We start from the raw sequence: 144179 nt of genomic DNA, 5'->3' as shown, positions 1-144179 counted from the left end.
TTTATTCTACAGATTTAGTTTTCTGTTTGTTTTTTGTTAAGTCTTGTGGTGTTCGTGTCTTCCCTCGCTCCCTTTTGTCCCACATCCTCCCCCTCCGCGTCTGTCCCTTGCTCATACTCTTCCCACCCCACAGAGAGCCGCCTGGAGGAGGCCCCCCTCCCTGGAGTGGACACCTCCTGCGCTTCTGCTACTATCTTCATAGCTGGTAAGACTCTTTGCTACTGACTCCTCCTCAATGGTTAGGTGTGTCACCTTGAACGTTAAGGGTCTGGGCTCCAATGCCAAGAGGCGTCTGGTGCTCCGCAACCTACGGGCAGATGTGGCCTTCTTTCAGGAGACCCACTTCGACCAGACAAGATCCTTTGGTTTCGCCAAGCACTACTACCCACACGCCTTCTCAGCCCATCAGTCATTGAAAGGCAGGTGTTGCCATATTGTTGTCAGCCTCCTGTCCCATTTCAGTATCCTCCTCCCATATTGACCCCGCGGGTCGCTATGTCATTCTGGAAGGGATTTACCAGGGTCGCCCCATCGTACTCTGTAATGTGTATGCCTCCAACACCTCCCAACTTCTGTTTGTGCGTCGGGTCCTACGCAAACTGCAAGGTCTGCCTCCAGATGCGTGGATCCTGGGTGGGGATTAGAATATGCTTTTCTCCGAGAATGCGGACTGGTTGTCCCTTCTCTCCACCCCCCCACCCTCGTCCCAGTGCCGCCTGTCAAGGAACTTTCGTAGCGTGATCAGGCGTTTTGCCTATGGAGGGTGGATAACCCCTTGGTTAGAATGTTTACTTTCTATTCCCCCCCCATAGATTGCACACCCGGATAGATTACTTTCTTTGGCAATGCTCTGACGATGATGCGCGATGTTACCATTGGACTTATCTCATGGTCAGACCATGCCCCCGTTACCCTCACCCTCTCATCTCAACCTGTACCACAACGCACTTGTCATTGGCGCCTAAATGATTCCCTACTGAAATCACCGCTCACCCGCACAGATGAAAACACTGACTCGGTTTAGTCTCTGGCTGTGCTCTGGGAAGCCCATAAGGCGGTAGTTCGGGGCCAATGTATTGCACTGGCGTTGTGACTTAAAAAAAATACAGAACACTCTGGGTTTGAGAACTTGGCACAAATTACTTCGCTACAACCCTAACTAAGCCATAGGCCGAGTCTTTCCCTTCTCCTGGAGCTTATGGAGGCCCGCGCTAAACTAAAAGATGCCTCCATGCATACTGTGGAACTCATGCTGCTTTACTCCAAGCAGCGATATTACAAAAAAGGAAATGAAGCCCACACTATCTTGGCCCGTCAATTACGGGATGCCGTCTCCAAACGTACTCCCCAGGCAGTGAAAGACATAGCTGGCTGTCCCCAATACCACCCTGATGCGATTGCTCAATGCTTTTGTGATTATTACTCTAAATTGTATAATCTTGCCGACAAACACTCGCACCCTACCCCGCATACGGAATTACTTAGCCTGTAGTAAATTGCCTAAGCTCTCTCCGAAGGCAGTCACCTCTCTGAACAGCCCCATATCAGCCGAGGAACTCAGGGATGTGATTAAAACGTTCCCCCTAGGCAAATCTCCGGGACCTGACAGGTTCACAGAGCTGTACTACAAAACGTTTGAATCAGAACTCTCCCCCCCCATCTCCTGGCCTTACTCAACTCATTTCTACTGGGTTCTCCAATCCCGCAGTCTATGCTGTCATCCCATATTGTAGTCATCCACAAGACGGGTAAAGACCCTCAGGACTGCGCTAACTATAGACCGATCGCCCTTCTTAACGCAGACCTGAAAATTTTCACCGTATTCTCACCTGGATGTGTGGCTCCCCAGCCTGGTCCACAAGGACCAGGTGGGGTTTATCCCATATCGACAAGGCGGAGATAACACTCGCCGGGTTGTTGACCTGATTGATGTAGCGACGCTTACCTCGACCACCACAGTTACTTTGAGCCTTGACGCAGAAGATTTCAATTACTTACCGGTAATTGGTTTCTCCTCTAGCCCCCACAGCGGCACGACAGGAGGATACCCCGCCTCCCCAGGGACAGGAAACAACATGGAGATCTTTAAATACTCCCCTCCCCTTACCTGCTCCAGTAAATAACCGAGAAACTCTGGAATGGATGCAACAATATTAATCTTTATGTGTTATTGAAATTAGACAAGGATACTTTCCAAGAAATGACAAACAAAAAACCTTCTCTTTTTTTTTTATTTTATTTTTTTAACAAAAGTTTGAATAACTCCTGGGTGGGAAATTCCCCGTGCCGCTGTGGGGGCTAGAGGAAAAACCAATTACCGGTAAGTAATTGAAATCTTTCCAAACGCCCCCCTAGCGGCACGACAGGAGGAATAACAGAGGAATCCTATATCAGGGGGGGGGACAATCGCAGATAATACCCTGCAAGCAAATGATAACTCCCTTTCTTTAACACGTCTAACTGGTAATGTCTAAAGAAAGTGGAAGGTGACGACCAGATGGCTGCCCGGCAAATCTGTTCTAACGGAACCTTTACTGATTCAGCCCAAGATGCTGCTACAGATCGGGTTGAGTGGGCCTTCAGGCCCGCCGGAGGAGGAACCTCTTTTAAGTCATAAGTCAAGATTGCAGATCTGATCCATCGACTAACAGATGTTTTGCTTGCCGCGTTCCCCTTATTTGGACCTGCAAATTGAATGAACAGTCTGTCCGTTTTTCTGAGATCTTCCGTAGCATTTAGGTAGGCAAGTACCGCTCTTCTCACATCCAGGTTATGGAACCGTCTTTGCTCTTGACTGCCTGATGAGGACCCAAAGGAAGGGAGGGACACTTCCTGTAGACAGTGGAACTTAGAGACCACCTTAGGTAAAAAAAAGAGGGAGAATGTTTCAGTACTATCCTATCATCCTTGATGGATAGGTAGGGAGGTCTGCACGAAAAGGCCTGGATTTCCCCCACCCTTCTAGCCGTGGTGATAGCCATTAAAAAAAAACATCTTAAAGGTAAGTAACTTTAGTGATATTTCAGACAAGGGCTCAAAGGGACTGTCTGATAAGGCAGCCAATACTAGATTCAATTCCCAAGGGGGGACAGTGGACCTCACTATTGGTTGCTTTCTTCGAGCCCCTTTCACAAATCTCTTAACAAGGTCTACCTCTGCCAATTTTAGATCAAGTAAGGCACTCAAAGCCGATATGTGGACCTTTATAGTGCTGACTCTTAGCCCCTTCTGTAGTCCTGACGGAAGAAATTCTAGGACCTTAGTGATTACAAGGGGACCTCTGGTATCACCACCTGTAAATTTTCTGAAAGACTGCCAGATTCTGTCATAAATCTTAGATTTCTGGCTACTGGTCCGACTTGGTCGGTCACCTTTTTGCGGCTATAAAGAATTGTGGAAATTACCACGTCCGAGAGGCCCTTTTCCTTTAATATCTCCCGCTCAGTCTCCATGCTGCTAATTGAAGTTGCGTTGTCCTGGGATGCCATACTGGGCCTTGATAAAGGAGATCCGGGATGTCTGGTAGTAGCCACACGTCTCCTGCTGACATCCTCACTAGGAGAGGGAACCACGATCTCTTGGGCCAGTAAGGTGCAATTAGGATCAGCCTGTGGTTCTCCTGTAGCACCTTTTGCAGCACTCTGGGGATTAACGCAAAAGGAGGGAAGGCATACAAGTTTTCTTTTGGCCACAGGTGGGAGAGAGAGTCCACTATGAGTGGGTGATCTGTATAGGCTAGAGAGCCAAACTTTTCTGTTGGTCTGTTTTGACGTGTGGCGAACAGATCAACTTCTGGAAGGAACCATCTTTGTGTTATCTGATGGAATATTCTTGGGTTTAAGGACCATTCCCCTTCCTTTAAGACATCCCTGCTGAGAAAGTCTGCGACTGTGTTGTCTTCTCCCCTTATGTAAACCGCTGATATTGACAGTATGCTTCTTTCTGCCCACTGGAAAATTTCTCTTGTGACCTTCGCTTAACTCCTTCAGGTTGGAAGAGGCTAGGTTTAGATGTCCTTGCCAGCCACCCTGTACTACGGATCTGTCTGTAAAGGCTCCCTAGCCGTTTTTGCTGGCATCTGTAGTAATAGTGACTACATTTGTTTGTTGCCACGGGACGCCTGCGTTTAGATTCTTGTTGATCAACCACCAATTTAAGGAATCTCTTACATACTGAGGGACTTTTACCTTCAGCTCTAGTGAAGCTATGCTCTTGTTCCACCTTCTGAGAATGAAAGACTGAAGAGTTCGCGAGTGAGCCTGGGCCCACTTCACTGCTGGGATAGTTGAGGACATCAGACCCAAGATCTTCATTATTGACCTGATTGTCATTCTCGATCTGCTGCAGAATAGAGTAAATTCCTGCTTGATAGTTTGAATTTTCTCTTGTGGGAGGAAGGTCCTCATGAGTCCTGAGTCCAGCAGCATTCCTAAAAAGATATTTCTTTTTTCGGGCCGGAGGTCTGATTTTTCCATATTTATTAGCCATCCCATCCCAGGCTGTGTTTCATTAACTCTGTGTTCTAACAGAAGACTCTCTGATCCTGCTGCTATTAGGAAGTCGTCTAAGTAAGGCACAACTAATGCCTTTTAGATGAAGCTCTGCTATCACCTCTGCCATCACTTTGGAGAAGACCCTTGGTGCTGACGTAATGCCGAAAGGAAGGACTTGGAATTGGAAAATGGTGTACCACTGAGTTTTGTTGTACTGCAAATCTGAGGAATCGCTGATGTTCTTTGCAGATTGGAATATGGTAGTACGTGTCGGTGAGATCTAGGGTTACCATAAAGATGTTTTTTTGTAATAGACTTATCGTGGATTTTATGCTCTCCATCTTGAAGAGTTTGTATAGTAGATGTTGGTTCAGTCCTTTTACGTTTATAATGGCTCTGTACGAGCCGTTTGGTTTTCTGACTAGAAATATAGGAGAATAATAACCTGTTCCTTGCTCTTCTGGGGAAACTAACACTATAGCTTCCTTTTGTAAAATGATCTTTATCTGATCTAGGATTAACGATTGAACTGGATTGGCTTTTTTGGTAATGTGGAACACATCCTGGGGAAGAGAGGAGAATTCCAGTTTTAGGCCTGATGAGACAAGTCCAACACCGAGGGGGAGTTGGAAATATTCTCCCAGGCTGGGAGGAAATATTTTAGCCTTCCTCCTACCTTGCTTCTGGTGTCATTGTTTATATGACTTTTGGGAGGAGTCTGAGGGGTTGAACAAAAAACCTCGCCCTCTTCCTCTTCCCCAACGCCACCGGGAAGAAAAATCTTTTCTTTTCTGGTCTGGTCTGCCCCTAGATGTAAGAAAAAATAGTCTTTGACGAAAATTCCTTTGTTCAGAGGGAAATCCCTTCTTTTTGTCTGTGGCCTTTTCTAGGATGTCGTCCAGGACTGACCTGAACACCCCATCACCTTCGCAGGGGATGCCGCAAAGCTTGTTTTTAGATGCCGCATCACCTGACCAGGACCTAAGCCACACCACCCTTCTGGTTGAATTTGAGAGGGCCGCTGATCTGGCTGCTAGTTTTATAGAGTCGACCGAAGCATCCGCACAAGAATTTGCCGCCTGCTTAAGAACCGGCAGAGATGCTAAAATATCCTCTCTAGGGGTTCCTGTTACTAGGTGTTCTTCTAACTGATTTAACCAGATGGACATGGACCTGGCTGTATAGGTTGAGGCTACGCTAGGTCTAAGGTTGGACATGGAAGCCTCCCAGGACTTTTTTTAGTAGGGCCTCGCGTCTCTTATCCATAGGGTCCTTTAGGAGACCCAAATCCTCAAAGGGCAACGCCGATTTCTTTGTAATCTTTGCTACCGGGGCATCCACTCTAGGACATTTGTCCCAAAAGGACGTATCTTCTTCCGAAAAGGAATATTTCCTTTTCAGGACCCTAGAGACGCTCGGTCTTTTTTTCCAGATCGGTCCATTCCTTACTAATTAATTTTGTAATATTAGAGTGGAGGGGAAACACCTTTTTCCTCTTTTCTCCTAAGCCTTTACACATCAAATCCTGTAGTTTTGGATTGTTTAGACTCCTCCAAGTTTAGGGTTGCTCTAATAGTTTTCAACAATGCTTCGGTGTCCTCTATGGAGCAGAGTGGCCTCCCAGATTCGTCCTCAGAGGAAAGTGGCTCAGACCCCGAGAGGAGCTCCCCTTCATCTAAATCTTCTTCCTGACATTCAGACTCTAAAGTAGCGGACATCTCGGTCATGGAAGAAGAAGGTTTTTGGGACGTGGTGGCTAGTTTTTGATCCACAGCGCTGCTTACTTCCTCCTTTATTATATTTCTAATGTTGTCCAATAAGGAAGGGGACTCTTCCGAAACAATTTTCTCCATACACCTTGAACACAGGGGTTTCTTATAACCTGACAGTAAGGCTTTTTTTACAAATGGAGCATTTTTTGACTCTGAGATTCCGTGGACTTCTGAGCTTCCCTGACCTATAGATATAAGTCAGAATGCTTGTTTAATAAAAGGGGCTGCCTAGTTTATTAAAAAGGGAGAGGTACAATCCCTTATCCAGTGCAGTAAAGAAAAGGTAAGAATCTAACCCCTCAGTGACACAGGCTACCTCAAGCATTTTTCATCTCCCCCCAGAGGAGGTAGCTTACCAGGCTGCCGGTCTTGGATGGATCCGTGGGTCTGTGCATTGCGTCCTCTCCTGATGCCGACATGTTGTAGGCTGTATCTCAGGTCGCTGACGATTCCCGCAATTTTTTTTAAATGCTCGTTGTCTAGGGGAAAGACGTCACTATTCTGCGCCTGTGAGCTTGCGCTCATGTGACCCGCGCCTCCTCTTGCGAGAGTTGTAATCAGGAAGCGCTGCCCGGGGCTGCCTCCACCGGAGGACTTGCTCCTGAGAGACAGGGATGGCCGCATGCAACCCCGCGATCCTGCTCCCCCGATACTATCCGAACTGCCTGGCGGTCTTCTGTAGAAAAAAGGATTCTCACAGGTGGATCTCCACGCTAGTCCCAGAGGGACAGGAAACAACTGGAGCAGGTAAGGGAAGGGGAGTATTTAAAGATCTCCACGTTGTTTCCTGTCCCTGGGGAGGTGGGGTATCCTCCTGACGTTCCGCTGGGGGAGGGGGGAGCGTTTAGAAAAAAGGCCTTCGTCTGACTCGATTGGTCCTTATTCAAAACCCTTCAAACCTTCGGTATCGCAGGACCCTTTCTGCAAGCCATCCTCAGCCTCTACTCTGCCCCTTCGGCGCTGTTCAAGTTGCCCTTCAGCTCCTCTATTCCGTTCAATATTTATAATGGTACACGTCAGGGCTGCCCGCTCTCGCCTTTTTTTGCATTGTGTATAGAACCCCTTGCAGCACACATACGACTGAACCCCGACATTCAGGGACTTAAAGTACGGGACAGGGAATTTCATCTCCCTTTATGTGGACGATGTCCTCCTCACCCTGACATTACACTACCAAATCTACAAAAAGCCTTACCTCACTACGGCGACCTTTCAGGATACCTTTCTAAGTCAGAAGCCCTACCTATCCTTATACCAGCCCGTGATCTAACATTGCTCCATAGCAATTTCTCTTATCGATGGTCGGACACCATGCTGAAGTACCTAGGGGTTCATATTACTCCTACGTATGCCTCATTGTACTCCAGTAACTTCCCTCCCCTCTTCCGAGAACTTAAGTCCCTCCTCACAAAAATGGAAACCCCTATACATATCATTGCTAGGCCGCATAGCAGCTGTGAAGATGTCCCTCCTCTTAAAATTGCTTTATTACTTTGAGATGCTCCCAGTACGAATACCTATGTCACAACTACGCCTCCTCCAACAGGCCATTCTCGACTTTATATGGCAAGATGAACGTCACCACATCCCCCTGTAAGGTTATGTTCGCGGCCACAGATAGAGGCGGCCTATCAGTCCCTAATATCATACACTATTACTTGGCATCTCATTTGCGTGTCATTCCTTTTCGGGATGTGTAGAAGTCGAAAAACTCTGGATTGCCCCGGTTCATCCGAAGACCCTGCTATGGCAGCGGGCCCCCATAGCTCCCCACACTCCCCTCCTGGGGCCTATGGCTTTTACCAAACACATATGGGACACCTGCCACCGACTGTTTGCCTTAGCTTCTCAGCACTCTATGATCTCCTTTCTCTACAACCCAGCTATTCCCTCTAGCTTGACCGTTTGGTCTCTTCCATCTGGCGGACATTGTAGACGCCTCTAATCTAAGATTGAGGTCCTTTGCCCAACTTCAGGACCAATGAAATTACCGGCGACGGAGGGACTCCACTACCTCCAGGTTTGTCACTATGTGAGCACCACTTTTGGTTCGCTTAAGGTGACACTTCCTACCCCATTTGAGCGCTTGTGCAGACTGGGCACAGGGACGAGAGGTCTGATCTCTCTTATCTACCACCTTCTGGCCACAATTGCAGAGGGCGAGACCCCACATCATGCTTACATGGAAAAATGGGCTACCACCCTCAGATCGCCTCTTTCTTGCAGTGCCTGGCAGACTGTATGGAATAGGGCAGCCCAGTCATCTATTTGCACCATGTATAAGGAGACGCAGTACAGGCTGCTAATGCACTGGTACCATACCCCTGCACTCCTACATTCCATAAACCCCACTGTTCCATCTGTCTGCTGGCGGTGCTTGAACAACGTGGGTTCTTTGTATCATATTTTTTGGACATGCTCCAGTATCATCCCATTTTGGCGGGAGGAAAGTGATGTGGGCTCATTCCCTTTTTGAATCCCCTGTACTGCTAGACCCAAAGGTCTATTACTTAACCTGCCACCTCCAGGGTTGAACAAGCACTCCTCCAGGCTGTTTCTCTCACTATGTACTGCAGCCAAATCCTTAATCGCCAAATCCTGGAAGCAGACTACCCCTCCTACTAAGTCCATGCTTATAGCCAGGGTCCATGACTTCAAGTCCATGGAATGTCCCTTAACAACACAGTGAAAACAATTCCAAACAATATGGCTACCCTGGGATACCTGCCATCCTCCTAATGGTCTCCCCTCCTACTCCCCCCTTACCTGTTCCTTTTGTGTCTTGTCAGTTGTCTTATCCCCAGTCCTGAGTTTTACATGCTACATCTTTGGATATAATTATAGGACCTGTACTACTACACGTGATGTTCAATGTGCATGTTCCCATTTTGATAGTCTGCCAAATGACTGTATGAGCTATACCGTACCATTTCATGTTTTTCCCTTTTCTTCCTTTCTGTATTGAAAATTTGCACGCTATGTGCTAATAAAAATCGACAGTATAAAAAAATTAATAAAAAAACCTTATGCAGAGGCCTTAATAAGATCCCCACATATTATCTATATTTTGTTTTCCTTATTAAAAGGGGTAGATCACCTTTATGTCCAAGATATAGTGGAGGAATTGCAGCTTTCACCACAGGATCAGTAAAGAAATGTAATTTACAGTTTCTTAAACAATACATAAATCAGAAGACTGCTTCATTTTCTACACTGTTTATTAGGTTTATGATTTGACCATCACAAAGAAAAAAAAACAGAGCAAAATCACAGCACAAGGAGTACAGGGACATGGGAGAGAGTCACAGGGCCACACAAATCACATCAGTGGGAGCTCTAGGATCCCATCCTTGCGGTTTTAAGATTAGTGACTGATCACCGGCAGCGATATGTCTTGTTTGCACTCCACGACAATGAATTCTCTGACATTATATCAAGGTCGTTTCCTCCTGTTCCTCACTGAGAAGCAGCAAAAGGGCCAGAGAACATCACTGAACCCTTTCTACCTCTACATTTGGTCATAAACATGGCAGACTAAACCCCTCGAAACGCAGAGGTAATCACCCCTCCACGCAGAGCCATCTCTCTGGGATTCCCTAGCCCATATACTGAAGTCAGAACTCACTAATTTCCTCTTGCTGTTGAGCTGGCCTGCGACAGCATTATTAATTAATGACAAACAGAAATACTTGGACACAGTTAAGATGACGCGGCTACCTACTGGTAAGAGATGTGACGGGAAGCGTGCAGGAAGCACTACACTACTACTATCTGCCAGCAATATTCACAGACTGGTGTTACACAAGGTCGGGGGCAGCTGCATGTGAGATGGGTCTTAGAAAAACCACATAGCAGCAAGGTGGACAAAGATCCCATAGAAATTTAGATCTCTAACTGTGGTTAACCTTTCCAATGCTGAATCTGTGTGCAGGGCCTCCAGACTGAATGGGGTTAATGAGCCAACTGGCTGTAATGGTTGGGCGGAAGAAGCAAGAAACAAGAAAGGAAAGGAGCATTTTCCACTCTTCAGAGCCTGAGAGAGTCGCCTCCCTTTTGTGACTTGTGTTCACTCCATCGGAATGTAGTGTGATGGGGGCATCATTAAGAATGGAAGCAGCTCCTTCTTTTCTAAGTATTGATGCATTAACAACGTGTCTCATAGATTCCACTGCGGCCAATGTATCGCACCCATTTTATCACATCATGGTCGCTGTAGTTCAGCTTAGGTTCAAACACTTTCAGGTAACGAACTTTGAGTCCGGACGGAGCAAAGGGGACCTAGGCAAGAAGAGAAACACATGTTATCTTTTACAGCAATCTCTCTCGTGTAGCAGATCCTTGCTAGTATATCAATGGACGCTCTGCCATCACTCATTCAGTTCCAAGAATAAATAAAAGCAGGAGCACAAATGGTTTCCAAAGGGCAGCTTCTCCACTTTGCTCTCTCAAAAGTTTTGAGACTTCCCCTTAAAAGGGTTGCCTGGGTTCAGAGCTGAACCCGGACATGCCTCCATTTTCCCCCCGGCAGCCCCCCTGACTTGAGTATCGGAGCAGTTCATGCTCCGATGTTCTCCTTTGCCCTGCGCTAAATCGCAGGGCAAAGGCATTTTTTGGAGATCCGGTGATGTACCGGGGATCTCCATGGGGCTGCCAGGAAGCCGGGTGAAGTAACCGGCACTGATGGGCGGGATTTAGCGCTGCCGTAGCCAGTAAAAAGGCTAGGGCGGCGCTAAAGCCCGCCCATCAGAGCCGGTGACGTCACCGAACACACTGCTGGGCGGGAGTTTCCGTCCGGCCGTGTGCTATTGAAAACAAGAGAGACCTTGCCCTGAGTGATTTAGCGCAGGGCAAGGGAGCATGAGAAGCTCCGATGCTAGCCTCCGGGGGGCTGCATGGGGGAAAATAAGGATATGTCTGACAACCCCTTTAAGTGTCCTAAACTTCTAACTTACCTCAAAGTTCATAGAAATAGGAGGTCGCGCCCACTTCTTCTTGTCATTGGTTGGTAAGAGCTCAATCTCAGCACTAATTTGCGATTCCTTCATTCCAGCCATCCGTTTTATCCTGAGAGATAAAAGAATGATATGACAGGCTACAAAATGCCATTATGCTGATTAACGTCAAAATGCTGACAGCGGTATAATCTTTTTCCAGAATTCTAATTATGTTCTCCCATAAGAAAAAGGAATTCCAGAAGGGAATCTCCATAAGGTGATATAGTATTCCCCGAATCAAGAAAAAGGTTAACACTTTGTTGATATATACATTGTAGCTCTGCGAGTTAGGGTCCATTCACACGTCCGTATGAATGGGTCCGCATCCGATCTGCAATTTTGCAGAACGGGTGCGGACCCATACAGTTCAATGGGCCCGCAAAAAAAGATAGAGCATGTCCTATTCTAGTCTGCTGCCACAGACAAGAATAGGCATTTCTATCAAAGTGCCGGCCACGTGTGGTCCGCAAAATGCGGAATGCACATGGCCAGTGTCTGTGTTTTGCAGATCCGCAATTTGTGTGCGAATAGACCCTTAGACTGCTTGATGTTCAGGCTGGACAAGCACTGATGCACAATAAACACGTCCATCGGAGCTTGTTTGCTTTGGTCTATTAAACAGGCCAATGCAAAGTGAATGTAGGAGGAACAATGGCTACTGCAGTCATTCCTCTCTCGTTCAGTTCTATTATCAGCAGTACATCCCCAATTACACAGGGAGATATGCTGCAGATCATCAAGCATCTTTCATCCTGATAAAAAATGCAAATCAGTCGACAAGTGTGTGTTTGCTCATTGATCAGTGGCACGATAATACACGGCAATCAGGAACAAGAGTTCCTATGAACACCTGATATAGATCTAATTGGCCCAAAAATAGTCATGTCTAATGCTAGTTACAGACGATGCAAGTTCCCCCCGGCAGGATTGCACAACATTATAATGATTTATAAGGCTGCCCGTCCCTGCCAGACCTGGAATCTATTGAATTGTTCTGACATAATGCTGTCAGTGTAATTCAGTACAGTAACTACAGGTATAGCGCTGTGTGATCCTGTCAGGAGAGCAGAGTTCAGAAGGGAAATCACACTGCCACAAGCAACATGTTTCTCACTAGTTTGAAACTAACCTAACAGGGCCCTAAGAATGTATACAGAGTGTTGTCAGTGATAGTTGTGCTCGTTCAGAAAGAGCAGGAGGTTTAAATGTATAAGATTACAAGTTATACTGAATATTTCCCATATCAATCTGTTCAGCCCCTACTGCTGTAGAACATGTTGCCTGCAGACTGATTACTTTGGCCATTTATGCCAACTGTGACATTTTATGCATGCAGTTGTTTGAGATGGCTGGCATTCCTGCTGAAAATATTGCCTATCTGGTTGGTTCCTTTCCACATTTGGCTTAAACTACGTGTGTATGTCCATGATCAGCCGTCCGTTTTGGTAAATTCTTTCCCCATAAAACAGCATTACTGCAGAATTCTTTCCTACAAGTTTGTTGTTCCATTCCTCTTGTATTATTTTTTTCAACACAGGCCTCACAGCATGGCTGGAGCTGCGGTGGTGATCATACTTTCTGGATCCCGGCCCGACAGCTCATGGGTCTCCTCACATCAACATCCAGATTGATCGTGGGCAGGTGACAACTGCAGTCAGTCCCTGGCCGCAGCGGTAATGTGTCGCTCATGCAGCAAGTCACTGGGACATGTCATACAGGTGACACATCACTGCCAGCGATTGGCAGCAGTCACGTTACCCGTGTCAAACCGGATGTTGACATGGGGAGACCCAGGACCTGCAGAGCATGCAGGGGATCAATGGAGTTGGAACACAGTGTAAGGTAAGGTTATGGTTACCAATGTAATCTGGCCACGCTGTGGGGTCTATAAACCACATTATAAAATTGATAAGAATGAACTGCCAGGTCCAATCACAATGTCTGTCTGTAGGGGCTCATTTTTCTTCTAGATTAGTTTTTTTTTATGGTGAATTAAAGTATTTACTAAAGCAGACATATCAGAGAAGTACTCAAAGTGTTTGATTGGCCAGTTTTCTGCCATGTCCCTGGTGGGATAGTTTGGCATTCTGGTCAATCCAACTCTTGTGTATGGGTGGCTATAGATATGGCATTAGAAATGTTAACTTGCGTACAATAAAGTTGCTAAATGATTTTTTTCTGCTGTGCTTAGTGTCAATTGAAATGTCAAATCAGGACAAGAGTGGCAAATGCCCTATTAAAAGGGTTTTCCCCATTAGAACTTGTTAAAATAATGTGTACCATGTAAGGTATTCAAAGTTCTGCTAATGGGTTGATTTTGGGGGAATACACGTAATTTTTATTTTTTGGGGAATACACGTAATTTTTTGTTACTTGCATAAATGGGTTGATTTTGGGGGAACACATGTAATGTTTTGTTACTTGCATCTCTCGATGAGATCCTTTCACTTCTGCATATTGTATTGAATTGTGGGTGGAGGGCTCGTGGTTCAGGGTAAAGCCTTGCTCCTACAACTCCCTAGCCTCACACGACAGATAATTTACCAAATCCTGTCCCCATGGGCAGAAGAGTTAGTAAAAAAATAATAATAATAATAATATTCGGTTCTCCCTGGAATTATCATAACAAACTGGCTGTACAAGCACCGGACGCTGTCCGCAGCGATTACCATGGCACTCACAGCTCATCTGCTCTCTAGTTACAAAGCGCAGGAGCAGTGAGAGCTACTGTTAACGACTGCAGACCGCGCCTGCTACATGTAAAGCCAGTATAGTAGGAAGAGACAATCACTGTACTCGGTACTCTCCGGCACGGACTGCAGCTCCTCTGCTCTCCAGTTACAAAGCGCAGGAGCTGTGAGAGCTACTGGTAACGACTGCAGACCGCGCCTGCTACATGTAAAGCCAGTATAGTAGGAAGAGACCATCACTGTACTCGGTACTCTCCGGCACGGACTGCAGCTCCTCTGCTCTCCAGTTACAAAGCGCAGGAGCAGTGAGAGCTACTGTTAACGACTGCAGACCGCGCCTGCTACATGTAAAGCCAGTATAGTAGGAAGAGACAATCACTGTACTCGGTACTCTCCGGCACGGACTGCAGCTCCTCTGCTCTCCAGTTACAAAGCGCAGGAGCTGTGAGAGCTACTGGTAACGACTGCAGACCGCGCCTGCTACATGTAAAGCCAGTATAGTAGGAAGAGACCATCACTGTACTCGGTACTCTCCGGCACGGACTGCAGCTCCTCTGCTCTCCAGTTACAAAGCGCAGGAGCTGTGAGAGCTTCTGCTATTTGCTGCAGACAGCTCATGTAGTATTAGTATAGCAGGACAGTTCTAGGGGAGAAAACATTTCTTCAGCTCCCCCTGAAATCATGCTACTATACTAATACTACATGCACCAGGAGCTGTCTACAGCAATTAGCAGCAGCTCTCACCCCCATGCTTTGTAAAAAGGAGCCATTAGTGCTGTTGGTAATCAATGCATGTAAAATCACCACAGACTCCTGAAAGAGGAAATGATCACTAAATCTTTCTGCTGTAGAATGTAGTAGCAGTGCTTGCGCATGCACAGAGGCACCAATAAAGCCCTTACAGCTGTAGGATAGAGAGGAGTCTAAACGCTGCACATGCACAACCACTTTTACTGGAATGCTGAGGGTGGACGCTGCTGGAGACCGATACCGGATTTATAAAGAAAGGAGGCACATGGGGAGAAAAGTAAGTGGCTACCTTTATAACACTGCAATATTAAAAACAGCAGTACATTACAAACATGCTTATTTATACATCCTGCATTATTTGGGAACCCCTTTAACCATTTAAATATTTCAAGCTGACCTGCTTACTGTCTGCAATGGTGTTTCCTTCTCTCCCTGGAGTCAGTTAATGGATTTGGCCTGTATCACCATATTATTTATATTCTAGTGAACAATTCACTCGGAAGCTTTGTGGAATAGAATCTACATAATGTGAGACCACTTAGAGTCAACCACGAAAAAGTGAACTAAAGTTGTCTTCTGAGAGATCCTCTGTGTGCCTAATACAGGAAAGGCCGACCTGCGGCTCTCCAGCCTATGCAAAACTACAACTCTCAGCACAACCAGACTGGCTACAGCAGGGAATAGTGGGAATTGTAGTTTTACAACAGCTGGAGGCCCACAGGTTGGCCATCTCTGGCATAATGCATGGCGTTGATAAAAACAAAATCTGCCACAGTAAATTGGTCTCGAAAGGTTTTCTCAAAGATGTGGCCTATTTCACGGTATAAAATCTCGCCTATAGACCATAGGAATAAAACTAAAACATTTAATCTAAAACTGCATTTCTAATCACTCACTTCCAGACGATGGCGTTTTCACTGGCCTTGTACTTAGCTTTTCCTTTCATACAAATGACTTGCACTCCGCTTGTGTTGAGCGGTGTGGGGATTCGAACCTACACGGGGAAAAGAAAAATATTTTACACATACATGATGAACACCATCAAAGGACACTTATTTTGTCATTTCTACCGTGTCCGTACTGCAATCAATCCAAATATATACTTGCTTAACGTTTTCCCTTGCGTTTATCACACACTAGAATATCGCACCTCAATTTTCTGAGCCAGTAGTGAAGGCTTGAAGTTGGATTTAATGACCACCTTAACCTCCAGTTTAGTACGCCCCACCTCACGAACCAGTGGGATGACACGGAACGGAAGGATTATGTCCTTTGTGGTTCGATATCTAAAATCAAATGGGAAATTGCATTTAAAACATTGTCTTGACACTGATTGCAAGACCAAAACAAAGCATGCAGGGAACAGTGGATTAACATGATCTGCTGAAAAGAGGTCACCTCTGTGCCTTACAGACTTTCTTATAACAATGCAAGGAGGTCCAAGATACAAATACATTTTACCTCATCAGTTCAAACTCTCCGTCGGGTGGAATAAAGCTGATGCTGCGCTCGGAATCAAACTTGCTCAGCCGAACACACTGATGGAATGTACAGTCATCAATAGCAATGGATTGTTTCCCGCTGCAAAAAGACGTTTTTAATATATAAAGGATTCTTCAGCTATTTAAAAACTGTATGTAACTGTAAGGGTACCTGCACATGAGTGCTGGTTTCAAAAAAAGAAGAAGTGCACCAAAAACAGCATTTGCTACTTGCGGCTTTCGGTGCGGATTTTTTTGTATTGAAAAAGAGTGAAATATACACACACAAAACAAAAAAACACCTGCACAAACCATTTACATGCTGCGAATGTCTAAATCTGCATGACAGGTCAATATCCACCGGGGAGGGGAAAAAAAAAAAAAAAAAAAAAAGGGAAAGCGTATATGAGATTTGTCTAATCTCATACACTGGTACTTTATTACGCTGCTGTTTTCTGCATGTAAATCCTTGTGGAAAAATTCTGAGTCATCTGCAACATGTGCAGGTACCCTTAGGGCAAGGATGCTCAAACTGCGGCCCTCCAGCTGTTGCAAAACTACAACTCCCAGCATGCCCAGACAGCCTACAGCAGGGCACGGTGGGAGTTGTAGTTTTACAACAGCTGGAGGGCCCAGGTTGAGAATCCCCTGCCTTAGGGTATAGTCACGCCCGGCAAATTCATTGCACATATTTCTGAAAATGATCTGTTGCATGTAAACTTACTTTCAGGAGTTTGAGTCCTCACTATTGGATACTTCCAAAAGGGGCATTTACACAAACTACATGTATAATTTCGCAAAAACACAAATGCAATGGCACTCTGCAACCAGCACTATGCCCTGCCTCTATGCTGGATGTTGAATGAGGCATCAGTGTACATTTTGGCCAAAGCATAATAAGCCACTCACCACGTCAAGGTCGCCTCTATGAGTGGTCCCCAACACTAGTTCCTACCTGTTATAGGCCATGACAGCCACACAAAGTCCAGGGAGCGCAGGTACAGCATGCACACTCTGCTTTTAACCCCGGGTTCCATCGGATCCAGGGATGCAAGTACCAACATGCATGCTGAGCCCACTATATGCTTCTGGAGCTAAATGGCTACTGGTAGGCGCTATAAAAGCAGACTCCGTTTTATACTGATTTTAAAACCAGCCTCCAGGGCAGACTAACTGGTCAGGTGTGCATGACTGCATGGACATACAGGGTTGTGCTGACTGAACCCCCCCACATTTTTTTCTTTGCAGTATATATTGGAGGCGTGGCGATCTCCATGCAGTCATGCACACCTGACCAGTTAGTCTGCCCTGGAGGCTGGTTTTAAAGTCAGTATAAAACTGAGTCTGCTTTTATAGTGCCTACCAGTAGCCATTTGGCTCCAGAAGTATATAGTGGGCTCAGCATGCATGTTGGTACTTGCATCCCTGGATCCGATGGAAGCTGTTATGGCACCGGACGGGGTTAAAAGCAGAGTGTGCCTGGCAGTGCATGCTGTACCTGCGCTCCCTGGACTTTGTTTGGCTGTCATGGCCCATCATAACAGGTAGGAACTAGTGTTAGGGACCACTCAGAGGCGACCTTGACGTGGCGAGTGGCTTATTACGCTTTGGCCAAAACGTACACTAATGCCTCATTCAACATCCAGCATAAAGGCAGGGCAGGGTGCTGGTTGCAGAGTGCTATTGCATTTGTGTTTTTGCGTTTGTATATGTATTTCGCCATAGCAATGTGCACCTGCATACAGGGTTGTGCTGACTGAACCCCCCACATTTTTTTACATGTATAATTTGTAAATGCATGTTACAGATGATAAAATGCATCTAGGGCAGTGGTGGCGAACCTATGGCACGGGTGCCAGAGGCGTCACTCAGAGCCCTCTATGTGGGCACCCGCACCCTTAAACTTCTCCTGCCATTCATCATTGCAGAGCATGCTATGAACAACAGAGGCATTGCATTAAATGTAGGCAGGCTATTATAGCTAAATGATAAAGTACATGGAAGATATACTATATTGGTATTCGGGTTAAATTTCAGAATAAATAAGTGGGTTTTGGGTTGCGGTTTGGGCACTCAGTCTCTAAAAGGTTCGCCATCACTGATCTAGAGCATAGAGAGACTCTAACAGGTCAAGAACACTAATACTTTGCCACACTCACGTTTTGCCTGTCTCATCAGCTGTGCCTTTGCCTTGTTTCTCAATTACGATCTTATCATTCATCCCAAATTTGCATTCTGGCATACCGCTCAAGTAGCTCTTCATAACCACCCGTCCAGGAAACATGAGCGCTAAGTACCTGCCCTGGAAATGCAGAAAAAAAAAAAAAAGGGTGGTATTATTCAAGCATTTGCAAAATTAATCTCCCAATTTACAACTCGAGAATATAACGTAATTACCTTGAGGGGACATTAGTAGGTTCACACTCTCTAAAACATCCAAGAACAGCTCATTGCGGCGATATTTGATCCCTTCACGCCGCCAGCCAATCTGACCAGTCACCTGGCTGGTGATCTGGGACTGCTCCTCCTTGGTCTGACAGCACATACAAGAAAATAAATGTTACATGACAGTAGCTGGGAGTTTCTATCAGCAATTTATCCCTGATTGCCTTGAAATACAATGAAATATCAAATATATGTATAAAGAAGGTAAATTGGAGATGTGGTAAAATGAAGTGTAAAACTGTAATATGGTGTTTTCTCAGCACAGAGTTGTGGGCCATCGAGCAAGGTGGCATTAATGGCTTAGTCACATCTGACTATTATGGACATTCACAGTTGTAGCCACAGACAGAATGGAGAGACGACCCAAGGGTGCATCTCAGGGGGCAGCTGCCTCACCCAGTGGAGCAAGAAAGGGGGCTCCGAGATGGGATCATGAAAAATCAGACATTATAACTAGTAAACCCCTTCAGTTATAAGCCTGGATTAACATTATGTTTACATTATTAGAGCAGGGGTGGCAAAAAGAATTAGAGGCCCCCCACCAGATAATCACCAGCATGACTCCATTCACCCCTACCTGGTGCTACATGTCCAGCCACACGAAGCAAACGTAGGAAGAGCGGACAAGCAGGTCAGGAAACACAAGGATAAAAACAAGAAAAGTCAAGTTATAGTCTAGGGTGGCAGATAAAGGCAAGCGAGTGCAGTTAGTACATCAAACTACAAAACCCACAAAGGAAAAAGCAGACACCACACAAGAGAAACACCAGAAGCCTGAAGACCCTGATTATGGTTACCCTCCTACCTCCAAAAAAAAAAAGAAATAAAAAAATTCTTTAGCCATGTATGGTACGAGAAAACTACAATTAAGTGTTTCTCAGTAACATCAATGTTGTTTCTGACCAACTAAGGCTACTTTCACACCTGCGTTCAGGTGTCCGCTCGTGAGCTCCGTTTGAAGGGGCTCACAAGCAGCCCTGAACGCAGCCGTCTGGCCCTAATGCATTCTCAGTGGAGGCGGATCCACTGAGAATGCATCCGTCTGCCAGCGCTCAGCCTCCGCTCCGCTCAGTGAGCGGACACCTGAACGCTGCAAGCCTAGCCTATCCGTTCCGACTTATAATGGAAGTCAATGGGGACGGATCCGCTTGAAGATGACACCGTATGGCTCAATCTTCAAGCGGATCCGTCCCCCATTGACCTTCAATGTAAAGTCTGAACGGATCCGCTCAGGCTACTTTCACACTTAGAAATTTTTCTAAGTTATAATGCAGACGGATGCGTTCTGAACGGAGCTACCGTCTGCATTAATATGAGCGGATCCGTTCAGAACGGATCCGCTCGAACACTAGTGTGAAAGTAGCCTAATATCAGGAGTTCACTCCCGATTCCTTTCTGGGTGCAAATTTGGTATACTTATTCTACCTTAAGTCAACGGAATCTGTGGGTATTCATTAAATGCAGCACTGCTGGCATGACTCCTATGAGTGGAAGCCATATTAGAATTCTAGTAGCTATGTGCACAAAGAAAAGCTGTAACAAAACCTAACTGTTCCTCTTTACATGCCTGCTCCTAAAAAAGACACAGTGCACCCAGAGGCAGCTTTACTACCTGGCTTTTAATCCCTTGCTGGGTAATGAAGGTTTTCAGTGCTCCAGTTTCAGAGTTCTGCGGGTAGCCAAAATCCAGGATTTCTGTTATATAAAATAAAAAACACAATCTCAAGAGTGAACAGAAAATAATATGGCCAATTTCACATGAGTGCATTCAAACCATAAAACATGCTCTATATTAGGGTTGTTCCAGTTAACATTTTGATACGGTTTCGATACCATAAAAAAAGTATTGCGCTACTCGATACCAAGCGTAGAAAATAAAAACACCAAAAAAGCCGTGTGCTTCCGCATTTTTTGGAAAGTCCGGCCCATAACTGAACAGTCTGATCCTTTTTTTGGGGGGGGGGGGGGGGGGGAAGGTGACAAAAAAATAATTGCGAATCGTGCGGTTTCTATTTTTTCTGTTATGGCATAGGTGTTTCTTTTTTTTTTTTATAGTTTGGACTTTTTACATGTGGCGATATGTTATGAGATTATTTATTGCTTATATATTTTATATGTAAAAATCGGGAAAAGGGTCGATTTATACTTAATTTTTTTTGGTCAGGGATGTTCTATATGGCCATCAGACCTCTTTCACACCTCAGTGAATCACAGACCGCACCGATTTTATTGTGTGCATATATAAACATCAGTGGGTCAGTGTAAAAACCAAGGAGACATGCACTACTTTGGTCTGTGATGTGGACCAAACACGCTGAGGCCTATGAGTCTGTGAAAACCACTGACACCATCTGTCTTCTGTCCTCGATCTTCATGGACCATTAGTAGGAGATGCTCTGGAAATTAATTTCAGCCTAGAAGTGTACTTAGAGTACGGCTAAATACATGAAGGCAAAAGACACATGGATACTTCACAGTCATCTTTATAGATGAACCACTGGCCATCTTGTCATAGATATCATCATGGACATGTGAAAGAGCCCTAAGGCTTAAAAAGTATATACAGGAATAATTTGGCACTGAAGAACTATGAGATTTCTTACCATCAAGCAGCTCATAGATCAGGACAAAGTTGTTCTTGATATTTTCCTCACTGATCTTTCCAAAGTAAGCAGTCATGACGTCGCACATCTTATAAAGGAACTCAAATACCATAGCAGCGTTGACATTTTGCTTGGTGACTGCTGCCAGCCAGATGTTTGAGCGTTTCACGTGAAAGAAACTGGTACGAGCAATGTTGGTGACAGGAGACCGCACCTGCTGCCGGGCATGGATAACATTGACACGAAAAGCATCCACTGCGTTCCTCCTACATGAGGGAAAACATACAAGCACAAGAGTTAACATGAAAGGTGATGACGTTTAACAGACACGATTTTAGGTGGCAGTGCCATAAATGTTAAATACAATGCACTCATCTCAAACTGAAAAAAATTAAAATAAATGTGACAATTACATCTATTGTATGTATGTTACAGGAGACCGATCAAAAGAAAATCAATTCCGGTTGGTAAAAGTTATCCACAGGATAGGGGATAACTATTAGATGGATATGGGTCTTACTGTTGGGACTCCCACCGATCATGAAAACGGGGGTCCTGAACCTCCTGCAATGAACTGAGTGGTTGGTCTCACAAGAGTGCCGTCGCTCCATTCATTTCTATGGGCGATCCGAAGATAGCCAAGTACAGAGCTCTGCTACCACCGCATGTGCGACCATGCAGCTCCTTTCACAGGAGCTGCAGGGGGTACGGGCCCCTCTGTTCTCATGAACAGGCAGTAGGACTCACACTGAGCTAATAGTTATCTCCTATTCTGTGGATCGGAGATAACTTCTACCAACCGAAATAACGCTTTAAGTATACAGTGTGGAAACTATTGTAATAATTTCTTCTATGCCCAGGTTACAAGCCAAAGATTCTGATGAGCCCTTATTCTATGCTATTCCGTTTGTCCACACAAACCTATAGACAGGACCTAGAGTGTGGTCATCAGAACCCTCTAGTGGTGCAACCTCAGGCTTTGGGCTTGTAACGTCTGCCCTCAGAAGATATCGAAACTAGTTTTTAGGGTGTATTCACACGACCGTTTGTATTTTAGCGGTCTGCAAAAAAAAAAATACAGATGATGTCCATGTTGAATGCTTTTTTTTGGGTGGATCCATTGTAACAATGCCTTTTCTTGTCAGTTTGGAATAGGTCATGTTCTATCTTTTTTTGTGGAGCTGTGGATGCAGACGAAACACGGCATGCTGCCTGAACTGGAATTAATGGGTCCACATCCACATCCTAAAAATTTGGATTGAATGCAGACCAAAAATCCGGTCATGTGAATGTAAATGTAAATGATAGGGCATTTTTCCTCACTTTTTGTCTAGTAGGTCTCTGGTAACTGCACAGGCATGATTTAGGAGGCCTCTACTTATGAACAGCAAGCTTATAGTTAATGTTAGTGGAAATAAGAATCAAACCATTAAACCCCTAAAAGTAAGTAGATTAGGATATGACAACATCTTTAAAGTGAACATGTCAAGTGATTTCTGCTGCCCTATCTGAAAGCATAATGTGTTAGAGGACGCTCTATCATACATAGGTTTTTAGGATTTGAAGCTGGATTTCTGAGTAAAAAGTAGAAGTAAATCCTGACAGAATTCCTAAGAGACAGTTAATTTATGACAAATCTACCCCAGAAACTAGTGTAAAAAAGTCACACTCCTGCATTTTGTGAATTTTTAAACATCCGTTTAGCCAAATTGAAGCACATGTGGCGTTTCTACACCACCCTCACCACTGGGGAGTAGGGTGGCCAGGGCCCTCAGCCATGGCGCACTCACTATTATGTACGCCAGTTGGCGTAAATGATGATTGAAATCTACTTCAGCTAAGGGCCGAAGCAGATTTGGGACTCGGCATATAGACTGCTGGAGGACGAGCCTAAATTATGCACATCCGCCAGTGACACAAGGGGTATCAAACACTGTTGTAAAACACCGGTCTTTGACAAATGATCCCCAGTAAGAGTCCCAATTACCCTACCCCCACAGGATGAGTGCCAGCTCTGTCGTCAGCAGGACTCTCAAGATCTGTCCTAGGAGTCATGTGAGGATCTACTCAGCCCTCACTTTCTCAGCTGCTCGCCATCATATCCTGCTCAATACAGGGCAGCAAAGAGAAAAAATATAAAAATCACCGGACAGGCTCATTTTAAGATGCATAGGCAGTGTTAATTGCAAATTTGTAGATCATCAAAAGACAAGAACTTACCAATCATTAATTGTTACTACCACAGCAAGCGGAATAAGTTCCCTACCAGAGACCAACATCATAGCTCCGTGCAACATCCAAGCTGTTAGCTTACTTACAACCATTAAAGGGGTTGTGCCATCTCACTGTTACTAAGGCGAGATGGCACTAGGTGGCTGAGAGACAGGGTAGTGGGCAGGTGCATGAGAGCTATTTAAACCATGTAGCACAGTGATCTATGCTGTTTCTGTGTTAGGAAAATAGTACAGCTTGCTGCGCTAGGCCATTTCCATAGTGCCCATGCACTCCAATGGGAGCTACTGAAACAGCAGGGTGAAAGCCGGCTCTGTGGTGAAATGAGACAACCCCTTTAACGCAACCAATCTCTATACACATCCATGCAATGGCATCAGAGGGCAGCCAATTCATAGGTCTCTATCAGAGGTACAATACGTCAACACTTGCACCTCACCATACATTTGAGCAGACTGGAAAACACTTTTGTTAAGACTTCTAGAGGTAAAGGGGTTGTCCCGGTTCAGAGCTGAACCCAGACATACCTCCATTTTCACCCAGGCAGCCCCCCTAGCAGTTCATGCTCCGATGGTCTCCTTTGCCCTGCGCTAAATCGTGCAGGGCAAAGGCATCTTCCGGAGTTCCGGTGAAGAACTGAGCTCTCCATTGGGCTGCCATGAAGCCCAGTGACGTGCTTTAGCGCTGCCCTAGCCAGTGACGTCACCGAACCCACTGCTGGGCGGAAGCCTCCACCCAGCATTGTGTTATTGTAAACAAAAGAGCCCTTGCCCTGCGTGATCTAGCGCAGGGCAAGTGAGTGCATCAGAGCATGAGATGCTCCGATGCTAGGCTCAGGGGGGCTGCCTGGGTGAAAATATGGGTATGTCCGGGTTCAGCTCTGAACCCGGACAACCCCTTTAAGACTGCAGCGAATCTGGTACAAGCACAGGGACGTACAGCCGGCACAAAGGGGCAAGTCGCAGCAGCGGTAACAGATCTTACCTATTGCTACAGCAGCCAATGAAGTGATGAGATGGAAATAGATGGCATCAGCAAGGAAAAGGACAGTGACAGCAATGAAAGAAAGGGTTAGAAATAAAATACTAAAAGAACATAGCACACTATAGCAAAGACCCAGGAGCAGCGCACACCGAAGACTGACTGCACAGTACAGTACCCCAAAGCAATGCTCATCTCAGATGCATGCTGCATAGTCACTAGGCCTTAAAGGGCTTCTCCATCCGCATGCAACAAAAATGTGATTAACAGCACTGGAGGGACCCATCCTTACTCTCAGTGCCAATTATTAAGCCCCGAGCTAAAGAACTGAGTAATGAAACTGGTTGCTTGGCAAGCAATGCCTGGGCACCGTATTAAGTCGGCTTTGTTCTTCTGCCTCATATGACTGATGTTCTGCTCAAGGCTGGCCACTCGTCTGCAGTCAAGCTGTACAAATGTCTTAGTCTTATCTGACTAGTAGTTAAAAAAGGGACATTTAATGTAAATTTGTAACATTTGAAGAAAACAAAGACGTGCGCTGTGAAGAAGAAGCAATCTTCCACGACCCTGGCTGCTTGCCCTGCATAACAAGATCTGGTGAGGCTTTGAAGGGAACCTGTCCCTGGCATTTGGGGTATAGAGCTGAGGACATGGGCTGCTAGATGGCCGCTAGCACATCTGCAATACCCAGTCCCTATAGATCTGTTTGCTTTTATTGTGTAAAAAACAGATTTGATACATATGCAAATCTCAGGTTAATTTGCATATGTATCAAATCCTTTTTATTTTTTTTACACAATAAAAGCACACAGAGCTATGGGGACTGGGTATTGCGGATGTGCTAGCAGCCATATAGCAACCCATGTCCTCAGCTCTACACACAATCCCGGTGACAGGTTCCCTTTAAAGCTGGTAAAGGCAATGCCACCAAATGACAAAATACTTAGAAAACACAGCGCAATATGGAAGAAATGGAAACTGCGGGAGCAGAAACAGGCAACGCGGCAGACACCAAACATGCAATGTATAAAGAGACAGTGCCCATGGGAGAAGAGATGCAGAACAATGCAAATGAAGCTATATGTCCGCAAGGAGGCCCGGGTGGCCGGCTCAATACACTGAAATGTTCTTCCGCATGGAAGAAAAAGGTGATCTTGCAGGATACATCACAAAAGGGATCAGCAGCCAGCGAAACAAATCTAACCCTATGGGAGAGATGCAGTCTGGTGTTTTAGTACCACCTATAGAGTTGTATCCTATGCATAAAAAAGGTCACAAAATCTGCAGTCTATTTGAAATAACTCAGAACAGAAGACGGTCGAAGAGGGCAAAAGCACTCGGGAATCCAGCAACTCGTTTATGTCTTCTCTTGATCAATTATCCTTTTCCGGCGGTAAGGAAGCGTGTTATTAAGCCTCTTTCACACAAGCAGGTTTTCTGCTCGGATGCAATGCATGTAGTAAAGGGCTAGCCTCCTGAACCATTCATTTCAATGGGTCTGTGCACAGGAGAATAGTTTTTTTTATGTATCATCTCTGCGTTCAGGACAAATCGAAGCTTGTTCTATACTGTTGCATTTTACACACAGCTCTGGTTCCATAGAAGTGAATGGAGTTTGCATGAAAAACGGGAGGCATCAGGATGCAATGTGTTTTTCACCGATGGCTGCCAGGAGATGTAGATGGTTATTCCTCACGTGCATGAAAAACCCATGCAATTGGGATGCAATCCGCACAGGAAAAACGCACACAGTGAACCCAATCACAGAAAATAAACTGAACTTGAGTACAAAACCATCCGATTTTCCCTGAACAGATCCCTCATGTGAAAGAGGACTCAGAACGTATTACCTCAATACACAGCAAGATGCATAATGTCCCACATGCGCTCCTACTGTGTAAGGCTATGCAGAAAGGATTTCACTTCACATGTGACCCCTCACTTTTTCCTGAAAACTCAGGTTTACATGAATTGCTCCAGCTGTGTGCCTATGAAACCCATACCTCATTTTCTGAGCCATTTCAATTAGGGTCCATTTACACGTCCGTAAGTGTTCTGCGGATCTGCAAAACACAGATACTGGCAATGTGCACTCCGCAATTTGCGGACCGCACATAGCCGACACTATAATAGAAAATGCCTAATCTCGTCCGCAATTGCGGACAAGAATAGGACATGTTCTATTTTTTTGCGGAAATGGAAGCACAGATGCGGAAGTGCGGATCCGCAAATGTGGACAGCACATTCCGGCCCCATCGAAAATGAATGTGTCTGCACCCGTTCCGCAAAATTGCGAAACTGATGCGGACCTATTTTGCGGGACGTGTGAATGGACCCTTAGCCATATGAAAAACTGTTATGTGGCTGATCTCGTGTGCAAAAGTAAAAAAATATAAACCACATGACAGTTTTTTTCTCATTAACACTAAACTGCCCCGGGTCAGGCTAAAGCTTGCACGACAGCAGTCTAAAGCACGTGAGGAGGAGGTGCAGTTTGTGCCAAACGGGAAACCTGCACAGGATGCACAATCTCTTCACTGGCTAAACATAAGTCACATATGATCGTATACATACAGTATACCCTGCAGCCCCCATCGCCTCTCAAAGGGCATCAGGATTTCCCCATTTGCTACCACTATGTGTGATCCTTAAGAATGAAACAATCCCTTTAAGGTTGCAGGTAATGACGTCTTTCCACTCCGAGATCACATCTATGACCATATGCCCCATTTCGGACCCCGTTCTGGCAGTCGCCACTCATTCACGAAGGCTGTGTAATGCCGCAATTGAAACAAGTGGCCAGAAAAGGTAACGTCAGCAGATCACGGGGGCTAGGTGGGCAGGATCCAGGTCGATCAAAACCAGCTTCATTTTGGAAAGGGGTTGTCTTGGTGAAACAAACCCTTTAAGATGGGTGAAACTGTATCAACAGGCAAAGGCATACACAAAATAAATGGCGCTTACCCAATGTCATCTCTGTACACCCGGGAGATGAGGACCTCTCCCTTGTGATTGTAGATGAACAGCCCTCCGATCATGGTGGATCTGCTTCAGTCTCCTCTTCCCATGATGTTTACAACAGACCTGTGGAAAATGATGGGCGTAAAATATAAGGAAGGTCTCAATCAACATGACTGAGCATAAATGTAACTCTAAACGCAGCTTGTACAAGTGGAGAAACACACATTAGTCCTATAGATTACTGCATGTGAGGACAGACGCCCAACCACCCCTGCACCTAGCCTAGACCTCCTACCTTCAGTAACCATTTCCCCTGCACATCTATACAGACTAGAGGACAGAGCAGGCAGCCTCATCACAGAAGGCCAGCTCTCGTGTATGGCACTTAATCAGAATTACAGAAAGCGGGGGCAGGAGAGATGAGCTGGCACAGGAGGACGCGTCGTACAGTCTTATGGTGATGACCAGTAACAGTCAGCAATCTCTGATCTCCTGCAAGTATCAAGAGGAAGGAAGAGGCAGGGATCCTCACCCATGGAATTCAGAGGAAACTGCTCAGGAATTGGAAGTGCTGAGCTGACAAAATAATGCATGCCAAAAAAGAACATGACTGATAGATCATATTACATGGATTACACGAGCAGGGGGCTTACAGCTGCACGGCGAGTAATAGAGAGTGCAGGGGAAAACTAAAGCCTTCCAGATGAGAATGACTGTGGAATTCTAGACATGGGTGGTGGCGTAGGGGGGGATGGGCACCATATGTGGAGTGTATCCTATATTAGCCAAATGATGGTGTTTACAATAGCAACATCACTACAAGCTTCAGGTTCTGTTCACACTGGTGCATAACATTCACCGTATATATTATATCATTATTTTTTTAACAACAGGACGCTAGAGTGACCTATACCATAGCATATGTCAGAGGTATTGTGAAGAGAGCAGAATATTGCTTCATAAACCAGCAGAATTTGCTGAATATTAGGGCGGGTGTCCAGGATGGAGACTACCCACATAACAGTTGGTCTGCTCACTGAGATACTAGTCTACAAGAATGCTGTGGGCCATGATAAGTGAAGATAAAGTCCAACAACCAGAATGAAGGCTTCGTATTTAAATCCACAGAAACTTAAAAAAAAAAAAAAAAGTCAGATATTGGCATGGATTCAGCATTAATTATTGGAAATGTCACTGTTCTGCATAAGGATGAGGCCTCATGCACACAAATCGAGGTAAAATAAATACGCCGTATTATATCTTCTGCTGTGTGAACAGGGCCCCGCCATCCGGACAGAACATCGCTCGTGAGATATAAGCCTTTAGGCCTCTTTCAGACAAAAATAACTGGCATCACCACCTTGTTGGTGGGTGCAAAGTCCAAGTACGTAAATATATATAAAATTACAGCATATTGGGATCAGCAACCTCCGGCATGCCAGCTGTTCTGGAACCACAACTCCCAGAATCCCCCTTTCACTTCTGTGGGAATTACAAGAACAGCTGAGTAAGTCTGTATGCTGGGAGTTGTAGTTTCGCAGCAGCTGGAGTGATGAAGGTTGCTGATCCCTGTTCTATATTGTGTGTTTTTTCCACAGCTCTGGCCCCATTGAAGTGAATGGGGCTCATGTAAAAAAAACGGAAGGCGTCCAGACGCAATGTGTGTTTCACTGATGACTTTTAGAAGATTACAAACAAAATGGATCCAATGTAACCAATTCAATGTTTCTCAGGAACACTCAAAATAGAATATCTCAACCAATAAATACGGGTATAAAACATTTCGCTATGATTAATAAATATTTTATTAATATATGATTAAAACATGTAAATAAATACTCAATAGTAGGGAATGCAACGAATGATGTCACTTTAAAATGCCTGATAATGATAAGTATATCAGTAATAGATTAAAGCCTGAAATCTATAGTTGCAGAGCAATGGAGCTGGGGGCAGAAAGCCTAAAGGTGTCCAGACATCATAATGGAAGTAACTGAATACTGGATATATGTAGCACCTATAGCGACTGTCTAATACCAGAAGAGTGCTTGGCTACAGTAAAAAGTAAAAGGTATAGAGAGGTTATAAATGTGCAACATACCTAAAGTGCTATTGTGCTAGTAACACCGATCCTCAACGCGCGTTTCACGTTACCAGCTTCGTCAGGTTGTTATTCTTCCGTTTTTCTTCACGTGAAAAACGCATCAAAAAACAAAAACGCACACACTGAAGACAATCGCAGAAAAAAAAAACTGACTGAACTTGTGTGCAAAACCATCAGTTTTTCCCTCAACAGATCCTGACACAATCCGTATCGCTTGTGTGAAAGAGGCCCTTTACATGGCCCGATAGAGCAGACGATCCTAGGGAAGGAAGAGTTCCTTCCTGACAATCACCTGCTCAACAGTAGAGGAGACCACTGTTTACATGCAGCGATCTCCTCCACAGTATAGGGAGGAGCGATCACCAATGCCATCGCTCGTCCTCATTGTTTGTGGGCATAGTGCTGTTTAGACAGCATGGTCTGCCACCAGCAAACAATGATTTAGGTGCCCACCTTTACACCGGCAGATTATCGCTAACGAGTGTTCATATGAGCGCTAATTGATGACGATCTGCCAGTCTAAAAGGGGCCACAATTAGAGTCCACAAGTCAGTATCACGTTTCTGCATGAAGGTCTGCTTGTGTAAGGCTGAGTTCACACGGGCGAGATTTCCGCGCGGGTGCAATGCAGTAGGTGAACGCATTGCACCTGCACTGAATCCTGACCCATTCATTTCAATAGGGCTGTGCACATGAGCATTTTTTTTCATGCATCACTTCTGCAATGCTTTAAAATCGCAGCATGTTCTATATTCTGCGTTTTTCACGCAGCCCTGGCCCTGGCCCCATAGAAGTGAATGGGGCTGCGTTAATAACGCATTGCATCTGCAAGCAAGTGCGGGTGCGATGCGTTTTTCACTGATGGTTGCTAGGAGATGTTGTTTGTAAACCTTCAGTTTTTTATCACGCGCGTGAAAAAAGCATCAAAACGCATTGCACCCGCGCGGAAAAAAAACTGAACAACTAAACGCAATTGCAGCCAAAACTGACTGAACTTGCTTGCAAAATGGTGCGAGTTTAACTGAACGCACCCGGACCTAATCTGTCACGCTCGTGTGAACTCAGCCTTACATGCTGGTTTCACTGTGGAGTCTGGACTGGGCCGTGGATTCCCCCCACTGCATGGCAATGAGCTGCGCAGGGAAACCTTGCGGCATTTCTGTTACAAACTGGGCACGCTGCGACTGGGATTTGTTAAAGCCCTATGGACTGACATGGCATTGTATTTGGTGGTGGATCCACTCTACCAGTTTTAAAGGCAGCATTTCCTTCCTAAGCCACCAAGCCCATAATAGTGGTCACTGGGGGCAGCGACAAGACCCATTACATACCAGGCGCCTTACTTGTATGATAGATGAAGCAGAACCGTTCCGATATAGTGCCTGGAGGAGGTCTTCAGCAACCCGACTTCTATCATCTTTGCTCACTGACGATTATTTCATATTCCACGTTTTCCATTTTCTAAAGAGCTATTCTCCACCATGAACAATCCCTACGTTACGGAGGTACTTTGACGATAAGTACATTAAAGTATCCCCTGCAGGACCCCCAGCCATCACCTGTAATCTCCAAGGCTGAGAAAAATGCGCTATCTGCACGAGGGGGCTCTGTGTCTACATCTCAGACTTGAAAAAGGAGTGTTTGTCAACTCCAAAACGCGTTGTCACCTATATGTAAATAAAGTAGAATCGTCTCTAATCACTCGAGGTCGTGGTTTTTGTGCCAAGAAGTATCAAAAATGGTGGACCCCTATCACTCCACACCCTTTTTACTGTAAATTACTGGGAAGTTTGGCAGTAAAGGCCCCACACACTTAAGAGAAAAGTCAGCAGAACATGACCTGCTGACTACCTAATGTGTATGGAGGCCTCCAGACAGAGCCAGCATGCACATGTATGGAGAAGATGGGAGGAAAAGCGTTCAACCTGCAGCCGGTTCTAGAAGGTGTAACGATTGGAAATGAACATTTCTCGTCCCCGATCTTCGGCCCATGTATAAGGGCCCCTAGTACCTACAGGAGTCACTGACCTTGCTCTTTGACTGGTTTTTAGTGCAGCTCCATTAGAGCGGAGCTGAGAGCTGACTACAGTTTAGTTGCAATGTGTCGTAGACACACCCCCTTCTGCAGCCTGGCCCAATGAATGAAGAGTACTAAAGCAAGATCTGAGAAAAATAATCATCACCTTTAAATAGGATTACGGGACTGAAGTCATTGTAAATAGTACAAAGTCAGCAGCGGAGTACCACAAGGTACTTGGCCCAATTCTCTTTAATCTCTTCATCAACGATCTTGTAGATGGGATTAAAGGGGGTTATCCAACCACTAAAATGCCTCCCTATATGCCCAGGCCCCTCACACACAATGTACTTACCTGGCTGCCCGGCAGCCATGTTGCAGGCGATGCTAGCGAGGCTCGTTCCCGTCGAGGCCTGCTATTAGCTATAGGCTCCGTTCGGCTCAGTTATGTGCTAAATCCATCCTTTCCGTTCTCCTGCACCTAAACGGAGAAGGAGAACGGAAAGGCCGAACACTAATGTGAACGAAGCCTTAGGCCTAGTTTACACTTCAGTTATTTGATCAGTTATTTCCACCAGTTAGGGATCCACAAAACACAGACACCGGCAATGTGTGTTCCGCGTTTTGCGGACTGCACTATAATAGAATATGCCTAATCTTGTCCGCATTTCCGGATCCGGGCAGCACATCGTGTAGCCCCATAGAAATGAATGGGTCCGCAATGCCGTTCCGCAAAACGCGGAACAGAATCGCGGACGTGTGAATGGACTGTGAGCCAAAACCAGTAGTGAAGCCTACACAGAGATCGGGTATAATGGGAACATTTCCTTCTGTTCTGTGGTTTTGACCCGCACCTGGTTTTGGCTCACAATAACCGATGGAAATCACTGACTGAAAACTGAAGTGTGAACTGAGCCTCAGAAGTGATCACATTACAGGTATAAATACATGTGTGGTTGGTACGAAGAACTGGAACTTTACAAAGAACCAGAGGCGATGATTGAGACATTTACATAGGAAGGGATTCTTTATGGTTAAAGTAGTGAAACTATGAAATGCCCTACCATAAGAGGTAGTAATGACAGATACTATGTCAGCATTTAAAAAGGGGCTAGATGCTTATCTAATAGCAAATGGAATAACTCAGGGGTAGGCAACCTTCAGCTGCTGTGAAACTACAACTCCCAGCAAGCATACTTGAACTATGATAGCTGGAGGGCTGAAAGTTGCTGATCCCTTGCATAACTTATCTGAGACCCCCCCCCCCTCTTCCCCACACCAAGCTGATATTAGTGAGCTAGCCTGAGCAAAGGTCAATATAGAAATCCTGACAACCCCTTTAAAGGGAACCTTTCATCAACTTTCTGCTGATCTCACTGAGGGGCAGCATAAAATGGTGACAGAAATGCAGATTTCAGCGGTGTGTCACTGATGAGCTAAAAGTAAGGCCTCTTTCACACTTGCGTTGTTCCGGCGTGTACTCCATTTGCCGTTATTACACGCCGGATCCGTCTTCAAAATGCGTTCAGTGTTACTATGGCACCCAGGACGCTATTAAAGTCCTGGTTGCCATAGTAGGAGCGGGGAGCGGTATACTTACAGTCCGCGCTGCTCCCGGGGCGCTCCAGAGTGACGTCAGAGCGCCCCATGCGCATGGATGACGTGCCATGCGAGCACGTCATCCATGTGCGTGGGGCGCCCTGACGTCACTCTGGAGCGCCCCGGGAGCCGCGCGGACGGTAAGTATGCTACTCCCCCGCTCCCCACTACCATGGCTGCCAGGACTTTAGCGTCCCGGCAGACATGGTAACCACTCTAAAAAAGCTAAACGTCGGATCCGGCAATGCGCCGAAACGACATTTAGCTTAAGGCCGGATCCGGATCAATGCCTTTCAATGGGCATTAATTCCGGATCCGGCCTTGTGGCAAGTCTTCAGGATTTTTGGCCGGAGCAAAAAGCGCAGCATGCTGCGGTATTTTCTCTGGCCAAAAACCGTTCCGTTCCGGAACTGAAGACACCCTGAACGGATTTCACTCCATTCAGAATGCATTAGGATAAAACTGATCAGGATTCTTCCGGCATAGAGCCCCGACGACGGAACTCTATGCCGGAAGAAAAGAACGCAGGTGTGAAAGAGCCCTAAGTGGTTGCCGAGAACCAGCATCTTCATCATTGCAGCCCAGGCCTCAAAAGAGTCAGATCTACCTGAGAAGAGTCTTGGTTAGTCATGGATTCCTGCTCTCCCTGCCCACCTGCTGATGGCTGACAGCCTTCTACCTAGTTTTCTCCCTTTCTCTCTAGGAGAGAACTGCCAACCATCAGCAGATGGGCGAGGAGAGCAGGAGATTAGGAATAACCAGGACTCTTCTCAGGTAGATCTGACTCTTTCCAGGCCTGGGCTGCAATGATCATGATGCTGGTTCTCAGCAACCACTTACTTTTAGCTCATGAGTGACACACCGCTGAAATCAGCATTTCTGTCACTATTTATTGCTGCACTCAGTGACGTCAGCATAAGATTGATGACAGGTTCCCTTTAAGTGACACACACCCAAGCTGCAATACCATCCTCGGTCACCAGGGGAGGACTCACTCAGATGCCCCTGGGTGACAGTACCCCAGCAATGGGTGGAGAGCACTGTACATAGGGAGTGATGGTGCTGACAGCTGCCATTCACAAGGCACTGTACACACCCTAATGCACCAGTGGGGATGCACTTCCTTCAGTGTAAAATCGCGGCTGCATTGTGGGTAACGATCACATAGCAAATATAAAAGCACACAACCGAATCGGCAGACAGAACAGCGATCTATGACTGATCAGCTATGGCGGAGGCGGCGGCTGATGCATCCACGGCAGGGCGGAGCTGGCTGATGATGGCCGCGCCGTACCCAGGGCCGGGGATGCGACCACACCCGCACACCGTGCAGCCTCCCGTCTCCATGCCGCACTCCCTAAAGGCGGCGGCACAGACAAGACACGAGCGGTCGTCCCCGGGAGGAAGAAAATACAGGCAGATTATACAGCGTAACCCACAGTAACACCCGGCGCCCGCGGAACGCAGCCAGTCCATTACCCAACACAGAACCCACCGAGAGTAATGGTGTCAAGGACAGCACAAGAAATCCCGCCTGTCATCGCCCGTTTACCTGCTCTCAATCCCAGAGCTTGTGAGGAGAGAGGAAGATGGCCGACCCTCCTCCCACCCGCTCCTTTCCGCAGTGCTTACGTCATCGCGCAGCTGCGTTACATTCCTGACTACCGGTGCACCCGAGACATGACAGGCGGGGAGCCCTGCGCACGCGCACTAGATGCGGGAGCTGGCCATTGTGTCACCTGACGGATTAGGCCATGTCACTTGCCTGTCCGTTGCTTGCCGTGTGCTAAGCTTGTCTTATATTCCTTCATATATGACATGTTTTGTATATTCTGTGATTTTGAGAAAGTTGTGCACAGTGGTAGTACACAGTACCCCATGTGTAGGTACTGTGTACTACCACTGTGTATGACAGACCTGTGGACACTAGGGTGGCCACTTGCTTCACCCATAAAAGTAGGACATTCTAGGCCATACCCCAACCTGCTAAATCATGCCCCCCTCCAAGTAAGTGCCCAGCGAAAGAAAAAAAAAGTGCGCTGGGACCGGAGTGCTTCTCACCCTCAGTCACAGTGCCATGTTGGCCGGCTCGAGTGACTGACTGGGGGTGAGAGAAGCCGCTGTAGAGGACACCCCAGCGTCCGTCCAGGCCCTGTACCGGACATCTGGCAACCCTGGCTGCTGTATCAGTGGTCACAATTCTGCCGGTCACTCATCTTAGGCTCACATCACGTTTTATTCCTCCGTTTGACGTATACGTTACAAAAACAAAAAGATACAAAAACACAGAACACCACGTTCTTGTATCCTGCACAGTCCAGTAAAAAAAAAAAAAAAGTATACGTTTTGGTTTTTACAATGGAACTCTATGGGGAACGGATGCCACTGCATGGTATCAGTCTGAGGCATCCATTTTGTACATTTTTTTGTACACGTTAAACGGATAGGAAAATCGTGATGTGAACCCAGCCTTCCATTATCTGCTGGAAACCAGACGATAGTGCCGGCTTATCTGTTGTCTAGAAAGGAGACGTGTACTGTCTTCTTCATCACACCTCATTCACCTCAGTGTTTTCGCTCCACCATTCTATCCCCTATACGTCACCAATGATTCACAATGAATGAGGACTCCTATCAATAACTTACTGCTACATGTTAGGGATACCCCACAACCCCAGTCACTTAGAAGAATGATACATATCCTCTTTGCCCTGGCGCTGACACTCCACGTACAATAAGACATAAGCCGGGGATTTCTGGGGGAGCACGGTGCTGGCAGCATCACCACAGTCATTTAAACACAAGGATGAGGAACCTCCGGCAGATATGAATGCAGGGGGCAGCTCATACATTATGGCAGGGGTTACCTTACATTACAGTCGGTGTTACCCTGGCGATAGTACACCTTGGGGATAAAGCAGTGAGCAGACCCCGCTCCCCGGGCCTGGGTGTGAGCCAGCTCGTACAGGAGAAGGGGCAGGGGAGCTGGTACACTGTCACCCATCACACCTTCCCATGCCCTCTTACCGCAAGTACAGGTAAAGTCTGGCGGCGTTCAGCCTCCGCTCCGCTTGCCTCTGCACGGCCAGGCGGACAGCTGAACGCTGCTTGCAGCGTTCAGCTGTCCGCCTGGCCGTGCGGAGGCGAGCGGATCCGTTCAGACTTACAATGTAAGTCAATGGGAACGGATCCGCTTGAAGATGACACCATATGGCTTAATCTTCAAGCGGATCCGTCCCCCATTGACTTTACATTGAAAGTCTGAACGGATCCGCTCAGGCATCTTGCGCACTTAGAAATTTTTCTAAGTTATTAATGCAGACGGATCCGTACTGAACGGAGCCTCCGTCTGCATTAATATGATCGGATCCGTTCAAAACAGATCCGATCAAGCGCAAGTGTGAAAGTAGCCTTAATATACATTTTCCAGCAGTGAGATGGTGGGGCCATGCTGGGTCGGATAGGGAGCTCCGGGGCTGAGGATGAAGTCATAACCCAAGGAGGAGGACCTCCACAGTGTAGCATCTGCACACTCGGTTCCCACCTGCTGCAGATAACATTTGGCCCGGGTGGCGCGTCGACATTCATGCAGCAGCGCTGATGACTTTACACCATACAACGCTCCAGACGAGCTGCCAGGTCCTGCCCTCTATTATGGAGATTTAAAGCGACATCCCGATGTGAGTCCCGACTTAGGGAGGACTTCTGGCTGTCCGTCCTGGCTTTGCGCCAGATGGAGGACCAGGAGTCTAAAGACCGGACTGTTCGGCTTAAAACCGGATGTCTGGCCACCCTAATGGACACAAAACTCACACTGCAGCTTTCATTTTACCAAAACAGATTCAGAAATGAAAGCACTGGTTGGCTTTACCTCTAGACATTTCTAATGGGGCATGTTATGGAGCATTACATGATTTCTCTCTGTGTCACTGTGTAAAATTGAAAGGAAAATGGAGGTACCGTCAGTATGAGCCCCTAGAGCAGTGATGGCGAACCTATGGCACGGGTGCCAGAGGCGGCACTCAGAGCCCTCTCTGTGGGCACCTGCACTCTGGGAAAAAGTCTATGGTGTACAATATGCCTTAGACTTTTCCTGCCATTCATCAGCGCAGGGCGCAGTATGACCAGCACAGGCAGGGCACTGAATGTAGGCAGACTATTATAGCTAAATGATAAAGTACATGGAATATATACTACTGCCCTAGAGTTTTATGGGCACAGTATAATAGATCCACAAAGCTGCTTTTACTGAATTTTTTTGTCATTACTTCATTTCTTGCCGCATTCTTATGCAGGGGCGGACTGGGAACTTAAAGTGGCCCTGGAAAAAAAAAACTAAAAGTGGCCCCATGTGGGCGGATCCAAATTGACAGAAGGTGGGGCAACACAAGTAGTCGTAGCCAGCAATACCATATCACAAAATACCATCCCATCAGAACCATATACCACAGTGCAGCACAATAAACTGCCTCAGAAGCTGTTCCTTTGTGGTGGCCCTCAATAGATGCCATATTCTGTACTTTCCCAGTTGTCTCTGATTAGGATATGGAGCAGTTTAGGAGGTGAGATGTGGGCCACAGCTGAATTCAGGGGGGCATGTGTGGTCACTGTCCGGGTACATTAGTACCTGATTCTCAAAGCTTTAATTACCCCTGAGAGCTCAGTATGTACCCAGCCAGCAGCATCGGCATCGGCCCACCGGGAAATTTCCCTGTAAGGTCTATGGTCAATCCACCCCTGTTCTTCTGGCAGAAAACATGGGATCCTGGATGCCGACCATAAATGAAATAAACACACCAGCACAAGATAGATAATTAAGGCTACTTTCACACCTCCGGTTTGAGTTCTGGCAGAGAATGTCTGCTGGCCCCTTAGTATAAGGCCTCATGCACACGGACGTTTTTTTTCACGGTCCGCAAAACGGGGTTCCGGTTGGTCCGTGATCCGTGACCGTTTTTCCGTCCGTGGGTCTTCCTTGATTTTTGGAGGATCCACTGACATGAAAAAAAAGTCATTTTGGTGTCCGCCTGGCCGTGCAGAGCCAAACGGATCCGTCCTGAATTACAATGCAAGTCAATGGGGACGGATCCGTTTGATGTTGACACAATATGGTGCCATTTCAAACGGATCCGTCCCCATTGACTTTCAATGTAAAGTCTGGAGTTCTGTTATACCATCGGATTGGAGTTTTCTCCAATCCGATGGTATATTTTAACTTGTAGCGTCCCCATCACCATGGGAACGCCTCTATATTAGAATATACTGTCGGATATGAGCTACATCGTGAAACTCATTTCCGACAGTATATTCTAACACAGAGGCGTTCCCATGGTGATGGAGACGCTTCAGGTTAGAATATACAAAAAAACTGTGTACATGACTGTCCCCTGCTGCCTGGCAGGTGCTGCCAGGCAGCAGGGGGCAGACCCCCCCCCCCCCCTGTTTTTAACTCATTGGTGGCCAGTGGGCCCCCCCTCCCCTGTGTTAACTCGTTGGTGGCCAGTGTGCGCACCCCCCTCCCTCCCTCCCTCTATTGTAATAATAGCATTGGGGCCAGTGTGCGCGCCCCCCCAACCCCCCCCCCTCCCTCCCTCTATTGTAATAATAGCATTGGGGCCAGTGTGCGCGCCCCCCCAACCCCCCCCCCCCCTCCCTCCCTCTATTGTAATAATAGCATTGGGGCCAGTGTGCGCGCCCCCCCAACCCCCCCTCCCTCTATTGTAATAATAGCATTGGGGCCAGTGTGCCCCCCCCCCCCGATCATCGGTGGCAGCGGAGTAGAAGATTCATACTTACCTGGCTGCTGGCTGCTGCGATCTCTGTGTCCGGCCGGGAGCTCCTCCTACTGGTAAGTGACAGGTCTGTGCGGCGCATTGCTGTCACTTACCAGTAGGAGGAGCTCCCGGCCGGACGCAGACATCGCAGCAGCCAGCAGCCAGGTAAGTATGAAAATCTTCTACTCCGCTGCCACCGATGATCGGGGGGGGGGGGGGGGGTGTGCGCACACTGGCCCCAGTGCTATTATTACAATAGAGGGAGGGAGGGGGGGGGGGGTGCGCACACTGGCCCCAATGTATTAAAACAATAGAGGGAGGGAGGGGGGGGGTTGGGGGGGGCGCGCGCACACTGGCCCCAATGTATTAAAACAATAGAGGGAGGGAGGGAGGGGGGTGCGCACACTGGCCACCAACGAGTTAACAACAGGGGAGGGGGGGGGCCGCACAATGATATTCAAACTGGGGAGGGGGGGGGGGTCTGCCCCCTGCTGCCTGGCAGCCCTGATCTCTTACAGGGGGATATGATAGTACAATTAACCCCTTCAGGTGCCGCACCTGATGGGGTTAATTGTACTATCATATCCCCCTGTAAGAGATCGGGTGCTGCCAGGCAGCAGGGGGCAGTCTTGTACACAGTTTGTAGTGTATTCTAACTAGAAGCGTCCCATCACCATGGGAACGCCTCTGTGTTAGAATATACTGTCGGATCTGAGTTTTCAGGAAGTGAAAACTCAGCTCTGAAAAAGCTTTTATGCAGACGGATCTTCGGATCCGTCTGTATGAAACTAAAACCTACGGCCACGGATCACGGACACGGATGCCAATCTTGTGTGCATCCGTGTTCTTTCACGGACCCATTGACTTGAATGGGCCCGTGAACCGTTGGCCGTGAAAAAAATAGGACAGGTCATATTTTTTTCACGGCCAGGAAACACGGCTCACGGATGCGGCTGCCAAACGGTGCATTTTCCGATTTTTCCACGGACCCATTGAAAGTCAATGGGTCCGTGAAAAAAAACGGAAAACGGCACAACGGCCACGGATGCACACAACGGTCGTGTGCATGAGGCCTAATGGAGTACAGCAGAGATCCGTACGCATTCCGGCAGACAAGCGGAGAACCGGCCTGACACAAACCAATGCATGCTGTGGTTTGTGTCCGGTCAATTCTCTGCTTGTCTGCCACACCGGCCATGTCGGAGTTTCACACCGGAGATGTGAAAGTAGCCTAAAGGCTGCCGTATTTATCAAAGCTTACCAATAAATAAACATTTAATAAATATTTAAAAACTTTACCAGAAAAAGGGCTCTTTCACACTTGCGTTCTTTTCTTCCGGCATAGAGTTCCGTCGTCGGGGCTCTATGCCGGAAGAATCCTGATCAGGATTATCCTAATGCATTCTGAATGGAGAGAAATCCGTTCAGGATGCATCAGGATGTCTTCAGTTCCGGACCGGAACGTTTTTTGGCCGGAGAAAATACCGCAGCATGCTGCGCTTTTTGCTCCGGCCAAAAATCCTGAACACTTGCCGCAAGGCCGGATCCGGAATGAATGCCCATTAAAGAAGCATTAATCCAGATCCGGCCTTAAGCTAAACGTCGTTTCGGCGCATTACCGGATCCGACGTTTAGCTTTTTCTGAATGGTTACCATGGCTGCCAGGACGCTAAAGTCCTGGCAGCCATGGTAAAGTGTAGTGGGGAGCGGGGGAGCAGTATACTTACTGTCCGTGCGGCTCCCGGGGCGCTTCAGAGTGACGTCAGGGCGCCCCACGCGCATGGATGACGTGATCGCATGGATCACGTCATCCATGCGCATGGGGCGCTCTGACGTCACTCTGGAGCGCCCCGGTAGCCGCACGGACTGTAAGTATACTGCTTCCCCGCTCCCTGCTCCTACTATGGCAACCAGGACTTTAATAGCATCCTGGGTGCCATAGTAACGCTGAACGCATTTTGAAGACTGATCCGTCTTCAAATGCTTTCAGTTCACTTGCGTTTTTCCGGACGGCGTGTAATTCCGGCAAATGGAGTACTCGACGGATCCGGAAAATGCAAGTGTGAAAGAGGCCTAAAACCATGAGATTGGTTTTCCCTAATGTAAGCCCACTAATGCCATACAATGAATAATGTTAACAGACCTAGTCTGCCCACGCCGCAACAATAAGGGAGGGGGATGCTTTGGATCTTCTTTTTAACTGGACCCAGGCTGTGCTGAAGCACAGACCTAAATAGAGGACCCTTCCCGCTGAAATGCTGTCTATAAAATCTAGGGGGCTGCTGCTCGCAAGTCCAGGCCGCTTCACTGACCAATGACTATAAATGTACAGTTTTAACAACAAAAAAGGAAAGGGGGGGGGGGGGAGGGAGGGTACATAGCACAGGCATCGTGATCCTATGCACCTGCAGCCATCACATCTGATGGCCTTACATATTTGCCGGCATTCATAAGTTGGTCTCAAGGAGAACGCTGCTAGATTATTAGGCACCTCCCCCTTTTTACATAGCCCTGCCCCTTTCATACAGTGCACTGCCTTTTTTCCTGACGGGCCACTCCCTGATTGCTCATTTGGTCCCATTCCAGCAAAACATACAGTTAGGGTCTATTCACACGTCCGTAAGTGTTTTGCGGATCCGCAAAACACGGACACTTGCAATTTGCATTCTGCAATTTGCTGACCGCACATTGCCAGCACTATAATAGAAAATGCCTAATCTTGTCCGCAATTGCGGACAAGAATAGGACATGTTCTATTTTTTGGCGGAAAAGTAAGCACGGATGCGGAAGTGCGGATCCGCGAATGCGGACAGCACATTCCAGCCCCATTGAAAATGAATGGGTCTGCACACGTTCCACAAAATTGTAGAACAGATGCGGACCCATTTTGCGGACGTGTGAATGGACCCTTACAGTACATGGAGGGCTGCTTACCGGGAGAAAGCAGCTCTCCATGTACGTCCCAGGAGATTTTACAACTTTTCTGGGAGTCCAGGAGGTCTCCCCTTTTTTTCTGGGAGCCCCCTGGGACGTTCCAAGAAAGTTGGCAAGTATGGTTATAAGTCTGTGAGAATTCTGAAACACGGTACAAACATTACATTATTACAAAATATACATCACTTTTTGGCATATTTAAAGCGCAGATTTTGTCGCAAAGGGGTTTTGCGGCAAAATCTTTCACTTTTCCCCGCTCACACCCCTTTTCCAAGGTGGCAGAAAAAGAGGGTGTAGTGTTGGCAGGGAAGAGGGTGGGCCGGCCGGCCCGTATCATTAAAGGGAACCTGTCACCTGGATTTTGGGTATAGAGCTGAGGACATGGGTTGCTAGATGACCGCTAGCACATCCGCAATACCCAGTCCCCATAGCTCTGTGTGCTTTTATTGTGTAAAAAAAACGAGTTGAGACATATGCAAATTAACATAAAAGTCATATCTTACTTGTGTGACCAAAGAAGAGTCATATTTTCAAACTCTGACTTATCTCAGGTTAATTTGCATATGTATCAAATCTGGTTTTATACACAATAAAAGCACACAGAGCTATAAGGACTGGGTATTCCGGATGTGCTAGCGGCCATCTAGCAGCCCATGACCTCAGCTCTATACCCAAAATCCCGATGACAGGTTCCCTTTAATTTTTTTACGCCAGTTTATAGTGTGGAAAATTATCCTAGACTACGCCAGCTCCCCTGTATAAACCATGTTGCACGGCCAGCGGAACCAAGCACCAAAGTTACGTAGCAGCCTGCGCCTTTACATAACTTTGGCACATCCGCTGCCAGTCTCAATAAATGACCCCCGTACTTTTTTTTTTACTGCCATTTTTCATTACTTGTGATGCATTGTTTGGGTCCAGGGTGTTTTTTTTTTTTAATTGCAGCATGTTCTGCACATCAAAGACGTGTGACCAAGCAGCTAGGGTGGCTCACCGCCGGGAGTTTTGAGTATAGTGGAGCTGACTTTTCTAGTGCTTTTGGATCAGTAGGTGTACGTCTTTGAGTTCGGGCATGGAGACCTTCAGCATTTATTATGGACTTTAAGCCTTTTTTTAAATGTTAAAAAAGTCACATTTTGTGACTTTTTAAATGCCTGTGTGACAATTCTTTTGTCGCACCGGAGTTTTTGCACCTTGCCCACCACTTGGGAGTGTCGAGAGTGAAGAGGGGGGGGCTGGGCCAGGACCAGTACATCGGGCCCAACACATTCACCATCTTTTACATCTGGAAACCGGTGTAAAAGCGGATTGAAAATGACTCCAGTCAGCAATCTATGCACCTTGTCATAAATTAGGCACTTTGTACACCAGCACCGGGGGGAAAACAAAGACCAAAACGAAGGCCAGTCATTGTAAATGATACCCAGAATTCCTTCAGTAGCTCAGCACTACCTGTCTAAAGTTTAAGACAACTTTTAGTTGTCTTACTTTCTTTCAGATTTTTATGACAGAAATTTGGGCACATTTTAGGCCATGTCCCCGTGTTGACCATAGTGGAAAAACCATGTAAAACATTCCAACGTGTGGCAAAATCAAGGCACAGTATCAATAGTGAATCAATCTGGGACAGTGTATACATTATAGGACTTTGGCTCAGATTGAGCCCACAGAACAGGTGTCGATGAGGTCCAGCTACCAGGTTGAATAAAACAGCACATTCACAGGTACCTTCAAAGGACCCCATAAGCTAATATTAGGGGCAATAACATGTGGAACCTCACTGAGATCTAACAAATGGACTGCGCACCGATTACATACATAATATTGCGGAAGAGCTTGGGCCTTGTGCGGTAAAAGAACGAAAACCTCATTTTTATATAATTCTGTCTAGAGGCGTTTTCATTCAAATAGTTATTGATGCAGACAGTTTTTATAATAATGATGCCATACTGTGTCTGTCTTTACTACCCGCAGAAACCAATCAGAACTTGGGTAAAATGAAAGCTGCAGTTGTTAGTTGTTGTGGGCAACAAAAACTGATTTTCACGTACACAGTTTTGATAAATCTGGCCAAAGTTGATGTTCTTTTCCAAAAATTGCATATTTTAATTGTAATGGTAATAATGCCATTTTACTAAGTGCCAGCAGCCTGCCCCACTAAGCTACGGATTCATACATACCTGCTCCCGGTCTCACCCTGCGCGGTTCTCACATGACAGCCGCACTCCTGCTGTAACGGCCCAGATCTGAAGAAGCTTTCACCCAGGCTGTTTAACCCCATAGATGTCATGGCCAATAGCTACTGTGGCATCTAAGTGGTTTTGAGGGTGGGGGCTTTCACTCTCAGGTCCGATGAAGATTGGGGGTCTGCTGAAAAATATTTTTTGCTTATTTTCCTCCTCTTAAACCATAGGAAGCAAGAAGAGTAAGGGAACATCATACAATTAAAGAGAAGAGCCTGGTAGGGTCAGTTAGTAACAGAGCAACAGGTATCAACATTTTCTGTTTCATAAAACAAGAGGGTCCACTCCATGGATGCAGATTCAGCCCTCAGGGATAAAGTAACGTTTAACCACTGATGGATCCCAAAAAAGAGGGTGCAGTCTCCCACCGCCACACCCGCAGGTTAGCCGGAATTTGCAGTGTAAGGGCTCATGCACACGAACTAGCCGTGCCCATATTGTGGCTCGCAATATATGAGCACCATTCTTGTGCGCATCGTTTCACGAATGGGTCAGCAATCTGGAAGATACAGTGCGGAGGCACGGAGCATATGACCACGGAAGCGCTACGGGGTGCTCTATTTTTTTGCGGTGCAGACGGATTACTAACCCATTCAAGTTGAATGGGTCTGCATCCGTCAGCACCACACACATAGATGGTGCACATGCATTGGGGTTTGTGTGTATGAGACCTAAACTTGATATTGTTGTCAATTAGATACTTGCAAATTTCTGTGAAAACCCTACGAGCCAACGACATTGAAAAATCTTGAATGACCAGGATGTGGCCATCAATCTTCAGGGATGTTTTCTTTCTATAGCTAGGTAGAATAATTTCTTGGGTCAAGAAGTGAAAGAATTTAGCGATGGTAGGGCAGGGATTGGAATGAGTTAGATGGTTCTTCACCGAGGCAATGAGCCCTCTTAATTGGTGGCATTGGGTGGGAAGTTGGTAGGGCTAGGGCTTACATGAGGTTGTGAGACAAGCAGGAGATTGCATCTTCCGTTTTCCAAGTCCTCCAAGCGTTCCAGGATCACACAAGTGTAAGTCTCTTGTTGGGAGGTTGTGTTCTGTAGCATGGCTAGAGAGTCCTCACATTCTCCAGTCTGTGCGTTGAAGATGATTTGGGACAGTGCATTATTTATGGAGGTGTACAGGACTTCAAGACATTTATCAACTGCTGTAGCTTGAGATTGGTGAGATGCATCTAACAGAGCACGTTCAGATGCGTGGAAAGGACGTGGAGGTGGCAGGTAAAAAGGAGAGGGAATAGGGTCAGGTGCGAGATGACTGAGGTCAGAGTCACTGAGGACTTAAAGCCTGTTTTGAGTGGTTTATTCATGCTTCCCTGAGTGGGAGAGCCTGGGGCATTGAAAGTAATAGACACTCTGGTATTCCTTTTGATTTTAGCACCTGTCAATGAGTTAAGATATTTGTCCGTAGCAGAGGACATATTAAATGGTGTGAGCAGATAAGTTAATAAGAGTGTACTCTACTGTTACAGATCAGACACATATTGTAATAGGGTCGTAGCCCAGTCAGGTTCAACTGTAGGCAGGAAGAATAGGTTATGTCCAGAATGGCCACAAGATGGCAGTGTTTGCTAAGTATATTAAAGGGCTTCTGTCACCCCACAAAAAAAAATCACTTTAGTGGGGTGACAGAAGCCCTTTAATGAGAGAACGTCTACACCATATACTGTGCAGAGTTTCCAAAAGAACCAGACTCTTAGGCCTCTTTTTTTTTTTGCCGTTTTCTGTGTTTCATATACGGAACTATTCATTTCAATGGTTCCGCAAAAAAAAAAATATTGTATATATAGGAAACTGTACAACCGCTATAAGCTGGCTGTACATTAGTCTTTCGGCAGTTGAACCCACCAAAAACAACTCAGGGAAGTCAGGGGAGACCAGAATTGGGCAAAATTAATATTTTCGCCTGATCCTTTTTTTTCTCCCGAGAGCCATGCCACCATCTGATTGAGGGGTTCCTTCTTAAGTCTCTAAAAGTATAAGTTCAAAAAGGAGGTTGTATATGTGGGTGATCGAACTCGCCAGGTGCTGTAATACAAGAAATGCAGCCTCCAAGCAGGTGAAAGTATAGCAGAGCAGGGCGTGCACGTGGCTGCTGCCGTTGTCAGCAAAATGGCGCAGGTGACTGTAGTGCCAAGTTAAGTAAAAGCTCAAATAACCAGATACGGGGAAATAACTGCAGGGTTGCTGGTAGGACAGGTGGGTTATCCAGGTACAGCTCTACAAACTGACGTTTTCAGGTGCTGAACTGCTCTAGCCGCTAAGAATGGTACTGCCCTGGAAATCGGCATGTCAATTTTTCATTTATTGATAACACAATAGTGGATAACTCACCACCTCTCCCAAAAAGAACTGGTGCTCTAGCCTAAAAACTGATCACCCAATCAGTCTAAAAAATTCCCACGGAATGAGATAGGCCCTGAAATTGGCAGCTTCCAAAAGAATGTTGAAATAGATCTTAGAAGAAGGAAAGAAAAGACATTCCATAGAAAGAATTTGTCTATTAAAGAAACAGTGGCTATAAAAGAATTACAGAAAAATGAGGATATAACGATTCGCCCCGCAGATAAAGGCGGAGCAATCGTAATCTGGGAGACAACTAAATATATAGAAGAATGCCAACTTTCCGATATTTCAACATATAAAAAACTGGATTGTGATCCAACTTCGAAATTCTATGAGAATTTACGTAAATATTGTTATAAGGGGTCCCAGAGGGGGATTTGATCTAGTTCAAGAACATAACTTCATTATGGGGACGCCCGGTCGGCTCCCAGTCTTTTACTGCCTTCCTAAAAGGTACATAAGGATATGGAGAGCCCTCCGGGTCGCCCCATAGTATCAGGCATAGGCTCCCTAACAGCTAATCTTTCGAAATATATAGATACCTGGCTACAACCCCTGGTAAAAACCACACCGTCCTATCTAAGAGATACAACACAAATTATTGATATATTAGAAGGACTAACTGTGGAATCAGACTGGATTATGGCAACGCTAGATATCCAGTCGCTTTATACAGTAATAAACCATGAACAAGGGGTGGATGCCATCAATACACAATTACAGAAAGATAGTACAATGAAGTTGGAACAAATAGAATATATATTAGAAGGAATCAGACATATCTTACAGCATAATTATTATTATTTTGAGGATAATTTTTATTTACAGACTAGAGGGACTGCCATGGGCACCAGGTTTGCCCCCAGTTATGCAAACCTGTTCCTAGCTCAATGGGAACAGGCTGCGATTGATCCATATCGTGGGGGCGACCTGGTGTTCTGGCAGTGATATATAGACGATGTGATTTTAATTTGGAAAGGAAAGGAAGAAGGTCTACGCTCGTTTATATCTACACTGAATGACAACGATTTTAATTTAGTGTTTACTGCTAAAATTGAGTCAGAGGGGACAGAGTTCCTGGATTTGTTAGTAACTAAGAGGAACAACAAATATATAAAACATACCAAAAACCCTCAGCTAGAAACGCTTTTATTCTACATTCTAGTTGCCATCTACCTTATTAAACGTCCCATTCGGACAGTTCCGGCGATTAAAACGGAACTGTACTGAAGATTCCCAATTTGAAATAGAGGCATTGGCCATGAAGAATAACTTCATTACCAAGCAGTATCCAAGTGTGATACTAGAAGATGCATTAGAAAATGTGAGGAAGATATCTAGAAGCTCTTTATTGGCAGACAAACCCCCCCAAGAATTACAACAAGAATTTCAATTTCGTATAATACTCCCATATACTGCTCAATATAGGGGAGTCAAAGAGATAGTAAATAGACACTGGCATCATTTATTGCAAGATAAAATTTTGGGCACGCTCATACCAGTGAGGCCCCAGATAACCTTTACAAGGGCACCGAATCTGGGAATAAAAATAGCTCCGTCGGTCAAAAATAAACTAAAAAAATCCCCAAGAACTGGGAATTGGATGAGCCTAAAGGGTGTAAAGTGACAAGAGCCCCAAAAAATATTAAAAAGATAGACTCGACCCAAAACAGTTTTTTTTATGGGAGATTAAAAAATTTTTGACCTGTAACTCAACTAGCGTAATATATCTTGTCCAGTGCCCTTGTTCAAGGCAATATATTGGAAGAACCAAGAGGACTTTGAAAGTGAGGATATCAGAACACGTATCTAACATCAGAAAAGGATATCTGAAACACTCACTTTTAAAGCACTTTAAGGAAGTCCATAACCAAGTTCCCAGGGGACTGACATTTATGGCCTTGGAGAAAACAGATATACATTGGAGAGGGGGTAAACATGTGGAGAGAATGTCTTGGGCGGAATCCCGACATATATATGATTTTGGCAGCCTGATTCCAGCAGGTCTAAATGCTGAACTTGAAATTTTTGGTTTCCTTTAGATCCTAGGTTGTGTGCCCCAGACATGTCATCCAATGGGGGATCACATGTCTGGCCATCTATCGGCGCTGTGACCCCCCCTTGGAGAGAGGCTCACATACCCATTACTACATTAAGAAATGACACAAGAAATAATTGAAAAACCTTATAATGGACTATAGGTAACCAAATATCATGTGTATTGAACAATCCATAAACCGTGTCCTCCCCCTTATATGGGGTCTTATTTTTACGGATGACCATTTATGAATGAAACACAATTGTTTGAAACATTGTTTTATATTCTCATATTATCAATTTTAATACATGCATTTTGTGGTAACACTAAATGTATATAAGATCGCAGGAGTTTTTATGAAGTAATGGATGGCAAAATATATATATATATATATATATATATATATATATATATATATATATTTTTTTTTGTGTTCTATATTGTTTTTATGATGTTTGTGGTTATTAGCAATGCCGCAGGAGTCCCTCCTTCATTGCATAGTCTTATCGCAATGAGGAGGAGATAATATAGAAAAAACGCATGTGTATTAGAAAAATCGCATGAAAAACGCACTGATTCCGCAAGTAGTCAAAATCAGATTCTGATCCGGGCTTTTGATTATACTGAGTGGACTATAAAAGGAAGTGACACCATAATGGGGGTAGAGCCACTGAGGAAGGGGAGAGGCGTCCCCGAAACACGTCTGGCGTAGTTCACCCCCACAAAGAAGGATCCGGAGTCCTTAAGAAAGTTTGCAAACTTCTGAATGTTGGAGCGCTCCACTTAACTCTTGATTGGGAATCACTCCATTGAGAAACAGAATTGAACGAACGGACAGGCAAATCTCGCGAGACAACCATCACGTGGTACGGTAGTCTCGAGCGAGGACGCCAAACGGTGAGAGAAGAAGACAGTGCAGTGTGGCGAGTAGCGGCAAGAGAAAGAAACTTTCCAGATACCGGCCCCGAATTAGAAGGGTAAGAAAAACGGTTCCGCTTTACTCCTCCTCTGCAGCCTTACACTAACACCCCTCTGTAATAACATCCGCTGGAATTCTATACCTTCTCCTTGAGACAAATACTACCATCCGGTCTTAGTGCCGATTTTGGAATACCATCTATCCTAAATTGGGGAATTATTCCAAGGAGGACAAATAACTTAGAGAGTGACTGTTCCAACAGATTTCCCTACAGACTCAATAGGGGATACTTTCACTTCGATTCTCCTGAGAGATATCTCGAATATTGATTGTAAGAGAATACCAACAGTGTGCGCACTTACCCTGCGTTTTTTTTTTTTACATGCTTTTGTGTTTGATCACAAGTAAATGCATTTTTATTATGTCTTTTTATTGTGTATGATATGCTGGTTTTAATTAAGTGTTCAAAGAAACTGCCATTTTTCAATAGAACCACATTTGTGAGTGCCAGCCTTATATCTTTTTACAATTTTTAATTTATAACTATTGCCATGCTTTAAATTAAAGATGCTTTCTGGGATTTTCATATTGATGGCCTATCCCCAAAATATGTCATCATCATGAGATTGCCTGGGGTCCGACTTCCAGAACCCCACGACCAGCTGTTGGCAGAAGCAGCAGCATTTACCTGAGCTCCTATGAGCAACACTGCCTCCTCAGAGCTTACCAAGCACAGCAATGTTGATTTCATAGCAGCTGTGCTTGGTATCACAGCGCAGCCCCATTCACTTGGCCTAGGCCATGTGGTCGATAAACGTGATGTCACATGGCCTAGGAAGCAGCGTAAGAGCTCATGGAGCACCATGGCCTCTTTAAACAGCTGATCAGCCGGGGTTTCGGGATGGGAGTCAGATGCCCACCAATCTCATATTGATGACCTGAGGATAGACCATCAATAAGAAAATCCCAGAAAACCTATTGCAGATGTTTTTGTAGGAGTCTGTATACAGCACCCATAGAAATCTGGTGCACAACCTGCAGCATTGCACTGTGTTGCCTCCAAACATTTGGACACAAAAAGGCTTGTCTGTGTGTGGCTGCTCACGTTAGGGGCCCTATTGCACCCATATTTAACAGTAAGGACCCTTTCACACGAGCGAGTTTTCCGCGTGAGTGCAATGCCTGACGTGAATGCAAAGCACCTGCACTGAATCCTGACCCATTCATTTCAATGGGTCTGTGCACATGAGACTTTTTTTCACCCATCAGTTCTGCGTTGCATGAAAAACGCAGCATGTTCTATATTTGCGTTTTTCACGCAGCCCTGGCCCCATAGAAGTGAATGGGGCTTCAGTGAAAAAAGCATTGCATCCGGAAAAAAGTCCAATGCCAGATACACCAATTCATTTGTAACAGATGCAGTCAACTTATAATGATGTGATACAATGGAGTGTGGCGGAGCTCACCTGAATCACCACCAATGGTAGCACGGAAAAAAACGCCAGGAACCAGGCGTGGACGAAGCAATGATGTGATACAATGGAGTGTGGCGGAGCTCACCTGAATCACCACCAATGGAAGCCCGGAAAAAAACACCAGGAACCAGGCGTGGACGAAGGCAACAGAAGAAAGTGATCCAGCTTCCAAGATGGCAGTAGTAATACGTGATAATCTTTATTTTATGGGTGCAGGATAAAATGTCACGGGCTTCAAAGTACAAGCAGTGGAGAGAGTTAATTGTCCTAAGCGAGGTGACGACCACAGGCATGCTCTCCTAAATAGAGAATCCTATGGATACACGCACACCAAAGAGACTCAATCGCAGACGGGATTTCATTTTGCATTGCTGATCCTAGCACATCTTGTCTTTTACTGGTTTTCCAGAAATGTTTTAATTTGCATGCAAGAAGGAGCGGTTATTGCTAATTATCTCCACCTGAGTTGTCTGGCCTCTTTCTATTTAAGACCGGCACTCAGCATATACTATTGTCATGAGTAAGGATCAGAACCTGATGATCCAAATCGCGTAGATGTACATGTTGGATTTTATTCTGCACCCATGAAATAAAGATTATCACGTAATACTACTTCCATCTTGGAAGCTGGATCACTTTCTTCTGTTGCCTATAATGATGTGATGGAAATGAATGCCAATGTGCACACTGTGCATAGGGAGAAACCTGTCAATCAGCAGGATGGAGGACAGGGAGAACTGCATATCATGAATATCATTTGACTCCTTGCTACCCCCGCAGTTTAATATGTAACTTCTCAAAAAAATTACTTTGAGACTCTCACCAATCATGAGAACAAATGCCGTCAGATTCTCACCAAATATTCCCTTTTCCCCAATCCTGCGTATAGAGTATGTTTAAATCTTGTGACAACCCCTTTACCTCATAAGTGACAGACCCCTGTAATCACTACACTATGGTGCATTCAGAGGCCAGCATAAGGGACCTGACTAGTTCTCTAACTACACTGATCAAAGGGGGTTGGCAAAGTCAATTAAAAAACATGGAAAAAGGCAGGTTGGGTTCACAGAGTCTTCCCAGAGTTTTTGAGGGCCTTTGGTACATTTTTTGCTGGCATTGTCTATACCCATCCTCTTTTTTTTTTTAAGCAAAAATCACCAGCACCAGAGGAAAATACTAAACGGACCCAGTTTTGAGGACAAGGATAGGCATATACAATGGATTTGCAAAAAAACAAAAACGGATGCCATACGGACGTCATCCGTTTTTTCAATTTGAGGACCGCAAAACCCATACGGTCGTGTGCATGTGGCCTAAGAGATAATACAAACGGATCTCTTTATAACGGATGCATAATCATGACGGAAGCGTTTTTGCTGATCACGCAAAAACGCAGCACTCTGTATTTCAGCACAGCTTTAAGAGGTGACAGCAGGGGAATGTAGGGCAGTAGGAAAGTAAAAGATGGCGATTTGGACTATATATTTGCAGCATTACTTATGTATTACTGCAGAAAATAGTCCAGAAACATGACAGATTCCCTTTGAGGCCTCATTCAGGTATATTGTACCAGTGGTGTATAGACTGTATATATTGTAACACCTAGTCACTGTTCTATGAAGCTGAACATTCAGCACCTTAGGGATCTATAGTCATTATGGCAGCCAAAAATTAGACATTAGGATAGGGCCACTGCAGCAAAGTCCACACCAAATCCTCTGCAAAATCTTCATGTGTTATGTGCGGATTTGCTGCGGATTTCACCCTATGCTAAGGGTGAAATCTGCTGCACAAATTGACATTCTGCAGATTTAAAGTCCACACTGTCAGTCACTTTATGCAGCAAATCTGCGGCTCATGCGCTATATGTGAACATACCCTAAACAATACAGCTAAATTATGTCCATGTGAAATAGATTGGTCTAATGTTGTATACTGGAGACTTACACAGCATACATTTTGCGGGATCACAGTATGAAGCATCCATAAACAATAGCAGCAGTCTTTATCATAGCAGGTGACAGTATGTGCAGCCATTTGTCTCTTCCATGCACTGCTACCTGCTATGAAGCACTGATCATAACGACTGCTACTATTTTAATGGTGTTACTGGCTTTATCCTGTGATCAGTTCTTATTACTGACTGCACAAAGTACTACCTGTGAAATAGCAGCATACTACTACTGATCCCAGCATAGACAAGGTTTGAATACCTCCTGGCATCTTGTGACTGGTGCCAGCTGTGCTCTTATATGGGACTGTAAATTTAGCTTGATTAGATTTTTAGGCTGTGTTCAGTTTGTGGTGTATACTTGAAATGTTGAACATAAATTCCCAATGTGCACAACTGTAAGCCATAGAAAGTTGATTCAGTGACTCATTGTAAGGGCTCGTTCACACGACCGTGTGAAGCCCGTGCTGTGGACCGCAAATTGCGGTCCGCTAAGCACAGGCACCTGCCGCGTGGCAGCCGCATAGGGATCGCGGCCCCATTCACTTGAATGGGTCCACGATCCCTTTGTTCCACAAAAATATAGAGCAAGCTCTATCTTTTTGCGGTGCGGAAGAACGGAACAGAACCTCAGAAAGCACTCCGTAGTGCTTCCGTAGTGTTCCGTTCCACATCTCTGGATTTGAGGACCCATTGAAATGAAAGGGTCCGCATGATGTGGAATGGCCATGGAACGGGACCAGTGTATTGCGGATCCGCAAATGCGGTCCGCAATACGGGCTTCACACGGTCGTGTGAACGAGCCCTAATAGAAAAGCATAGTTTAAGAAAAACAAAACACATGGATCTTCTTGTATTAAAAAGTGTAGTCTACTGTGACAAAAGAAACCCCTTTATAGGAATATACGCCAGTGAAAGGTATGTTTTTATGTAGATTGATGCAAAACTGTAGTAATCTGCAACCAAATACCGTAAACATTAGTAACTCAAGAACAGGAGGGTGCTCATGACTTAGAAATGTTCTCTGTAGCGAACAAAAATTTTCAGCATTCTCCCACAATAACATAAGACACGACATAAAATGTGTGTAGATTTATTGCAGCAGAAACATCTCAGTGCAACAAAGCAATGGGAAAAAAACCAAACAAATGAAAATGCTCCTGCTCACAGTTCTGCTTTGTGTGTTGCTCCTAGACACCCACTTTGCAGCAATGCATCAGTCCACTGCAAGAGCCTAGAAAGCGGGAGCAGGCCTTGTGTACAACACAAGTCTCCCTTTGGGTAGATGCTAAGGCAAATAAATCATCAGTTTTCTAAAAAATTGTGCCATTTTCTGCACTGTCCTGTCAGTTTTTTTTTTTTTAATATTTATGAAAACTCTGAGAAAAGTTAAAAAGTCAGTGGAAGTACAGTCAGTTTGCCACTAGCCCCAATTGTGCCTTTATATAGTGTTGCTGAGAGGGGAGGGGCTTGGAAAGGTTCAAATGGATTATGGTTTTTAGGAAAACTACTTATATATATAAATAATTTCCCCATCTTAGCACCATTTCTGGGTGATAGCAAAAAATAATAATATAATACAAAAACAGCAATGTAGTGTTTCCAATCTACACGACAACCACAAGCTCCTGAAAAGAGGTCTTAGTTCATCTGCTGTCTGTAGGATGTGCAATATACTGCAACACATTCATAAAATATGGGGGAAAAAATAGCAGGCCTCCCTGACAGGAAAGGTGCACAAACATGATGATGTACTTTAAGACTCCCACTACTCTTCAAAAATAGGTACCTTTAGAAAAGGGAGCTACGAGGGCTAAAATCTTTGCAAGAGTAGAATGGAGTGTATGAGGTTTTTGATGTACATCAGTTTATATATGGAATAAGAAAAAACATGGCACTCCAAAGGCAAAATAGGCATGTTCTTTGTGGTTTATGAAAATGTAAGGCTTGTGGTGCTTCACTCCAATCGGTCGTCTTCCTGTGGCAATGGATTCTCTTCATCTATACAATGCGCCATGATATGTTCAAGGTAGGGGTACCCTCCGACTTGAGGGTCGTGCACTTTCACTGGCAACTTGCTCAGAGAAAGTCAAAGACCCCCGAATTCTTGGCTGCTTTAACAAAAGAAACACAGTTGTAAAGGGAAAAAAAGCAAAACAAAGAGTAAATCCATTCCCATAACTGGCGTTTGTTTGTTTTTAAACAGATGCAATATTAATTTGTTAAAATCAATCTGTTACAAAAGCCAAGCAACCAGGCAAGGATGTGGCCAGCCTCCTCCCTCTGCACAAACACACGGTCTGGAGCAGGGTCTGATAGATTAGGTGCATGGATTAGTGGCAAGTGTGAGGGTCCGCGCGAACATCACACATACATCTCAGTGGAATCGTGCTGGCCTCTCCATTTCCGTACTTAGTATCAGTATGTAAATAATAATTAGAAAATTTTCAGAAAAACAAAAATAGCTAAAAACAGGGCCAATGTTGTAAATTTTGCTCACATAACATCCACAAAGAACTCACTGGGATTGCCCATAGCCATGCGGAAGGACTGTCTACTAGCGGTGAGTTCAGGTGGGACAGAGGCTAAATCGCGGCCTGGTGGTGCTCCTGGGGGGCCCATGACAGGGTGTGGTGCTGGCATCATCATCATTGGAGGACCATATAGAGGAGGAACACCTGGAGGACCATAGGACTGGTGTGTATGGTGGCTCCGTATGCTGTGTGCTATGGAGTGGTGGCTCCTGTGGCTGTGTTCACTTGCTGGTACTGAACGTTCACTTGCTGCTCTGTCTCTTCGCAAACTGCTACGTGTAGTGTGGTCTGACTCGCTTCCACTCCCTCCAGATTTTGAGTCACCAGTCTTAGGGTCTCTGTCTTTCCTCTTTTCTGTACTGCTGCGGTTGGAGCCACTACTTCTACTTCCTGTAACATGAAGACAATTTTAGACAACAAAAATACATAATGCATTAACACTGTTAGTTATACCCATATCAGCCAATCAGAATGTACTTCTCATTTTTCCAGACACCATAGAAAGGATGCAAGTGATAAAAACTAGAGACTACAGCAAAGTGGTCAAAGCTTTCAAAAAATAAAAATAAAAAGTTATCGGATGACAACTTTGTATTTTAAAATTGAAGTCACTAATTTGTTTGCCCCTAAAGACATCCGTGACATCATTTATCTCCACCTCCACCTCTCGTGCTATGGAGGGAATATAGAGGGTAACCTGAATTTTTAGCTTTAATAAAGCACCAAAGTATTTAAGTGATCAGTAACTTTTTACACAACTTTGCATAAACCAATAGTACACCAATAGTAGAACTTTGTAATATGTTTTATAAGGGAGAAATGTCTAGTTCTCCTGTTATTAGCAGTGTACCAGAATCAATTACTTTTCACTTTGAAAAAAGCCTTTTTCCCCATCCATCATCTCTCACCTCACCAGGAGGATCATATTACACATGTCAAAAATGCTAATCTATGGAGAGGGGAGCAGTGAGCAGGACCCGAGGAGACGGGCACAGAAAGACTGGGCAGCTACATAGGATGGTAATAGCTCAGCACAAGTGCCTCATTCACAATCATATAGGTCAGTACTTCTCTGTAATGCTCTCCATTATCCTGGGACTGCTAAGTGACTGTGAGAGAGTTAGGAAGGAGATTCCCCTCTACTCTGTGTGTGCTGCAAACTGGGCATTCATTATGCACAGAGAAAACTGCAAAATAAATGCCAGATACTAGTAATATAATGGTCAGAAAGATTGTTATTCCTCATACACAGACACACTGTATTACTGGTTAACCCTTTCTACCCCGGGCCAGTTTCCACCTTCCTGCCCAGGCCATTTTTTTGCAAATCCGACATGTGTCACTTTATGTAGTAATAACTTTGGAACGCTTACTTATCCACGCCATTCTGAGACTGTTTTCTCGTGATACATTGTACTTCATGATGGTCATAAATTTGAGTCACTATATTTCACCTTTATTTATGAAAAAATCCAAAATGTACCCAAAATTTTGAAAAATTCACAATTTTCTAAATTCTAATTTCTCTGCTTTTAAAACAGAAAGTGATACCTCATAAAATATTTATTACTTAACATTCCCCATATGTCTTCTTTATGTTGGCATCATTTTGGAAATGTCATTTTATTTTCTAAGTATATTAGAAGGCTTAAAACTCAATAAGCAATTCTTAAAATTTTTAAGAAAGTTTCCAAAACCCACTTTATAAGGACCAGTTCAGGTCTGAAGTCACTTTGTGGGGCTTACATAGTGGAAACCCCCCATAAATGACCTTATTGTAGAAACTACACTCCTCAAGCTACTCAAAACGGATTTTACAAACTTTGTTAACCCTTTAGGTGTTCCGCAAGAATTAAAGGAAAATGGAGATGAAATTTCAAAATTTCACTTTGACAGATTTTCCATTTTAATAAAAAAATTTATTTAACACATCGAGGGTTAAATAGCCAAACAAAACTCAATATTTATTACCCGGATTCTGCAGTTTACAGAAACACCCCACATGCGTTTGTAAACTGATGGCAGGGCGCAAAAGGAAAGGAACACCATATGGTTTTTGGAAGGCAGATTTTACTGGACTGGTTTTTAGACACCATGTCCCATTTGAAGCCCCCCTGATGCACAATTACAGTAGAAACTCCCAAAAATGGGAAACTAGGGGATAAGGTGACAGTTTTATGATTACTATTTTGGGGTACATATGATTTTTAATTGCTCTCTCTCACATTTTTTGTGAGACAAAGTAGCCCAAAAATGGTTTTGGCAGTTTTTTTTTTTAAACATTCATCTGACAGGGGTAGATCATGTGCTCTTTTTATAGAGCAGGTTGTTACGGATGCAATGATATCAAATAGGTCTACTTTGTTTGAGTTTTACATAATAAAGCATTTTTTTTTTTTTTAAATGATGTTTTTGTGTCTCCAGTTTCTGAACTCATTTATTTTTTTCTGCCGATCGCCTTGTGCAGGGGCTCATTTTTAGCAGGAAGAGTTGACGTTTTTATTGGTACCATTTTTGGGTACATATGATTTTTTGACCATTTATTATTACACCCATAAAGGGCAAGGTGACCCAAAAAATTGTTCATTTTGGCACAGTTTTTATTTATTTATTTTTACAGCGTTCATCATGTAATATTTTTATAGAGCAGATCGTTACGGACGTGGAAATACCTAATATGTATATTTTTTCTTATTTAAGTTTTACACAATAATGGCATTTTTAAACCAAAAAAATGATGTTTTAGTGTCTCCATAGTCTGAGAGCCATAGCTTTTTTATTTTTTGCGGTATGAGGTGACTGATTGGTACTATTTTGGGGGGCATATATCTTTTTGATCGCTTGGTGTTGAAATTTTTGTAATATAAGGTAATACAGTTTTTATTTTTTACGGTGTTCACCTGAGGGGTTAAATCATGTGATATTTTTATAGAGCTGGTTGTTACGGACGCGGCGATGCCCAATATTTTTTTTTTCCCCTTTTTCTTTTTTTAAATCAGGGGAAAGGGGATTTTTTTCTTCTTTTTTTTTCACTTAAATTATTTATTTTCTTTCAACTTTTTTACTTTATTTCTAACTTTAACTTTGGGGTTGTGATCCTTTCTGCAATGCATTACAATACATCTGTATTGTAATGCATTGCCTGTTTGTGTATTACATAGAGTAATACACTAACAGGTTGCCTAGGAGACCCAGCCTGAGGCTGGATCTCCTGGGCACCCTTAGGCCTCTTTCACACGAGACCGATGGATTAGGTCCGGATGCGTTCAGTAAAACTCGCACCACTTTCCAAGCAAGTTCAGTCAGGTCTGTCTGCGATTGTGTTCAGTTTTTTCCGCACAGGTGCAATGTGTTTTGATGCGTTTTTCACGCGCGTGATAAAAAACTGAAGGTTTACAATCAACATCTCTTAGCAACCATCAGTGAAAAACACATCGCACCCGCACTTGCTTGTGGATGCAATGCGTTTTTCACACAGCCCCATTCACTTCTATAGGGCCGTGGGCTGCGTGAAAAACACAGAATATAGAACATGCTGCGATTTTTACACAACGCAGAACTGATGTGTGAAAAACAACGCTCATGTACACAGACCCATTGAAATGAATTGGTCAGGATTCAGTGCGGGTGCTATGCGTTCACTTCACGCATTGCACCCGCGCGGAAAACTCGCTCGTGTGAAAGGGGCCTTAGAAGGCAGGTACCAATGCCGTGAAAGGCATCAGGCTGCCTTCTCACCCATCAGGTCCCCACTACAGCAGCGCGGGGACCCGATGGGCTCCATCACCCGCAGCAAACCCCTTCTATGTCGCGGTCAGTGCTGACCACGGCAGAGAAGGGGTTAATGCGCCGGCATCATCGTTTTCACCGATGCCGGCGCATACAGCAGGGGTCTGGCTAAGGCTACTTGCATTTGGTGCGGATCTGTCATGGATCTGCACAGACGGATCCATTCAGATAATACAACCGTCTGCATCCGTTCAGAACGGATTAGTTTGTATTATCTTTAACATAGCCAAGACGGATCAGTCTTGAACACTATTGAAAGTCAATGGAGGACGGATCAGTTTTCTATTGTGGCAGATTGTGTCAGTGAAAATGTTTGGCTCAGTTTCATCAGATGGACACCAAAACACTGCAAGGAGAGTTTTGGTGTCCGCCTCCAAAGCGAAATGGAGACAGAACAGAAGAATTCTGAGCAGATCCTTTTCCATTCAGAATGCATTAGGGCAAAACTGATCTGTTTTGGACCGCTTGTGAGAGCTCTGAATGGATCTCACAAACGGAAAGCCAAAACGCCAGTGTGAAAGTATCCTTATGGGAACAGTCGGTCCCCTGCAGCTGATCGGGCGGGCGCAGCTCCTGCACTCGCCCGATCAGCGCGCTGTAATAGTACTGGACTGGGCGGCAAGTCACATCCCGCTGCGCCGTACTATTACGGCGCTGGTCGGGAAGGGGTTAATGCAAAGTCTGTTGAAAGCGCAGTGATGCCTTAAAACTCTGCAATGCATAGCATTTCTAAAGTGCTTTACTTACCTTCACTGTGCTGACTGCCGGCACTGCCACCTCCATAGCTATACCCAGGTTCTGGAAATCCTGGATGGGGGCTGTAAGGATGAGGCAATGGATACTGATACTGAAAAGCCATGGGCCAAGGGGCAGCTCCGGGATGTGGAAGAGGAGCCAATGTGTCCTGATCTGATGTCCCACTGGAACCGTCATGATCATTTAGTGAAAGATTTGCCATATCTAATAAATGGAGGGAAACAAAAGGAAAAGCTTTAATGCTGCAGTTAACACACACACACACATGGTTCAGAACACAGTGGATGTGCTAGCAGAGTTAGTGCTGGGTAAAAACCAACGAGTGCTTTACTGCCCTTCATCACCCTATAATACTCAACAATATTGTTGGATGAATCAATAAAATGTAAGGCCTCAAGTCTAGAGAGCAATATAGCTATTATCATGGTGTATGCAGTGGCAGAGAAAGCGGCTGGTTTGGCTACTGAAATAAGCCAGTCAGCCAGCCGCTTCATCCAATATACACAGTATTTTAGTACATTTTATTCATTTCAGTTTATCAAGTTTCAAAACAACCCCAATGATTCACTGTAAGGGTCCATTCACACGTCTGTAGTGTGTTGCGGATCCACAACACAGACTGCCGGCACCCGCTATCGAAATGCCTATTGTTGTCCGCAGCTGCGGACAAGAATAGGACATGTTCTATCTTTTGCAGAGCAGCGGACCGGAAGTTCAGGGCCGAAACCCGGAAGTTCGGGGCCGCGCTCCGCAAATGCGGAAAGCACATAGTGTGCTCTCCGCTTCACATCCGGGGGCCCATAGAGAATGAATGGGTCAGCAAAATTGCGGAACGGGTGCGGACCCTTTTGTGGACGTGTGAATGGACCCTAACTGTAATCACCACTTAGCCAGTAAGCTACATCTGGCTCTAAAGACTCGAAGTCGAATTCTAGTCAAAGGCACTGTCTCAACATGAAAACCCCATTTTCAAATGAAGCAAACAGACACTCTGCCTACTGTGGAGACCCCCAATGAACAGCTATTTCTGAAGGCATTCGGAGATGGCCAAACATTCTCCCTACAGATGACTATGTTGACTATGTAATATATGGCCAGGTTGAGTATACCAGTGATCACTAATAGGGAAGTCTGTCCATATACCTTTAGCATTTGGTTTCCATCACCCAAAGACTTTGAATGAAGCAGCAGCGCACATGCTTCACAGCTGCTCCATTCTCCACACCAAGGTTGTATGGTGACAACAATGGGATTCTAGAAATTATGGGGTTTCCAACTGTAGGGTCCCCAGTGATCAAACATTTATCTCCTAAATATAATTGTCCTGAGCTGTACAACGTAGGATACACATGAGCTGTACAAGGTAGGATAATGGATAGGTACATACTACCACAAAGATCTCCAAAAATGTAGTAACACTGCTCAGAAAATGTTATTTTATTGACTGTATGGCGGATGTATCCAGCTTTCAGAAGATTGCTAGCATATTTTCTTGCTTCCCGGCGATCTGTGAAGCCCTCCACATGGTTATACAGCCAGTCTACTACATCGGAGCCTGATAAACAGAAAAATTTATGAAAGCAGGAATAAAAATGAAAAAAAAGTGTAAATCACTAAATCTCAATGCAGTGTTCGGTGAAGGACATGGCATGAGGTAAAGGTAACTGTAAGCATATACTTGGTGCATCCTCTGTAAATGACCATTCTTGCTGATTCCTTACTTACCAATAAAAGCATTGGGGATAGTTATTTTAAGCCACATCCTATCCCGCACCTCCAATCCAGATTCTGGTGAGCTCATTGCCTTCACTATTGTTACCATGTCACTATGTATGGACAGATGAAAGTCATCAAAGCCTTTAAGGAGACAAAAAGAAGTTATTAGGGGGACAAGAGAGTTTGTACTTTATTTTTTATTTAAAATCAAAATGAGACATTTGATGACTGAAAAAAATAAATAATCCATTTCAGTGTGAGAAATAGAAGGAATGACGATATTACACTTACGCTCAGTTTCAGGTATTGAACTGGTTATAGAGGAGCTGGTTGAAGTAATTGTGCTCATCGATGGGCTCATTCCATAGGCTGGGTAGGTACCAGTCATTGCTGCTGTATGAGAAATCCACGCAGCTGGGTCAATCGGCCTGATTGGTTCACCTGACGGGAAGCAACATGAAGCAGAAACTAGTCAATAAGCTTCTACTATCAGATGAAGGCTAGAAGAGTGGCTTTATGGCCTCCATCTGGCCGGTGTGCCACTTAAAAAAAAGGTTGGAATAGCAGATTACGATATTTCATCCAACACAATCCTGTAAAAGTGTATGTGATATCTTTTAATTATTTATTTTTATAAATAATGGGAGTGAAGGGGTGACACATGCCGCTGTATGACATCTGTTGCATAGACACCTAGAACCTTCCCCTGCAGAAATGTAGGTTTCTGTGTGCAAGCATAACCCCTTCCATATTAGCTGCCTTAAAGGGAACCTGTCACCAGGATTTTGGCTATAGAGCTGGGGACATGGGCTGCTAGATGGCCACTAGCACATCTGCAATACCCAGTCCCCATAGCTCTCTGTGCTTTTATTGTGTTAAAAAACCGTTTTGATCCATATGCAAAGGAACCTTATATGTGTCCTGTAGCCGGAGATGAGTCAAGCGGAAAGGAGCCCAGCACCGCCCCGCGTCCTCCGAATCTCCTCCTTGCTGGCTGACGTCACAGAGCTGGAGAGCCGAAATCTTGCGATGCACGAGCTAGCGCATCCGTAGTTCGTTCCCTGTGCTGATGCCAGCACAGGGAATGAACATGATGCCAACACTGCGCATGCGCTAGCTCGCGCATCACGAGATTTCGGCGCTCCAGCTCTGTGACGTCAGCCAGCAAGGAGGAGATTCGGAGGACGCGGGGCGGTGCTGGGCTCCTTTCCGCTGGACTCCTCTCCGGATACAGGACACATATGAGGTTCATTTGCATATGGATCAAAACGTTTTTTTAACACAATAAAAGCACAGAGAGTTCTGGGGACTGGGTATTGCGGCTGTGCTAGTGGCCATCTAGCAGCCCATGTCCCCAGCTCTATACACAAAATCCTGGTGACAGGTTTCCTTTAAGAGAAGGTGTCAGGGAAAATCATTCAACTCAGGGAGCCCGTGGCGGCTGTGTCTTAAATGGGTTTTCCAGGATTTTTATATTCATCAACATCAGATTAGTGGGAGTCCGATACCCCCATCGATCAGCTGGTTGAAGAGAAGGCCGCGCTTCCCTTCATTGTTTACCTGCAGGCTGTGCCCTTCAACCAGCTGATTGGTGGAGGTGTCGGACCCCCACTGATCTGATATTGATGACCTATCCTGAGCATAGGTCATCAATATTAAAAACCAAGAAAACCCCTTTAAGCATCACCTCTTGGCATGCTTCATAAGTACTGTATAGACTCCCATTTCCAGAAGCGGTGCTGTCCTATCCCACGGCCATACACATTAGATAACAGTCGCCTGAATGCTTGTTTGGCCAATAGCAATCTTGTGCATGTCTTATGAGTAACTGAGATTGGAATATTAGGCAGAACACAGAATTGTGAGGAACTGCCTAGTGCTATGTTCTGTTCCCTCATTAAGGAGAGCGTTGATAACAGAGCTTAAATTCTTTCTTCTCTGAATTCTGTCATTTGCAGTGCCCTCATAATAGGCGCTTGAATTTTGCATACTTTAACTGCAAAAGAATAAACGCACACACAAAAAGCAACCAAAGATATACAAATTCTCAAAATGACATTATATTAGGTGATATTCCCTAATATACAATATGGCAGTTGTAGGAAGTCAGCATACTATAGTGTGTGTGTGTGTGTGTGTGTGTGTGTGGCAGTTGTAGGAAGTCAGCATACTATAGTGTGTGTGTGTGTGTGTGTGTGTGTGTGTGTGTGTGTGTGTGTGTGTGTATATATATATATATATATATATATATATATATATATATATATATATATATATATATATATATATATATATACATACATACATACATACATACATCTATCTAGAAGATATACCATGAAAAAAGGGTTGACATTCATTTAAAAAAAAACATGGATTACTTTGCTGAAAACAAGTAGTGGATGAGGTTGAGATGCTGTTACTCCCTGGCACTTACTTCTTGGCAAAGTAAAGCAACCACGAGGAGAGGGATCCCAGCACTTGGCGACAGTAAGAGTAATAGGACTGCAAAAGAGAACAACATGAGACTTATTACGGCTGGGGGCTTCTCCCATGATTTCACAGGGTATAATTTAGGGTGAAAATCAGCAGCATTGATTCACATGCTGAGAAGTTAAAATCTGCACCACAGGTCAATTTAGGCCTCATGCGCACCCGACAGTTGTTTTTCTCGGCCTCCGTTCAGTGTTTTTTTTGCGGATAGGACGGCGACCCATTCATTTCAATGGGTCAGCAAAAAAAATGCCGATAGTTAATCCGTTTGTGTTCCGCGTCCTGTTGTCCGCGTTTCCCTTCAGCAAAAAAATTAAATAAAATAGTGCATGTCCTACCTTTTTCACATTTGCGGACAAGGAGGCATTTCTTACAAGGGATCTGTGGCAAAAAATGGATCCTCCCCAAAAAACAAAACAAAAAAAAAAAGACAGATGCCGCATCCGTTTTTTTTTTTGCGGACGCAAAAAACAACAGTCGTGTGCATGAGTCCTTACACTGTGGATTTCTTACGCAGCGTGAGGATGAGATTTGTTTAAATGTAAAACACAGCAGATTTTACTGAAAACCTGCAGTGTTTATGCCACGAGGACATACCCAGAGTCTTTAACAGGTCAACCCCATCATGAACGTCAAAAAAGCTCTTTAATTAAGGACTCAAGCTGACTGGGCAAAGGATTTCCCACGTGGTATGTAAGGGGGAGCCCGCTCAAATGTTCCTTACTGGTGAAGAAAGCTCATAACATAGTATAAATTAACAAGACAAGGGTGCTTAAACAAGAGCATCTACGAAGGACCATACAGGGTGCCTCAAAATGTACCAACTATACGGGCCCCCAAACCTTACGGAGGCTATACAACTGAAAGCTAACAAACGGCACCAGCTTCATCTATATCTATGTTATGTCCAAAAGCAATTTTAAGCTGGATGATGGGTGCAACACATGGCCCTCCAAGTGGGTGGATATCTTATGATGTGAAATTTAGGGGTAGTTTTATTCCCTTTTATAGAAATAATATCAGGTACAGATTGGTGTTGTTTAGTAGCCTACACCATACCCCACAACAGGAGAGAAGTATTGTCTGTGGCTATGGTGCATGCTATGCTGCAAAATGCAACTGGTGTACTGTGTGGTCGCACTAATTCCCTCACAGTTTTCTAGTGAACACCAAAGTGAAAGTCGGAAATAACCTAAGAACTGACATTTTAAGAGTTAACCATACAAATGTATTCAGGTAAGTGCTACTATGTGCCATTAAAGCAAGCTGACAACAGGAGCACCACAGTTATAGTGCGATGCTTGGAATAGGGACTTACCCTGGCTTGTGCACAATTTCCCTAAGGACTCTCACGGCATCATCGTTGCTCATGTTTTCAAAATTTGTGTCATTGACCTGCAAAAATGAGAAATATGACACACTATGGGTAGACTGTAATGTCACCCCCAACGGCAGCATCTGTGCCCTCTACCAAACCACTCCCAAATTTCCGCAATCCTTAGACTCCGATAAGCACCTGCAGTAACATATCTCCTGGCTCAATTCTGCCGTCAGCAGCCACTGCTCCTCCTTTCATGATGGAACCAATGTATATTCCTCCATCCCCTCGCTCATTACTCTGTCCAACAATGCTGATGCCAAGGAAGTTGTATTTTTCTAATGTAATAAAAAATAAAAAAATAAAAAAAAATAAAAAAAAATAGAAAACGATTAAAATAGATCTTGGGAGGAAATGTCAGAATCAGTTAGAGACTGATGTCTTGGACATACTCACCCATGTTCAGAGTGACAGTGATTATATTCAGGGACATGGTAGAGTCTGTTATACTGCTGAATGATGAGGACTGAAAGACAGAAGAGGTACCTGTATTGTTCAAGTAGTCAATGCCGTTTTCTGCCCCCTCTCCATTAAAATCACGTGCTTTAAGTTGCGGGCAATGGTTTCCCCTATTGCTTCCTCATGACGGCAGTAACCACTGAGGTCACACGGCACCTCACTGCCATGCTCATATGGCACTGCACAGTACCTCTTTGCCTGTGATTGGCTTAAAATATCGTTGTAGATATGGGGTAAGAGGTGTATAGGCCGTAGACTTTCTCTGAGCTGTATACTGCTCTGTTTGGTTCTCTAAGAAGGGTCAAACCAAGGCCTTATGCATACGACTGGATCCATTTTGCGTGTCTGCAAAACATGGATCCTGGCCGTGTGCACCCTACAGTTTTTTTTTTTTCTTTTTTACTCCTGTAGAAATGTTCTATACTTGTCTGCAAAACTGACAAGTATAGGACATGTTCTATCTTTTTTGCAAGGCCACGGAACAGACAGAGATGCAGACAACCCACAGTGTGCTATCCGCATCTTTTGCTGCCCCATTGAAGTGTATGGGTCTGCATCCGATCCGCAAAAAATGCGGATGCGGACCAAACATACGGTCGTGTGCATGAGCCTAATCTAATCACAACCAAAGTGGCATAGCAATCAGCTGAGCTCTCCTGTCTCTTTGTTCTGGGTATGTTGGCATGCAAACCTCCACCTTCTGAAATATCACTACATTCCAACACGGGCAGTCAGCCGAATATAGACACTGTTGTTGGCAGGCTGCATGGTCAAAGTACCACTCAGACTGTCACAATGTGTTAACCGCCATCTTTACAGCCTCTGCAAAAAGTCATCATTCATCATATGTTGTGTTGATGGCTTCTGCATGACAGTGGGGGACAATAAATAGTCCACTGCCACGCAGTCAGACCACATCTTCCCAGCAGTAATGTTCCTCGCCTTTTTGCCCTTGCAATTTCATAACCATCAGTACACATTGCCTCCTCACCCGCTCGATACGAGGGACTTTAGGTTTTCTTCTGCGTCTCTTATGTCTCCTCATTAGACGAGATGCACTGCTCTGCTCTGTGGAATTGCTGAACCTGCATACATAACATGTATTAGATATTTAAAAATCTTCTGGGAATTTATAATTCCCTTTGTACCAGAAATTGATCAAAAAGTCACAAATTGTAGTATATGGTGTTTTACATTATTATAAGTTTGCAACTTTTTGCATTTTTACTCCACTCTCATCACTTTTGAAAAGTGGGTGGGAAAGTGTGGTGTGGTTCATTATAATAATAAATCTGGCGTGCACCTAATTAACTGGGACTTTTTAGAAAGTCACAAAAAAGGCCTCCGTCTTACCCCAGCAGAGCAGTGGCATACAAAACCTGGAGTAACAGCTCTGGACAAACGTGTGTAAAGGATTATCATGTGCGACGTTCGATAGAGTTTTCAGAAATAATGTGAACGTAGACTTAAAGTAAAAAAAAAAAAAAAAAAAAAAACACAACACTTAAAAAATTCCCCTCATGATAAACTACCCCATGGTGACTAGGGAAATTTTTAAGTACACTGGTGCCCAAAATGGAAGTTGGTTTGAACATATGTAATATACCTAGTGATTAGAAGTGTTTTAGCAGTTTGTATATTTGGTGGTCTAGGATGGTGTATGAAGGGGTTAATGTCAATCCTTGTGGTGGTCTAAGGCGGTTATGGAAGTCTGAAGAGCGTGAAACATTAAAAGATCTAATATTCCTTTTTTTAAGGACAGTTATAAGGATAATTCTATTCGTGGTCTAGAATGAACTACATAGGAGGTTATAATAAGAGGAAAAGGTCAGCAACGCCTTCTTTCCATATAACTAGCCATATTAGCTTAGCGTTGGTTTTTTTTAGGTCGATGATGGGGTACGATTGTTCATTTGTCTGATCATCGCCCCCCCCAGGGAAACATGCCGCAATCACCTGACAAATGAGAAAAAGCTCCGTTGTTGGGTGAGCACATGAAAAAAAAGAAAAAAAAAAAGAAAAAAAAAAGAAAAAAAAAAAGAAAAAAATCGGTTGTTGGCAGCACAACGCCCCACGTACACAGGGATGGGCTGCCAACAACAATAAAAGTGTATGTGACAGACCCACATTAACGCTACTATGATCGTTGCCCCCCAATAAATTAAGTGTGTGTGTACAAATTTTAGTTCCCGATAATTGGCCCAATAATCTACCCATGTAAATTAGCCATTAGCACTGTCACAAAGCACCTACCTCACTAAAGTTGGTGATAAGTGTATGACAAATTTCATATGACCATAATAATAACAAAAACAAAACTTAAAATGAGTGAAAAAAATATATTTTTTCCAGTGTGCCGAAAGACAACACACAGTCCTTTGGGATAAATGATGGAGGCAAGACCTGTAGCCCAAAATGACTGTGGTGTAGCCCTTGGGAGGATTTCACAAGCTTTGCTACGACATGGCGGCTGTCATGTCACTTCAGACAGACCAACAGACCCACAACAAAAGAGGATTTGAGGTGTGTCCTCACCCTTCCATCCTCTTAACCACTGATAACCCCTGATCTCCAGAGAAGTAATCACCAGTTTGTCCAAACATATAATTAAACTACATTTTACTCAATCATGTCCTACCATAGTCATTACTGTGTTCTTATGGGTGTGAAAAAACTTGACTTGTCATTGAAAACCTTTAAGCAACACTAATGGTTCCCTGCTCTAAGACACATGCTTCCTTTCTGGCACATTCCTTGCAGTCCTGAATATCTACATACCTGCTGGTGGAATCATCCTCATCAGAATCAAAGAAGCTAGTTGAGTCCAGCTCACTGCTCATTAGGGTGGACGAGCTTTCATATCCTCCTGTATCCCTGCGCCTCTCAATCTTTGATGTGCCATTGAGCCTGGGAGCTACGAGAGAAAATGGAAACACTTAGTCAACCAGATTTAGAATTGCACGTCAAGTCGTTCTATTCAGTTTTCAGTTTAGTTATTTTGTGAAGGAACTAACCAATAGTTTTTGAAAAGTATCCATTCTCAAATATACTCTTTATTCAGACTCAATATTGTATTTGTATTGCATGTCAGCAGATTTTTTTTACCCCCCTGTGATATTTAAGGGTTCATTCGCATCTATGTTGAGTTTTCCATTCTTCTGATCCATCAGAAGATCAAAAACATTGAAAGGAAAACCCTCCGTTTTATGCCTGAACTTGAATGGGTGGTTTGATCATTCATTATTCTCAGTTACCGTCCGCTCCGTCTTGTATCGGTTACATATTAACCCGAGAGACCACTGTACTACTGTTACTACTACCTCAGATTTCAAACCTACACAGGATCATACTACCAAAGCAGCACAGGTTGCAGGACCATTCCCATGTTATAATAATTGATAATGAGCACTTTTATGTAGAAACAAACAGCTTTTACCAATGATAGACAATACTTTTTCATTTATGATAATTTTGTAAGCAAAATCTGATGCCATTATGGGGAGAGGGTATTGTGGCTGACAATTTCAGAAAAATGAAAAAAAAAAAAAAAGACCTGGAAAACTTAAAGGATAACTGTCACATTACTAATAACACGTTACTAATAGCATGATATTCCAGAATCAGTTACTATCAGACTGACTTACCCCATATTTAATAAGATTCAGCCCTTAGCAACCAGTCTGCATAAAACTGCAATTTCACTATTCAGTTAAGATGGCCGCCACTGCCCTCACCCTGAGGCTAATCCTGCCTGCCCTCACTAGCCAGTAACAATAGCCCCCCAAAAGTGTCAGTAACCAGAGCCCTCCCCCAAAGGGTTAATTTTCTGCAGCACAAAGGGGTCCTCTTACCACATTTTGCCTTCATTTATACACTGAGCAGACGGCAGATCTCCCTTCCCTGGTCTGCGCTGGTTCAACTCTGCATTGTCCAGCTCTGCTGAGTGAGGGAGCGTCTGCCAAGCGCAGGTACAGGGAGAAGTGCACACAGCCCAGGCACTGTTATCAGCTGCTGGGGAGGACCTGGCTTTAATCATTTACTTACAGTCCCTGGCTGTCAGTAATGTGAGCCTGCACGCTGCCCGTTTCTGCGTCCTCCGTCCTTCAACACAGACGGTCCATGCATAGCAACCCTATTTTAAGCACAGGTAAAAGCAAGCAGTACAGGGAACAAAAATGTGGAATTAAGGGGTAATTGAATACACAGTGAAAAGTTGAAATAGGGCCACCAAAGAGATATTAATCACCACAATCCAATACAAAAAAAAAATATAAATAATAATAATAATAATAATAATAATAATAATAATAATAATAATAATAATAATAATATTATACCAGTGCTCCAGACAAAAAAAAATAATACCTAGTAGCCATTGGCTCCTGAACTGAAAAATGTAGGAGCCAAATCAAATTTTTAGTCGCCAAATCGAAACCAAATTAAAATTTTGGTATCGTGACAATGCTACTCCGATCAGATCGGCATAGGGTTGTTTTGATAACAAAATTTTGATTTCGCATTTTATGAAACGTTCGGCCCATAATAGAACAGTCCTATCCTATTTTTGGAGTGACAAGGTGGCTAAAAAAAATGGCAAATGCTCACCGCGTAGGAGATATTTTTTAATAATTTAATAGTTTGGACAGCACTATGTAATATGATTATTTATTGTTTATATATTTTATATGTAAAATTGGGAAAGGGGGGATTTACACTTAATATTTTAGGGTACTTTCACACTAGCTTTTTTCCTTTTCCGGCATAGAGTTCCGTCCTAGGGGCTCTATACCAGAAAAGAACTGATCAGGCATATCCCCATGCATTCTGAATAGAGAGCAATCCGTTCAGGATGCATCAGGATGTCTTCAGTTCAGTCATTTTGACTGATCAGGCAAAAGATAAAACTGCAGCATTCTACGGTTTTATCTCCGGCGAAAAAAACTGAAGATTTGCCTAAATGCCGAATCGGGCATTTTTCCCCATAGGAATGTATTAGTGCCATATCTGGCATTCAAAATACCGGAATGCACCCGCACTAAATCCGGACCCACTCACTTCTATGGGGCTGTGCAGATGAGCGGTGATTTTCACGCTTCACTTGTGCGTTACGTGAAACGCATGCTCTATGTTGTGCGTTTTTCACGCAATGCAGGCCCCATAGAAGTTAATGGGGCTGCGTGAAAATCGCAAGCAAGTGCGGATGCGGTGCGATTTTCACGCATGGCTTCTAGGTGACAGTCTATTCACTGTATTATTTTCCCTTATAACATGGTTATAAGGGAAAATAATAGCATTCTTTAATACAGAATGCTTAGTAGAAGGTCAATAAAATAAACATTATATACACCCCAGTATAATAAACATTGGTGGCACAGTGCACCCCCCCCCCCCAACACCCCAGTATAATAAACATTGGTGGCGCAGTGCGGCCCCCCCCCCCCCCCAAATATAATAAACATTGGTGGCGCAGTGGGCAGTGCCAATGAGGGTTAAAAAATAAAATAATTAACTCACCTCCTCCAATTGATTGTCTCCTGTTCTTTCTTCAGGACCTGTCAAAGGACCTGTGGTGACATCACTGTGCTCATCACATGATACATCACATGATTCATCACCATGGTAATGGACCATGTGATGAGCTCAGTGACGTCACCACAGGTCCTGAAGAAAGAACAGGAGACTGGCAGCTACGCGATCAATTGGAGGAGGTGAGTTAATTATATATATTTTTTTTTAACCCTCATTGGCACATCCCACTGTGCCACCAACATTTCTTATACCGAGGGGGCGCACTGTGCCACCAACGTTTCTTATACTGAGGGGGGCTCACTGTGCCACCAACGTTTCTTAAACTAAGATGTGTTCATACATTACTCCAACCAAAAGCCTCCATGGTTCAAAAAGTCTTGCCACCTTTCCCATTAAATAATACATTACCTGTAACTCACAGGGTCTAGTACATGGTATCCTGCACACACTGCGACTTAACGTATGTTGGCAGTACCACCAGAAAGTTCAGGATTCATTTCACGTCAATATTTGAAATGAAGCCAAGCTCTTTATTACTGTTTATAACGGATCTCTCAGTGTTCAGAACATATGCTATAGAATATAAAATAATTAAATCCCTGCGGAGAGGTGATATCAAAGGGTGCTGGAAAAGGAAGCATTCTGGATCTTTCATTTGGACAGTAGATGTCCCAACGGATTCAGTTTAAGAAAAGAACTCATGTTGCACCATGACTAAATGTTCTGAATATATCCGCCACAGAATTTCCTTTTGGTATTCGCTTTATTGCTATATCACGGAGTGGCCTGTTTATGTGTGCTTTACTTTCTAGAATATCTTCGCTCTATTTTACACTTTTATTCTAGCTCTTTTTGCAGAATTATATCAATGTAGCATCATTATTATTAATGTTACTGCCTTATGTGAATTTAAAGAGCAGGTTAAAGGGGGTCTGTCATGTAAGTTTCACTAATATAACTACCAGCAATGTCCACCAGAACGTTGTAAAAGCATTATACCCATGTCTTTATGTCATCTGGGTGTTTATTCCTTGTCCAGGAAAAGCACTTTTATTCCTATGAAAAATGGCTCCCAAGTGCCCAGTGGGGTCCAAACCGGCCTCCCTTCCCTGCTGTCTGCTCCCCCCTACCTTCCCAAGGCTTTCGCCCCCTCCCCTGAAGTCACAGGAGGAGCAGACAGTGGGAAAGGGCGGAGGGCTGGGCACTTGGGAGCTGCTTTTCATAGGGATAGGTGATTTTCTGGGACATGGAATAAACATCCAAATAAAATAAAAGTTAGAATGCTTTTCTGACGACTGATGACGATCGTTATATTAGTGAAATTTATGCGATGGACTCCCCTTAATACCATCACTGTATTGCAGGACGTATATATAGTCTGAATCGCGTTAGAGATCCTTGGGGTGCCGTCTCCCCACTTTTTGTATTCTTTATGCATTCTTATACATCTTCAATAAAGCTGACATTGATTTTATTCTGGTGATTGATCATCTTTACTGGATGGCTTCTGCAAGATCTGATGTATGGTGATCTACTGCTACTGGATACACAGGGGAGCAGGAGTTTTGTACACATCTTGAATTTACTTCACTCAAACTCTGATCACAATAGAATAAATGAGCTAAATATTACTTCCTGATCACGATCAGCTTTCGTGGTTGCTTTAGAAACAGTCAGCAACACAATCCCTTAAAGGGAACCTGTCATCAACTTTGTGCTGCCCATTCTAATGGCAGTATAAAGTAGAGACAGGTGAGATGATTTCAGAGGTCTGTCAGTTAAAAGTAAGTGGTTGCCGAGAACCAACATCACAAACATTGCAGACTGGGCCTGGAAAAGAGTCCCGGCCACCTGAGGCTCCTTTCACACCTGCGTTCAGGTGTCCGCTCGTGAGCTCCGTTTGAAGGGGCTCACGAGCGGCCCCGAACGCAGCCGTCTGGCCCTAATGCATTCTCAGTGGAGGCGGATCCACTGAGAATGCATCCGCCTGCCAGCGCTCAGCCTCCGCTCCGCTCAGTGAGCGGACACCTGAACGCTGCAAGCAGCGTTCGGGCGTCCGCCTGGCCGTGCGGAGGCAAGCGGATCCGTTCCGACTTATAATGGAAGTCAATGGGGACGGATCCGCTTGAAGATGACACCATATGGCTCAATCTTCAAGCGGATCCGTCCCCCATTGACTTTCAATGTAAAGTCTGAACGGATCCACCGTCTGCATTAATATGAGCGGATCCGTTCAGAACGGATCCGATCAAACGCTAGTGTGAAAGTAGCCCGAGAAGAGTCCTGGTTATTCATGGATTCCTGCTCACCTGCTGATGACTGGCAGCTTCTACCTAGTTTTCTCCCTTTCTTTATAGGAGAGAACTGCCAACCATCAGCAGATGGGCGAGGAGAGCAGGAGATTAGGAATAACCAGGACTCTTCTCAGGTAGATCTGACTCTTAAGGCCCGGACTGCAATGATTATGATGCTGGTTCTCGGCAACGACTTACTTTTAGCTGATGAGTGACACACCGCTGAAATCTGCATTTCTGTCACTAATTTATCCTGCCCGCAGTGAGGTCAGCAGAAAGTTGATGACAGGTTCCCTTTAAGGTAAAAGGCAGCTAGTCCACAGAAACACTGCTCAGAAGTGTGAACACCTCTCAATGCAGAGGATGGCTTTGACACTTGATATCTACTTGAAATGATAGGGTTCACTGAAACGAACACTAATCTTACTGCCTCAGTTAATTATAAATGCCCAATATAATGCAATATACAAACCCAATTCCAAAAAAAGGTGTACATTGCGTAAAATGTAAATAAAAGAATGCAATGAACACGTATCAGATATTGAAAGTGAGACTTTTACCATTTCATGAATTTTTTTTTAACTCATTTACAACTTTAGGTTCTATTCACACGACCGCAATTCTGTTCTGCATTTTGCGGAATGGAATTGTGGACTTATTCATTTCTATGGGGCCGCAGAATGTGCTGCCCGGATCTGGAATTGCGGATTTTCACTGTCCTATTCTTGTCCGCAATGTGCCGGCGATGTGCGGTCCACAAAATGCGGAACACACATTGCCGGTGTCAGTGTTTTGCAAAACACACACGGATGTGTGAATGGACCCTTAGAATGCAAAGATAGGCAGAGGTTCACCAATTTGAGAAAAACTGTGTTTAAACATTATCCCACCATCTACAATACATATCATCAAAAATATAATGTGCGCAATGGACAAGGCAGATGGTCGATACTGGATGGTTGTGATCTACAGGTCTTCAGAAGGCACTGCATTAAAAACAGGAATGATTCTGTACTGGAAGCGACTGCATGGGCTCAGGAACACTTCAAAAGTCATTGTCTGTGAGCACAGTTCGCCGCAGAGGTCGCACTACATTTTTTCCAGAAAAGTAAAAATACTCCTCTTAACAATTTTGAGGAGTATTTTTAGCCGAGGAGGAGTATGAATTATTCGGTATTTCATATATACAATGCATAGGCCCACATAACGTTATGAGGCTGACATTTCTGCAGGGAACCATTGCTAGTCTCCCATGCAGAAATAAATGTAGACAATTTTACATTTATCCAACATTATACACTAAACATCAAGATCGCTGCTGCCACACACTGCGCCCACCTGACGCTGCCACACACTGCACCCACCTGATGCTGCCACACACTGCACCCACCTGACGCTGCCACACACTGCACCCACCTGACGCTGCCACACACTGCACCCACCTGACGCTGCCACACACTGCACCCACCTGACGCTGCCACACACTGCACCCACCTGACGCTGCCACACACTGCACCCACCTGACGCTGCCACACACTGTACCCACCTGACGCTGCCACACACTGCACCCACCTGACCGCACTAACCACATGCCCATTACACAGATAGTTTACTATATACACATTGCATTGCACACAGCCCTGCTACATGTCCATTACCCAGATAGAACTACGGTGTGCATATTACACACAGAAAACTGTACAATAGACTGTTTACAATGACATAGCCCTGCTTTATACACACCTTCCATACATAAAGTATCTCTGCATTCTACACCAGCACAGTCCTACGCGGAGCCTGTGTTCCCCTAACTCATCTTACACACATGGCTGATCACATGACTGTGATATCACCACAGGTCCTGTAACCACAATGTAGTCTGGAGCTACTCCTGGTGAGATAGATGTGAGGGACAGGGTTTCTCAGATGGGCAGGGCTTCATGTGTGCCAGACCTGGCAGCTTCTGATACAGCGCACCTGACTAGAAAAAGACCTTGTGTAAAAATGCACATGACTTTTTCCAGGGAGTAAAATGGCCTGAATAGGCGTCTATGACGCTTGTACAGGTGTTATTGCGACCTCTGGTTTGCTGTGCAATCCACATATGAAAGTTAAAGCTGTATCATTCAAAGAAGAAGCTATACGTCAACACGATCAAGAAATGTTGCCACCTTTTCTGGGCAAAAGCTCATTTATAACAGACAGAGAAAGTGGAAAACTGTTCTGTGGTCACATGAATCAAAACGTGAAACTCTTTTTAGAAACCATGGATGCCGTGTTCTGCGGAATCAAGAGGAATGGGACCATACAGCTTGTTATCAGTGCACAATTCAAAAGCCTACATCTCTGATGGTATGGGGTTGCATCAGTGCCTATGGCATGGGCAGCTTACACATCTGGAAAGGCACTATCAATGCTGAACAGCGTAAAGAGGTTTTATAACATATGCCCCCATCCAGACAACATCTCTTTCAAAGAAGGCTTTGCATATTTCAGCAAGACAATACTAAAGCACATACTGCATCCATCACAACAACATGGCTTCACAATAGAAAAGTCAGGGTGCTGAACTGGTATGAATGCAGTCCAGAGCCTTCGCCGATAGAAAACACGTGGTGCATCATGAAACGAGAGTTTCGGTATAGACGATCCAAGATGGTTGAGCAGACAGAATCCTACATTAGACTAGAATGGGGCAACATTTCTCTTCTAAAATTCCAGCAATTGGTCTCCATACTGCCTAGACCAGGGGTCAGCAACCTCCGGCACTCCAGGTGTTGAGAAACTACATCTCCCATCATGCACACTTGTTTGGCTGTTCCCTGAACTCCCACAGAAGTGAAAGGAGCATGCTGGGAGTTGTAGTTTCACAACAGCTGGAGTGCCGAAGGTTGCCGATCCCTGCCCAGACTGTTAAAAGAAGGGGGGTATCATATTGCATAGTATCACAAAGGTAGATAAGACCCTGTCCCAACTCTTGAGATGCATTGCTGCCATCAAGATCTAAATGAGTCAATTTGTTTCATGAAATTGTAAAATATGTCTCACTTTCAACTCATACGAGTTCTACCGTCTATTGTGAAAAAAAAAACATTTTTAAAAGGTATTTAAATCATTGCCTTGTTTTTATTTACCTATTACACAACATATATAGTAGTAATAGTATTAAGTAATACTATTACCAGGGTGGATAAAAATTACTAACTCATTACTAACTCTTATTCACAGAGCTGCAAGTTTGGAAGATGTTCAACTAAAACCAGAAAAGGACGCTAAAAAAAAAAAGAAAAAAAAAAAAGGGGCATGTTTAGATCTTTTTCTATGGTCCAATCCTTGGCTGAAAAAAAAGGCACTGTGTGAAAAAGTCCTAGCACTATACTGCTATAATGATAAGCAAACTTTCACAAATTTCTAAGGTCTCATTATCTGATGAGTTGTGTCAGGCCTTAGCTTAGCCTACCTGGCCTAAATGCAAACAGGCTACAGCAAGAAGATTCCTGCTGCTGCAAGCTCCCTCCAAGTTACATTCTACGATTTTATAAGAAACTAAAACGTAGCCGAAATAATCAAATATATCTTTATTGTTACAAAATAAATGTATTTGCATTTATTTGTAACAATCAAGACTGAGTATTTAAATCATTTGGTTATGATATAGTTTCTGGTGCAATGTTTTGTAGGTGTTTATGTCATTATATGCATGTACACTAGGTTCAATGTGCATTCTGAGCGGATCCTTTTCCATTCAGAATGCATTAGAATGCAAAATGATCCGTTTTGGACCGCTTGTGAGAGCCCTGAACGGATCTCACAAACGGAAAGCCAAAACGCCGGTGTGAAAGTAGACTAAATCAATGGGGACGGATCCGTTTTCTATGACACAATCTGACAATAGAAAACTGGTCCGTCCTCTATTGACTTTCAATGGTGTTAAAGACTGATCCATCTTGGCTACGTTAAAGATAATACAAAAGGATCCGTTCTGAACGGATGCAGATGGTTGTATTATCTGAACGGATCCATCTGTGCAGATCCACGACTGATCCGCACCAAACGTGAGTGTGAAAGTAGCCTAAAATAAAAAAGGTTTGAGTTCTAGGATAGCTGCCTTCCATTGGCATTAGAAGCAGGGCTTGCCAAGAGCTCATTTGCTTACCCTTGTCCCAGGAGCGTTGTCTGGCCTATAAGACTCCTCACACCGTTTAGGTGCTCACCATAAGGAGAAATAGTATCCCCCTGAATCCTGCAAAGAAAAGGGGTCAGCACATGGGAGGTGCTGACTAACCCTCTTTTTTGTGCAGATTTACAATGCTGGAGATGTGACACTCCAATGAGTCGTGCACCCCTGATTAGCCTGTCTGCCCCATAGGCTGATTTTAATTAGTTTCAGTATAAGGGCTCATGCACACGACCGTTGTGTGCATCCGTGTCCGTTCCATCATTTTTCATAGTTTAGCGGAGGTCCCATTAATTTCTATGGAGCTGTGAAAAAAAAAAACTGATCATCCTCCGTTTTTTCTCTGCGTCCGCGATCCGTGATTCCAGTCCATCAAAAAAATATAACCTGTCCTATTCTTGTCAGTGGAAAACGGAGGACGAACCCATTCAAGTCAATGGGTCCGTCAAAAAAACCAGATGCACAACTGGTATGTTATCCGTGTCTGCGTCCGTTTTTTTCTACAAGACCTTGGTGCAATAAAATTACACTTTTCATTAACCTTCCTTTTTTTTCCCCCTCTCAGACAAAAAAAAAGGAAGACACAAGGAAACACAACTGAAGCAAAATCGGACACGGACCACTGAAGCCAAATCACTGACCTGCTCTCATTACATTCATTGGAATATGGAGTGGGCTCGGCATACATGTTGGTACCTGCATCCCTTGGAAGTAATGGAGGCCATTTTGGCACCAAAAGTGGTAAAAGGCGGAGTGGACCCATCATGCATGTGGAACCAACACTCCCTGAATTTTATGGCGCATAACAGGTAGTATTTAGTGTTAGGACCCGTCTTACAGAGATCGCCTTGACGTTCGGCAGACGGGCTCAGATGATTTTGTACAAGATGCATTTTCCAAGTATCTCACTTTATAAATAAGCGTACAACATTTTTTGTGACTATGGCATTATTGTACTTTATCTGGTTTGCAGAGTGCTGTTGCATTGTCTTTTTTTTTTTATCCCCCTGAATCCTGGCATTGCTTCCAGCGTTACTGTGTTTAACTGGACACAGCTGTCTGGGTGAGAGCAGAGCTGTGTCATATAACGCAGTGAAGGCACCGCGGTGCTGCTGCTTCTTTCTGCCAATTGGTGGGGGCACGGAGTTCAGAATCCCTGCTGATAACAGAATGGTCTGTCCTATGGATGAGACTACTAGCACATCTGGGGGGGGGGGGGGGGGGGGACGCTTCCGCTTAGCCCCCATTCATTGTCAATGGGGACAAAACTGAACGAAATGCACCAGAACGCATTCCGTTCCGTTGCATCCCTATACGCTGCATACGGTGTTTTTCTGTCTGCAGTGTGGTACGGATCAGTTTTCTATGACTTTCAATGGAGTTCATAACAGATCTGTCTTGGCTATTTTAAAGATAATGCAACCGGATCCATTCATAACGGACGCAGATGGTTGTATTATCAGTAACAGAAGCGTTTTTGCTAATCCATGACGGATCCAGCAAAAACGCTGGTGTGAAAGTAGCCTAAGCCATTAAGGCCAAGAAAACCCCATAAAGATATATCTTACTTGGTGAGGTTGGACATGCCACATGCACAAATAACATGGAGTACCTAAACATAACTTCCTACACTTCCTGGAACCAGAAGTCATGGGAAGAATTGCAATGCTTATGTTGAGCTTGAGGCAAAAATGCTATTTTCATACACAGAATCAATTCTGCTTTTCAACATTGTGTGAGAGACCAGTTCACTTTGACATTGCGAATCTACCTGAAATGAAAACTCACCTGCTTGGTACATTTCATGGAGTCAGATTTCTAAACGGCTATGTGCACAGTACTGACATTCACAAATAATTACTAAAAAAATGTTATCTTTAGATTCCAACATGTGTACGCTGAGCTGTCATAGTGGGTGCAATTGTCCGCCAAAGTGCCACCTGCCTCGCTCCCCCCACAAGCCTTCTCCAGGAAGAGGTAAGAGGCACACATAAGGACATTTATGACAAGTCATTCTCCAGTGCCTTGATTGTGGTATTCCCGTGAGAACAAGTTATCCCCTACCCACTGGATAAGGTAGAACTCCATTCCGCATTTTGCGGACCGCAAATAGCCGGCCCTAATAGAATATGCCTATTCTTGTCCGCAATTGCGGACAAGAATAGGACATGTTCTATTTATTTATTTTTTCGGGAACGGAAATATGGACCCGGAAGTGCGGGTCCGCATTTCCGGAGCTGAGCCGCACATCGTGGCCCCATAGAAATGAATGTTCCGCAAAATGCAAAACGAGATTGTGGACGTGTGAATGGACCCTTAGGCCTCTTTCACATGACCGTATGGCTTTTTCAGTTATTTGCGGTCCATTCTTCACGGATCCGTTGTTCCGTTTTTTGTTTCCGTTGGGTTTCCGTTTTTCCATATGGCATATACAGTATACAGTAGTTACAGAAAAAAATTGGGCTAGGCATAACATTTTCAATAGATGGTTCAGCAAAAACGGAACAGATACGGAAGACATAAGGATGCATTTCAGTATGTGTTCCGTTTTTTTGCAGACTCATTGACTTGAATTAAGCCACGGAACGTGATTTGCAGGCAATAATAGGACATGATCTGTCTACGGAACGGAAAAACGGAAATAAGGAAACAGAATGCATATGTAGTACATTCCGTTTTTTTTTTTTGCGGAACCATTAAAATGAATAGTTCCGTATGCAGAACGCAAAAGACGGCCCGTAAACGGGGGGGAAAAAAAAAAAACGGTCGTGTGAAAGAGGCCTTAGATAGGTGTGTTTCCCAGCTGTGAGACCCCCACCAATCACAAAAATGCAGGACAACCATATCCCTATTTCAATGGAGCGCTAGTCAGGCAACCTATAGGAATTACAGACGCAGTCAAGAACTGCACTCCGCTATCTCTGGCAGTCCCCTAGAGATGAATGAAGTGCTGGTGACCATTCAAATGGTGGACACATATCCCCCCGGATGCGTCCCGGTGCATTGCAGCAAACCAGCGCGAGTAGGTATGCAATTGCAGTCAGTTTTGACTGCCATTGCGTTCCGTTGTTCAGTTTTTATCGCACGGGTGCAATGCGTTTTGCATGCGCGTGATAAAAAAACTGAATGTGGTACCCAGACCTGAACTTCTTCACAGAAGAATGGTGATGGATCATGTGATGAACGTAGTGACGTCATCAAAGGTCCTATTCCTCACAGATGAAGACAGAAGGAGATGCCGGCTGCGCGAACAAGTGGATTAAGGCGAGTTAAATTATTTTTTATTTTATTTATTTAACCCCTCCAGCACTATTGTACTATGCATTCTGTATTCAGAATGCTATTATTTTCCCTTATAACCATGTTATAAGGGAAAATAAAGATCGGGACCCCATCCCGATCGTCTCCTAGCAACCGTGCGTGAAAAATCACACAACATCCGCACTTGCTTGCAATTTTCACGCAGCCCCATTCACTTCTATGGGCCTGCGTTGCGTGAAAAACGCACAAAATAGAGAATGCTGCAATTTCCGCTCAACGCACAAGTGATGCGTGAAAATCACCGCTCATGTGCACAGCCCCATAGAAATGAATGGGTCTGGATTCAGTGCGGGTGCAATGCGTTCAACCCGCGCGGAAAACTCGCCCGTGTGAAAGGGGCCTAAGGGTACTTTCACAATAGCATTTTTCTTTTCCGGTATTGAGTTCCATCACAGGGGCTCAATACCGGGAAACAAACTGATCAGATTTATCCTAATGCATTCTGAATGGAGAGCAATCCGTTCAGGATGCATCAGGATGTCTTCAGTTCAGTCACTGTACGGTTTTTGGACAGAGAAAATACCGCAGCATGCTGCAGTATTTTCTCCGTCCAAAATTCTGGAATTATTATTACGGCATTATTTTACATTGAAATGCATTAATGCCGGATCCGGCCCCAAGTGTTCCGGAAAAACTGATCCGTTTTTGCGGTCTGCACAGACCTTTAAAAATATGGAAAAGATAAATGCCGTATCCGTTTTTTTTTCCAGATGACAACGGGAGAGACGGATACGGTATTGCAATACATTTGTGAGACGGATCCGCATCTGGATCCGTCTACAAATGGTATCCGTGTGCATACAGATTGCTGGATCGGGCGGGCAGTTCCGTCGCCGCTAGTGTGAAAGTACCCTAAGTCAGTTATAAGATTGAGTACATTTCAGTCTTGAATACAGGTTGCACAAGGTGGCGGGACAAAGCCCACACCTCATCATAAATGAAATGCCTGTTACGGCAGCCCAGGACCCATCAAGACTGGCATGGCACACGCTGATCTTGATAAATCAGGGCCACTGTGTTTTTTAGGTTGATGCAAAACATTATGCAAAAGAATAAAAATGCCCTTTACACTGTCCCTCACTGTATAACTGCATCCAAAGAGGGAGAAACAAACCTACACACACAAAACACTGCATAATCGTGCACAAGCCTCAATGTGTCCAGTAAAGATCATCGAACATGGGAGTATTAAACCTGAGCAATGCAATGTTCTCCTCCTCCATGACAATGATCTCACTGTTGTGTGCACCAAACTGGTCATGAACTGTGCCTCAACTCTAAAGGAACTTTTACACGAGGTGATGACCAGTACGATTGAGCGATAAACAAGTCGTTTCTTGGTATAGTGAACGTTTCAACAATGAAGCTTTAGAGGGGCCAATTATTCCCAAAATCGTGATTTCGATTGCATATTCCATCGTTTGTAAAGCACTGTTGCATTTACACAGAGTGAAATTTCAGTGGCGTGCAGTGAACTTATGAAATGGTTAATGTTAAACGATCGAACGAGAAATACACGTTCATTGCTTTCACACTGCCAGATAATTGCACAACTTCACTCGATTTAACTATAATTTACATGATAATTGGCTTTTGTAAAAGGTACCTTAAGGCGCAGGATCACATTAGCATTAAAATGGCACACAGTATGCACACTGCTGCCATGAAACCCACCCAAGTAAGGCTAAACTGGCGTTTTGGTTTTCCGTTTGGGAGATCCGTTCAGGGCTCTCACAAGCGGTCCACAACGGATCAGTTTGCATTCTGATGCATTCTGAATGGAAAAGGATCCGCTCAGAATGCATCAGTCTCCATTCCACTTTGGAGGCGGACACCAAGACGCTGCTTGCAGTGTTTTCGTGACCGTCTGACGACACTGAGCCAAACGGATCCGTCCTGGCACACAATGTAAGTCAATGGGGACGGATCCGTTTTCACTGACAATAGAAAACGGATCCGTCCTCCATTGACTTTCAATGGTGTTCAAGACGGATCCGTCTTGGCCATGTTAAAGATCCGTTCTGAAGGAATGCAGACGGTTGTATTATCTTAACGGATCAGTCCATGACGGATCCGCACAAAACGCGAGTGTGAATGTAGCCTAACCTGAACTGGTTCAGGCGTTTGCAGACCAGACGGACAACATATGCTGGACCTCCACCTGGTAAACGATGTGCCAATTTAGAGGTCTGGACCTGCCATCCCTAACACCCTTACATGAACTTTAACGGTCCATTCAGACGTCCGTGTGTGTTTTGTGGATCCACAAAACATAGACATCGGCGATGTGCGTTGCGCATTTTGCGGACCGCACATCGCCGGCATTCTCATAGAAAATGCCTTTTCTTGTCCGCAATTGCGGACGAGAATAGGACATATTCTATTTTTTTCGGGATCGGAATTGCAGACCCGGAAGTACGCATCTGCATTCCCACAGAAATCAATGGGTCCGCAATTCCGTTCTGCAAAATGCAGAATGAAATTGCGGACGTGTGAATGGACCCTAATGGTGAATAAAATGACCGCTTTTAGGAAAAGTGAAGTTATGGAAGTATACAACATGAATCCATACATCTTTTCCATCAGGTTCAAGCACAAGCAAGAACTGCAGACAAAACAGCAGAGTGTAAGCAGTATGTCAGCCACGAAGTGCAAACACGGAAGAGACAGATATTACACTGATACCTGATATGTGAAGTGTGACGTCCTTCAGCAACTAAAATAACCGGTTCAGTCAAACAAACAGAGCGCTAACAAAGCAGCAGAAAGAATGCGGGAACCAGGCCGAGCAGAGAACACCGAGCACACACAAGGTCTCACGCAGAATACTGCAAGCCTCCAAAACGTCTTTGATTCTCAGGGTTTTTTGTTTTAATACTTAATTTAATGGCAATCAAAACAGTAGAGCATACTGAACATATATGTGGACGGGCCAAAGGCAAGTCAGTGGGCAAACCAAATTCTAATTGATTCACCAATGGGATCATGACGGATCACATGGATTCTGAAAAAAACAAAGCCATGAAGCCACTATAAAGAGTCAAAGTCCATTTTTCAGTAACTAAACAATGCATACACGCACAAGACATCTGTGCACAGCTTCCCACAATGACTGAATTACATTTGTTAAAGACACTCACACTGCAGACTTCGCCGATCAGGACCCGGGTACCAGAAATCTGGGTGCACATTAAGGGGCTGATGGGAAGTTGACTGAGATCTGGATGTAGAACGATTCCTCTCCTTACTTCCGAAGCAGAGAACCATGACCATTCTGGCATTAGGTGGCAACACTGATCACACCCGACGCTCATCCAACAGATATTTCCTACAGCGCATCAAAGTACCAAGAGGTTGCCAGTGACCGATACAGAAAAAGGGGCAGTATCCATCTTTGCTCTGTGCATGTTGTCTGTTGTTCGTGGGCTGTCAAGATTCACCTCCAACTAATGGATCAATGCTATAATCTTGCAGGCGTCATAGCTTATGTCCTCTCGCAGCATTTCATGCCTTGTGGAAGCGACTCCTCCTCTTGCTGCTCTCCCACGCTTTTACCTTGTGGAGGGGTGGGGGAATGGGTTTCTCAGCAACACACTCAAACAATATAGATACCTGGAGGGTGTAGGCGGTCCTTCGTCTACTTGTTATCTTTCACCATTCAATCTTATGAATACACCTGGTGCCACTGGAGCTTACAGGACAGACTTAATAATTCACCAGCACTGCAGAGCGAGGGCTAGAGGGTTGGTAGCTTGCGTGCAGTGTAAGGGTCCATTCACACGTCCGCAACCGTTTTGCTGTGTCGCACAGACACCGGCCATGTGCGTTCTGCATTTTGCGGACCGCACATGGCCAGCACTATAATAGAAATGCCTTTTCTTGTCAGTGTCTGCGGATAAGAATAGGACATTCTATATTATTATTTTTTTGCTTGGCCGCAGAACGGAAGTGCACTGCGCTGTCCGCATCTTTTGTGGCCCACATTGAAAATGAATGGGACCGCACCCATTCCACAATTTTGCTGACCCATTTTGCGGACGTGTGAATGGACCCTTTTACACAGACCGATTATCTGACAGATCATGGGGAATGAAGCAGATGATCCCAATCACTGTCAGATCACCTCCGCTGGACAAGCGATCGATTCAGTGAACACTTGTCCTCATAGAAAATCATTGCTCCAGCACAGCAGATCACTAGTTTATACATCACAATCTCACTGCGCAAGAACGCCGATTTTCAGTGCCAATGGACCAGCACAAATCACCCGATGAAGGTGTGTTAGCTAATTCATTGGGCGATTGCTGACATCTTTTACGCTGTCAGATTACTGGGAACAAAAGTTTATACAAATTATCTTCCTCCATAATCTGACAGATAATCAGTCCGTGTAAAAGGCCTCTTAGGTTTTTGAAAAGATCCATCGTGATCCGATTCCTCAGCAGATTGTGAATCAAGTTTAAAAGTATTTACGAAGTGGTAGTTCTTCTGACTGCAGTCTGACATTTCAAGGCCAACCATTCCTATGCCAACGGCCAAACATGGCTTTCATTTACATGCGGTCACAACCACAACTGCGCCTCAGTGAACAATACTAACTATTAAACCACAAAAACTGTCCCAAAACTATCCTTAAATTCAAAACCGTGAATGCAAATGGATTTCACTACAATAGCAGATATTATGGACAAACACAAAAGGATCATGTCTGGACAGTTTAGTCGCAAATATCTGGCCATAATAGTCAGAATAAAAGGTTAAAAATGTCAGAAATAGTAAATTAGTAAGAACTTTTACTAACACAAATTGTCAGAAATTTAAAATATTAATATACCCACCCCAAAAGGAGTCAGTGTTCATCGTCTAGGTTCCCTAGACACCTTGGAAATGACACTGTGTAAGGCAGGCCTATTACATTAGATGCCTGTTGGCAGAACACTCATTCGGCTGGCAGCTACCTGTCCAGAACCCCAGACCATACATATGCCACATGGTTAAGCGTGCAAATGTTCTGAGCGGAGAGAAGGAAGAAAGCTACTGCCAAATGTAATCAGCCACAGCTTCTCTCTTCATTAACAAAAGATTGGGAACGTTAAAACCCGTTTTTTGGTGCAGATTTATCTCTACACACATTTGCACCATGTGCAGTCACCCTTAAAAGGGGTTGTCTCATCATGGACAATGGGGGCATATCGCTAGGATGAGACCCGCACCTATATCGAGAACGGAGCCCTGCAAGTGAAGGAAGGGCGCACATGCGCGGTACTCTCCCATTCACTTCTATGGGGAGTCGGCTTGGTGGTGGCCGGACCGGAGTCCTCCAGCCACCACCTTGCAGGGTTCTGTTCTCGATATAGGTGCGGGACCTATGAGCACAATGGGAGCATATCCAAGCGTAGTGCCCCCATTGTCCATGATGAGACAACCCCTTTAAGTATAGTTTATATGGCAGGGTTTGGTCAGAGATTTCCATCAGTAAATCTTTCTATTATACCTTATATCTGCTTACGGTAGGCTGCATATTGGCTCATAATCACAGATGGAAATCCCTAACGTAATTTAGGCCTAAAAGGTTGCCGTACACATTGAACAGATGCTGGTCAAATGATCTGACTCCAGCTATATCTCCTGACTCCCCATATACATGCACATTTGGTTTGTCTGAACATGAATGCGCATTAAGTGGGGAGAAAGCCACTGTCAGACACTTTTGGAGGTGCCTTATCTTTCGGGAGAAGAAAAGGATCAGGCATAAATGTTCACTTCACCTGATCCGTCAGGAGCTCTCCACACACATTGGACTGTGTGTATGGTGGCCTTACGGATGGGTTCACCTAGATCCGATGTCTTTCCCTTTGGTATTGTATAGAAATGTGAGAACTGCTCCAATGCTTTCGAACGGGAGCAGTTTTGGCAGCATTTGTTTGTCCGCTAAGGACCCTGGAACGGTGGACAAAAATATCAACTGTTATGACCGGCTCAGGCATAAAACAACTGACATAAGTGATACATGTGAACCCGGCCAATCAGGATAATTGCATTGTGGCCATATTGGTTGTTTCATGGCTTTCCAGAAAAGGGCAAGAACTCTTTAGACTCCAGTTGACAGGGAACTACATACATACTACAGATTTAATAATCCTTTGCCTATATTTTTTTTGCCTTTTACCTAGAGAGATTGAAAACTATTTATGAAAAAAATAGATCTTTTTTTTCAGCTAACACACTTGGACCCCCTCCTCATTTGTACTTGGGTTGTAATTACTATTCAGGACGAAGACGAGTCTCCACAAATGAGTCAACAAACTAATGGTTTTGTGAAAACATCCATGGAAATGCAAATTCTTCAGTGACTCTCAAAAGGGTCTTTAATGAAAAATTCCCAGACAGGTGTTGCTTCACCGCACCCACTCCAAGTCATCTACATTGCAAGTGAATGTATTATAGACAAACCAGTTTTCCCAATGAAACACTGTAAGAGCATACAGTGAAGGGGTCCATGCTGTCCTATGAAAACCCCACAATGTGGTGCATTTCTTACCCAGTTGTTAAATGATGTCCATTCCTGTGATGTCAAGTAGATGATTCAGGGGTAAAGAGGACATCCGACTCATTAACGGTATCATCGAACTAACATTTCTGGCATTTACAGCTCTCCTCTACATGTTATGTACCCTCATAAGGAATCTGTGTCTATCATCATCATCATACACATCAACGTCTACGTCACTTAGGGTGGGGAAACTGCTGAGGATGACTAAACGGCCATTGTGAAAGGTGTCATTCACAAGAAAAAGAAAGAAAAGCTTAATGATAATGCTTTAAATGGGAATTTTCTGATGGTGGACACATGACCCATAGATAACAGACAATCCGTAGGTTCCCAACTTTATAAACCTGACACCTTGAATGACAATAGTAATAACTCCTCCCCTTTAATGTTGGGTTTAGGCTGCCCACTCTTGTAATTATAATCCTTAACACTTTCACTGCCAAGAACGTATGTAATACGTCATGCCTTTTTAACGATTCATGCGGTTAGAATATAAGGGTAAGTACTTAGATCGTGGTATCTTGGACACTGGGGGCTTATCACTAGGATATGCCATCAATGTTAGGACGCAACCCCCGAAGTGAACAGAGATCAGCCACACATGCACGGCCAACCTCAGTTCACCGTTTTGAGAGTTCCGAAAATAGCGGAGCGCTGTCCATTCATTGTTATGGGACTTCGGAAAATAGCCAAGCGCACTAGCGATGAATGGGGAGCACGATGAGCATGCACAGTGTGCTGTCCTTCACTTTACTAGCCCCGTTCTCTAGATTGGAACAGGGCCCAAGGATCTTAGCTTTATTGCGGCTATAGTCAGGATGCAGTACTCATTTTAAGTTAGTGGCTGGAATGAACAGTTTTACTTCCCGTTTCTGTGCGTAAGGGAGCGTTGGAGGCAGAAGCTGCAAATGACATCATGAAAGATCACAGCCAGTTACTGTCCTCTCTTCCCCTGTACAGCCACCTGTGGTCCTTGACTTAAAGGGGTTGTCCGGGTTCAGAGCTGAACCTGGACATACCCACATTTTTACCCAGGCAGCCCCCCTAATAGTAGCATCGGAGCATTTCATACTCCAATGCTCTCCATTGCCCTGCACTGGATCGTACCTGTAAAAGGGCTAGGGCATCGCTAAAGCCTGCCCATAAAGAGCCGCTGGCATCACCTGGAACACTGCTAGGCAGAAGTCTCTGCCTAGTAGTGTAGTGTTATAAACAAAGCCCTTGCCCTGTGCGATTCTGCTATATCAGGGGGCCTGCCTGGGTGAAAATGTGGGTATGTCAGAGTTCAGCTCTGGACCCAGACAACCCCTTTTACTACACATTTATTTTTAGTGAATTTTTAACAAAGTGTTACAATTTGATGAAAAATTCCATGAAGGCGCACATGAAATCTAATGTCAAGCTGCTGGCATACACAATGGATAGTTGGCTACTCTAGCTGAAATCATTATTTGGGGACAAATTTTTATTCCATTTGTATGGTCAGCTTAAAGGAATAACTGTCACACTTAGACCCTCATTTCAATTTTCATATATGTAGTTACTAATAACATGATATTCCAGAATCAGTTACTATTAGACTGACTTACCCCATATTTAATAAGATTCAGCCCTTAGCAACCAGTCTGCATAAAACTGCAATTTCACTATTCAGTTAAGATGGCTGCCACTGCCCTCACCCTGAGGCTAATCCCGCCTGCCCTCACTAGCCAGTAACAATAGCCCCTCAAAAGTGTCAGTAACCACAGTCCTCCCCCCTAAAGGTCCCCGTTGCCCCTAGAGGCTCATTTATATATATTAAAACATCATTTTTCTCAGCAATGCGGGCACATATGAACATGGGACCAACACAGATGTCTTCAGCTGCCAAGTGCACATGTAACAGGTCAGTATTATAGGGACAAATCTGCTGACAAATGCCCTTTAAATTGTATGCTTGTTGGAAGAAGCATGGAAGGATTGGTATGAATTAGTTAAGGGTGGGTTCACACTAGCGTTAGGGATTCCGTTATGGCTTATAACATGGTTATAACGGAAAATAATGGAATCCATAAGACAGAAGGACGGATCTGTTCTTCTGCCCATAGACTTGTATTCTGATGGAATGCAAAACGGAAGCCTTTAAAAGGCATTACGTTTGCTTTCCGTCCTAATAAAGGTCTATCTATGGGAATCAAACGGATCCGTCTTGGTCCCGTTATGGAAAACAAAGTCCTGTCGTTTGCTTTCCGTCCTAATACAAGTTTTTGGGAAAGCATAACATAATGCCTTTTAAAGGCTTCCGTTTTGCATCCTGTCTGGGTATTCCGTTATAATGGAAAGCCATAACGGAATCCCTAACACTAGTGTGAACCCACCCTTAGAAAGTTAGTAAAGGAAGATTTTTTTGAAAAAAATAAAATTAAAATAAAATCAAAAGTCAAATAAAGGATTAGCATTTAGTAATATTAAACAGAAAAATCCACCAGCTGGAATACTAGGAGTAAATTTATAAGCATAGCCATTAAGAATTCATGGACCTGCTATTAAGCTTGTAAATATATCATGAGCTTGTGACAGACTTCCATATGACGGATTTATTTTAAATGATAAAAAAAAAAAAAAAGACAAGCCAATCCACATTGCCTGTTCCCAAAGTCAAGCAGGAGACACGCAAGCATCACGGAGGCCTATAGCCTGATGTTATCAGCCCCACCAGGGAGCACAAAGAAGCAAACGCCACCTTGAGATTAAAATATTACAGCAACGCTTTCTTTGCCGATTAAAGAGCAATTTTACATCAATGGAAGATGGCAAGATATAAGGACACGCTCTTGTAACTTTACTATATCATATATCGCTCAAATGCCCAGGATTTCACAACCTACAAAAGGGGATTTACATTATTCCTTAAAAGCCAAATTATTGGTCCTTTTTTTGCTCTCCTGGCTCCTGTTTTGTGTGACAGTTGTGCTAACAGTCGGTACATGTTATTAGCAAGCACTGATGAATTGCTGAGAGTGCAAGTCCCCAAAGCTGCCCATGTACATTCGAGGAACATTGGCTGAACGTGCCGATTTCAGTGGGATGAGCCAACTATCTAGGCAGAGTCGGGAGTCTACTCGACCAGATGTCAGGGGAAGGAAGAATTCAGCATGTCGGATTTCAGTAGTTCCAATCTTTGCTCCTGCAGGAGGTAAGCTACTGCCAAACCGGTGTACACGTGTATGGGTGAGTCAGGACAAGCAGATTAAAGTTAACTCCTTAATGGCTTGCCAGCTTCACCTAGGCCATGTGACATCAGGTTCATAGGTCACATAAGCCTAGAGGCAGCTCAGTCCCATAGACGTGAATGGGGCTAAGTTTCAATACCAAGTACAGCCACTATACAATGGACGGCGCTGTGCTTGGTAGGCAGGTAGAAGGCCGTGGTGCTACTGCGAACACCGATAGCTTCTGAAACAGCTTTTCGGCGAAAGTCTCGGGTTCGGACCCCACTGAAAACAGGATAGGTTATGAGTAATAATAATAATAGTAATAATAAAAAATAAAAAAAAATGTAATTATCTCTGACAACCCCTTTATTACTAAAAAGAAGGTTAGGTTGGAAAAAAAAATGCAATTATGCCATGTTTTTACGGTATAAGTTTTGTGGCATCCACTTTTCAGTATGATTACACTGATACCAAAATAAATATATAAATAAATATATATCTTAACCTATTGTTCTTATCGGCTTGTGCACCAGGACTCTGAGGATCCGAGGTCAGGGGGGCAGCGTTCACAAAACAAATTACTTCACCCAGAGTTGTGCCTGGAGCAGCACACCGCTATGTGGTACACAGGGTTGGTTGTGAGCCGTTATACCCGTCCAAGTGCTTTTGTGCTCCACCATTGTGTTTTGCCACTTCTGGGTTGGCAGTCAGTACTTTTGGAGTACTGGCATGTCGAACCCCGCAGCGCATGCCATCCCATGCCATGACAAGACTCGCTGCCCTTGCAGATGACTGGAAGGTTTCTTTCCTATGCACAACAGGAAAGAAACCCACCAGTCATTGTCAGGAGTGGGCAGTGAGTCTCATCTCCCTTGGAGTGCTGGCGCACGCTGTCGGTTTCAGTATGTTAGTTCTTTAAAAGTACTGACTGCCAGCTCAGAAATGACAGGCGGCTGAAATCAGCGGGCCTGGTACTAGACTATGCCGGCCTCAGCGAGACCATAGTAGAGGTGGCAGGTTCCCTCTAAAGCTCTTCCTCAAAGAGTGCGTCTACTAAATATGAAAACTATCTGAAAGGGACACAAAAATGCTGTCATATTTTGGAGTAAATTTAAATGATAATTATTTGGCATCCATTTTTTTTTTTACTCTTCCAAGATAGCTTGGATAGCAGAGAGAGGGCAGATACATTTTCTGCCTATGTATTTTGATCATATAATGTAGCATGCATAAAAAAAATGACCGCTGCGTGTGAAAAGAGCCAGACACGTGCAATTACCATGTTCTGATGTCTCCTTTCTTCTTGGTCGCTCTCGTTGTGCCGATACCACAGAATCCGTCTCTGTGTCATTGTCCAGGTTTTCTTGGCTGCCTCGAGTGTTTGGACTGTAGGACAAAAACACATTGCACAACATTACCATTTACAGCATCTCCATGTGAACTCATTGATGAAGGTGCCACAGAAGGCCACAGCACCGCCACAATACAGATAAAATAACCTGTCAAGTATAAGCATTTTCTGCATTTGCGGATGACGTTCTCCTTATAGTCACAAATCCAAAGGATGCGTTCCCAGTGATTATGAACGTCCTAGGTCAATTTCATGAAATTTCTAACTTCTCTGTTAACTTTTCGAAGTCGACAGTTTTAAATGTATCCTTATCAGCAACGGAACAGTCTATTTTGCAAACTACTACGTCCTTTCAATGGACGTCAAAGAAGATAACGTTCCTAGGAGTAGAACTTACCCCTGAATTTGACCGACTATATGGTGAGAATTTTCTACCTATTCCTAAACAACTAGAAGAACTAATTGGTAGTTGGGATATCCCGTTTGTCTCTTGGTTCGGCCGAAAATCCCTGATAAAAACGATACTTCTCCCAAAAGTACTATACTATCTACAAGCCTTGCCGATCTCTATCCCCTTAGCTTTCTTTCAAAAAGTCCAGAAGATTTTTCTCCAGTTTTTGTGGGGAGGAAAGAAAGCGAGGATACCCTCAGCTTATGTGATCCGGCACCCTACGAACGGTGGTATGGGAATACCAGATGTATACACTTATCATAAAGCTATTCTTTGTACCAGGGGCCTGGATTGGCTACGCCCTACTCCAGGGCGTCTGGACATTAGGGTGGAGGAAGAGATGTCGAACATTCCGTTACGCTCCTTACTCTTCCTTGATCTGATAAAGGTTAATAAAATATTGAAAACACATAGTTCGATCACTAAGAACACAATAATACGGTGGTGTAGTTTGAACATGTTACCAAAACTGATGCCTAACTATGCTTTACTTATGCAAGTGAGGGATGTTATGTGTCAGTCCAGTCTATGTTTCTGGAACACGGTCAAGGAGGAAGTTAAGAATAATACGACGCCGATATTATCCTTGTGCCCAGATACTGATTTACCATCATTGTCAGAGTTGGAGTCACATCCTGCCCTGAAACATTGTACTATGTTCCAAATAGCACACTGTTATCAAGTGTTCAAAAAATTGACTAGAGCTCCAATATGGGGCATGCAACATACGAAATTTGAAAAAATGGCCTTGCAAAAACTGGAACCTAAAAAGAAGATCTCACAGTTATACACTTCAATTAATTCCTTCAATATTACGGCTAGATGTAGATTCATTGATAAATGGGAGGAGGAACTAGCTATAAAGTTTGATAAAGGGGAATTGCCGAGGGTTTTATTAGCTCCAGGAAAAGTATCTCGGTGTGTAAAGCTGCAGGAAAACAGCTACAAAGTTCTTACGCATTGGTATTATACACCACAACGTTTACATGCTATGTTCCCAGAGGTTAGCCCCATTTGCTGGAGATGTGATCATGATGTAGGGACTCAGAGTCATATTTGGTGGTCATGTACTAAAATACAAACTTATTGGCAAATGATCTGTGGGGATTTATCCCGTATAAGTAGAGTACCAGTCCGAGCGTCGCCCAAGTTATGTCTTTTTAGTTTACTAGGAGAAGTAGCTGGTAAAAGATTGAAGGAGAATAACATCTTGTGTAAAATATTACTAGCTGCTGCACGTATCCTTGTGGCGGTATATTGGAAGAAACCCGAACCCCCATCTATGCAACATTGGTATCTGAAGTGTGACCAAATTTATAGAATGGAACAGTTGGCTCACTGGGATTCCAGGACACCCCAACGTTTTGCAGATATATGGAGGCCGTGGAAGGAGTTTAGGGGATTTACTGACTAAGATGGTACCCCCTGAAGGTTATGACAAGGTCTATAGAAATAGTTCAGTTAGTGACATAATTGTGATAAGGAGATATACCATGCCTAGAAATATAACTGGGACACGAAGTTCTATCGTGCCTCTACTGTACCTTTACCCTCTTCCCCTTGGACTTTCCTCACCCCCATCTTTCCCCCTCCCCATCCCATCCCCTCTGGAGGATGTTCATCCCCCACAGTTGTGTTATGTTATGCCTGATGAAGCGATCTACTGATGTTATTAATATCATTGTATCAGATGTAATGATTGTCACTTAAGCATGCTGATGTATCTAAGACATTGTCAATGCGACTCTTTTATTGAATTTCAGTATATATTCAATATCGCTAAGAAACAATAAAAAACAATTTGAAGTAAAAAAGTATAAGCATTTTCTATTTTGCACCTTGATGTGCTTTTCTGTTATTCAAATCTGTACCTAAACTACACTAATGCATTGACTACATAATATATGCCACTGAAAGTGCCCTAAGTGCCTCGAAGGGGCCGAAAAATGCAGCAGTGATTGCCATGTTTACATCAAACATAAAAATAAAGGGGTGGTCAACACTGGATGGCCAATTTTTGGTAGATGTTCCCTTGACAGTAAGGTGTAATCTGTGGACCAGCCCAAACTGTTCAATTACCCTGCAGTGCTATTACAGGGAAAACTGAAGGCGACTAGTCATACGCTAGTACCTATGGTGGACGATTACCTGGAACTTACTGCTTGGTTGCAGTTTAGTTCATATCCAGTAGGACGGAGCTATGATCTGCGACTACAATTTCTCTACAGTACTTACAGGGTGTCTGAGACACACTTCCTGTCTCATCATTGGCTCTGGCTGCTGCTCTGTCCCGCCCTCTGCAGCTCGGCCTCCACAGATTGGCTTGTGTTTATACACAGCAGCCAATCACTGGTCAGCCAGAAAGAAGCTTTCTATACCAAGGACAGATTTACTAAAAAGTGTAGATTAGTAAACTACCAGTGAGAGGAGAATAAGCCCAGCAAGCTAACCTGGAGGGTCACCAAGTATTACATAATGTTTAATGAAACCAACTAAGGCTAGTTTCACACTAGCGGCAAGGGAGTCCAGCAAGATGTTCCGGCGGGTGAACAGCCTGTCGGATCCGTCATGCCGCTAGTTCACGTGTGCCCCCGGACTGCCACTCCATCCCCATTGACTATAATGGGGGCGGTGGCGTAGTTCCGGCGCCAGTGCACGGCGAGAGGCAGCAGGACTAAAACTACGACATGCAGTACTTTTAGTCCGGCTGCCTTTCGCCATGCTGCCGCCGGAACTCCGCCCCCGCCCCTATTATAGTCAATGGGGATGGAGCGGCAGTCCGGGGGCACACATGAACTAGCGGCAGGACGGATCCGACAGGCTGTTCACCCGCCAGCACAGCCTGTCGGACTCCCCTGCTGCTTGTGTGAAACTAGCCTTATGCACAATATAACCACTCCATCACACAAAGACACTTGTTGTAGCCAGGGGCGGATTGGGAACTAAAAGTGGCCCTGGAAAAAAAACATGAAAGTGGCCCCATGTGGCAGGTGGGTCCAAATTGACAGAAGGCAGGGCAACATAAAGCCCCACCTGAACCAAATACCACGGTGCAGCAGAAAATATTGACACCTGAGGCACATGATGCACAGGCACCAATCCTTATTACCAGTCTAATACCGGACACTGACCACCATACTAGTACCTGACACTGACCACCATACCATTACCAGTCTAGTACCCGACACTGACCACCATACTATTACTAGTCTAGTACCTGACACTAACCACCATACCATTACCAGACTAATACCTGACACTGACCACTATACCATTGCCAGACTAATACCCGACACTAACCACCATACCATTACCAGTCTAGTACCCGACACTGACCACCATACTATTACTAGTCTAGTACCTGACACTAACCACCATACCATTACCAGACTAGTACCTGACATTGACCACCATACCATTACCAGACTAGTACCTGACATTGACCACCATACCATTACCAGACTAGTACCTGAAACTGACCACCATACTATAACCAGTCTAATAACGGACACTGACCACCACATCATTACTAGTCTAGTACCTGACACTAACCACCATACCATTACCAGTCTAGTACCCGACACTGACCACCATACTATTACTAGTCTAGTACCTGACACTAACCACCATACCATTACCAGACTAGTACCTGACATTGACCACCATACCATTACCAGACTAGTACCTGAAACAGACCACCATACTATAACCAGTCTAATAACGGACACTGACCACCACATCATTACTAGTCTAGTACCTGACACTAACCACCATACCATTACCAGACTAGTACCTGAAACTGACCACCATACCATTACCAGCCTAGTACCCGACATTGTCCTGATATTTATAGGGGTCTGATCTGATGTCCTGATATTTATGGGGGTCTGATCTGATGTCCTGATATTTATGGGGGTCTGATCTGATATGAGGTCTGAAAAATTCTCATTTTCCTCCTCTTAAACCTGGGGTGTGTCTTATAAAGCGAAAAATACTGGTATATACTCACTGAAAAGATGGTGGACGGGAGTCTCCAATGCCCCCTGTCCGCTCAATTGGTGGTGGCAAATCAGAATGACTGTCCGCGCACACAGATCCAGCATCAGACTGTGAACCATCTGCAGAGACGAGCTGTAGAGACAAAACATAGGAAAAAGTTAAAAGTGACCACACACGTATGCAAAGTCCCAGCAGGTCTTTACTGTGAGGGTGTCTACTGCCACCATGTGACGAAAGACACACTCAAGCAACTCCATGAGCTTGACATAACACAGACAACTTAACGCTCCAGCTTCAATGTACGGCGTTTCATCACGTACACTCATCTGCATTTCTTCATAACAGGTGAAGATTTATTATATACAGTATGAAGATTTTATTTTGCCAGGAAGAACATACAATCAATATTCCGCCGTGGATCTCACAGTTGAGTTTCCCATTTCTAACATTCACAGATGAGTCACATTATTATGACCACCAGCTAACATCCAGAGTAACCGCTGTCCGCAGCACGGACAGCAGCTAAACAGGATGGGACGCCAAGATCTGGGTAGGTTGTCACAGATATCTGGAGCCATGCTGACTGCAGTGCATACCACAGCTGCTGGAGGGTGTGTGGGGAGGATCCATAGGGCAAACATAATGGTCGAAGTGGTCCCACAGATGCTCAATTAGGCTCAAGTCTGGGGAATTAAGGGGGCCAGGGTACCAACCAACATCTGACATTTCTAACCGTATGACATGTCGCACCATCTTGTTGGAAGATCCCATCTGCCCCAGGGAAGACAGTCTGTAATGTATAGGTGTACATGATCTGCAAGGAAGGATTCGTACTAATGTGTCTTCCACATAGAGGAGGCCAAAAAAAACATTCCCCAGACCATAACGCTGCCAGCACCAGCTTGTGTTCTTCCAGCATAGGGGTCACTGTTACTATTAGGCCCCATTCACAAAACCGTATTTTTACTCCGCATTTTTTTCAGATGCGGACCCATTCATTTCAAATGCTGATAGCACACTGTGTACTGTCCGCATCTGTATGTCTGTTCCGCAGCACCGCAAAAAAAAAGATAGAACATGTCCTATTGTTGTCTGTTTTGAGGACAAAAATCGGCACTGTTAAAATGGGTTCACAGAAAAATAAAATGAAGCAACATGGGCGTCACCCATATTTTTTGGGGAAAATACATAAGATCATGTGAATGCACCCTAAATGTGAGGCACAAGCGTTATTAATTTTTAAACCCCCATGTGACTCACATCAATAATGACACCATAGATAAAGGCTTGCCCCATCTTGGACATTTGGGGCATATTGCTAGGATATTCCCCCAATGTCCGATAAGTGACGGTCCCACCTCTGGGACCCGCACCTATGCTTAGAACTGAGCCAGCACTGTACATGCGTGGCTGCCCTCTAATCCGAAAACAGCCGAGTGCACTCTTGACAATTCTCAGGAGTCCTATTGAAATGAGTGGGACGCGCACTGCTTAAGTTCAGCCACCACTCCATTCACTTCTATGGAGATTATGGAAATAGCCAAGCCAGTGCTTGTTGTTTTCAGCAGTCCCATAGAAATGAGTGGAGGGCGGACTCCTGCACTTTTTGGCCTCCATTCGAAGGACAAGTGTAACTCCTAGAGGTGGAGCCCCCAATGCTCAAGATGGGATAACCCCTTCAACCCTATGTTGCCCATTGTAAGAGGTACATGATGGGGTCACTGTTCCTATGAGGCACATAGACGTACTAATGTAATAAGACCACGCGCCTCACAGTAATACAGGTATATAGCAGGAAGCCTCTCCTGCAGCAAATTCTTCTATTTTGAAGGATAAAGGACCTTTGATGAGGTCATCGCCAGGTGACCAATAACAAGTGGATTTTACTGGTCACATGGCAATGACATCATCAAAGATCCTTTAAGCTAGAGCACAGACCGCTGTGAGTTTTTCCCCCCTCCTTCCCTAAAACTCCCCCATTGGGCCACTCAAAATTTTCATTGATGGCAGTGGCCGGCTGCGTCACAGTGGGGATGGGGGGATGGAGGGATGCCCCCCCCCCCCTCTCCTCCACTGTGCAGCAGATGAGGGGCATAGTGCGCCATGTTCTCTAATAAGAATAGATACTAAGCTGAACAGTAGAGCAGCACAGTATTAACAAAATGCAAATCTTGGTATAGTATTGAACTGGGTGAAAACGTAATTAAATAAATATCGCAAGTTCGATACCTGGTGCAACTCTACTCATGATACACTTTCACCACTGCAGCACGTGAACAGTTCAGAAATACCGCCACCCTTGGCCCGGAAGCCAATAATCATGCCTTTTTGCAACTCTGATAAAATCGCCCCTTTTAGCCACGAGGGATATATGTGCAGACAGCCCATCACACACCTTATATACTACTCACCGAGCCAGCTCACCACACGTTGCTTCCTTCATGGAGCTGCCGACGTCAAAAGTAGGAAGTGGTCATAATAATGTGACTCTACTGTGTATCTCTCACAATAGCAAACAGAAAAAAGAAAGCACTTAAAAGTATAAGACAGAAAACATAATACACTGGCCTAAGGGTAGAAGGACAAGATGATCTTTGGCCAGGAACGCGTACAAAGCATCATACAAATTAGGGACTAAGTGGTGCACTCAGTTCTTTGGAGGACGCTACTTTCTATAATAGTCATCACAGATATTCCACAAGTACAGGTTAAAAGTCTAGCGCTGACAAAGTGCCATTACCTCATCTGACCTGCAGACCAACAAGATGGAGGAGCCTGTGGTCAGCCATTCTCTCTGAAAGCAGAAAGACCTAATGCACGCCGTGACTCACAGCACAAATATGTAGATAGGAAGACGACGGCCAAGTAAGGGAAAGACAAAGAGGCATGGAGTCAATGGGAGAAACAAATGCTGAAGCCACACATAACAGAAGCCTGGCAGGAGCAGGGTGGGATTCTCTGGGATAGGCACACGAGCATCAAATAATTCTATCAGCTTTCACAGAAAACATGTACAGAGGCAAAATTCTAGCATTTGGGCGATATCACTAGGGAATGTGGGAACTAGCGAATTTCAAGTCCTGAATTTCATTCACGCTTCGTTTGGTGGTAAAAGCAGAATTGAGTTATGGATTTCGCTACCACGGACCATAACGCAATTCTATGACTGAATGCCTTTAGAGGCATTCCTTCATAATAGAAGTCTATAGGCTGCTTAACGGATCCGTCCCGTTTCCGTTATGCAGGGGAGTCCTCTTGGAAACGGGACGGATCTGTTAAGCAGCCCATAGAATTCTATTATGACGGAATGAATGACGGAATGCCTCTAAAGGCATTCAGTCATAGAACTGCGTTATGGTCCGTGGTAGCGGAATCCATAACGCAATTCTGCTTTTACCACCAAACGAAGTGTGAATGAATTTCAAAATATGAAATTTAATAATCTCTAGATATCACCTAAAATGATAATTATTTTTACCAACTCCCCCCCCCCCCTAAATTATTATTATTTTTTTGTGTGTGCCGACTGGCAGTAGTGCACCATGCTCGATCTGTCACTCCATTAGGACAGGGAACTGGGACAACCTCTCTCTGGATTGGTGGGGGTGTCCGCCGTTTTATCTTTAATGATGCTGCAATCCAAAAGGCAAAACGTATTGTATTTTTCGACTGACGTAGCCTGATTGCAAGCGTGTTTTTTGTGGAATCAGATGTACTGTAGTTTTCACTTGTACTATTTCAGGGGCTCATTGGATTAAATTACTAATATTTATTATTAAAATTGTTATTTTTACGTTAGTCCCTGGACACTATGTTACATTTATTATAGGGGATATGACGAATGTGGCGATACCATAGATGTGTGTTGATTGTGTTTTTTTACCACTTTTTTTTAACCAAAATAAAATTTTATGGAAATAAGTTTTTCTAAATAAACTTTCTTAACCTTTAAGACCCCTTGCAGACGAACCTGAGGGGAATAGGTCAGGATGCGTTGCGGATTGCGGTCAGTGAAAAATGCGTGATTTCGCAAGCAAGTTCATTCAGTTTTGTCTGTGATCGCGTTCAGTTTTTATTGCGCGGGTGCAATTCGATTTAATGCGGTTTGCACACGCGTGATAAAAAACATCTCTTAGCAACTATCAGTGAAAAACGCATCGCATCCACACTTGCTTGCGGATGCGGTGCAATTTTCACACAGCCCCATTCACTTCTACGGGGCCAGAATTGCGTGGAAAAAAATAAATAAAATATAAAAATCGCTGAATATAGAACATGCTGCAATTTTCACATAACGCCAAGGGATGCGTGAAAACCAACGCTCATGTACACAGACCCATTGGAATGAATGGGTCTGGATTCCGTGTGGGCACAACGCGTTATCACGCATTGCAACCGCGTGGAATATTTGCTTGTGTGAAAGGTGCCTAAGAAGTCACAATGCGATTTTTAAAATCATTTTTATATAACAAACCTTCTATAGGAATGCATTAAAGCCCATTACTGTAATAGTAATACTGGGCATACAGTCATGGCAGTGCCTGGGGCATTTGTTCAGCCCCTGGCTGGCAACACATCGGTGCAATGGGATTGCATTTGCGGGGGCCAATGGGGAAATGCCCTACGTCTATCTGTTGAGGTTGCTACTGACTGCGGCATCTTGGGGGTTAGAATGGCTAACCTTGGATGGTAATGACCTCCAATAACAGCCTAGAAATACCGTAGCCAGTGCTGGGATACCAGGGTATTTCTGCAGCCCAATATTAGCCCTGGGGTGTGGATTTTAAATTTGCAGCATGTCAATTTATCCTGTGGATTGCAATGTATAAGGTGTAATCTACAGCAAAACGCGCATCAAAACGGAAGTGGAAATTTCTCTGCAGAATAACCATCCTGAGTTTCCATAGAATAATAACACAGCACGTAATACGCTCCCTCTTGTTGCAGCTGCAGGCATTGAGAGTGCTATGGTTTATAGCAGGCATCCTCAAACTGTGGCCGGCCAACAAAAAAAATAATAATTGCGCCCTTTCTTCCAAAAACAGCACTTCACCTGTTTGTAGGTTATGTGTGGGTTTTACAGCTCAGTCAATAGATAGACCTGAACTGAGGTACCAGGCACAAGCAATGGACTACAGTGGCACGGTGTCTGAAAGAAGACAACCTTCCTTTTCTAAATATCACTTTTAAAAAAATCCCTTGGACCCCAAAAATTTTAACAGCCAAAGGACATTGGCAAACACTTCTGTTACCATCTGGAGCCCTGGGATGATGTGACTACTGCTCCGTCCTCGGGCTGCAGGAGTAGAGAGGAAACATGCCCGCTGTCATCCACGGTCTCGCTCTCATAGGCCTAGGCTGCGCGAGACACCCCAGATGTACTTCTTTTGAATGACAGTGCCCATGCTTCCTGACTTTTCCCTGCAGGCTGCTGTTCCCCGACTAAAAAGTCAGACCCAATTGCTGGACGGCTTTAAGCTTTCCATCTTCTCCTAGGGCAGTGATGGCTAACCTCCGGCACTCCAACTGTGGTGAAACTACGACTTCCAGCATGATCTGTTCATTTCTGTGGAGTTATGAGAACAGCCAAGCAAGTGTTCATGCTGGGTGTTGTAGTTTTCCCACAGTTGGAGTGCCGGAGGTTAGCCATTACGGTCCTAGGAGTTTATGCACATGTATGCATAACGGATCTGCTCTCAGGTTTTATATGGCATTGGATGGAGAGAACTGTACCTTACTAAGGCACCATATGAAAAAAAATAATAATCATTTTAGAACATTATAAGGAGTAGGTAAAAGATTTTAACAAATGGCTCACAATGGGTTAATAAAAAATAAATAAATGGCAGCCGCAATGCTGACCTGACTGTTTCCCAAGTCCCCAGCCTTTCTCCCCTTTAACACACAGGAACTGTCCAGTCACTGGGAGAACACAGCTGCGGTCAGTGACTGGCTGAGGGTACTTTCACATCTGCGGCACTGTGGTCCGACAGTCAGTTCTGGCAGAGAATGAGACAAACCTCAGTGTGCAGTGGTATCTGTCCAGTCAATTCTGGACATTTGTGACAGATTGCAGCAGGATCTCCACCGGACCCCATTTTAGTTAATGGGGCAAGCGGGCATTCAAATTGCTGCCAGATTCTGAGAATTCTGGCAGGATTTGCCTGCTGCATATGTGAAACTAGCCCAATTGTATAGGAATACACATGAAGGATCTCATTTTATTTAAAGGGGTTTTCTGAGGATAGGTCATCAGTATCTGACTGGTGGAGACTCAACTGCTGGTGCCCCCAACCATCAGCTGTTCGAAGGCTCCATAGTGCTCCAGTGAGTGCCACAGCCTTTTTCCAAGCCAATTATGTCACTTTCATCAGTCACATGGCCTGGCACAAGCTCAGTCCCATTCAAGTGAATGCTGTGATACCAAGCACTGCCGCTATCCAATGGATGGCACAGTGCCAGCTGTGAGGAGGCCTCTTCAAACAGCTAATCAGCTAGGCTGCTGGGAGTCAGACCCTACCAATCACATACCGATGACCTATCCTGAGGATAGGTACTCAGTATAAAACACCTTTCACTTACCCAGCATACAACTCTTCCATTGAAACATGGCAGCTTTGCATTATCATCAGATATTTCCTCTTTCACCACCCTAGAAGAAAAAATAAATAAATTGAGAATTCAGGTTACACAAATGAAGAGCACAATAATACAATTGGCTTACTACAGCACACCATTTCTGACTGCCCGACTCTTGCAGTAATGGGTGGGACCAGTCGTTTACCCCCCCTTACATGCCATGGTCATTAGCAACCGTGGCATCTAAGCAGCATGGCCTCAGACAGTCAACCCCCCAGCAAGCATGCATTTATCACCTATTCTGTAGATGCTGTTTAGTGGGAAATCCCTTTAGGACCCAAAGCAGTCCAGTTCTTAAGGGGTTATGCAGTGACTAGAACTAGGTTAGCAGGTTACTCGGTTTCAGATATACCATACAAAGATATTATTCATCCAGTCATTCCAGAGTGGTAAGACCAGCGGGGTGACTGGTAGCATATCTGAAGGTGACAATAGCCATACTGCGGTAAACGTGCAGATAATACAGAAATCACCACTGAGATACGCTCCTTCCAAACCCATCTAGGCAGAACGACGGGCTTCCAATCAGGCCAAATAAAAGGGGGAATCAAGGCTACAAACAAATGACGGACAATCCGGATGCTCTCCAAGTCATGACCTAGTAAACATATAGCGGGCACCATGGGGACTTGCACGCTCCCTAGAGACATTAACAGATGTCTGCAGAGTCCAAGAAGCAGACGCTCCCAATAACATAAACCTTGAGAATAAATTCCACACTGGGAATATGCAAACACAATAAAAGCAGACAGAAGTATAGGGATTCCTGCTGGCAAGGGTGGATCTGGGGGCACAGCTGAACAAACCGACGTGGCAGAGGAGCACACAGAATAGCAGGGTGGTTAGTGCCGTCAGAGACACAGCTCATGGGATGATACCGCCGGGCCCCATTAAACGTATATGTGCAACACACGGTAATGCAAACAGGCAGGGACGTACAGAAGACGACGGGTATGAGCACCAGGCGGTGTCGCGCTTCCACCTGCTGTCGCTGCAGGCCACACACAGTGAAGATGACTCTACCCCCTCCTCCAAGAAGAGAGGACCTGTAACATCTCCTGACTTGTCAGTTTTAGTAAAGACTGGTATTTCCCATGAAATGATGATTGTAGAGCTTTTTTTTTTTTTTTTTTTTTTTTTAAGAACCCTGCATTTTGCAATTCCTCTATTACTCCTCCTAGAAATTTATGAATATATTAATAAAGGGAGGCTACCCTTTCCTACGTCTCACAACCAGCACTGACTGGACAATGTCAGTGTGCAGGGAAATAACCCTAAATGGTAACACTTCAGGCCTCCTTCACACATCCGTGTCAGTGAGGACAGTTCTGGCAAGCTGGTCAGCGGTTCACCCATATAGAGGTCTGTCAAAAATTCATGTTCGCGAGTGTCTGTTTCTGCCCTCCACAAGTCACCCATAATCCATGGACCCTGCAATAATGCGTGAAAACCATAAACTAAACATGGATGACATCCGTGTTAGGTCTGTGGTTTTCATGGACACAGACTATAATGTTCAGGAGGGATCCGTAATCACAGACAAAATAGGGTATATGCCTCCGTGGTGGGAAACTGAGGTGTGAATACACGGAGGGCACACGTCCGTGATTCACATATGAAAGAGGAGGAGGAATAATAGAGGACTGATAAATCTGAATTCTACAAACTTATCAAGAACTGTGTTAGAGGGTTGTCTATGGACGTTCTTAGCAGGCCTTTATGGGGTTTTCTTCTACACAAATACTCTATGCTCTCTGAACTGTATCCAAAGTGACAAGCTAAAGATTTCAAAATTCACCAACTTTTAAAAAGGAGAAAAAATAAATAAAAAAATATGATTAAAAAAAAAAAAAAGGTAGAAAGAAAACCAAACTCCAATGCCTTAGAGCATGTTTCACACGAGCGAGTCCATTGCTGGGAATCAGGCTCCGTGTGCGAGTGTGATCCTCCGCTCTGGACTTGCAGGAGCTCAGGGCATTATACTGATTTATAATGCTGTGTGTCTCTGCATGGCCTTATTTCTACAGAATCATACTGACAGCTTTATGGCACTAGGATTCTGTGGAAAAAAGGCCACTCAGAGACACACAGTATTATAAATCATGATAATGCCACTGCGCTCCTGCAGGTCCAGAGCGGAGGATCCCGCTTACACACGGAGCGCGATTCCCGCAATGGACTCGCTCGTGTAAAACAGCCCTTAGATGTCTGAGGATCGAGATCCATAAGAAACCGCTCTCGGGCCTCTCCTGTTGGTCAAAAGATTTTCCGACACATTCCCAATGTACGCTACTACATGCGGCGCACAATACACATTGCTGTATAGAAGTCAGTAGCAGACTGCACTTTCATATACTGAAAGCTGCCTGGTGTATGTCCAAGGGACATTTTCAGCCCCTTGGAGTTCATAGGGCACTAGGGATAGATTCGGCATATGTGTCACTACCATCACCGGGCACATGTAGACCCCGAGCATGATGTGAACAGAGCCTTATTTCCCCCTAACAACTATGTCGATGACATATCTATATCTATGAGGGAAAGATTTCTGCTGCAGGGTTTTTCCACTGTTTCGCCTTGCAAAGGAGGAACTCTGCAGCCCCAATTTTCACGCTGTGGATTTTACTGCTGGCACCGCAGGTCAATTTACAATTTTTGTCAGTGCGTGAAAGATCTGTTTGCTAAATACAAATCCCTGGCGGCAAATTTGCTTGCATATCCACACCATGTCGGGGCGTTGATCCACGAACAATATTTTACCACCTACCCACCAGATAGGTGATTAATGTAAGATTGCTGGGGGTCCGACAGCCGGGACCCTTGCAATCACAAGAAGGGGGGTCCCCTGGTATGGGACTGCACATTCTCTGTCTTTGGGAGAAATACTGCACAGCTATCTCCATCAACCCCATATAAGTGACTAGAGCAGTGGTCACACACGTGCACCCCCAATGGCATACATTTATCACCCGAGAACCCATTCATACGTCAGTGTTCGGTCAGTGATTGTGAGCCAAAATCAGGCGCGGCTCTAAACACAGAACAGGTGCAGATCTCGTTCCCATTTCTGTGTCAGTGTCACATCCGTGAAAAAAAGCGTATGCGTTTCATCCATGAATATATCCATAAAGGACCCGTGGTTGATCCGCGTGTCCGTTTTTACCATCTGTAATTCACTGGCGTTGCTCAACTGAAAATTCATTTCCAAAGAATCTCCTATTAGTCATCAGTGAAAAACGGACGCAACACGGATGTGTGTCACTGATTTTCACGGGTGTGCTTGGTCCACATCACAGGTCAAAGTAGTGCATGTCTCCGTTATCTTTTTTTTACTGGCCCACAGTCAGTAAAAAAAATACTGAAATGTGGACACATTTAAATCAATGGGTACATCTGCTGTCGGCAGAAAATGCAGACAGCACACGTCAGTGAAAAACGGAAATGTGAACGAGGCCTTAGACCTTATGTCTGTGGAGGCTCCAATCTTGGTTTCCGCTCACAATCACTGACCAAACGCTGACATGTGAATTAAGCTTTAGGTAGTACAATCTATATTCTACCTATATAGTATGAAATGGGCAAATATTTGCGCTTGGCATTTTGTCTCTCTACCTACTGGGTGTACCGTCACCTTTCTGTTGCCTTTTTACCAATCATGTTATGCTCATTGTCTTGCTTTTCCACCGCAAAAATAGTTCAAAATAATAAGTAGAATATTAACAGGTTTTTCCTTCATAGGACTATTGAGAAATCCATTCAGCTTGTGACCAGCTGTCATCAGCAAGCAGTGAAAGCCAACAGAATGTGCCAGACGGCAGCCGTGCGCACCCCAAATGGCTCCATGCACATTTCCCTTCAACTTTCTCCACTTCTATGGGATCTGGTCCAGATTTCACAAAGAAAAAAAGGGTTCACAAATGCAATAGTACAGTAATGAAAAAAAAGAAGGTACTCATAGTATTATAGTACAGAAGATATCTTCTAGTACATAATAATCTAAGAAATCTCATACCAAGTACTTTTTAGCTGAGGAAAGGATTCATTAGCTTAAAGGGGTATTCCAGTAGGTAAAAGTTTTCCCCTATCCACAGATCAGTGGGGGGTCTTAACGCTGGGCCCAGTCCCTGTGTTCGCTGAAATGACCGGAGAGGCCGATCACACGCGTTCGGCCGCTCCATTCATTTCGATGGGAGTTTTGGAGGTAGCTGAATAGGGCGCACATCTACCTCCATAGAAATGAATGGAGTGGCTGAACGCGTGCGACCGGCCTCTCCGGGGATAGGGGTCCCCGCTATCATGATCGGTGGGGATCCCAGTGGTAGGACAACAACCAATCTGATAGTTATCCCCTATTCTGTGGATAGTGGATAACTTACCTACTGGAATACCCCTTTAATACACTGCAACCTTTACGAAGGTCAGGAGGGTCTTCACTTGCTGACGTGTTCTCGACCTCTGTTCTAAGGAGAAAGCCTATGGAAAGAGACATTCAGGTACTCTAAAACCTCGAGCACATGGCCGCATGCGGACCGAAAACAGCGCCTTACTATGTTTTTTTTAAACTGGCAGAATTTACAATCTCCCAAAAGTGAGGAATAGCAGATCCACAGCTGTCATATCAAGACCTGACAAAGTGTCCCATCCCCCGAAGACTATGGAGGGATGAAGAACAGTAAGTGGGCGGATGCCTCTGTAGCACCCATTGGGACAAAACAGGTGTCAGCGTAGGGGGGACCATAGTGTCCGACACCTGTCCCCTGTCCTGTACTTTTAATGACGTAATAAGGAAACACAGCTACAGCCTAACCGCACGGTGAAAAACGCACACTAAACCAATGCCTAATGTGCACAGGGAGCTGGACACAATAATGGATACAATCTCTTTAGCGGACCCATCCGCTGTCCTGACATGTCGCTCCTTGGTGTCGGCCGCACCTCCCGGGCCGGTTCCCCTGACCCCATAGTAAGGTATAATGGACTATGATACAGTCAGTTCAGACCGACACAGTCATGTGCATGGACCCTAAGGCCATTTCCGCACATGAACGTATTTTCTTTCCATGTCCGTTCCTTTTGCAGACTGTATGCGGAACCAGTCATTTCAATAGGTCTGCAAAAAAAAAATGTAAAAAAAATTATGGAAGTTACTCTATGTGCATTCCGTTTCCATATGTCCGTCCCACAAAAAAAATAGAACATGTCGTATTATTGTCCGCATTACGGACAAGGATAGTACTGTTCTATTAGGGGCCAGCTGTTCCGTTCCGCAAAAAACAGATTTTTTGTTGACTGCAATATACATATGGCGGTGTGCATGAGCCCTCAGTATCTGGTTATATTTTTAATCTAAAGGACAAAACCAGGGTGGAATCTACAGAGAAACAGTATAACGGAAATATATGTGCCTTTTTGAGGCTTTGGATCTTTTCCTGGTTTTGGCTCACAAATACTGGAAATTACTAACCAAATACTGACCGTGTGAAGGTTGAGTTCACACTAACGGGGAGACTTATCAAACTGGTGTAAAGTAGAACTGGCTTAGTGCCCATCGCAACCAATCAGATTCCTCCTTCCATTTTCCGAAGGAGCTGTCAAAAATAAAAGGTGGAATCTGATTGGTGTTATGGGCAACTAAGCCAGTTCTACTTTACACCAGTTTGATAAATCTCCCGCTATGTTTTTTATTATGCATTTTAAAAGGGTATTTCCAAGCTGCTGATAATAACGGCACATCCTCAGGATAGGCCAATAATATTTGATAGGTAAGGGTCCGACACCAAGCACGCCCACAAATCAGCTCTTCCCTGCAGGCTCTGGCACTGGAAAATACCTGCACAGCTCTGGTCAAAGTGTAGTGACCATGCCAGGTTACCGCAGCTCACGTCAATGGGAGATAAGCTGCATTAACGCAGCACGGCCACGACACTTGGAAAGGAGCTAGCCTCAGCACCGGCACAGCCGATTGGTTGGAGTGCACCAATCGGATATTAATGACCTATGCCGTTAACTCAGGGGTAATTCAGTGGTGTTATTCACCACTTAGGCTACTTTCACACTTGCGTTCAGAACGGATCCGTCTGCATTATATTGTAAAAAAAATTCTAAGTGTCAAAGTAGCCTCAGACGGATCCGTCCAGACTTTACATTGAAAGTCAATAGGGGACAGATCCGTTTGAAAATTAAGCCATAGTGTGTCATATTCAAACGGATCCGTCCCCATTGACTTACATTGTAAGTCTGGACGGATCCGTTTGCCTCCGCACGGCCAGGCGGACACCTGAACGCTGCAAGCAGCGTTCAGGTGTCCGCCTGCTGAGCGGAGCGGTGGCTGAACGCTGCCGGACTGATGCATTCTGAGCGGATCCGCGTCCACTCAGAATGCATTAGGGCTGGATGGAAGCGTTCGGGCCGCTTGTGAGAGCCTTTGAACGGAACTCACAAGCGGAGCCCCAAACGCTAGTGTGAAAGTAGCCTAAAAATCATCATCTGCTTAAACTGGTGTCGGCTTCTGTTCTCATAGGATTCGGGACAGATACAAAGGATTCTGTAAAATCCCCCCTCCCTTGACTTATAATGGGCCCATCTGGTTCTACACTGTGTCTTGGCATTTAAGCACCTTCAGCAGAAGGGTGCCAAGCAGTCGTGTCCAACCCTTTCGGAGATATGACGATGGCAAACACTGAGTACAAGGATTATTTTGTGGGTTTGGAAAATGTACAAGATGAATGACGTGCACCCATGGCTGCACAGTAGTCCGTTTAAATGGTATTTCAAGGGTACGTCCACATGTAAGGGTATGTTCAGTCTGAGTTTCTTAGGGAACTGGTTTCAGTGTGGATTTGGTGCCAGAAACTGGGCCAAATCTGCGCTGAAACCGCCTCCCATTTAATGGAGCTCAACTGAGAGCAAGCATGCAGCAAAATCTGCACAAATATCCACGCAGAAAATCTGCACATGATCTGCAACGTGTGCAGTTAGCCTAAGGCTGGGTTCACACCTGAGCGTTTTACAGCGCGTTCCTACGCGCTGTAAAACGCTCAACAAGGAGAAACCAATGATTCCCTATGGGAATGGTTCACACTTGGGCGTTTTACAGCGCGTACGATCGCGCTGTAAAACGCCCGACGCTCCAAAAAGTACATGAGCGACTTTTGGGGCGTTTGTGGCCATAGGACACTGTAGTGAATCACACAAACGCGCGTTTACTATTACAAAAACGCGCATAAAAATGCGCGTCTAAAACGCGCGTTTGCGCAACGCTCAAGTGTGAACCCAGCCTAAGGGGGATGATGCCACAGTGATGGCTCGTCGGTGAAAACGACACCCATGTGCAGTGTGGACAGCACAATTTTGCTGGAAATACAGCAGTTTTACTTGCAAAGGTAAGTGTCCACCATCAATCAATTAGGGGCATGGGTTTTCATCCACACACGGCCGCTGCCACATGGGACTGTATCCTAATTCTTTTACACGTCATGTTATGCCAATACAGCAAATTCAATAAATGGACATATTCATACAAAAAAATAAGTGTCCTCAAGAATTCTGAAGGTTTATATGCAGTGCTGGTATAAAAATAAAATGGTATATGAAGGTAATAGATCAGTGTTCAGTAAATTCCCAGAATACTGCCTGCCTGCCAAGATAAACTGCACAAAAAGTGCTCGCAAAGCAAGAATAAGCAATCTCTTCAAGAAGTGTTTATCTCAGCAGGCGTCTGCACCTGGTCAACGCAAGCAGGACCCACAACAGAAAGACAGGTAAGCGAGGGTCTGCAGCCGACCGAGCACCAAAACCTTCCACCAGAAACCTGACCGTTGTAAGCTCCACTCCACAGAAAGCTCCCATCGGCCAGTTACGTCACGACTATCGGTCACTTGGCCTAGGCGCAGCTCAGACCATGCGCAAAGATTGGTGCACGGGTGTTAAAAGTTACAGAACAGGGGCCTGTGACAACTTTTTACACCTTGTAGGCTGCTCCCCAACTGTCCCAAAAACCCAGATCTATTCTGATTGCCCAGGTGGCCCAAAGTGCCTTGTATTAACCTGGAATTTCCCTACCAACTACCTATAGCAGACAACTGCTCTGGGATCATTTTGAACCTAATCCACCCTTTGGGTTATTATAAGAAAGATGGGCCTGACGGGCAGTTTAGTCTCGACGCGTTTCTGCTGAAGAGTAATGTACGGCTTCATCGGGGGACCATTAGTACCCATATTAGTATAGCTAATGACTCTGTGCTAACTGGAAAGCAGCTGGTGGCTCCACAGGCTGGCAGCCTAAAACACACATTGTGCCCATTGTAAATGACCGAAGAAAGGTCTAGACTCCACTTATTTGGGTAATAGTTCCCCCACTCGCCTCTTTAGTACTCCAGAGAGGAGGAGCTGAGGAGGACAACACAAGCAGGGCTATCTCCACTGCAGTCTTGCAGAAGATCTGCACAAGGAACAGCTAATCATTGAGGCTAATCCATGGCTTTTCCACCGAAAATAATTTGGTAGATATAGTAGATATTGGTGCAGATTCCACACTGAAATTCATGTCATATCTACTTACCGTGATAAACGAGCGTCCACAGAGAAGTAACCAGTGATGACCACCAGCCTCTCTAATCACAGGGAATAATGGAAACTATCCAAAAGTGAAATGAAGCTCCTTTAGGACAACGTCCACCCTTGAGTAAGACAATGATTTATATGGCTACCTATCCGGCTGGTCCGATAGAAACAGTTTGCTATGAACCTGGTACAAGAGTGACCATTATTTGACTATTTTAGGGCAGGTTCACACATGCAGTCTTTTATGCAGTGTGTGGTCTTTTAGTTTTGAAGTCATTTTCTCTCCTTTTGGATCTACTCCAGCTTGTGAAGAACGTACTCTAGCAGGGTGATTTGCTTTGATCAAGTGTACTTAGTTCTTTTAGAAATATCATACCGTCACTGTGCAAATAAAGGTCCCGGCTGCTCTTGTACGACTTGCGCAAACATTGGAGACAAGCGGTCTCTATGTTAAATGTTGGCGGTCGGGTGTTTTATTCAAGTGGCCGCTTAATCGGCTGCCTCCACTTCTGCGCCGAACAATAGCTAAACATGGCCAGCGTGTGCACAGATACAGGAGATCCTGCTGCTTGCATCCGCGCATGTGCTGAACATGCTGAGCTACTGTTCAGTGCCTGGGCAGAAGCGCAGACAGCGGTCATGTGGACAAACCATGTGACTGAGGAGACCATCGGACTCTGATGTTTATACAGTGCTCAAAAAGAGCAGCCAGGGAGCTTTATTCGCACTATTTGATAGTCTATTCTCAAACTGTGCACATCCGTCTAAACTGCTGACAGACTATGCTTTATACTGCCGCATAAAAGATGCAATCTCCCAACAAATAAGCTCATGCACACGACCGTATCAGGTTTGTGGTCCGCAAATCACGGATTCTGGCCGTGTGCATTACAATGTTTTTTACTCCTGTAGAAATCTCCTATCCTTGTTCGCAAAAATGGACAAGAATAGGACATGTTCTATCTTTTTTGCGGAGCTGCGGAACAGACATATGGATGCAGACAGCACATGGTGCGCTATCCGCATCTTTTTAGGCCTCATTGAAATAAATGGTCCTGTATCCGTCCAGCATAAAATACGGATCAGATGTGGACCAAACATACGGTCGTGTACACATGAGGCCTAATCAGGAGTATGTTCACACATGGCAATGATTGTACGAATGTTCAATCACTGGACTGTGTAAAAGGACCTTAATGGGTTGTTCACCTTCGGTGGGCCTATCTGGAAAACCCCCTACGTCACAGGACATGCAGAGGGAAGCATACTTACCTGCTCCCTGCCACCGCCTTGCTCTGCGTGTCAACATCTGGTTAGACAGCAGGTCACATGTCTGCTGCAGCAGTGACATGTACCCCATTCGTCACATGACCCAATGACATGACACACGTCACTACTGTGCCCAGTCATTGGTTGCGGCGGCCATGTGACCCAAGTCTAACCGGATGTTGACATGTGGAGAATGAAGCAGTGGTGGTAAGGGACCGAAGGAGCAGGAAAAGCCCCCCAAAGGTGATCAATCATGTTAAGGAGGCTATACAGGATTTTGATATTGATGGTCTACCTTCAGGATAGGCAATTGAAATTAGATTGGTGGGGGTCTAGCACCTGCACCAGACGTTACTTTGCACATCTGACTCAGAACCTACACTGCTCCATTCATTATGTAGTGGACTCACTTCAATGTGGGGAGAGCGGCAGTAACCAGCCCAGTCCACTACACAATGGACAGTCCCACCACTGGAGATACTCCAGAACAGCTGATCGGAGGTGGTGATGCAGGGTGTCAGACGCCCATTGTTTAGAAATGAATAGCCTATGCCGAGGATAGGCCAGCAATACCAAAATTCGGGACTAAGTAGCCAAGTAACCCTGGTCTACATCATGTACTAAATACTTTTTTGTTTTTTTTACTTCCCAGGTCTCCTTTAATGGTTACAAGTTGGGTGTGAGAAGTGTAAAGGATTCCTTTTCTATCTCCCATGGAAGGAGTCTCACATCTGCAGTCATCCCCTCGGCCTGGAATCTTCAAATGGTCTGGCACCGCTTGAAGGGTGTGTGGGGAGGGAGGGGGGCATGTTAAAAGACCAAGAGCCGCCTCAAATTCCTGCCTGCTTGTGACTGCTTCCATGTGCCCAACTCTGCACACCGAAATTACAGGAATCGAAAGGGATTTAAAACAACCCTCATACATTTACCTTACTGAAAAATACTTCTGTGTCTTGTCCTGTATTAGGTCTACAAATGAGGCTAAAGCCACTCACTATATGTAAAGTACTTAGTAGGGAGAAAATATAGGAATTGTACCAAATACAGGAGAAAACACATGACAGCCCATGTAACATTTACTTCTACATAGACATCTAGAATACATAGCAAAGTACCTGCTGGAGCTCAGAACTTCTCCATTAGATCCACAGACTTGCATAACAAAAGTGAAAAACTCAATGCAGGCTTTACAACACATCACGGTAAATATCTCAATACACAATGGTCCCTCAAGATACAATGACCTCAGGATTATGGATGGGCGAACTTCCGTTTTCAAGTTCTGCGTACAAGGTTCGGGATATCTAAGAATTCTGTTATGGATTCCGCTACCACGCACCATAAGTTATGGTCCGTGACAAGCAGAAACCATAACTGAATTCTTAGATATCCCAAACCAAGTAGCCAAACTTGAACACACAAGTTCGCTCAACACTACTCAAGATACAATATTGTCAACATAAAATGGCTTTTTCTGGGACTCAATGTAAAAGGTCTCAGACTTGGATCCAACCAACATGGCCAGTTGATAGCTGGCAATGTTGGTTGGTTGGTTCAGAGTCCGAGACATTGTACATCGAGTCCTAGAAATGGCCATTGTATGTTGAAAATATAGGTATCCTGAGGCCATTGTATATGAAGGACCATAGTATGTTTTTTAACAGTATGGTGCGGTACTACATGTTCTGTGCAGACCTCCATCTGCACCAGGATGAACCTCTCCTTTGGATGCCAGATGAGGACGGCTCCATGTCATTTTTCTGGTAGACCGTGTGCTGTACAGGACCCTGAAGAAGCTCCTGTCCTCACATAGAAAGTGATGGCATCACCTCCAGAATCTATTTTTCACTGTTATATGGAAAGGTGTGTCTTCGTTATCTGCTTATTTTATTTAAATGTTATTTTTCTCTTATTTTGGGGCTTTGAAACCAATTACTAGTTTTCCATACAGTCATGGTCCCAAGTTAAAATGATTTCAACTTACAATAGTCGCCTTGTAACTTGGGGGACCACTGTATTTTACAAAGTGACTTCCACAACTCTACAATATTACAGAATTCAGATTCACTGCAATCCCAAATTGTACCTGTCCGTTGCTTTTATTGAACAATATGATAGAGGATGGTGAGAACAAGGGGATTTACAGGTTAAACATTTACAAAACTGGTTTCTAAATCCCTTTTTTACTTTGTATATGTGACATTTACAAGGATTTCAGCCTAAGGCCTCACGCACACAAACATATTTTGTTTCCGTGTCCGATCCGTTTTTTTTTGTTTTTGCGGATAGTATGTGGCCCCATACATTTCAATGGATCCGCGAAAAATGCGGACAACACACCGTATGCTATCCGTATGTCAATTCCGTAGCCCCGCAAAAAAAAACAAAAAACGAACACGTCCTATTCTTGTCCGTTTTAGGCATTGTAAGGCTACTTTCACACCTTCGTTAGGTGCAGATCCGTCTGGTATCTGCACAGACGGATCCACACCTATAAATGCAAACTATGGTATCCGTTTAGTATGGATCCGTCTGCATACACAGACTTTTTTTTTAACTAAGTGTAAGTCAAACAGATCCGTCCTGACTTACATTGAAAGTCAATGGGGGACGGATCCGTTTACAAATGCACCAATATTGTGTCAATGTAGACAGATCCGTCCCCATTCACTTACATTGTAAGTCAGGACGGATCCGTTTGGCTCCGCATCGCCAGGCGGACATCAAAACTCTGCAAGCAGCGTTTTTGTGTCCGCCTCCAGAGCGGAATGGAGCCAAACTGATGCATTCTGAACAGATCCTTATCCATTCAGAATGCATTGGGGCTAAACTGATCATTTGGGGCCGCTTGTGAGAGCCCTGAAACAGATCTCACAGGCGGACCCTAAAACGGCAGTGTGAAAGTAGCCTTACAATGGATCCGCCCAAAACAAACAACTATGGCATCGTTTTTTTTTGCAGATCCGCAATTTGCGGACCGCAAAATACATACGGTCGTGTGCATGTAGCCTAAGGCCTCTTGCACATGACCGTGGTTTGGTTCCGCATCTGAGCTACATTTTTTGCCGCTCGGGTGTGGACCCATTAACTTCAATGGGGTCGCAAAAGATGCGTGGTCCGCATAAATGATAGATAAAGTCCTATTCTTGTCCCTTTTTCCGGAAAAGAATAGGCATTTCTATAATGAGCTGTCTGTTCCGCTCTGCAAATTGCGGAAGGCACATGCGTGGCATACGTGCTTTGCGGATCTGCAAAACACGGCACGTTCGCGTGCAAGAGGCCTAAATGTACATTGGAAAAATGTGACTGCTTGAAACTGGGGATGGCAGAACTTCTGCTCCTGCTCTGAAAGCAGCAATGCAGCTTTGAAACAAGGCAGCCATGTCCGACGGTCTGGGTACTAGTGATGCGCTGCCCAATAACCACAGTCTTTTCAATGGGGGTGTCAGGAATATCAATTCAGCTTATCTGAGTCTTCAGCTCATGGCAGAATCGCCAGCGAACTAGAAAGGGCAAGGAAGTTTGGAGGGACAACTTGTCATTTTCTGTAATTTGCTGTAGCATGATCCAGATTTATCCCAATAACCAAAAGGCTTAGAATTAGGGATCGACCGATATTGATTTTTTAGGGCCGATACCGATAATTTGTGAACTTTCAGGCAGATAGCCGATAATTTATACCGATATTCTGGGAATTTTCATTAAAAAAAAATTCCCACAAATCTGCTGAAAATTAATGTTTATTGTTCATGTGTATATTTAATATTTTGGTGTTTTTATTATTTTTTTGGTAACTTTTTTTTTAACTAACTTTTAGCCCCCTTAGGGACTAGAACCCTTGTCCTATTCACCCTGATAGAGATCTATCAGGGTGAATAGGAGCTCACACTGTCCCTGCTGCTCTGTGCTTTGTGCACACAGCAGCATGGAGCTTATCATGGCAGCCAGGGCTTCAATAGCGTCCTGGCTGCCAAGGTAACCGATCGGAGCCCCAGCATTACACTGCTGGGGCTCCGATCGGAGGAGCAAGGGAGAGGGAATCCTGTGGGGGGGCGCACTGCGACTGGGGTGGGGGGGCCCTATGTGCCACCACTCGGGGGGGGCGCACTGCGCCACCAATGTCTGATACTAGGGGGCTTGGGGGGGGGGGGGGGCGCACTGCGCCACCAATGAAGCTTAATCCCACATTTATTCATATACAGGAGGCGGGAGCTGGCTGCAGGATCACATAGCCGGCTCCCGACCTCTATGAGCAGTAGCTGCGATCCGCGGCACCTGAGGAGTTAACTACCGCAGATCGCAGCTACAGCTCATAGAGGTCGGGAGCCGGCTATGTGATCCTGCAGCTCCCGCCTCCTGTATATGAATGAATGATAGATTAATCTTCATTGGTGGAGCAGTGGCCATAGCTCCTCCCCTCCTCCTGTCCCCTGTCCTTACATTGGCGGCAGCAGCACAGGGGGAGGAGACACTGCTTCCTTCTCCCCTGTGCTGCTGAGGGGAACACGGAGAGCGCTGTCAGCAGCGCGATCTGTGTTCCCCATACACTATCGGAATATCGGCAAAATAGATGCCGATGGTGTTCAAAATCCTGAATATCGGCCGATAATATCGGTAAATCCGATAATCGGTCGATCCCTACTTTTTTTTTTTACTGATCACCCATCCTCTGGATAGATCCTCAGTATCTGATCGGTGGGCTCCTGTGGGCACTACTACCTTCTTGCAGCTTACCAAGCAGTGCCGTACATTGTATAATGACTGTGCTTGGCATGGCACTCAGCCCCATTCCCTTGCATGAACATGTTGTCACTAACCTAGGAAAAGCCAAGCGAAGGCCGCGGCGCTCATAGGAGCACCAATGCCTTCTCAAACAGCTGATCAGTGGGGGTCCCGGGTGTCAGACCTCCACCAATCAGATACTGAGCTGCTGCCCTCCCATACTGATGGAACTGTTACTTCCATCAGTAAAAATTCTGAAAAACACTTTAAAATTTGTAATTATCTATCAAAGGGCCTATCCCAAATATTTTGATGCCAAAATCAGGAGTGGATCATTACAGGTGAGAAAGTATTAGGCTAGTTTGACACGAGCGAGTTCCACACATTGGACTCGCACCTTGTGTCAGGAAGAGCACCCATCCTGAGCTTCCAGCACTTATGGGGGTCGCATAGCATTATAGTGATTTATGATACTATGTAACCCTTACAGTTCTGACATACTGCTGTGTGCCTCCGCCAGACCTTTCTCTAACGGGATCATGCTGACATAAAGCTGTCAGGGACAAGCCTGTGTGAAACAGCCCTTAAGCGCAGGCACTGCTTCTCCACTTTTTTCAATCCACTCCTCGTTTTGGCTTCAAAAACAGCATTAAAAAAATCTGAGCGTGAGGCAGCACCCTAAGGGTACATTCACACGACCGTATAATTTTATCCACATCCGTTCTGCATTTTGCGGAATAGATGCGGATCCATTCATTTCTATAGGTGAATAAAATATGCGGACAACGTTCAGTATGTTGTCCGCATCCGTGTTTCCACATTTCTAGTCCGCAAAACACGGACACCGGCAATGTGGGTTTTGCATTTTGCGGACCGCACATCACCGCAACTGCAGACAAGAATAGGGCATGTTCTATTTTTGTGCGGATCCGGAAGTGCAGATGTGGACAGCACATTCCGGCCCCATTGAAAATGAATAGGTCTGCACCTGTTCCGCAAAATTGCGGAACGATGTGGACCCATTTAGAAGACGTGTGAATGGACCCTTGTTTTTATTTTTTTCCTTCCATTTTTTGCAGACAGTAAAAAACGGAAGGCATACAGAACACAAACGGAAGTCATTTGTCCGCAAAATCCGAACACGGTTCTGTTATTTGCGGACTGCAAAACGGAAAGGATTGTGAATTTATCCTTATCTGGAGGGCTTTCTTTCCTTTCTATGGGAGGGCAGCAGCTCATCAAACGCCTGAATCTCCCAGGAAGCTCTGAAATTAGTTCCTGTTAACCCCTCCCATGCACAAAATAATCCCTCACATATAAAACCAAAGACACATATGGTATAACACGCTCCTGAAATTCCCATTTCCACTGTCTAGAGCAGCAACCTTTGGCTGTTGTGAAACTACAACTCCCAGCATGCACACTGGCTTGGCTGTTTTTTACTCCTATAGAGGTAAAAGGAGGATTCTGGAAGTAGTAGTTTCAGAACAGCTGGAGTGCCAGAGGTCTAGAGAGAACTACAGCTACATATTCCTAAGGATGTATGAATGAAGGTGTCTGGGCGGCTTCACAATGAGACTACTAGGTCAGAAGGGAGCATGGATGTTACTGAGCATGTCAGACCAGCTGTATGCAGGAGAAGGTGGACCATAGTACGGACAGTAGGGGGCGCCACCAGAAAGGAAAATGTACATAAAAAACTAGTAATGTGTTTACTAAATGTTTATTGCAAAAATACTTCATTTGAAATGCTGTAGTCATGGAATAACCCCTTTACTAGTTTTATGTCTAGCAGCACTGACAACTAGAGCAGGGTTACCGCCAACTGCTTTAACAGATCGTAGACCTACAGAAGAAGAAAAAAACTCTAGCTTTAAAAGTAATGTATCCAAGTATGATGTGCTATACTACTACATACCATCCGCAACACTGCATCTGCTTCTTGCAGGCGATCTGAGAGTTCGGTTATAACCGCAATACCCCTTTAATATAAAGAGAGAGTGGAGATCCCTCTCATGGACCAAAGTAGTGCACGTCTCCATGATTATTCCACGGACCGGATGTCAGTGGAAAACCACTGACGTGTAAGCAAACACATTCCAACCCATGAATGCGTGTGCTGTCCAGGGAGAACATTCAGTCAAGGGTAACATCAGTGGGTGTACATGTCATTGTGAAACATTAAAGGGGTACTCCTCACAGGGGGTCTGGAGATAGCAGGGCGATGTACTTCGCCATCTCCGGAGCTCTTATAGAAATAAATGGAGCGGTGGTCTATCGATTTATTGGGGGATCCACAGGGTAAGGGGACCAAGCGGTAGGGCCCCCACCTTTCTGATAGTTCGGTTATAACCGCAATACCCCTTTAATATAAAGGGAGTGGAGGCTCAGAATAACCAGAGGCCACGTATCTCCACCATACTCCTGCATCTCTTTGCCGCACTGACAGCTTTCATGTAAACTGTTACTTCCACAGTTAACCAACATTATATCCGACCCCAGAGTGGGTGAACGGCTGTGGTGATCTTACTTACCTGGACCCTGCTGCTGGCTTCAGTCTTTATCGCTCCCCTGCGTGCTATCCTCATCCTGTTGATGGGGCTGGGGGGGGGGGGGGGGGGGGGACACGTGACCGCTGCAGCCAATCGCTCACAGCAGTGGTGACCTTCTCCCCTGGAGTCACGTGAACCATTGTTAATATCAGCGCACCAAGGAGATAGAGACCAAACCCAGAGGCGGGGACCAGGTTAGTATGACCACCACCACGGCTCAGACACTCTGGGAGGTCTCATATCATGTAGGTTAATTCTACAAGACCCTGGTGTCAGGGGCGACAGAACAGAAGTGCTTGTATACCTACCAGACACGTCAGCCTGAACCAGCTTTCAGTGTGGTTAGTAGAATGGCAAGTAGTAGGGAGTTAGGCCCTGTTCACATTTCTGTGTCCATTTGATGTCTGGGGAAAATCCATGGATTGTTTTATCTGTGAAGATGTCCATGAAGGATAAACATTTGGACTTCAATGAGCCCATCTGCGTTATGAGATCCGGCAGAGGAAGAGCCTGTTGGAGTTCCCAGTATATGGAATAACCGGATAGTGCCGGGAACCACTGGATCCCTATTGACTACAAAAGGGATCGGTCAGGGATACGGCTGCTTTCTGGCATAATGCCAGCTTTCAGCCAGACAAAAAGGTCGAACAAGCAAGACTGTTCATGTAATAAATAGGGATCTGGCGGTTCGGGGATCTGTTGCTCGACCGTAACAGCCTCTCACATTTCACAAAAAGCAGATGTACACGCCGTCTTAACAAACTGAAAATCTGCAACAAAAACAGCCTTAGTGTGAAGCCCGTGCTGTGGACCGCAAATTGCAGTCCGCAATGCACAGGCACCATACGTGGGGCAGGCGCATGGAGATCACTTGAATGGGTCCGCCATCCTTCCATTCCGCAAAAAGATAGAACTTGCTCTATCTTTTTGCGGGCAGAAACACAGAACGGAACCCCAGAAAGCACTCTGTAGTGCTCCTGTAGTGTTCCATTCCACACCGTTCCGCATATCCGGATTTGCGGTCCCATTGAAATGAATGGGTCCGCATCCGTGATGCGGAACGGCGCCCATGTATTGTGGATCCGCGGTTTTCTGTCCGGCATGGGATACAGAGCAAAACAGATCCGGCATGACCCACAATGCAAGTCAATGGTGTCAGACACAATAGAAAATGGTTCCGTCCCCCAGTGACTTACAATGGTCTTAATGCTGGATTCGTCTTGGCTATGTGAAAGATAATACAACCGGATTCATTCATAACGGATGCAGACGGTTGTGCTATCAATTACGGAAGCGTTTGTGGTGATCCCTGCCGGATCAGGCAAAAACGCAAGTGTGAAAGTAGCCTGTCTTATGCAATATTAGATGTTTTTAAAGTATTCAATAGCAAAAATATATTTCATAAATGTTTTAAACTTTGTTTTTTACGTCTTCAAGCAAATGACAGAAGCCTTCTACATCGATGATAAGGACCAGCACTACGACCGCGGTGAACGGGGCTTTACAAGAACCCCATTAATATGCAGGGATGGTACGCTACAGATTTTCGAATTCATCTGTTCAGGGAACTTTGCCACCAATTTCACACACTGACAGACAACGGGAGACATCTGCACAGAAAATGCAGGTTTTGCCACAGATTTTAGGTCCATTTCTGCTGAATAAATCATAATATTACTTAAATATTATAGCCAAACGTGTCGACATCATTGACAAACACATCGCGCTAATGAAATGTGTGGTGTCACAATAAAACCACTGCTAACATGACTAATATCCCTTCTCCTATTGTACGCTTGTAAGTGACAGCATCATGTGCCAGTAACGCTCTAATCCTCGTCCCCAGAGCCACCTACAGCCCTGGACCTGCTCCCAGGAGTTACAGGCGGAGGACAGACTGCTGCTTTTGAACTTCACTACAAACCCAAACCAGTAAAAAAAAAAAAAAAAATACATAATCTAATCCTATATCTGGAAGGCAAGAGGTTAACCGGTGAAAGCAGCACTATAAACGCAAATCACCCTTTTACATCGCAAAACGAAAGAATGATGGAAACTTGATCCAAAAGCGCTCTGAAATCTAACGCAAGGCGAGCATCCCTTCCCCGGGCGATTGTTTCTTTACATTTGACACGAGATCAGGTTTACGCTCCTTCAATGGGGATAGGAGAAGCCTTCATGTTACATTGTTGCAAGCGACACCATAAGCGCAGCGATACGTCACGCTGTCAGGTATTACTTCCAAACAAGTCAGCAACAACATAGCAAAGTGATGTAGTATCCCAACCCCACAAAAGGCACAGGGCTATAGAGCCGTCAATGGCGCCATTTACATTTGCCAGGAAGGCTCGGTCCCGCTTTTCTGGACTCTGCTTCTGTAGCTCTGCTCTATCTCCGGGAGACAAAGGGCCTGGGCAGAGCTTCAAGGAGGTATGGAAGAAGCAAACAGTCCCAGAGCCGAGCCATTGTATTCAGGGATGCCGGGGCTCATTCCTGTCCACAGCCGATGACATCACTCCGGCTATGTAATATCAGGCACTGTCTGCCCGCAGCATCAAAGCAATGTTATCATACCCCGATTCCCCAGAACAATGACTCCCGGCCTGGACTCAGTCTCTGTCCTGCACATCACAGGACTTGAAATAAGAATTGCATGCGTATTCATTAGGATTCCCATGGACGCCAAAAAGAGTGGACAAGGGCTTTTTACTAATAGGAAATACCATGTTTGATGACATTAAGCCCATCTGACTGGGCACATTCATGGCTTGTAGAGAAATTCTGAAGACCGAAGCCCAAACGTAACCTTTACCAAACAGTCATCTATTATAACGGTACACGATAAAACGGAAATGTATTATACGGCTTAAAGTCTATTTATATGGCGCAATAACAACTAAGCGTCCATATACAGGTCTGTATACGTGTGGAGTTACCAGGACGCCAGCGACTTCATCTACGATAGAATAAACGGAAATGTAATATACAGCTTAATGTCCATTTCTATGAAGAGATACCCCGCTAACCGTCCTTATACAGGTCTGTAAACATGTGGAGTTACCAGATATTTCATCTATTATAAGGTGGGTTCACATCACATTTCTGCTATTCGCTTGACTTATACATTGAAAAAAATAAAAATAAGATACATTAACATTTTTATTTTTTTTACAATGGAACTCTATGGTGATGGATGCCACTCTGACATCAGTCTGAAGCTTCTGTAATGTATACGTTTTTTGTATACGCTAAACGGATGGCAAAAACAAGATGTGAAGTGAACCCAGCCATAATGGTACACGATATAACAGAAATGTAATATATAGCTTAATGTCCATTTATAAGAAGCGATCACCACTAACCGTCCATATAAAGGTCTGTATACGTGTGGCGTTACCAGGACGCCAGCTATTTTATCTATGGTAGCGGTACGTAGTATAACGTAAATGTAATATATAGCTTAATCTCCATTTCTATGGTGCGACCACCAACCGTCCTTATACAGGGTACCAACTATTTTATCTATGGTAGCGGTACGTAGTATAATGTAAATGTAATATATAGTTTAATGTCCATTTCTATGGCGCGACCACTAACCGTCCATATACAGGTCTGTATACGTGTGGCGTTAGCAGGACGCCAGCTATTTTATCTATGGTAGCGGTATGCGATATAACGTAAATGTAATATATAGCCTAATGTCCATTTCTGTGGGGCGACCACCAACCGTCCATATACAGGGTACCAGCTATTTGATCTATGATAGCGGTATGGGATATTTTCGGTAATTTCCGCCGCGGATTACTATACCATCTACTATCCCCTAGGTGGGATATCACAGAGATTTGTATGAGACCAGTCCACAGGGTACATTATGTGACAGGGGGGATAAGGCAGCAGCCCCTCCGAGCGCAGGACACTCACCCAAAATCATCGTCCATAGACTTGAAGAAGAACTTGTAGTTGGGTTTGTTGAGCACCCCCTTGAAGTCTCCCAGGGTCACCCGATCAGATGGCACCGGCAGCTTGACTAGATACGGGGTCTCCTGCTCATCCAGATGGTAAATAACCTTGGTCTCCCCCATGATGATCCAGCCGGGGTGAGAGGAGCACGGAAGGAGAGCACTTTATCCAGGGGAGAGAAGGGGCCCAGCCCCAAGAGCTGTCATGCAAGGGAGGCCATAGGAAGAACGCGCACACAATATAGCAGAGGGGAGATGTCAGTAGTCTGCGGTACGCGAGAGTCAGGCCGGCAGTGAGGGGGTGGGGGGCACTAATAAACACTTTGGTGTGTGGCCTGTCAGCCCTTGCCCCAAACTGAGCTGTCCAGGCTAGCTCCTCCGACAACAACACGCGTCCGTTACGCCCCGAGGACGTTCACGCTCCCCGTACGGGCACGCAGGCCTACGCTCACTCTCTCGGCGCCAGTTCCTGGCCGGTTTCTCGGTCTGTTTCTGTCACTCGGTGTCCGTCTCCTGAAATCTGAGCATGCGTAAAAAATTCTAGCCCCAGCTGCTTCCTGCGCATGCGCCGCAGATGCGAGCTGGAAACGTCAGCCACGCCCCTTATCATGTGACCCACTGTAGCGCCGGATATCCGCCCTTAAGCTGATTACTGGAAGGATCTATAGTCCTGGAATGTATGGGCTCTGTGGTAGTTGTGGTAAAGCGGTGGACTTGTTGCAGAGCGGGCGTAGAAATTTACAAGAGAGCATGTAGACACAGTGTGATTTGTTAGCGATATAGGGAAATCCTGCGTGAAGTAGATCTTCAGGGCACACTTGGCTGCTTTCTATAAGCCCCACCCACCTATACAGGCCACGCCCCCATATGAACAGCCACATTGCTTCCACAACACCATAAAAAAAAAAAGTGCCCCTAATACAGTGTCAGCCTAGTGCAGGCATGGGGGGAGATGGATGAAGCCCCTGGGCCAGAGTGCTGCCTCCCTTTTTTTGCAAGCTTCATTTTGCGCGCACACACACAAAAAAAGGTTTTGTCCTCTAATACCACAATGTGTGACGGAGACACATTACAATTTATGCCAGAAACTGTGGTACACTATACCTGAAATCCGCTCCGACCTGGTATAGATCTCAGCTCTGGCACACCGGTGGCCCAAGATGTGCACCTCTCATCTGATGCCAGAGCGGTGTATAAATCACTGGTCTGACGAAACAGCCCCCAAAGTTTTGTTTACTGCAGAGCGAGCCATATGCATTGGGCTACTTTCACACCAGCGTTTTCTGCTGGATCTGTCGTGGATCAGCAAAAACGCTTCCGTTCTGATAATACAACCATCTGCATCAGTAATGAACGGATCCGGTTGTATTATCTGTACCATAGCCAAGACTATTGTGTCTCAGAAAACAGATCCGTTCCCATTGACTTACATTGTGCGTCAGGGGTCCGACTCCCCTACCTTCCTGAGGATAGGTCATCAATATGAGAAACCAGACAACCCCTTTAAAGAGGGCCCTTCACCGGTCCCGACATTATCATATAACTAGCTGGCTGTGTAGGGCATAGTTAAAGGGAACCTGTCACCTGGAGTTTGGGTATAGAGCTGAGAACATGGGTTACAAGATGGCCACTAGCACATCCGCAATATCCAGTCCCCATAGCTCTGTGTGCTTTTATTGTGGAAAAAAACGATTTGATACATATGCAAATTAACATAAAAGAGTCATATCTTACTTGTGTGACCAGAGAAGATTCATATTTTCAAGCTCTGACTCATCTCAGGTTAATTTGCATATGTATCAAATCGGGTTTTATACACAATAAAAGCACACGGAGCTATGGGGACTGGGTATTGCAGATGTGCTAGCGGCCATCTAGCAGCCCATGTCCTCAGCTCTATACACAAAATCCAGGTGACAGGCTCCCTTTAGGTCATGTTACAGCACTTACTACAGGGTGAGCCATTTATATGGATACGCCTTAATAAAATGCAGGAGAAATGCTAGCACAGGCTTCCAGTATCCGTAGTTTCAGGTGCTGTGAAGATACGATATATGCTGCACCTGAAACTACGGATACTGGAAGCCTGTGCTACATATGGTGTGACGATACGAGATGTGCAGCACCTGAAACTACGGAGACTGGAAGCCTGTGCTACATATGGTGTGAAGATACGAGATGTGCAGCACCTGAAACTACGGATACTGGAAGCCTGTGCTACATATGGTGTGACGATACGAGATGTGCAGCACCTGAAACTACAGATACTGGAAGCCTGTGCTACATATGGTGTGAAGATACGATATATGCAGCACCTGAAACTACGGAGACTGGAAGCCTGTGCTACATATGGTGTGAAGATACGAGATGTGCAGCACCTGAAACTACGGATACTGGAAGCCTGTGCTACATATGGTGTGAAGATACGAGATGTGCAGCACCTGAAACTACAGATACTGGAAGCCTGTGCTACATATGGTGTGAAGATACGATATATGCAGCACCTGAAACTACGGATACTGGAAGCCTGTGCTACATATGGTGTGAAGATACGAGATGTGCAGCACCTGAAACTACAGATACTGGAAGCCTGTGCTACATATGGTGTGAAGATACGATATATGCAGCACCTGAAACTACGGAGACTGGAAGCCTGTGCTACATATGGTGTGAAGATACGAGATGTGCAGCACCTGAAACTACAGATACTGGAAGCCTGTGCTACATATGGTGTGAAGATACGATATATGCAGCACCTGAAACTACGGATACTGGAAGCCTGTGCTACATATGGTGTGAAGATACGAGATGTGCAGCACCTGAAACTACAGATACTGGAAGCCTGTGCTACATATGGTGTGAAGATACTATATGCAGCACCTGAAACTACGGAGACTGGAAGCCTGTGCTACATATGGTGTGAAGATACGAGATGTGCAGCACCTGAAACTACGGATACTGGAAGCCTGTGCTACATATGGTGTGAAGATACGAGATGTGCAGCACCTGAAACTACGGATACTGGAAGCCTGTGCTACATATGGTGTGAAGATAAGAGATGTGCAGCACCTGAAACTACGGATACTGGAAGCCTGTGCTACATATGGTGTGAAGATACGATATGTGCAGCACCTGAAACTACGGATACTGGAAGCCTGTGCTACATATGGTGTGAAGATACGAGATGTGCAGCACCTGAAACTACGGATACTGGAAGCTTGTGCTAGCATTTCTCCTGCGGTGCTGCTATCAGTGTGTGAAGAGTGGGAGAAGAGGGTTGCATTGACAATCCAACACAATGAACACATTTTATAAGTGGTCATAAACTTGTAAATAACTCATGAAAGAATAACGTTACGTTAAAACCAAGCACACCATTGTTTTTCTTGTGAAGTTCCCAATAAGTTTGATTGGTCACATGACCCTCTTCCTATTGAAAGAACAAAAGTTGGATTCAAAATGGCCGACTTCAAAATGCTTGCCATGGTCACCACCCATCTTGAAAAGTTTCCTCCCTCACATATACTAAATGTGCCACAAACAGGAAGTTAATATCACCAACCATTCCCATTTTATTAAGGTGTATCCATATAAATGGCCCACCCTGTAGTTTATGCACTGCTCCGTTCGCCCGCTGTGCCCCCTGTTCACTTTTTCTGTCTGGTATGTAAATTTGTACCATCGGTACAGGGAGCAGGAGATGGCCGTGTTTCTCAATGAATTTTGCTGCAGATATGCAATGGATTCAAAGGGGTCTCAGATCAGTGGGGGTTCGACACCCTGCACCATCTGCTGGCTGAAGGGAAGACCGCTCTCCGTGTGAACACGGCCCTACCCTGTTTGTTTTCCTACTCGCCGTTGATAGCGTAACTACAAACCTTCCCATCCATTTCAACTGGACAGCTCTTCCCTTCATACAGCTGATCCGCAGGGGTGCCGGGTTTGATGACCTATCTTGAGGAAGGCCATCAATATTAAAATCCCAGAAAAACCCTTTAACTCCATGCAGTGCAAAGGGTGAAATCTGCGGTGCAAACCTGCAGCGTCTCAGTTTCCATGTGGATTCTGCAGATTTTTTTTCCACGTTTGAATCAGATTTCTTGAAAGAGACTTTCAGGTCATGTCAGAAACAGCTTTCAAACTACAGTACAGAGCGTAAAGGAGGTTGCATCCGAATCTGTAACTTTCCCACCCCTGTAGTGCATTGAGAGGACTCCCCCTGGCTGTCCTCTGTGTATTACAGGTGCACAGCAGGGAACAGGGGCGAGTATCAAAAGTTACAGATTCCGATGCAGCTTCTTATAGTAATCACTTTCGTATGAAAGCCGTTTCTGACCTGACCGATTCCCTTCTATTATCAAAGTACAGTATATGCCCTGTGTGGATGCACCCTTACAGTCCCCAGACCAGAACCCCCACCCATAACACCTACAGACCCAAGAATGGAAGAATTGACCCTCAAACCCTCTACTGTAAAGTCAGACTCTAGTACTAGGGGATGAGCAAGTTTCATATTTTGAAGTTCGCGTGCGGGTTTGTGTTGTGGTATTTACTGAATTGCGTTATGGATTCCGTTACCACGGACCATAACGCAATTCCATAATGGAATGCATAACGGAAAGCCTTTAGAGGCATTCCGTTATTCATTTCGTCATAATAGAAGTCTATGGGCTGCATAACTGATCCATCCGGTTAACGTTATGCTGGAGTCCTGTCCTGCATAACGTAAACCGGACAGATCTGTTATGCAGCCCATAGACTTCTATTATGACAGAATGAATAACGGAATGCCTCTAAGGGTCCATTCACATGTCCGCAAAATGGGTCTGCATCCGCAATTTTGAGGAACCTATCCTTTTTTCTGATTGTAGATTTTTTTTTTTAGCCATAGGTCTGATTTCTAGAAACATCAGGAATCTCAGTTAGGCCTCTTTCACACGGGCGTTGCGGGAAAATGTGCGGGCGCGTTGCATGAACACTTGCGGTTTTTCCGCGCGAGTGCAAAACATTGTAATGCGTTTTGCACTTGCATGAGAAAAATCGCGCATGTTTGGTACCCAAACTTCTTCACAGAAGTTCGGGCTTGGGATCGGTGTTGTGTAGATTGTATTATTTTCCCTTATAACATGGTTATAAGGGAAAATAATAGCATTCTGAATACAGAATGCATAGTAAAATAGCGCTGGAGGGGTTAAAAATAATAATTTAACTCACCTTAATCCACTTGCTCGCGTAGCCGGCATCTCCTTATGTCTTCATCTTAGCTGTGTGGAGGAAAAAGACCTGTGGTGACGTCACTCCGGTCATCACATGGTCCGTCACATGATCTTTTACCATGGTGATGGATCATGTGATGACCGGAGTGACGTCACCACAGGTCCTGTTACTGCACGCAGCTAAGATGAAGACAGAAGGAGATGCCGGCTGCGCGATCAAGTGGATTAAGGCGAGTAAAATTTTATTTTATTTTTAACCCCTCCAGCGCTATTTTACTATGCATTATGTATTCAAAATGCTATTTTCCCTTATAACCATGTTATAAGGGAAAATAATAATGATCAGGTCTCCATCCCGATCGTCTCCTAGCAACCATGCATGAAACTCGCACTGCATCCGCACTTGCTTGCGGATGCTTGCGATTTTCACGCAGCCCCATTAATTTCTATGGGGCCTGCTTTACGTGAAAAACACAGAATATAGAGCATGCTGCGATTTTCACGCAACACACAAGTGATGCGTGAAAATCACCGCTCATGTGAACAGCCCCATAGAAATGAATGGGTCAGGATTCAGTGCGGGTGCAATGCGTTAAACTCACGCATCGCATCCGCGCGGAATTCTCGCCCGTGTGAAAGGGGCCTTAGTCACTGAAGTCCAAAAACATGTCACAGAGCACCTTCACCAGTATAAAACGTAACCTTTAATAATCCACTGCGCAACAATGATTTTGCTACTGAGAGAAAAACATGTGATTTATACTAAAATGAGCGTGCCGATTCCAAATATGAACTCTGAATTTTCCTGACACGTCTAGATTTTAACCCCTTAAGGACCCTGGGATTTTCCAATTTTGCATTTTCTTTTTTCACTTCCCGCCTTCCCATAGTCCTAACTTTTTGTATTTTTCCATTCACATAGCCTTATGAGGGCTTATTTTTGGCGGGACAAGTTGTACTTTCTAATGCCACCATTTACGGTTGCATACCATGTAGTAGGAAGCGGGAAAAAAATTCCAAATGGGGTAGAATTGGGGAAAAAAAAATCAATTTGATAAAGGTTTTTATTTTTTTTAGAACAATATTCAGACCCCTATAACTTTTTTGTAGTTATGTGTATGGGGTTGTGTGAGGGCTCATTTTTTGCGGGAAGATCTGTTCTTTTCAGTGATACCAATTTGAAGTGTGTGCTACTTTTCATTAAAAACATTATTGGGTAGTTGAAGTGACAAAAAAATTGCAAATTGGCCGTTTTTATATTTTTCCCACTACGCCATTAATATTGTTATATTTAAATTGTATGGGCATTTTCGCACGCGGTGATGCCCATGATGTTTATTTTTTTTTTTATTGTTTAAGTATTTTTACTTTAAAGGGTTTCTATCGTGAGAAATAACGTTATGTAGCTGACTGACATTAGCGATGTGCTAATGTCAGCAGTACATAACAGCGGGATTTATAACTCTCTGCCTGCCGCCGTTCTCTTAAAATAAAGACTTAAAAAATATGCTAATGAGCCTCTAGGTGCTATTAGGGCGTTGCTTCAGCACCTAGAGGCTCGGTCTACTCACCCTTTGGCATGCCCAGGTCCAGTTGATTGACTTTCGACTTCTCCTCAGTGTCCCGTTAATCCCGCGCTGTCCAGTTTAGTATTCCGCGCAGTGAGTGAAGGACGAGCTCCTGCTGCCGGCTTTGTTCCTTCGGCGCAGTGAGGAAGCTGGCAGCAGGAGCACGTCCTTCACTCACTGCGCCTGCGCCGAATACTAAACAGGACGGCGCAGGCGCGGGATTTATGGGACAATGAGGAGAACTCGAAAGTCAATCAACTGGACCTGGGCGTGCCAAAGGGTGCGTAGACCGAGCCTCTAGGTGCTGAAGCAATGCCCTAATAGCACCTAGAGGCTCATTAGCATATTTTAAAAGTCTTTATTTTAAGAGAATGGTGGCAGGCTGGGAGTTATAAAGCCCACTGTTATGTACTGCTGACATTAGCACATCACTAATGTCAGTCAGCTACATAACGTTATTTCTCATGACAGAAACCCTTTAAGGAAAGAGGAGTGATTTAAACTTTTTTTTTTTTAAGTAAGCTTGGGTGACAATAACTGGTAATCATTAGATTGCCTATTGTGTTCATTGATGTCTATATAGACGCCATTGAACACTTCATTTGCACTATACCAATACAATGCTGCCACCTAGTGGCCTGTATTGGTATAGTCATCTAATAGAAACCGAAGCCTGCTTGAGGCTTCAGCCTATTAGTCAATGTAACAGGTTCCCCGATCTCAGCCAGGGAATACTGTTACCGGAGCGGAAGTACGCGACTTCCACTTCTGGACTGCGCAGATGCCGTGGTCACATTTGACCACAGCATCTGAAAGGGAAAATGTATGCGATCAGCCTTATGGCTGATCGCATACATGTGCTGCAGGTCTCTGCTATTCAAAATGGCAGAAACCCGGCGGCTATGGCGCCCGTTGCACATGCGAGCGGGCGCGCACCAAGTTTGGGGACTGGAAATGTACAGCAGAGGTTCTTTAAAGGGTTAAGTTATACATGCAAAGCCTATTCAGTTATAATATTAATGCATTATATTGGAGATATTCCAATGGACATGCCCAGACCTGTCCGGACACACTAAGGCTGATGTCAGCAATAAGTATATAAGGCAAGCTGGACAGATTTTGATAAAGTGATCTGTTATAGTGCTATCAGTTTTAAAACTTAAGATAGATAAACGCAAATGTGTTAATGATCCAGACAACTTCTGCTTCATATGTGGCGAATACACTACTTATGATCAGCGCAAGAATCTGACAAAGCGAGGGCGTCTTGCAGCTTGGGATGCATTTGTGCTAGTAGTGCAGAACTTCCTTGGGAACAGACGAGCTGCAAACTATGCTGCATTAGTAGACAACATCCTTACAGCATATGAACAACTTGGCTGCCGAATGTCATTGAAAATGCATTTCTTACATTCCCATCTTTACTTTTTCCCACCCAATTTGGGACATGTACGTAACGAACATGGAGAGCGGTTCCATAAAGATATTCCTACAATGGAGAACAGGCATCAAGGCCGCTGGAATCCCAACATGATGGGGGACTACTGCTGGTTTTTGAAATGGGAAAATATGACCGTTCACAAATGCAAAAGCAGAGGCCTGAAGAACTTTTAGCAGTATTGCTCAAGTTAGACTTTTAAACTGAAAAACAAGACTTTTAGAAATGTTGTTATTCCATTACATTTTCATACACTGTTTACTACGCAAACTTTGATGTAGATCAGGTAATTGTTGGAATAAAACTCATTCTGTTCAAAATTATTCTATGCTTTCCAAGCGCTTAATTCATTTAGGCATACTTATGTATAGCAAAATTTCGTGACGTGTTACAACAATTCTGACTTCGGATTTGTAATTCGCACACTGGATTTAGTATTAGGACAAATGCCTAGTAGCAGACAAAGTTTTTTGTTTTTGTTGCGTGGAAAATTACCCCACAATTAGTGAATTGGCTAAGAGGCTCTGATACTATAGAAAAGGGAAAATAACTCGCCCTCATCACTGCCCCACCGACAAAACGGAATGGACACCCCAGTAGAGGCGATCCCATGGTAGGAACCTCCTATAAGCTCTGGAATGCCCTGACCAGGGATAGATACCACCACCACCAGACAGATCAAATACGTCAATAGATCTTAACCGCCTCCGGACCTCCTAACGCAGATGTGCGGTCCGGAGGCGGCAGCCCTGCGCACAGTCACGCATATAGGCGTCATCTCGCGAGGGCCGGGATTTCCTGTGAACGCGCGCACACAGGCGCGCGCGCTCACAGGAACGGAAGGTAAGCGAGTGGATCTCCAGCCTGCCAGCGGCGATCGCTCGCTGGCAGGCTGGAGATCCGAATTTTTTTAACCCCTAACAGGTATATTAGACGCTGTTTTCATAACAGCGTCTAATATACCTCCTACCTGGTCCTCTGGTGGTCCCTTTTGTTAGGATCGACCACCAGAGGACTCAGGTAGCTCAGTACAGTCGCACCAAACACCACACTACACTACACCCCCCCCCCCCGGTCACTTATTAACCCCTTATAAACCCCTGATCACCCATGATCACCCCATATAAACTCCCTGATCACCCCCCTGTCATTGATCACCGCCCTGTCATTGATCACCCCCCTGTCATTGATCACCCCCCTGTCAGGCTCCGTTCAGACGTCCGTATGATTTTTACGGATCCACGGATACATGGATCGGATCCGCAAAACGCATATGGACGTCTGAATGGAGCCTTACAGGGGGGTGATCAATGACAGGCGGGTGATCACCCATATACACTCCCTGATCACCCCCTGTCATTGATCACCCCCCTGTAAGGCTCCATTCAGACGTCCGCATGATTTTTACGGATCCATGGATACATGGATCGGATCCGCAAAACACATACGGACGTCTGAATGGAGCCTTACAGGGGGTGATCAATGACAGGCGGGTGATCACCCATATACACTCCCTGATCACCCCCCTGTCATTGATCACCCCCCTGTAAGGCTCCATTCAGACGTCCGCATGTGTTTTGTGGATCCGATCCATGTATCCATGGATCCGTAAAAATCATGCGGACGTCTGAATGGAGCCTTACAGGGGGGTGATCAATGACAGGGGGTGATCAGGGTGATCACCCCCCTGTCACTGATCACCCCCCCTGTAAGGCTCCATTCAGACGTCCGCATGATTTTTACGGATACATGGATCGGATCCACAAAACACATGCGGACGTCTGAATGGAGCCTTACAGGGGGGTTATCAATGACAGGGGGTGATCAGGGTGATCACCCCCCTGTCATTGATCACCCCCCTGTAAGGCTCCATTCAGACGTCCGCATGTGTTTTGTGGATCCGATCCATGTATCCGTAAAAATCATGCGGACGTCTGAATGGAGCCTTACAGGGGGGTGATCAATGACAGGCGGGTGATCACCCATATACACTCCCTGATCACCCCCTGTCATTGATCACCCCCCTGTAAGGTTCCATTCAGACGTCCGCATGATTTTTACGGATCCATGGATCGGATCCGCAAAACACATGCGGACGTCTGAATGGAGCCTTACAGGGGGTGATCAATGACAGGCGGGTGATCACCCATATACACTCCCTGATCACCCCCCTGTCATTGATCACCCCCCTATAAGGCTCCATTCAGACGTCCGCATGTGTTTTGTGGATCCGATCCATGGATCCGTAAAAATCATGCGGACGTCTGAATGGAGCCTTACAGGGGGGGTGATCAGTGACAGGGGGGTGATCACCCTGATCACCCCCTGTCATTGATAACCCCCCTGTAAGGCTCCATTCAGACGTCCGCATGTGTTTTGTGGATCCGATCCATGTATCCGTAAAAATCATGCGGACGTCTGAATGGAGCCTTACAGGGGGGGGTGATCAGTGACAGGGGGGTGATCACCCTGATCACCCCCTGTCATTGATAACCCACCTGTAAGGCTCCATTCAGACGTCCGCATGTGTTTTGCGGATCCGATCCATGGATCCGTAAAAATTATACGGACGTCTGAATGGAGCCTTACCAGGGGGGTGATCAATGACAGGGGGGTGATCAGGGAGTCTATATGGGTGATCACCCCCCTGTCATTGATCACCCCCCTGTAAGGCTCCACTCAGACATTTTTTTTGGCACAAGTTAGCGGAAATTTTTTGTTTGTTTTTTCTTACAAAGTCTCATATTCCACTAACTTGTGTCAAAAAATTAAATCTCACATGAACTCGCCATACCCCTCACGGAATCCAAATGCGTAAACATTTTTAGACATTTATATTCCAGACTTCTTCTCACGCTTTAGGGCCCCTAAAAAGCCAGGGCAGTATAAATACCCCACATGTGACCCCATTTCGGAAAGAAGACACCCCAAGGTATTCCGTGAGGGGCATATTGAGTCCATGAAAGATTGAAATTTTTGTCCTAAGTTAGCGGAAAGTGAGACTTTGTGAGAAAAAAACAAAAAAAAACAATATCCGCTAATTTATGCAAAAAAATAAAAATTTCTATGAACTCGCCATGCCCCTCTTGAATACCTTGGGGTGTCTTCTTTCCAAAGTGGGGTTACATGTGGGGTATTTATACTGCCCTGGCTTTTTAGGGGCCCGAAAGTGTGAGAAGAAGTCTGGGATCCAAATGTCTAAAAATGCCCTCCTAAAAGGAATTTGGGCCCCTTTGCGCATCTAGGCTGCAAAAAAGTGTCACACATCTGGTATCGCCGTACTCAGGAGAAGTTGGGCAATGTGTTTTGGGGTGTCATTTTACATATACCCATGCTGGGTGAGAAAAATATCTTGGTCAAATGCCAACTTTGTATAAAAAAAAATGGGAAAAGTTATCTTTTGCCAAGATATTTCTCTCACCCAGCATGGGTATATGTAAAATGACACCCCAAAACACATTCCCCAACTTCTCCTGAGTACGGCGATACCAGATGTGTGACACTTTTTTGCAGCCAAGGTGGGCAAAGGGGCACATATTCCAAAGTGCACCTTTCGGATTTCGCAGGCCATTTTTTACACATTTTGATTGCAAGGTACTTCTCACACATTTGGGCCCCTAAATTGCCAGGGCAGTATAACTACGCCACAAGTGACCCCATTTTGGAAAGAAGACACCCCAAGGTATTCCGTGAGGGGCACGGCGAGTTCCTAGAATTTTTTATTTTTTGTCACAAGTTAGCGGAAAATGATGATTTTTCTTTTTTCCTTACAAAGTCTCATATTCCACTAACTTGCGACAAAAAAAAAAAAATTCTAGGAACTCGCCATGCCCCTCACGGAATACCTTGGGGTGTCTTCTTTCCAAAATGGGGTCACTTGTGGCGTAGTTATACTGCCCTGGCAATTTAGGGGCCCAAATGTGTAAGAAGTACCTTGCAATCAAAATGTGTAAAAAATGGCCTGCGAAATCCGAAAGGTGCACTTTGGAATATGTGCCCCTTTGCCCACCTTGGCTGCAAAAAAGTGTCACACATCTGGTATCGCCGTACTCAGGAGAAGTTGGGCAATGTGTTTTGGGGTGTCATTTTACATATACCCATGCTGGGTGAGAAAAATATCTTGGTCAAATGCCAACTTTGTATAAAAAAATTGGAAAAGTTGTCTTTTGCCAAGATATTTCTCTCACCCAGCATGGGTATATGTAAAATGACACCCCAAAACACATTCCCCAACTTCTCCTGAGTACGGCGATACCAGATGTGTGACACTTTTTTGCAGCCAAGGTGGGCAAAGGGGCACATATTCCAAAGTGCACCTTTCGGATTTCACCGGTCATTTTTTTTACACATTTCGATTGCAAAGTTCTTCTCACACATTTGGGCCCCTAAATTGCCAGGGCAGTATAGCTACGCCACAAGTGACCCCATTTTGGAAAGAAGACACCCCAAGGTATTCCGTGAGGGGCATGGCGAGTTCCTAGAATTTTTTATTTTTTGTCGCAAGTTAGTGGAATATGAGACTTTGTAAGAAAAAAATAAAAATAAAAAATCATCATCATTTTCCGCTAACTTGTGACAAAAAATAAAAAGTTCTATGAACTCACTATGCCCATCAGCGAATACATTAGGGTGTCTACTTTCCGAAATGGGGTAATTTGTGGGGGTTTTCTACTGTTTGGGCATTGTAGAACCTCAGGAATCATGACAGGTGCTCAGAAAGTCAGAGCTGCTTCAAAAAGCGGAAATTCACATTTTTGTACCATAGTTTGTAAACGCTATAACTTTTACCCAAACCATTTTTTTTTATCAAAGACATGTAGAACTATAAATTTAGTGAAAAATGTATATATGGATGTCGTTTTTTTTGCAAAATTTTACAGCTGAAAGTGAAAAATGTCATTTTTTTGCAAAAAAATCGTTACATTTCGATTAATAACAAAAAAGTAAAAATGCCAGCAGCAATAAAATACCACCAAATGAAAGCTCCATTAGTGAGAAGAAAAGGAGGTAAAATTCATTTGGGTGGTAAGTTGCATGACCGAGCGATAAACGGTGAAAGGAGTGTAGTGCCGAAGTGTAAAAAGTGCTCTGGTCATGAAGGGGGTTTCAGCTAGCGGGGCTGAAGTGGTTAATCAAGTATGTCAATGTTTCTTAGATCACATCAAAAGTCTCATAGTACAATACTGGTTAGTTTACCCAAAATATAGGTAACAACCTGAAATGACAACACGTCTCTCGACTTGTTTCCCCGCACCTCGGGTGTCAGTTCTTCAAGGGACTGTGTTATGGGTTAATGTCCAGTGATCTCTTACTCCACTTAAAATGAATAGAGGGAGCTGCGCATGCTGGGATGCCGTTCCGGAAAAAGGAGTGGATCCCACCTATCGGACATTTATAGAACCTGTCAACATGATCAACCTTACTAAACCAGGCATATTGCCTAGTAGGGTTGATCATGCTAATTAAAACAATACATTTATTTTTAGCTTGCACCGCTGAGGTGATAAGTGGACCTTTATATTTATGCAAATTAGGCAGTTGGAGCACCGCAGAGCCAGCACAGCTACAGCCACGTCCCCCATGGCTCAGTACACTCCACCCTCCCCTCTGATGGACAGGGCTAGAGACTCGTGTCTAATGGTTCCTGTGCTATGGCTCACTGATAACTATTGTGGTTCAGCGTTATTTATGGTGTAAAAACAGTCATTGGTGTCTGTGTTTTAGCAAACTTTCCATCCCCCTAGCACTCTGCTGTCTGTGAAGCCACTTCTGGATGGACGGAAGACGCCAGCCACTTCACACACAGCAGAGGAGCACAGCTGCTGGCAGGATGGAAAGGTAAGTATTCTCTCCGCCCTGTACAGCACTCGCTCTCTTCTGAAGAGACTCCACTGCCAGCAATGATAGCATATAGGAGCGCACTGGGAACTTAAAGTGGCCCCGGGATTTAAAAAAAAAAAAAGTGGCCCCATGTTGTAGGCGGGTCTAAATTGACAGAAGACGGGGCAGAAATATGCGCTGTAAATCTGATGGTCAGCAATATATAAATAAGCCACGCAAGTTTTGGGCAAAAAAATAAAATAAATTCTAATCTTCTCTTCTGGCCCTTTGTATACCTGCAATAACAATCTCTGCCCCTCCTCCTGCTCTGAAAAGGGAGTGAATACAAGAGCTGCCCAGAGTAACATGTCTGCCTGCTGGGGGACTCAGCACCATGTCGTATCGGTAGGACTACAAGCCCCAGCTGTACAATTACACTGCTGATACACACAGGATCTTCTCCCTACCTGTTCTTGTGCAATGCTCTGCAGAACTCCTCCAGTCTGTCATTTCTGGATCCTGTGTCTCTTAACTGCCTGCAGCTACTCAGCAAAGCCTCCAGCCCTGAGAGTGTGCCGCAGAAGGGGTTAAAGCTTCCTGAAGAATTCAGGGAGAAGGGCAGACAGCAGTGCAGGGGGACTAGCCAGCACAGTGACATCTTGTGTACAGACACATATCTGCTCTGTCAGGCTTGTGCACAAATCATCAGAGCAGGGAGAGAAGCTGACATCACAGGTCATGTGACTATCAGTGAAATCTGAAAAACCAGCCACTGGAGATAAAGTAAGTTCATTGCCTAATTAGAAACATACAAAGGACACAAAAAAATAACTCAGACCACCCCTTTAACCCCTTAGGGACCCATGACGTACCGGTACGGCATGGATCCCGAGTCCTTAAGGACCCATGACGTACCGGTACGTCATGAGTTTAAATTGAGATTGTGGCGCCCCAGGGGTTAATCCGCACAGGATGCCGGCTGAAATCATTCAGCCGGCATCCTGTCACAACGCCTGGGGGGGTCATATGACCCCCCCGTATCGGCGATCGCAGCAAACCGCAGGTCAATTCAGACCTGCGGTTTGTTGCTATTTCTGCTGTTTCTGATCGCCGCGGTCTGCATGATTTTAGCCTGGTGGGAGGTGCAGGGGGGGGTGTTGCTGGCGGTGTGGGCGGTGCGGGAGGTGGGATCGCGATCCCCCGCCCGCCTCCCACCGAATAATCGTTGGCTTCTAGTGGGTATACCAGGGTGCCAGCACATTGCTGGCACCCTGGTATAAACGGCTGACATCTGTGAATGGATGTCAGCCGTTTAACCCTTTCCATACAGCGGTCCGTACGGACCGCTGTATGGAAAGAGTTAACAGTAAGATGCGGCTCCCTCCCTCTTCCATCGGGGGGCTGCTGTGCCTTTGCAGCCCCCTGATGGGAGAGGGAGAGAGCCCCCAGACAGCCCCCCGAAGCCCCAGTCCTTACCCTTCCCCGTCTGCGAAGTTGTGGCAGACGGGGAAGGTTCCCATGGCAACAGGACGCCTGCTCAGGCGTCCTGCTGTCCATGGTGCTGAACAGATCTATGCTGAAAGCATAGTGTAAGTAAAATACAGTACAGAAACCTATATAGGTTCTGTACTGTATTATGCAGACACCAGACCCACTGGATCTTCAAGAACCAAGTGGGTCTGGGTCCAAAAAAAAGGTAAGAAAAAGTGAAAAAAATGTGAAAATCAAAAACACATTTATCACTAATTAAAAATGAAAAAAATAAAATTCCCTACACATGTTTGGTATCGCCGCGTCCGTAACGACCTGATCTATAAAATGGTCATGTTACTTTCCCCGCACGGTGAACGCCATAAAAATCAAAAAATAAAAACGGAGAAAATTTTAATTTTGCCCACCTTACTTCCCAAAAAAGGTAATAAAAGTGATCAAAAAAGTCGCATGTACGCCAAAATAGTGCCAATCAAACCGGCATCTCATCCCGCAAAAAATGAGACCCTACCCAAGATTATCGCCCAAAAACTGAAAAAACTATGGCTCTTAGACTATGGAAACACTAAAACATCATTTTATTTGTTTAAAAAATTAAATCATTGTGTAAAACTTACATAAATAAAAAAAAGTATACATATTAGGTATCGCCGTGTCCGTATCGACCGGCTCTATAAAAATATCACATCAGTTAACCCCTCAGGTGACCACCGTAAAAAAAATTAAAATAAAAACGGTTTAAAAAATGCAATTTTTTGTCATCTTACGTCACAAAAAGTGCAATAGCAAGCGATCAAAAAGTCATATGCACCCCAAAATAGTGCCAATAAAACAGCCATCTCATCCCGCAAAAAATGAGACCCTACATAAGATAATCGCCCAAAAACTGAAAAAACTATGGCTCTTAGACTATGGAGACACTAAAACTTTTTTTGTTTTAACAATGAAATCATTGTGTAAAACTTACATAAATAAAAAAAAAAAAGTATACATATTAGGTATCGCCGTGTCCGTGACAACCTGCTCTATAAAATTACCACATGATCTAACCTTTCAGATGAATGTTGTAAATAAAAAAAAACGGTGCCAAAAAAGCTATTTCTTGTTACCTTGCCGCACAAAAAGTGTAATATAGAGCAACCAAAAATCATATGTACCCTAAACTAGTACCAAGAAAACTGCCACCTTATCCCGTAGTTTCTATAATGGGGTCACTTTTTTGGAGTTTCTACTCTAGGGGTGCATCAGGGGGGCTTCAAATGGGAGATGGTGTAAAAAAAAAAAAAACAGTCCAGCAAAATCTGCCTTCCAAAAACCGTATGGCATTCCTTTCCTTCTGCACCCTGCCGTGTGCCCGTACAGCAGTTTACGACCACATATGGGGTGTTTCTGTAAACTACAGAATTAGGGCCATAAATAATGAGTTTTGTTTGGCTGTTAACCCTTGCTTTGTTACTTGAAAAAAGATATTAAAATGGAAAATCTGCCAAAAATTGAATTGAAATTTTATCTCTATTTTCCATTATATCTTGTGCAACACCTAAAGGTTTTACAAAGTTTTTAAAATCAGTTTTGAATACCTTGAGGGGTGTAGTTTCTTAGATGGGGTCACTTTTATGGAGTTTCTACTCTAGGGGTGCATCAGGGGGCTTCAAATGGGACATGGGGTCAAAAAAACAGTCCAGCAAAATCTGGCTTCCAAAAACCATACGGCGTACCTTTCACTCTACGCCCCGCTGTGTGGCCGTACAGTAGTTTACGGCCACATATGGGGTGTTTCTGTAAACGGCAGAGTCAGGGCAATAAAGATACAGTCTTGTTTGGCTGTTAACCCTTGCTTTGTTAGTGGAAAAAATGGGTTAAAATGGAAAATTAGGCAAAAAAATGAAATTCTCAAATTTCATCCCCATTTGCCAATAACTCTTGTGCAACACCTAAAGGGTTAACAAAGTTTGTAAAATCAGTTTTGAATACCTTGAGAGGTGTAGTTTATAGAATGGGGTCATTTTTGGGTGGTTTCTATTATGTAAGCCTCGCAAAGTGACTTCAGAGCTGTAGTGGTCCCTAAAAATTGGGTTTTTGTAAATTTCTGAAAGATTTCAATATTTGCTTCTAAAGTTCTAAACCTTGTAACATCCCCAAAAAATAAAATATCATTCCCAAAATAATTCCAACCTGAAGTAGACATATGGGGAATGTAAAGTCATCACAATTTTTGGGGGTATTACTATGTATTACAGAAGTAGAGAAACTGAAACTTTGAAATTTGCAAATTTTTCCAAATTTTTTGTAAATTAGGTATTTAATGCAAAAAAAATAATTTTTTTGACTTCATTTTACCAGTGTCATGAAGTACAATATGTGACGGAAAAACAATCTCAGAATGGCCTGGATAAGTCAAAGTGTTTTAAAGTTATGAGCACTTAAAGGGACACTGGTCAGATTTGCAAAAAATGGCCAAGTCCTTAAGGTGAAATAGGGCTGAGTCCTTAAGGGGTTAAGGGAGTTTCCTTTCTGCTGCTGCTCTCTCCCCATCACAGCTCAGGTGGCAGTTGGAAAATTATACTGAGCATGTGCGACCTTCTCAATAAGACGGACAAAGAAATAAGAAAAAACAGACAGCAGGTGGTGCTATATAGATACATTTTATTTTATAGCTCAGTGACTATACTAAATGTTTAATTACATGCATTTATAAAAAGTATTCAGATCCAGGTGCTGGGTTGAAAACTCTAGAATATGTTTCGAGGGACAACCTCTGTAATGCTGACAGCATCAGATCTTTATCTACCTGGCTGGTTGCCGTCTGGGAAATATCCCTGTAGGTTTTATGGCCAGTCTGCCCATGATGGCATACATTCCTTGAGGAATGCATTATTTTGATAAAACACACTGAAACCAAAGACTGGATGTAACATATTAACGCTGGACCACCAATGATTATTTGGGAGTCACAGCACAGGCACAAATAGACTAGGCTTTTAGCCCTGTCAATCAAAGGGGAGGGGGATGTACTGAGCACCAAGGGGTGTAGCTGTATCAGACAGGCATCATAAGGTTGTGACCACAGCACTTCCATGGCAAAAGGAGTCCCAACTGTGACCACGCAGTGCCTCTCAGCCAATCGGGTGTGGAGGACATGCTGAAGCACAACACATCTTAAGCCCCTATCACACGAGCGAGTTTTCCGTGCGGGTGCAATACGTGATATGAACGCATAGCACCCACACTGAATCCTGACCCATTCATTTCAATGGGTCTGTGTACATGAACGTTTTTTCTTCACGCATCAGTTCTGCGTTGCGTCAACAATGCAGCAAGTTCTATATTCTGCGTTTTTCACGCAGCCCTGGCCCCATAGAAATGAATGGGGCTTTAGTGACAAACGCATTGCATCCAGAAGCAAGTGCAGATGCGATGCGTTTTTCACTGATGGTTGCTCGGAGAAGTTGTTTGTAAACCTTCAGTTTTTTATCACGCGTGTGAAAACCGCATTGCACTCGCACGGAAAAAAACAACGCAATTGCAGATAAAACGGACTGAACTTGCTTGCAAAATGGTGCGAGTTTTACTGAATGCATCCGGACCTAATCCGTCACGCTCGAGTGAAAGGGGCCTTATAGCTGCATGCAGCCATTTCCAGGGGAGCTCCATGCTTACATAGCAATACAGCTCCCATTTACATCAATAAGAGCAATATACATACATGCATAGGTGGCAAGCGCCCCCTAGTGGTAACTGCCTTTACTGAGAATACAGGAGATCTCCCTTACTTTTGAAGATTTCTGAAAATATGGAATTGGGACAGCTAGCTTTAATACGGGTGCTTTTTTGTGTTCGTACTATAGATGTAACGCCTCATCTGGAATACCTGCGTTTTAGTAAAAAAAAAAAAAAAAAGCTCCGGACATACTGAAAGTATGTGGGAAATATAAAACACAGGACACGCAAGCATTTTTTTTTGTACTAGCGTTCATTAGGTGGCTTTTTTTTTTTTTACCTTTCTGGCTTGTTAGAGCCTTTCACATCACTGGCGGTTTCACATCACCTTCTCTACGGGGAAAAACGGCACAAAGATAACACTAGTTACTAGTAACATATTGGAGGAAATGTATCATTCTAAAAGTCATCA

At 44.7% G+C, this 144179-nt stretch overlaps 2 protein-coding genes across 7 annotated transcripts; both read right to left on the bottom strand.

Annotated features, from left to right (window-relative positions):
• Positions 1 to 9465: 9465 nt before the first annotated feature.
• On the bottom strand, positions 9466 to 34800 carry AP2M1 (adaptor related protein complex 2 subunit mu 1). Its single transcript, XM_044288692.1, is given in 14 exon segments — positions 9466 to 10543; positions 11218 to 11329; positions 15596 to 15693; positions 15850 to 15985; positions 16161 to 16280; positions 18340 to 18455; positions 18457 to 18482; positions 18578 to 18713; positions 19203 to 19208; positions 20238 to 20320; positions 21229 to 21494; positions 24445 to 24450; positions 27406 to 27525; positions 34675 to 34800. Coding segments are annotated over 13 exon segments (1314 nt in total). The 5' UTR covers positions 27480 to 27525; positions 34675 to 34800; the 3' UTR covers positions 9466 to 10408.
• A 19093-nt stretch (positions 34801 to 53893) lies between these two features.
• DVL3 (dishevelled segment polarity protein 3) lies at positions 53894 to 125076 on the bottom strand. Of its 6 annotated transcripts, none has more exons than XM_044289222.1 (16): positions 124477 to 125076; positions 103391 to 103460; positions 96819 to 96940; positions 92287 to 92393; positions 68718 to 68853; positions 66931 to 67024; positions 65877 to 65946; positions 65619 to 65758; positions 65421 to 65497; positions 64047 to 64114; positions 61901 to 62050; positions 61619 to 61750; positions 61281 to 61448; positions 59885 to 60097; positions 55315 to 55738; positions 53894 to 54928 (listed from the first exon to the last, which is right to left on the bottom strand). In XM_044289222.1, exons 1-16 carry the CDS (start codon positions 124635 to 124637, stop codon positions 54904 to 54906), a joined length of 2157 nt encoding a protein of 718 aa, XP_044145157.1. In that variant the 5' UTR covers positions 124638 to 125076; the 3' UTR covers positions 53894 to 54903. The 6 variants fall into 6 exon arrangements, with proteins under 6 accessions (XP_044145157.1, XP_044145158.1, XP_044145159.1 ...); XM_044289223.1 differs by having other exon boundaries at positions 53894 to 54925; XM_044289224.1 differs by having other exon boundaries at positions 55337 to 55738.
• Between the last annotated feature and the right edge of the window lie 19103 nt (positions 125077 to 144179).

This window comes from Bufo gargarizans, chromosome 4 (assembly GCF_014858855.1).
Source record: "Bufo gargarizans isolate SCDJY-AF-19 chromosome 4, ASM1485885v1, whole genome shotgun sequence".
Lineage (NCBI taxonomy): Eukaryota > Metazoa > Chordata > Amphibia > Anura > Bufonidae > Bufo > Bufo gargarizans.
This window is presented reverse-complemented; position numbering and strand designations above follow the sequence as displayed.

Coding starts and splice junctions, on each gene's coding strand:
- DVL3 (XM_044289222.1), bottom strand. CDS start 124,637: ATGGGGGAGACCAAGGTTATTTACCATCTGGATGAGCAGGAGACCCCG. Junction 92,394..96,818: donor TCCCGTCCACCATCTTTTCA/GTGAGTATATAC, acceptor TTTGTCCTACAG/TCCAAACACTCGAGGCAGCC. Junction 61,449..61,618: donor TATCCCCAATGCTTTTATTG/GTAAGTAAGGAA, acceptor TCTGTTTATCAG/GCTCCGATGTAGTAGACTGG.